This window comes from Melospiza melodia, chromosome 14, assembly GCF_035770615.1.
Source record: "Melospiza melodia melodia isolate bMelMel2 chromosome 14, bMelMel2.pri, whole genome shotgun sequence".
Lineage (NCBI taxonomy): Eukaryota > Metazoa > Chordata > Aves > Passeriformes > Passerellidae > Melospiza > Melospiza melodia.
In genome coordinates, this window is record NC_086207.1 from 9,866,446 (window position 1) to 10,004,753 (window position 138,308).

General features: G+C 46.6%; 8 protein-coding genes and 1 long non-coding RNA gene across 16 annotated transcripts; 6 read left to right on the forward strand and 3 right to left on the reverse strand.

Moving 5' to 3' along the window:
• Nucleotides 1-1,012: 1,012 nt before the first annotated feature.
• PTTG1 (PTTG1 regulator of sister chromatid separation, securin) lies at nucleotides 1,013-5,307 on the reverse strand. Its single transcript, XM_063168358.1, has 6 exons — nucleotides 5,192-5,307; nucleotides 4,339-4,441; nucleotides 3,861-4,036; nucleotides 2,972-3,050; nucleotides 2,083-2,232; nucleotides 1,013-1,165 (listed from the first exon to the last, which is right to left on the reverse strand). The coding sequence occupies exons 2-6, from the start codon at nucleotides 4,418-4,420 to the stop codon at nucleotides 1,086-1,088; spliced, it is 567 nt and encodes a 188-aa protein (XP_063024428.1). The 5' UTR covers nucleotides 4,421-4,441; nucleotides 5,192-5,307; the 3' UTR covers nucleotides 1,013-1,085.
• Nucleotides 5,308-5,385: 78 nt separating this feature from the next.
• Nucleotides 5,386-16,685, forward strand: SLU7 (SLU7 homolog, splicing factor). Of its 3 annotated transcripts, none has more exons than XM_063168625.1 (16): nucleotides 5,386-5,450; nucleotides 5,862-6,038; nucleotides 6,640-6,793; nucleotides 6,982-7,062; nucleotides 7,997-8,161; nucleotides 8,307-8,372; nucleotides 9,707-9,754; nucleotides 10,243-10,374; nucleotides 10,655-10,752; nucleotides 12,154-12,221; nucleotides 12,414-12,553; nucleotides 13,318-13,479; nucleotides 13,910-14,014; nucleotides 14,195-14,269; nucleotides 14,501-14,605; nucleotides 15,514-16,685. In XM_063168625.1, exons 2-16 carry the CDS (start codon nucleotides 5,875-5,877, stop codon nucleotides 15,691-15,693), a joined length of 1,743 nt encoding a protein of 580 aa, XP_063024695.1. In that variant the 5' UTR covers nucleotides 5,386-5,450; nucleotides 5,862-5,874; the 3' UTR covers nucleotides 15,694-16,685. The 3 variants fall into 3 exon arrangements, with proteins under 3 accessions (XP_063024695.1, XP_063024694.1, XP_063024696.1); XM_063168624.1 differs by lacking the exon at nucleotides 5,386-5,450 and adding an exon at nucleotides 5,623-5,643; XM_063168626.1 differs by lacking the exons at nucleotides 5,386-5,450; nucleotides 9,707-9,754 and adding an exon at nucleotides 5,623-5,643.
• A 19,014-nt stretch (nucleotides 16,686-35,699) lies between these two features.
• Nucleotides 35,700-38,983, forward strand: LOC134424994 (uncharacterized). Its single transcript, XM_063169204.1, has one exon. The coding sequence runs from the start codon at nucleotides 36,287-36,289 to the stop codon at nucleotides 38,981-38,983; it is 2,697 nt and encodes an 898-aa protein (XP_063025274.1). The 5' UTR covers nucleotides 35,700-36,286.
• Nucleotides 38,984-39,620: 637 nt separating this feature from the next.
• On the forward strand, nucleotides 39,621-45,514 carry LOC134424678 (protein Shroom1-like). Its single transcript, XM_063168628.1, has 5 exons — nucleotides 39,621-39,773; nucleotides 40,413-40,982; nucleotides 41,373-41,523; nucleotides 42,648-42,920; nucleotides 44,950-45,514. Exons 2-5 carry the CDS (start codon nucleotides 40,648-40,650, stop codon nucleotides 45,202-45,204), a joined length of 1,014 nt encoding a protein of 337 aa, XP_063024698.1. The 5' UTR covers nucleotides 39,621-39,773; nucleotides 40,413-40,647; the 3' UTR covers nucleotides 45,205-45,514.
• A 7,138-nt stretch (nucleotides 45,515-52,652) lies between these two features.
• Nucleotides 52,653-55,869, reverse strand: SOWAHA (sosondowah ankyrin repeat domain family member A). Its single transcript, XM_063168629.1, has one exon. It carries the CDS (start codon nucleotides 55,788-55,790, stop codon nucleotides 54,435-54,437), a length of 1,356 nt encoding a protein of 451 aa, XP_063024699.1. The 5' UTR covers nucleotides 55,791-55,869; the 3' UTR covers nucleotides 52,653-54,434.
• Nucleotides 55,870-56,129: 260 nt separating this feature from the next.
• LOC134424680 (uncharacterized) lies at nucleotides 56,130-63,809 on the forward strand. 3 transcript variants are annotated; one of them, XR_010029472.1, is made up of 4 exons: nucleotides 56,130-56,952; nucleotides 57,105-57,197; nucleotides 58,835-58,979; nucleotides 62,236-63,809. It is a non-coding gene; the product is annotated as an uncharacterized LOC134424680 (long non-coding RNA). The 3 variants fall into 3 exon arrangements; XR_010029471.1 differs by lacking the exon at nucleotides 62,236-63,809 and adding an exon at nucleotides 60,002-60,554; XR_010029470.1 differs by lacking the exon at nucleotides 62,236-63,809 and having other exon boundaries at nucleotides 58,835-59,782.
• Nucleotides 63,810-66,049: 2,240 nt separating this feature from the next.
• Nucleotides 66,050-100,937, forward strand: SEPTIN8 (septin 8). 2 transcript variants are annotated; one of them, XM_063168630.1, is made up of 10 exons: nucleotides 66,050-66,130; nucleotides 82,413-82,527; nucleotides 83,814-84,009; nucleotides 84,657-84,843; nucleotides 90,271-90,432; nucleotides 91,806-91,902; nucleotides 92,166-92,334; nucleotides 92,585-92,717; nucleotides 93,375-93,565; nucleotides 99,897-100,937. In XM_063168630.1, exons 1-10 carry the CDS (start codon nucleotides 66,101-66,103, stop codon nucleotides 99,949-99,951), a joined length of 1,335 nt encoding a protein of 444 aa, XP_063024700.1. In that variant the 5' UTR covers nucleotides 66,050-66,100; the 3' UTR covers nucleotides 99,952-100,937. The 2 variants fall into 2 exon arrangements, with proteins under 2 accessions (XP_063024700.1, XP_063024701.1); XM_063168631.1 differs by lacking the exon at nucleotides 99,897-100,937 and adding an exon at nucleotides 95,432-98,281.
• A 3,685-nt stretch (nucleotides 100,938-104,622) lies between these two features.
• On the reverse strand, nucleotides 104,623-110,873 carry CCNI2 (cyclin I family member 2). Its single transcript, XM_063169205.1, is given in 9 exon segments — nucleotides 104,623-105,672; nucleotides 105,674-105,809; nucleotides 105,812-105,950; nucleotides 106,789-107,019; nucleotides 108,044-108,184; nucleotides 109,278-109,349; nucleotides 110,289-110,332; nucleotides 110,335-110,414; nucleotides 110,866-110,873. Coding segments are annotated over 9 exon segments (1,260 nt in total). The 3' UTR covers nucleotides 104,623-105,263.
• A 4,757-nt stretch (nucleotides 110,874-115,630) lies between these two features.
• Nucleotides 115,631-134,592, forward strand: KIF3A (kinesin family member 3A). Of its 3 annotated transcripts, XM_063168635.1 has the most exons (19): nucleotides 115,631-115,714; nucleotides 116,939-117,221; nucleotides 117,866-118,010; nucleotides 118,249-118,333; nucleotides 118,800-118,905; nucleotides 119,660-119,799; nucleotides 120,466-120,663; nucleotides 121,030-121,204; nucleotides 122,190-122,279; nucleotides 123,864-123,935; nucleotides 125,778-125,786; nucleotides 127,365-127,521; nucleotides 128,340-128,520; nucleotides 128,802-128,912; nucleotides 129,668-129,793; nucleotides 130,434-130,487; nucleotides 130,637-130,705; nucleotides 130,910-131,034; nucleotides 131,561-134,592. In XM_063168635.1, the coding sequence occupies exons 1-19, from the start codon at nucleotides 115,709-115,711 to the stop codon at nucleotides 131,607-131,609; spliced, it is 2,181 nt and encodes a 726-aa protein (XP_063024705.1). In that variant the 5' UTR covers nucleotides 115,631-115,708; the 3' UTR covers nucleotides 131,610-134,592. The 3 variants fall into 3 exon arrangements, with proteins under 3 accessions (XP_063024705.1, XP_063024702.1, XP_063024703.1); XM_063168632.1 differs by lacking the exon at nucleotides 123,864-123,935; XM_063168633.1 differs by lacking the exons at nucleotides 123,864-123,935; nucleotides 125,778-125,786.
• The last annotated feature ends 3,716 nt before the right edge of the window (nucleotides 134,593-138,308 follow it).

The following is a 138,308-nucleotide window of genomic DNA, read 5'->3' on the forward strand; positions in this document are numbered from 1 at the left end:
AAAGTTTCGCCCTGCATTAGCCAGAAATCCTAATGAGAGCAAAAAGCCTGAGTTGTGGTCCACTGTAGCAAACAATTTACTTAATCCTACCACTACCATCTTATTTTCTACACCACAGCAGCACTTATCCCTATGCAGACAGATCACCAATATTGCCAAGCCTGACTCACCCCATCTTTCTGCACACCCATCCCACCAGCCCCACAAATAATAAGTATTTAAGCTCCAACATTAAAGTCTATCAGTACCAAGAGGCCTGTGAATCTGAAATGGTTTAATTATCACCTTCATAAACATTATGCAAATAGTTGTCCAGTTTGAAATTCTACAAGCATGTTTTAAAAATTATGTGCATGTATACACACATGTGGACATGGCCCAAAAAGCTTATTTGACTGTACAAAGAGATCTAGGTTTTTGATCAGTGAGTATTTCAAAGGAACAAAAAAACCAGATCTCATTTGACCCTGATAAACTTCCATAACAGATGAAGTACTAGTGTTTCTCCCCCAGGGAGGTGTCTATACATACAAAGAGTTACTACCTAAATTCACATTCATGTCATTTCCACACTGTCTCATACCACTGCTCCCTGGGGCCTCACACACCAAGAGGCCATGTGGTGACACTTGTGACCACATTCAGTGCCTCACTGCAGGCACTCTTCTGCAATAAGCATTTACAGGTGTGTAAGAACCCAACACACACCACCTCAGCCACTGTGAAGAGCAAACAGGTTCAAAGGGCAAATACCAAAATACCAGTTCTATCTACTTTACACCAGATACACAAATTGGTCAAACCCCTGCATGTTTGGTAGATCAAATTAGGTGGAAATCCTTCTGACCTCACTGCCTGTCACACACACTCCAACCAGCTCCTAGATGAGGTGACAGCAGTGCATCATAGCCTTGCTTAGGAGCTTACCCAGGTTCTGCTGGTCAGAACCTCCTCCTCAAAGCTCTACTTTGCTACCTACAGCTTGGGCTCACTGAAAAAGTATAACAGTATATAGGTTAAACTAGCCTTTATTAAAATACAGAATTATATTAAATTTGACCTCAAAAGAAACTTCAGAGCACACATTAATCATCATATATTGGAGGTGGCATGTCAATGATCTCATCCAGGGTAGCAAGGAAGTCAGCAGTTGATTGTAGCAAGTCTGAAAGTTAGAAACAAATCAAATCAGTTCCTCAAACTCAGAATGCACACAAGCATAAGCTAGCTCCCAGCAGCTCAGAATAAACCTGTTGAATAAGCAAGGGCAATATTGCTTCATTGTATAAGCCAATGCCACCTAACTGATCAGTTTGCAATGCACCACAAAAGGTTGCTCAGTGCTTCTCACTGGGTAGAGTTTATTTTCTTCACAGCCACTGGTATGGGCTGTGTTCTGCATTTGTGCTGGAAGCAGTGTTGCTAACCCAGGGATGGTTCAGTTGTGTGAGCACTACTCAGCAACAGAGTCAAGGCCTTTTCTGCTCCCCACCCCACCAGTGAGGAGGAGGCTGGGAGTGCTCAAGCATCTGGAAGGGAGCACAGCCAGAACAGCTGATCCCAAGGGGCCCAGGGATATCCCAGACCATATGGTGCCATGCTCAGCAGACAAAGCTGGGGGAGAAGAGAGACATTTGGAGTTAGGGCACTTGTCTTCCCAAGCCACCACTGCATGTGATGAAGGCATGATGTTGTGAGGATTTTGAAGGGGAACTGAATGAACTCCTTGTCTTGCTTTTCTTAAGTGCATGGCCTTTGCTTTAGTTATCAAAACTGCTTTTATCTCAAAGCATGAGTTTTTTCACATTTTCTCTTCTGATTTCTTCCCCATCCCAGAGCAGGGGAGCAAGTTGTGGTGCTTGGTTGCAGCTGGGTTCAGCCACAAGTCAGTGACACCACTGGAGATGATGGCAGTGCTGGCCAGGTACACTGAGCCTGGCTACACACCAGAAGCTGTGTGACATTGGTGCACTGCTCTGGTGGCTCACACAGCAGCAATTCACTGCTGCAGCCAGCTGGCTTTTTGCCCTGAGCACTGATGAGCATTGTGTGCACTGAAAGCCTTGCAAAGTTTCCACTTACTGGATTCCCATGAAATCTCTTCCATCTTCACTGGTGAAGAAGCCATGTTCACACATCTGTCATATGTCCTCTCAAATACCATGAGGGGAACACCACACAGGTCGATATTGCTTAGTTTGTATTCTTCAGGAAGATCAAAACTCTCAAAATCTGTTGAAGAAAGACTGTTAAGTGTGCAGTAGTCTGGGAAGCTGCAAAATTTTCTAAATTAAATAGGAGCCAACCTAAAACACCACAACAGTCTCCTCTTATGGGGTATTTACTTGCAATTACACCTTTCAGCTGTCCATGAAACCCCATACACCAACCCTGATGGAAACACAAGGCTGCAAATGGAACTGCTAATGTACAGCAGTTGGTAACTCAGCAAGCAAAGCATGCACATTTCATCAACACAGCAGTCTTGGGGACTGTAGTCTGCACACATGAAGAGGAAAGTTGAAGGACTGAGAATGAAATGGGCTGGCCTAAGAATAACTTTAGAAGTTTCATCTTCAAATATTATATCCTAGAGCAGTAGGAATCTCTTCAGTTACAAATCTTGGCACACTTTCCTGTATTCCTTTGGATAGTCTATCTATTAGTTATTATCTACCAGTCACTATTTAATGAACTAAGATAATACCTGGTTATTTGGAATGTGTTTCCTGTCACCACAACAAGAGACTCAGAATGACCCATTTGAGGCACAGCCATAAGTGTTAGAAATGCCACCTCATTCCTGGCAAAGTACTTCAGAAGCAGCAAGCACCTTTGTGTTTCAGAAAGGGCTCAGGAGAAATGCAATGCTGGCTTGTGTGCCACAGCAGCTTGGACAAATTCTCACAACAATGCCACCACTCATTAAAGCCTTATTGCTAATTTTAATAATTACATCAATAGTTCTTACCTTGAGGATCCAAAGGAAACATATTTTCTATTTCTGGCCAATCTTCTTCAGGCACTGTATGGCAGCTTTCCAATCCAATCTTTGTTTGGCATAAAAAGAGGAAGTAACATTATTTGAGCTGCTGTAGAATATTTGTAGTGGCTTTCTTGTGCTGTTCAGGTCTACAGACAAGCACACCTGTCATACTTTTCTCAGGCCTAAATTCCAATGCCCTCAATACAAATAAGATGAAGATGGGCAAATGTTTCAGCTGAGCTTATATAGTGCAGTACTCTATGTGGTAGTCAGAGGTGACTGCACTAGAACAGGGAACTCCTAAGGTGTGGATAAGACAAACTCAGACTATTTTCTCTAGAACCATCTACACAGGTGCCCTGCTTTTAGGCAGGATAGAGTAATTTTTCTTCCTAGCAACTCCTATGAGCCCCTGTTTTGGATTCATGATGAAAGCAGCTCTTTCAGCTATTGCCAAGCAGTGTTTGCCCAGCCCAGGCCTTCTCTGCTCCTCACAAGCCCAGCAGTGAGGAGGCTGGGGAGGCACAGCCAGGACAGCTGACCCAGCTGCCCAGAGGGACCTCATACTGAGCATCCATGGCATCTCAGCAAGGAAAATTGGTGGGAAAGCAGGGCTACCACTGCTCTGGGACTGGCAAGGCATTAGTCAACTGGTGACAAGGAATTGGTTTTGGTATTCTTTGAGATTTTTTATTATTAAATTGCCTTAATCTCAGCCCATTACTTTTCTCACATTCCCCCTTCCAATTCTCACCCCCTATCCCATCAAAGGGGGACTAAGGGAGCACCTGTGTGGTGCTTAATTATATCACAGTTAAATCATAGCAGGTAAATTACAGATTTCCCCTCCTCCCCATAAGTGTGTTGTACTCACTTTGTTCACAGTGCAAGGCTGACTTTTCTGTTTTAGCTTATCCATCTTGCTTGTGACTCCTTCAGTTTTATTCACATTTCCAAGAGCCTTTCTGACAGAGCAAGATGTGACTGGAGAAGCACTGATTGCTTTTTTAGGAAGTGGAGTGTTAACTTTTCTTTCAGCTAAGACTTTTGCTGGAATGCGGGGGGGGAAGAAAAAAAGCAAACATCAGCAACCCTAAAGTTTGCCTAAGTAAGTGCACATGCTGGAAAACTAAGTGTCATGGAAATCATTGTTCACTATCTATAACTCATAAGCCACAATTATGACAAAAGCACAGAGTTATCTTCAATTTTATACCAACTGAGCTTGGAAGAATTGATTGGGTGAGTGGATTTATAAATGGGAAAGTGTTACCATTAAAAGCAGTGACTAACAAAATGTGATTTATGCCTTTCCCTTGATCCCTTACTGGCTCAGGGCAGCAAATACGCACAAGATCCTGAAGGGAGCTTCAGCTGACTCTTGGGAGCAGGATGGTCACTGTTCTCCTGATCAACAAAGATCAGAGTTGCCATCTTCAGAGTGATGAGGCTACCCTGTAGAGTCCAGAGGAAAAAGGGAAAGCGCTTCTTTTGTCGTTTGTCTCATCACAACACACTTTCTAAGCAAGCCCCATTAAAAATAGCAGAGCTGTCACATACTGGTCTCTAGACAAGGGAACAAACCCCTACTTCCCACCATTAGAGCAGGTCAGCTAAAGCCCCTCAGGTGTGAAGGCACTATTAGTGCTCATCGCTGCTATCACACTGGTGAACATGCAATTCCTCATTACAGAGGAATGCAGGAAAACTCAGGACCACAGTTAATCAGGCTGGAAAAGTTCTCTAAATAATCGAGTCCAACCTAAACACCACCATAGCACCGAGTGCCGCATCCAACCTTTCCTTAAACTCCTCCAGGGACAGTGACTCCACCACCCCCCAGGCAGCCCGTTCTAATGTGTAACCACCCTTTCTATCAGGAATTCTTCCTAATGGCCAACTCAAATTCCCTCCAGCACAGCTTGATACCATTTATTTTTGTCCTGCTGCCAGTTGTCTGAGAGAAAACAGCGATCTCCACCTGGCTGAATGCGCTTTCAGGTGATTATAGGCAGCGATAAGGCCCCCTGAGCCTCCTCTTCTCCAGGCTGAGCACGACCCGCCCCTCCTCCTCACAGCTGTGCCCCAAACCCTTCCCCAGCTTTACTGCCTTTCTCTGGCCGAAACGCCTTTTCTCCGTACAGCCTGAAGCACAAAGCCATATACAAAGCCCCAGTCCGGCCCTACCCCGAACCCTCAACTCACCCTAGAAAGCGACAGCACAGGGAAAAGCAGAGCCACAGAATCCGCACCGCTCTCAAACACCTCACAGCACCCTGAGGGCCAACGGCGCCGTGTTTTAAACCGGCCCCGAGCCGCCCATTGGCCGCTTCGACCCACGCGCGGCAGCCGATTGGCTGAGCGCGCAGCCGCACGCGGGGCGGGGCGGACACGGCACGGGGAGGCGGCTCCGCCCCGGAAGTGCGCGCGGCCGCGGTGCATTGTGGGACAGAGCTGCGGCCTGGTAGGTAAACTGGGCTGGGGAGCGGCCCGGGACCGGGACCGGGACCGGGACAGGGACAGGGACAGGGACAGGGACAGGGACAGGGACAGGGTGCTTTCTGTAGGCTCCGAGCAAGTGCTGCCCTCCCCCGCCCGGCCCTGCGCCCGGGCCTGGCGCTGCTTCCCCGCGGCCGTTCTGTCGCGTCCCTTCCGGGGTAGGCGCAGCCCGGGGTCCTGGGTTGGCGCTGGGGGAATTGTGTGCGTTTGGCACCGGGGCTGTTTGTCAGGACAGCGGTATGTCGGGAATGCGTGATCCGGAGTTAGCTCGTTTCACTGGGTGACGCACAGTCACGTTGAAGAGCTGTGATGTCAGAGGGCATGGATCTGTAAGGCTTTTTTTGTTTTCTAATTTTATTCTCTTTTTTATGCTAAGGATAAAAGCCAAAATGGCCTCAGGTGCGGTAGCGAACGCCCCTCCTGCAGGAGGAGCAAATGATGTGAGCCTGGAGGAACCAAAGAAGATGACGAGGGAAGATTGGAGGAAAAAGAAAGAATTAGAAGAACAGAGAAAACTGGGGAATGCACCTGCTGAAGTGGATGAAGAGGGAAAGTAAGTTTTACTAAAGCTGTGCATGTTCTAAAGCTGCTGAGGAAAAATGCTTTGGTAGCAGAGCAACTGTGAGGGTAACTCATGATTCCAGTATGAGTTACTGTAGAAGTAAATAGTTGAAGTTTGTGTTTTAATATTCCAGCCATGAGGTACTTTCTAGAAGAATGTAGGTTCAGTGTTTATTTTTTGTGAGCTACTGACAGATCTGCTAAAAAAGTCCCATCCATGAAGCTAATAACATGTGGTATTTTAAAAGTGAGCAAAGCACAGCACAGGGGTGTTTTACAGGGTACCTCATCTGTTGCCTATCCCTTGCTTTCACAGGGCTTGTTGTTTCTGAGAAATGTTGCTGGTTTTTTTGCTCAGTAACATTACACAAAATAAGCATTTGATTTGGAGTCAGTTTAGGTAAATTAGGTGGCAACAGAATTTCACAGTCTGTGTTTATCAAAATGAGAATTTATTTTGTAGTGTGTTGTACCAAGTTCATTATTTAATATCACTCCTAAAGCACTTGAGCTTTAATGTGAGGGTTGTTTGTTAGACTGAGCTGTTTTGGGTTTTTCCCTGCCATGTTTTCATTGCACAACATCTCTTACAGAGACATCAACCCTCATATTCCTCAGTACATCTCCTCAGTGCCATGGTACATAGATCCTTCCAAGAGACCCACACTAAAGCATCAGAGACCTCAGCCAGAGAAGCAGAAGCAGTACAACTCCTCTGGGGATTGGTACAAACGAGGGGTTCAGGAGGTATGCAGGGTGCTTTTCCCAGGAAATAAAGGGGAGATGTCTGGCTGTGTGCTTTTGAAGGGGGCAGGAATTTTTTATCCAGCAGGTTTGGGCTTTGGGGGAGGCTCCCACTCCTGAGGGGTGTTGCAGACGTGGAGTTGTTGTGGGAGCTGTCCCAGGGCTGACCCTGCTGCTGTGTTTGCCCCCAGCACGCCGTGGCCACGCGGTACCGCAAGGGAGCCTGCGAGAACTGCGGGGCCCTGACTCACAAGAAGAAGGATTGCATGGAGGTAAGGGCTGCAGGGAGGTGAGGGCAGGGCTGCAGGGAGGTGTGAGGGCTGCAGGGAGGTGTGAGGGCTGCAGGGAGGTGTGAGGGCTGCAGGGAGGTGTGAGGGCTGCAGGGAGGTGTGAGGGCTGCAGGGAGGTGAGGGCAGGGCTGCAGGGAGGTGAGGGCAGGGCTGCAGGGAGGTGAGGGCTGCAGGGAGGTGTGAGGGCTGCAGGGAGGTGTGAGGGCTGCAGGGAGGTGAGGGCAGGGCTGCAGGGAGGTGTGAGGACTGCACAGCAGTGGAAGGGACTGCATGGAGGTGTAAGGGCTGCATGGAGGTAAGGACAGAGCAGTATGGAGGTGTAACGGCTGCAGGGAGGTGAGGGACTGCATGGAGGTGATCCCCCTTCTGGCCCTGCCTTAGTGGCTTTGAATCCCACAGGAGTTTAATCTTTGTGAAAAACAGCTGGCTGTAAATGAAACACTGGGCTTGGAAAAGCTGTTTTGGGAAATGTTACAGCTAGTGAGAGATGGCCTAGAAATTTCTAAAGAAATTATTGATGAAGGGGGAAAGTGATACAGTTCAGTGTGTCATCTATCAGTTCTGCTTGTCATAAGATCTATGGTCTAAAAATAGGTGAAAATGTTCTTTTCTTATTAATTGCATTAACTCAAGTGCTGCTGTGTCTGTCTTCCTGCTTCATCTCAAGTAGAAACCACCCCTAGAAACTGTTTTAATTGCTTCCTTAGTTGTAGAAAATATAAACAAGAATTTATGGAGTTTGAAGTCAGTTGTGCTGCATAAAAGTGCAGAACTACTTACATTTATTTACAATCCACAGCCTTACAGTGCTGAGTTTAACTTGCTTTACAGGAGCTTGATTGATAGTGTTTTTTAAAGGATATGTGAGTGAGTAACCTGAAGGACTGATCTAACCATCCTTTTTTTTTTCTTTCAGAGACCCAGGAAAGTTGGAGCAAAATACACAGGCATGAACATTGCGCCAGATGAGCACGTGCAGCCCCAGCTGATGTTTGACTACGATGGGAAGCGAGACAGGTGGAATGGGTACAACCCAGAGGAGCACATGAAAATTGTGGAGGAGTACTCCAAGGTTGATTTGGTACGTGGGGGCTGTGGTTTATTGGGGACAGAGTTAGTGTTTGGTGTGGCTGGGCTGGAGGAGGGACACTTATAATGTGCTTTGTTGATATTAGAGCTGGTACTGAGGAGAAATCTTTAAACAAATGCATTTTTGTGCTGCACAGGCCAAACGTACCCTGAAAGCCCAGAAGCTTCAGGAGGAGTTGGCATCAGGGAAGCTGGAGCAAGTGGTAAGTAAACTTAGCTAATCTATTTTTGCTTAGGCTGAATCAATTCAAAACAGATTATTTCTGCTTTCTGACTCTTTTACTCTCTATACAGGGTCTGCTATTGGGTTTTATGCCCTTCAGTAATTTAAAGGTTTTCCTAGCACCAGCATGTTCTGTGTCACACTCAAGAACTTGAAGCATCTTCTTTGAAATGAAAATTCCTTTATGTTCCCCTTGCAGGCAGAAATTCTGTGTGACTATTATTGTTGCTGAAATTATTAACATGGAATTTTGGGGTAGAAAAGCTTGTTTTCCATGCAGTATTTTTTTTTCCTATACCAAAATGCTTTTCTCCTATTAAAAGATTGGTGTGGTCAGCCTAGTGATGAGGTGATGACTCTGCACTGATTTAGTAATGTTTAATGTAAATTGGGAAGAAGAAGCAAATTGGTTTAAGGTAAAATCACTGCACAGTGACTTATAAAATGGGGGAAAAAACAGAGGCTGTTAGTGGTCAGAAGTGCTGAGCTAAAGCCTCCTTGCAGAGGCTGTGCTGTCCCCCGTGGGCTGTCACTAGATGGCAGAGTGAGCTCCAGCTGCCACCCAGCCCGGACTACAGTGCTTCTTACAGACCTCCCCAAAAGAAGAGATTCCTCCTCTTTTCCTGCCCATTCTATGAAGCAAACACTGTTGGCTTCTGTATATTTACTGCTTATAAGTGGCACTGTAAGAAGCAAAGTGTGTTTAAATTTAAGAAGTGTCTCTGAGGGAGAGGACTGAGACTGGTTTGCATAGTCAGTGCTGGTACATGTTCCATGGCTCCCAGCTGTTCCCACCTTCACTGCTGCAAGTATTCTTCAGTTAATTCTAAGCAGGTTAAAAAAATTAAACCTGGCTGTGTTTGTTGAACTTAAATTCTGCCTAAGTGCTTGGTATTCCTGTAAATCCTGACTAAATTCTTGAATACATATCTCTTGAATTCTTTTTTTAAGCTTTCAGAGTTGCAGCTTGGTTATATTTACGTGCTATGAAATGTTACAGTCTAAACCCTCAGTGTTCAAAGGTGTAACAAGCTCTAAATAACAGCAACAGTTTTAGAATTTGCTGCTCTTGCAAAGAATTGGAAGTTTTGTTGAGGATACTGTTAAAAATTCTCCAACATGTGTCTGTCACAGAGACAGCTGAGAGCATTCTGCTAGAATGTTATGTAGCAGTGTTTCTGCATTTGAGGCCAGTGGTAAATTGTGTTTTGTATCCAGCATGAAGCTCTGCTTTGATTGCCCTTTGTAGCCCTGCTGCCTTGCTTTTTCCCCCTATCTTGTCTTCTCTGCTGATGTGCTCTTTGTTTGCTGCAGAACTCCCCAAGACACCAGTGGGGAGAAGAGGAATCAAATTCACAGACAGTAAGATGATTACCCACTGCATCACACCATGGGCAAAGGAAGAGCCTGTAGTTAGTGGAGCAGTAAAACAAGGGTGGCACAAGGGTTTGAATGTTGTGTCCCTGCCACTGCCTACCTCTTGCTTTGGGCAGAGGTTGCTGGATTTCATAAAGAGGCTTTTTGTTTTAATTCCTATGTGTTGTCAAACCTTAGAGATGTAAGCACATAACTAGATTTTACCATGTGGTATATTTTGACTAAAATAACTGTTTTCTTAATATCATAATTATGTTTTGATAATTATTTCCATAGAAGGAAGTGAAAATTCTTTAACAAGAGTGCTTCTGAAATGTTGAATGCTAGATTATCCTGAGAGCATGCTTAAGCCCAGGAAAACTGTGCCACCTTGTAACTACAGGGATTAAGAATTTTAAGGAAACCACTAAAATGAGATCCTTGTACATGTCTCCAGGAACTCTTCTAATTAGAAATTGTCCATTTCTCCTCAGGAAAGAGATCATAACAGTGAAGATGAAGATGAAGACAAGTATGCAGATGACATTGACATGCCTGGGCAGAACTTTGACTCGAAGAGACGCATCACAGTCCGAAATCTGCGCATTCGGGAGGACATTGCCAAGGTGAGTAAAGAGCTCTGGGCAGATCTTCCTCTGTGTTCCTGGCAGTTAATTTCAACAAATTACACATTCAGTTATTAATGACTTTGTTTATGGGTCTAGGGGTTTGGAAGTTAAGGTCTGTTCTCAGTTCTGTTCCTGCCCATGTTATGACTTCATCAAGGTGATCCTTTTGCACAGATAGAACTTCTTAAAACATCTAAACTGGAGGATGCAAGTGTAACCTCAGTTCTTTCAAAATCATTAACATTAAGTATCTTTTCTGTTGTTTTTTTTTCTCTAGTACTTGAGGAATCTAGATCCAAACTCTGCTTATTATGATCCCAAAACAAGAGCAATGAGGGAGAACCCTTATGCCAACACGGGCAAGAATCCAGATGAGTAAGTTCAAATGAGGTCATGTTTGTATATCCAAGAAAACTCTTAAAAATTATATTAATTGTTTTATATTTCTTTTACCTGTATGTCCTTTAGCTAATGAATCTCTAGTCAGTTACATGTACACATATCAGTAAACCTAGAAAAAATCTGTTTTATTTAAAAACACATTTTGGTTTAGTATATATAAGTGGTATTTTTGTAATACTGACTGTTCCTTAATCTTCAGTCACATGTGGACCATGGTTTAGTGTAATTATCTGTACAAGGGCTAGGACACTGCTGCATCTAGAGGTGATGCCTGTAAACAATAATTATATTTATGTAAAATATTTCAGTAGCCAAATCTTAAACTTTATCCCTTGTTTCTTGGTTTTGGAGACTAGCATGGTGTTTGTGGTAGCTAACAAAATATTTCAATTAGGAATAAGATCTCCTTCTATATTAATGGATTCTGCATAGAAAATGCAGCTTTGGCATTGTCTAGATACTTAATGAAAGCTGCCATAGGCTTTTGGCAGCACACTTGGCTGTCTCCCTTAACCCCCAATTCAGACACTTGACCTGTGTTGTGCTGGGAATGTACAGAGCAAACAGGCTGTGAGTAAAACTTGTTCAGAGAGCAGTAATTGGGTTAGCTCACTGCCTAAAATAGAATGGCAGTACCTAAATGATAGCAAATATTGCTCTTTCCACCTCTCCTTGCCCCCAGCTAGAGTCATGCCAGTCAATTGGCTTTTTTAGATGCAGATGCTTTTGCTTCTCTATCAAGTCATAATTTGACCTATATTGAATCTAAATTTCTGCCACGGCTTTTCAGACTGTACATTTTTCAGAGTGGCTTTAGGAAGATGAAAGAGTGGGGAATTGGATTGCTAGCATTCTTTGATCCTCGGTGTGTGTTTCATGTGCTGACTGTGCATCTCTTCAAGAGCTGTGCACCAGTGTCTCACTTTACTGAGAGCAGTAAAAGTATCCCAGGCTTTCTTAAACTCAGCCAAATATGCTGGGTCTGGACTGAAGAGTCAGGAATCCAGAAGTGAGAATCACTGTGCTGGAATATCACAGACTGTTTATGGACATTTATTGTGTTACTAGGTCCAAGTTTAACTTTTAGTGCTTGGCATCTCAGACAGAACTCCAGGGCTGTGTCATGTGTCCCTTGAAAACAGAAATCAGAGTTTTTGAGTGGCTGGCTGATGCTTTCATGGCTTTGCAGGGAGCATTTTTGCTTCGTGTTTGTTCCAGGTTTTTGTTCCATATATCAAGTGGAATGCACCTTCTTCTCCTTCTGTTCTTAACTCTTAGTGCACAAGAGAATTTTTACTTACCTGTTGCACTTCTGTGTTTGTATTTGAGAGGAAATCATGTTACAAATGCTGAGCATTGTGTTCTTTTCTGCAGAGTTGGGTATGCAGGTGACAACTTCGTTCGCTACACAGGCGACACCATTTCCATGGCACAGACCCAGCGTAAGTGGGCTTTGGCCTTGGGGTTCTTGAAGGAAAGTCACTTAAAATCCTTAACAATGCTGCTTTCTTGCAAAAGAGAAATAAATAAATCTTTATAAATTGAGCCTTATTTGAAATTGCTTCAGAATTAAAGGATGTAATTTGAATGTGTGTCATTTTTAAAGTATTGAATGGAACCTTTTGTGTACACAGTGTTTGCCTGGGAGGCTTATGACAAAGGCTCTGAAGTTCATCTTCAAGCAGACCCTACAAAATTAGAACTCCTCTATAAATCTTTCAAAGTGAAAAAAGAAGATTTCAAGGCACAGCAGAAAGAAAGCATCCTAGAGAAGGTAACAGGCATTTTGGTTTATTTAATAGGAATTCTGTTTGAAGTCTGGGTCTTGGGTAACAAGTAAGATTACTAATCCTATGTGAGAGGGCATCAGCAGCTTAGACTTAAAATATTTTTATATTTATACAGACTATCTCATCAAGTGATTAATTTTATTTAGTATTGGGACCTTTGAAGGTCTGCTGGTATTTACATTATTGGGAGCTCTTCCCTAAACTGTCAGAATTTCTCCACTGAAGAAATCTGAGTTTCTTTCTGACTCAAATTTTAGGTACAGTGTTTTAGATAAATACTTATTTTGTATATTGCAACTTGTGTCTTGGACAGCTGGAAAAGAACTAAATAATCCATTTGGATTCTAACTATGTCAACATTCAAATTTGGAGGGGGCAGGAAGTATTGCTCTGGTTCTACCCAAGCTGGTCTTTGGCTTGGTCTCTAAAGATTTTCTGCTTTGAGTGAGGAATATCACTGTTGTCATTCTACAAGCATAAGCAAAACAAAACCAACCAAACAACACAACACAACAAAAAAACACATGCACAAAGAACCCCACAAAACTAAACACCAAAAGACACCACAGTGGCCATAGGAGATGATGTATTTCTGTCTTAACTCTTCACTAAAGATTAAACTATCTTTGTCACTTTTGTGCCTTCTTGACAAGGTACCAAAGGTCATGTTTTTGAAGTGTTTGTTTAACTATATAAGAAGTGGGTTTTTTTCCAAAACTATTATATGCCATTTCTGTTTGCATTTTAGTATGGAGGCCAAGAACATTTAGATGCCCCCCCAGCTGAACTTCTGTTGGCTCAAACAGAAGATTATGTGGAGTACTCTAGGCATGGAACAGTCATCAAAGGACAGGAGAAAGCTATTGCTTGTTCTAAGTATGAAGAGGATGTGAAGATCAACAACCATACAGTAAGTCCTAGGTTGTGTTTAAAATTTTTTAAAATTAAATGCCATCCCATTGGAGGTATATTAGGATGCAGTATAATCTAAGTAATACATGAAATACATTTCTCCTGTCTCAATGTGGCACTCTCCCTTTTCTGTTAAGGAGAAACTTCAGATTGTCATAGTTGTGATGTGAATTTGAGGAGTTGCCATGGCAATCTTAAACTAAAGGAGAAGTTACTCTATTCACCTTTCACTTTGAATATAAGTTGACCACATCCTGTTGTGATTCACTTTTTTGATAGTGTACCTGTAAGGTTCATGTAAAATAGCATAAATATTTCTCTTAGTTTCCTTTTGGATGTCTGAGTAATTTGCTTACCTGGGCATCAGCTCAGGAGGAGATTTCAGCCTGCCTCTTTCAGGAGTAACTGTGTGCTGTGTTCTCCTGCAGTGCATTTGGGGTTCATACTGGAAGGAAGGCAAGTGGGGTTACAAGTGCTGCCACTCCTTTGTCAAGTACTCCTACTGTACAGGAGAAGCTGGGAAGGAAATTGCTGTAAGTATTCTCTTGTTTATTATGTGGAAAAGCTAAAAGCATTCATATTCTTACTTTAGGTTTAGACTGTTTTGCTTTGTGAGGGAGGTTGGTTTTTTAGGGATTTCTGGGATTTTTTTTGTCCTTCCCCTTTCAGATGTGGTCAGTAACAGGGTATCCTTGTTCTTGTCTGTTGTACAGAATACAGAGGCAAGTTTAATGGAGGAGCAGCCTGAGGAGGCAGAGCACATGACAAAACCCAAAACACTGATGGAGGTAGGAATTATCCCTTTCTCAGGAAGACAGATACTTCTCCTCAACATTTTATCTACAAAATTTTGTAGAGTAATAAGCCTGAAAATTACTAGACTGCATTACTAGAGCATTAACGTCCCCATTGAAAACCAGGCTCTCAAATAGCATTAATAGAAGGTTGGGTTTAATGGTTTGGGCATTATTAATGTTGGCAAGTTGAATCTTAACAGTGACTTGTTTCCCACCTTACAGATCCACCAAGAGAAACAGAAAGAGAAGAAAAAGAAGAAGCACAAGAAGAGCTCAAATTCTGACAGTGAGGGTGAAGAGAAAAAGAAGCAAGAAAAACTAAAAAAGGTGCACTATAATCTTCAGTGGCTTTGTGGCAAAAGGAACATGACATATTTTACAGTATCAGTTTTATGAAGCCTGTAATGTTGCTCTGGTGATATACCATGGGGCAGTTTGATGCTAATTTTGAGCTAAATTAAATTTAAAATGCTGTTAGGTGTTCTAAAGTCCATCCCCTATTCCTCAGGCAAAGCTTCAATAAATATTTAGTTTTGAAGATTTAATTTAGATGACAGAACATTTCATGTCTAGGCACCTATTACACCTGTAGATCTATAAAAGACATGGCAGAACACAATGATTTGTGTATTGAAGAAAGATGGAGAGATCAAAGCAGTGTTAAATCTGGACTTTGCACTTTGTATCCCAGGCTTGGCCCAGTCTCACAGCTGGTGTAACAAATCCATGCCCCATCCACTGGGCAGCAGTGTGCTCCTGTGGCCACACAGCCTGCTCTGGGCTGCTCTCAGAGGAAATATGTTAAACTGTGCTTAATTAAAGCTGGGTACAAATGCAACTTCTTTTCCAGTAGCAGCAGTAGTAGTTTGAGGAATGAGATAGCACATAGCACTTGAAAATTAAAACCCCAAACATATAACAATTCATTTGTACTTGCTAGATCACGATAATATTTTAGGTAAATCCTGGGAGTTTGTTACTTGATTTTGACATTTGGAAAGAGATTATAGTGTCTTGCTTACTAAATAGCATTTTACCATCATTTTATGTTAAACATTAAAAAATAAGCATTAAGTGAAATGTGCTGTGGGTGAGCCAGACAGATGCGGATTGCTTATCCCACCTTTGTGCTTGCCCCTTGTCCATCATACAGGAACCTAAGACAAACCTTCATTGTTGGGTTTTTAATCTAAGTTTCACTGTGCAATTTTTGGTTCCCTTTGCTCTCATTTCAGGCTCTAAATGCTGAAGAGGCTCGACTTCTCCACATCAAAGAAATCATGCAGTTAGATGAGAGGAAGAGGCCATACAACAGCCAGTATGAAACCAGGGAGCCCACAGAAGAGGAGATGGAGGCTTACAGAATGAAAAGGCAGAGGCCTGATGACCCCATGGCCTCTTTCCTTGGGCAGTAGTCACAGGAGGCACCATTCCAGTACAGGAGACTTTTTCCAGTTGTTTACAGCTCTCTATAGACACTTGCACTGTCTAAAATGGCAGAAACCTTTCTGTGCTCTGAAGAAATTTGTGAAAGCTTCTTTCAGCAGACATGAGCAGTCTAGGTCTTACTGGAGTTCTGTAAATGTGTGTGTATGTATACAAATACAGGCACATATACACACATATGTATACACATATATGTATAGATTAAATAAATGTATATGTATAGATTAAATAAATTCACCCACTCTGTAAGATCTTGAAGGAGATTTGACTGAAATCCTAGATTTATTTGGCCAACTAGTATGTATATATTTATATATTTGGCTAACTAATGCATAAAGTTGTGATACAGTAAAACTGACTAGTCAGAAGAAATGGTCAGCAGGTGTCAATATAGAACAAAAACTGTTGACAAAATTTGGCACAACTACTGCTAGAGGTTCTTACTTGTAAATCCTGTATCATGACTAAAAAATACATAGTTTCTTGATCACTTTGCAGTAAGTACCTAGGAAATGTAAAAGTTAATTGCTTTGTTCTGGTTAAATCAGATAAAGATCTTAAGTGTGTCTAGCCTTTTAAAAGAAAGGGTTGAGAGAAACTGACTGTAGAGCTTTTAAATTCCAATTGTTTCTTCAGATGTATTTTCACAGAAATTACAGTTGTAAAGATCTGTGTTCTTGGGTTTCCTTTTGATAACAGTGTGCTATTCCATGGTGTGACACCAAGAGTCAGGCTCTAATCCCCTGTGAAAACCTGAAGCAGCATCTGCTTTGGTTTGGCAATGTTAGTCCTTAAACTGGGAATTTTCCCCTTTTAACTGATTAAAAGTTGAAGAACTGGGTGCAAAACTGCACAGCATGACTTCAGAGTTGGAAGGCTTGGGAATTACTTCTGTTGAGGCTTAAACTGTTTCCAATGAAAAACTGCTCTTTTCCACAAATAATTATATACAAAAAACATACCTGTGAGTGTCCTGTGTGTGATTTCACAAACACTTTGGGGACTGAATGTTTTGATTTGACACACAGCTAATGATGGCAATTCTGCAGTGGTCTGCAGTTAGTTCTGTATTAATATGATATGTGATATTGAGTATTTACTCAACATTTTGATCACCAATGATCCTCTGTGATCCTCTGCCACACAGAAAAAGCAAACAGTCTGAATTAGCTGGTTTGCCTGAGGTGTTCTCAGGGCTGTAGCACCTGAGGTTGTGGCAGCATGCCCTGCAAAGGGCTTGCTCAGTGCCAAGTTCAGATTGAGGGAGGAGGAGCTGTCAGAAGGGTTCCTTGAGCTGTTTTCATACCTTTCTCAAAGCTGCAGTTACATTTTTTTTTTTTAGATTAAAGTCTGAAAGACTTGATAAAGGAGGTAATTCAGAAATAACACAAAGGAAATTTCAAGACTCACTTTGTGGATGTACTGCATGGAAACTTTAATACATTGAGTCTCTTCTGAATTTATGTGAAGTGATTGGTCAGGGAATAAAATTCAGTCCTAAATTTAGGATACTTAGGTTTCACCAATGAGTCAATCCCAAGCACTTGGGGCAGTAGTGGATCCTTGCCACATTTTTAGTCTGGACTGTAAAGAAAAAGAGCTCCATTAAAGGGTTGGCAGGTTATTTATTTTAACCTTGAGAGGACAGTGTTATCCTGAGACTTGTTCTTAAACAGCTGCAACACTTTTTTAAAAACTTATTATTTAAAAAAAACTCATGCATGCATTTCCAGCTGGAATCCTCCAGTCAGATGGATAAACATTTGTCAGAATAAATGGCAGGAAATGTGAAACAATGCTGATACACTCAGAACCTTCCAGGAATAAACAGACCTGTCTGGTTTTCATCAGGAATATGAAATGGCCTTTCTCCTCTTTGGGAGTTTTTTCTGGGTGCAGCGTTTCATGCACAGAACTATGGAAGATTATTTCTTGGATCATGAGCTTTTTTGCACTTGCCCCAGTAACTATACAGGCTTCTCCAAGAGCAGGAAATGAGTATGGTCAGAAATTAAAAATACCATTTTGCTCTTCACCTGCCCAGAAGTAATTATGCATTGGGATACTAAAATACCAGTCCTGCTTGGAAGCAAACGTTTCATGCTAATAATTTTTTATGATAATCAATATAAATTAGCAAGGAGTTTTTATATGGAAAAAAAGTTACTAACATAAAATGATAAATACTAACTTTTAGATTGTCAACAACCTTTCCATGGGTTGAGAAACAAATTGTTTAGGTAATAAAATACTTTTTTGAGGTGAGTTTTGTGACAATCTGAGAGCCTGTAGAACGTAAAGGTTTGACCCAAGTTCTAGCCCAGGCCTGGTGTGGTTGTTCTTGTGGCAGGTGTGAAGTTTGCTCTTCTCTCTGCCTCCCTGTTCTTTCAACTCTCCCTGCTCCAGGAGAGCATTTGTAGATGCTCCAAGATGATTTAATGGTAAGATCAGAGGGGTAGGAGTTGTGTGCTCGTGGTGTTTGCTGCTTTAGCTGCCTCCAGTGCTGCTGGGAGGCCTCAGCAGGAGTTAAGCCCCTAAAAAAGTGTCCCCCTTTCAGGAGTGTGGGCAGCCCTTGCCAAGTTACTGGCTGCTGGTTACCCTGCCTCCCATGCACACTTTGGTCATTCTTTGATGGTTTTGAATAACTTGGGAGGGGGAAGGGGTTAATTTGGGGGGGGGATTGGCACAAAAACAAAATCCTGTACTTTCAAGGGATTTTTGTAGATAAGCTGAAAAAGGGATTTCTGATATGATTTGAAGCAATTCTTGCTTAACTGATTCATTTGTCAAACTGAAGATGGGACAATGCCAAAAAGCAGTTCCAGGCAGATCTTGGCTGACAAGGTTCATGTCTCTCATGCTTCTACTTGTGCAAAATTTTGAGCTTCCAGTTCCAATCTTATGAGAATTCCCTACAAACCCTTGACTGTAATAAGTTGATTTACTGGAGACTCTGACTCTGTAAGCAGCATCTGTTCCTTGGGAAGCTCAGTTAATATTTCTGCCACGTGGCATTTCCCAGCAAGGGCTGAACAGCTCCAGAGATCCAAGAGAGGCAGAAACAGAGTGAAGCTCAGGAGTGCATGGATGTGAGTGACTCTGGGATGTCCCAGAGCCTCCCTGCCCTTCCTGGGGCACCAGCTGCTCTCCTTTCCCCAGCACAGAGGAGACACCGCCATCCCTGGTAAGCACCATGGGCTGTGGGATTGCTTTGGAATTGCCTCAGGGGGCTTGGGGGGGCTCAGGAGGATCTCTTCCACCACAGCAATGGAATTTGAGCTTTTTCCTGCTCTGCTCAGGTCTCTTGGGATTAATCTGTGACCATAACCCAAAGTGACCCTGGCAGTGCCCACAAAGCTGCCTGGGGCACACACAGTTATCTAACATGGGAAATCTGCTCTGGTCAGTGAGCAGGGAACTGGAAATAAACAACTTGCTCCCTTTGCCCTTAACTTACTGCATGAAAATGGGTAAACAGCAGTGGAGCCCCAGATATGTCCATTGAGGAGCTTTCCTCAGCTCTGGGTCTGAGAGGCATTGAGGTCAAAGCACCTTTATATATATCAATATATATATATTGCAAGTAATTTTGCCTAAACTACATACAACAGAATGGGAAAATGAATTTTCACATATTAAATACAAAGGAAACCTCTTCCAGGTTTGTAAGTCAATTGTCACCATTAGATTAAACTAATAGAATTTCACATGGTGTATCTAGGAAAATTGCTTCTTCTAATGTGTATAAAATCAAATTTGAAAAGCAGAGATCAGTTGTAGCATCTTGTATATGCCCTCATAGGACTTTCAGAACTGACACCTTATGTGCTTCCTGTTTTCTGTTAATAGCTTGTTGCAACTTTACCACATGAAAAGCATCTTGAAATTTGTTCCTGAGTTTTTTCCTATATGAAAACTTTTGCAAAAGTTGTTTGGAAATTTCCATTGTGCATGGCTTGCAAGATAAGATTCTTATTAGTGGGAATGTTTCATAGAAAAGAAACTATGTGCTTCCTAAAAATATTAAGTGTAAAATGACTTTGATATCATTCTGTCATCCCAATGCCTTCTGAAGTTCAGGGAAACTCCAGAATTTAAATGATTAACTGGCATTTCCAGACTGCTGGCCAAACTAACTCTTATCACATCTGAATGTTCTGTTATTAATGAGCCAGGTTTGCTTGGAGCCCTCTGAGACCTTTTTTACTGTTTGATTACTAGAATAATATTGCTTTTACTTGTGAAAATATGTGCTCAAGTTGCACTGGGAGACAGCCTGATTTATTTTTTGAAAAGCTGCGTTGGTAGAATCCCAGGATGGTTTGTGTTGGAAGGACCTTAAAGATGCCCAGCTTCAGCCGGCCTGCCCTGAGCAGGGACACCTCCCACTGGACCAGGCTGCTCCAAGCTTTGTCCATCCTTGGCCTTGAGCACCTCCAGGAAGGAGGAGTCCATCCCCAGAGTCCTCATTGCAGAGACACCGATCAGATCCTGCTGGCTCTGACATTTAAAAGCTCCACTGCAGAAAACAAAAGCACATGAGAAAGCAATACCTGTCGTCAGTCATTATTCTAAATTAGTCCGTTGTCAAAAGCCAGACCTTCATGTTCTGTATCTCTGTTGTCCCTGGTAATTTTTGCTCCAATCCCTCCCCAGTGCTGTGCTGTGGTTTCACTGCTGCACCTTGGTTTGTCTGGGGCCATGGCAGAGCTGCCCTGCTCTGCATCTGGAACTGCATCGTGCAATGCTCCTTTTTCTTTGGCATCCAATGCCCACAGGATCTATTCAGCCTCCTGTAACAAAGCCCCCTTGTGCTGGAGTGCTGTGAGGGACAGCAAAGACCCAGCTGCTGCCTTGCTGTGTGACTGCAGCGCCAGCCTGCCAGCAGCCCTGGGAACTTATTGCAGGGGAGAGCAGCAAGTGCATGAGGACAAAAGCGGGCACAGCTGGCACTGCTGCTCTTCAGCTGCACCCCTGCCCCAGGGGAGCCATCACCTCCCTCTCTTCTTGCTTCTCTGGCATTTTATAGGGTATAAGGAAACAAACAGATCCCCCTTCCTGTGGGAGCTGTTTATTTGCACATTGTGCTGCTCTTTTAATACCTGTCTGCAAGCAAAATTCCTGAACACATTCTTTTTAATGTACTGACAAGTGGTGTTTAAATTCTGATTTTATAAATTCCTTAAAAAATGAGAGCATCCAGCTTCTGACGAATGACACATTCCCTGAGCAAAATGCCCTGATTCTTTTTTGAAGGCTCTCTCTTTTAAAGAAAAGAGTTTGGGAATCTCTTCTGTGTGGAATCATTATCAGACTGAGCGCAGATTTCTGGTGAATCTCTGTTTGATGGTGGAGTTCTGTACACACATCTGGGTTCCAGGTACATTCCTCTGCAATGAGCTCAGGGGTCCCAGGCTGGAGGGACAGGCACTGATGCTTTTCATGTTTCATGCCCACACTCCTTTTCACACTGAAGGAAGCTCAGCAGCATTCTCCTCTCTCTTCTCTCCTTTCTCCTGACTTTGACTCAGAATTCACCCAATTCCTCTGACAATTCTTTCAGCTCAATAAACCACCAGGAAACGAAATAAAAGCCCTGATCAGCTTCTGCCAGGTCAGCAAACTGAACCAGCTCAGCAGAGTCCAGGTTCTGGAGCTGCAGCAGGGCTGCTGTGGAGGAAGGGGAGAGAAGGGGTCAGGGCAGTCTCCCTCCTTCCAAGCAGCAGCTTGGGCTCATTTCCATTGAAATCGCTTGAGCAGAATCTCCTCTGAGGCCCAGGGATCAATGGTGATCTGTAAACCATACAAAATGAAGTTCAGCTGCCTTGAGGAAAAAATGTAAAACTGTGAAATTAATTAAAACCACTTATCCAGGCTGGCACAGCCCCTTGAATCAAAAAGGGAAATGTCCCATGCTGTGTGATAGGATATTCTCTGAAGGTTTTCCTATGGGTTCAAAGAGCCCAGACACTGCTGGCGCAGTACTTAAATGTGCTCACAACATGGTTTCACATGGAAAAACAAAATTGGGTTGGCTAAATATTTGTTTACTTTTCTAATGAGGCTTCCAGACATGATTTGATTGTTCCCACCTAAAAATCTACCCTTACATATTTCACCAGGGACAAATCCTGTAACCTTGCTCAGTCGAAACTTCTAGTGAAGATTTGCATGACTAAAAGAAGCCATGTCAATTTAAGGCAGTTTTTGCAAGTGTGCTTTCCCCAGCACACAACTGCTTCCTCCTGCTCCATGCTGCAGCCAAAATCCTGTTCCTTGCAACTGCATGTAGTGCTGAGAATTGGGAAACCAGCCTTGGAAGAAGCGTGAGGAGAGGAAACTCCCCTAAACTGCTTTGGCTGCAGAACATTCTGTATTAAACCAGGGACTGCAGGAACACAGGGACCTGTCTTTGACCCATGGAACATCAGGATGACTTAGAACAATGGTTGTGACTTTGTCAAGTTTATAGAAGAAATAAACTATTACAAATTAACTAGATAATAGGCAGTGTAAAAAAAAAGTTGGTTATGTACTGTTATAAGGTCATGCAAAAGGATTAAATCCTGTAGGAATCATTGGATTCCAGTGAAAAAATAATGAATTTGTGCTGGTAATGACACTGCCTTAGTCCTCTGTCCTGGTGCAGTCACTAGGCAGGGCAGCCCCATCTGTGAAGAGTGGAGTTGATGAGATCTCTCAGGGATATTATTTTGTCCATTAGGCTGCTGTTACTTGGATGGTTTTGGTGGCTAAACCCCAGGATTTTTATTTTTCCTTGATATCAGTGCTGACCTAGTTCTGCAGTGAGTAACTGCACGGCCATCTGCATCCCAGCTGATGCCAAGGAATGAAAATATCCCTGAAAGGCAGAGGGAGCTTTAGGGGCAGCATTTGCTGTTTGTGTTGCTTCCCCTTTGGCCTGCACTTTCCAGCACCTGGGGAAAAAGGCTGGGGAGGCAGAAAGAAGGGCTGGGAGCAGCCCCAGGGCTCAGGGGGTTTGGCCAGCCCTGCCCACAGCTCCTCACTGGGGTTTCCTTCATCCTGCCCCGTGGGGTTCAACCACTCTGGTTTGGGAGCCTTTGAGAGAAGAGTCAGTCACAGCCATGAGGAATTGTTTGGGTGTTGAGTTTCTCTGCTGTCCCTGCTGCCTGAACACATTTCTGGCAGTAAAGGGGCAGTGGCAGAGTGTGGGGTGCCAGTGAAGGGGAAGCATCAGCCCTGCTCATGCTGAGCATTGATGGCTGCAGGTTTTATCCAGAATTGTAAATTCCTGCTTTCAGGAGCTGCACATGAGTGCAGGACACACCCCAGCACAGGGCAGATTAGGCAGCAAACATGCAAAGTAGCATTAAGATGCAAACTTTGGCCTATAATCCTAATTACTGCTTTTCTACTCTCAAGCACTTTTGTACAGTGCTCAGAAATGAAAGTTGTGCCAAAGGCAAACCCTGACATGGTTATCAGGGGTGTCATGAGATTTTATGCCTCTCTGAAAGCACCAGCTGTAAAAATTCAAGGCTTTCCTGAAATTCTTAGCTTTCAGTTATGAAATATACCATGTATATCAATATTTTGGGGGGTGAAGAAAAATTTGAAAACATGTCAATGTACTTGAAAAGTTTAGATACTAAAGGAAAAGGAAAATTAACGTCAGCTCTGTTGCTTTTATAAAATCCCTTGTTTATTTTAACTCTTGGCCCTGTTTATTATGGTTACTGTAAGTTTGTCAATTGCAAACCTCAGCAAGCTTTGTTATTTGTAAATATCCTGAGAATACTTTGGTTATTTCCCAGTGGTGATGAATGGAAGGTGCCTGGTGCAGGGGTGAGGTTTCTGCCTTGCTTCTGTCAAATTCTCTGACATTAATGTGTTCCAGTGTTTTTAACTGCCAGGAGCAGCTGTAAAATCTCTCTGTGGGGATGTTCCCATCACATCTCATTCAGTCATTATTGGTCATTAAACACCTTACTCTGTGACTGAATCCAAGGATAGAGCAAAGGGCAATTATTCAGCCCAGATACAGGACTTGATGTGAAGGCAGTGGGAAGGTTTAATTGCTATACTTGTGACAAATGGATTTACTGTGACACTTGGGGCCCTAAAGGAGCTCCCTGTTAGCTCTGCTCAGTGTTTCACATGTGAGTGGGACTGCAGAGCCCTCCTGGAACCCAGCCTGGGAACAATTTTCCTCTGTGAGATGCACACCACTAGAGCTGCAGACCAGATGAAACATTCAATAACTTCTTTACAAGGCAACTGGTTTGTAAGTGAGGAGGAGCATTTGGAACATGTAATTTATAGTTGGGAATATTTTATAATTGGTGAAGGCTACTGTCACACTCACAGTGCTGTGAATTAGTGAGAGTTTCTGGTGACATTTCCACTGGTTTAGAGCTCAGGTTGGGTGGCACTGTGGTGACAGGGCTGTTTTCCCAAGGCTGTGCAGTTCTGCAGAGTTTCAGGTGATCTGCTGACACTCTGCACCTTGCAGAGGCTTTCAGCACGCTCAAGTTATGCAGGGATTGTGTTTGTTTTCAAGATTCCCACAGTTTTTCATGGATTTATCCTGACAAGAGTGTGGTGAGAAGAGTGTTGTTCATCCCCCATTAACGTGCAAGAGACACTTCATTGAAGCACCCTTGAACTGGGATGCCTGCACAGCTGTGTCACAGAGACAGAAGTTGGGCACTGTGCTGTGGCTGGAAAAGTCTGGACAGTCCTGATGTGTTGAAATGTCTTTAAAAACCTCCTTATACAAGAGGGCCAAACCTTACAAAGATGTGTGAGGAATCCCAGGAACAAACCGAACTGCCCAGAGTGAATTCCTGCTGCAGGGCTCAGCTGTTGGAGCCCTGGGAGGGGCAGGAGCTGCTGAATTAACTCTCTGGGCTGCAGGGTGAATGATGGCTTTGACTTCCTCCACTTTCTCGTGTGGTAGGCTGGAACCTGGGTTATTCCTGTAGGACTGAGGCCAGACTGTCTGCAGCACTGTCCCACACCAGGTATTCTGTGAAAGTCCTGCACAAAGGTTTCACTGGCTTTAAAAGGAATGTACAAACAAGGAATGTACCACTGGAGCTGCCAGCTCTGCCCCCAGACCAGAGCCCAGCTCATCGCTGGCAGCAGAATTGCTCAGCTTTGCTTTTTTCCCCAGTGCAGGATTTTCTTCCTTCTCATTTCTCAGACTGCTGGAAATGTCCCCTCTCCTCCTACACTTGATCAGATACCAACTCACTGCTGTGTGAAAATGCCATTAAATGCAATGACTAAACACTGAGTTAGTTACTGAGTAACTTCTCAGGAGCCCTTCTCCATACCTGGAGACTTACTGAACACATGTGGTGGGGAAAAAAATTGATCTGTGGGATGGTTTGTTTGTATACAGGACTTTGAAGGGGAGCCTGGGTGGCTGCTCACAGAAAAATATTAATTAAATGAATAATCAGTGAATAATACCAGAGGCTCTTCCTGCTCAGGAGAAGTGGATTGAGAGAACCCACAACAGGATCCCTGTCCTGCCCAGGAAAGGCAGCTCCAGGCTCTCTGGGATGGTTTTGGCCCAGCCTTTGGCATAGCTTGGACAGCAGCGTGAGGCCAGGCACAGCCCAAGGGCTCAGCCTGGTCCCACTTCTGTCCCTCCCCACGTGTGAAACCAGCACAGCCACAGGTCAGCAGATTGTTTTTGTGGGAAATGTGGAAGGAATGCCCAGTGCTCCCTGGAGAGACAGTACATAACAAATCACAGAGCTCTGGCCTGCATGGCATTATCCAGCTTAGTTTGAGGGAAAAAATAGTGGCACAAAATCAGCTTATTTTTTAAGCCCATCTGGAAACTAGTGGGAATTCATCTCGCTGAATAAGGCCATTATAAATTATATCAGGCTTCATCACATATATTTGGAGGCAGAAAGAACTTATTGCAGAGGCTTGAGCTGATTCAGAGTCACACAACACAGATGAAAGCCTTTGTGCTTTCTGTGCACTTTTATGAACAAAATGTTTGAAATCATTTAAAAGTCCCACAAAGCAAAAGTGTGGCATAGAAAACACAGCTTCAGAGTTGCCTTGAGCTGCATTAACTTTTACTGTACAGCCCTTTTTCTCTCCCCCTAAGAAAACAGCACATAATCTTTTAAGAAAACCAGCTCTAACTCCTTTGTTGGATTATATCTAACTCCTTTCAGTTGCATTTAATTCATTTTTGTCCAGCAGTGCTTCTCGACTGCTCAGAGCAAGGGCTCTTGGCAGTGACCTCAGGCCGGGGACAGCATGGGATGCTCCTGGAGTGGGGACACCCAGTGGGATGTCACACAGCACAGCAGTGTTTTGGGTTGCAGAGGCCTCACCTGGTCCCTCCCCTGTGGCCTTGGCAGCGTTTTCATGGAATTTTTCAGCGGTGCCCACGTGGGAGCGGTGGCAGCCAGCCAGGAGCTCCAGCCCTGTGGTTAATGATTGACTGGTGAGATAATGCACAACCCAGCCCTCCGTGCGCTGCCTTTGCTCCTGCCCCGCTCTGCTCCCTCTGTGCCCCAGAGCACAGCGAGCAGGGCACTGCCAGCCTGGCACTGCCACCCTGCAGGATGGCCAGGACGGGAGCCACGGCACAGCCCAGGGGACAGGTGAGACAGGGAAGGGCCCTGACACAGGAGAGCATGGAGAGCTGTGACAGGGGACAGGTGAGAGAGGGAATGGCTCTGACACCTGGAGAGCATGGAGAGCTGTGACAGGGGACAGGTGAGACAGGGAATGGCTCTGACACCTGGGAATGCATGGAGAGCTGTGACAGGGGACAGGTGAGACAGGGAATGGCCCTGACACCTGGGAATGCATGGAGAGCTGTGACAGGGGACAGGTGAGACAGAGAATGGCCCTGACACCTGGAGAGCATGGAGAGCTGTGACAGGGGACAGGTGAGACAGGGAATGGCCCTGACACCTGGAGAGCATGGAGAGAAAGGGAATGGCCCTGACACCTGGAGAGCATGGAGAGCTGTGACAGGGGACAAATGAGACAGGGAATGGCCCTGACACCTGGGAATGCATGGAGAGCTGTGAGAGGGGACAGGTGAGACAGGAGAGCATGGAGAGCTGTCACACTGTGACCTGCACAGGCTCTGCTTCATTGACTGTCAGATCTTCTCAGCTGGGATGTGGGACCAGTGCATTGGCTTCTGTTTTATAGAGAGAATTTTGGAGGTAGAAATGGGCACTGTGTACTCACTGGGAACATGCCTGCAGAGTCTGGAGCTGACAGGTAACCTGACCTGCTGTGTGCAAGGTGTCCCTGCCCGTGGCAGCAAGGGGGGAGCTGGAGGAGCTTTCAGGTACCTTCTAACCCAAAGCATTTTGTAGTTCTGTGATTCTAACAAAACCAAGCAACATCTCTGTGTGTGTTTATGTACTGTGTGTGTGTATTTTAGATGCCTGTACATGGTACATGTTGCCTTCAGCAGTTGCTGTGCTGTTTGTGTATTTGCTTTCTGCAAGAAAAGAATGGAAAGAACATTCTGGCTGCTCTGGTGTTTATATTGTGTTTGCTGCAAGTCTGGAGAAGATGATTCTGCTGATCCACGGTCTGAGGAGCTGCTCCTTAGCCTGTGGATCAGTGCCTGTGTTTGGGGAGGGATTCAGGGATTTCCCAGCTGCAGACCTTGAGGGCCACAGTGCGTGCTGTCTCTGGTCTCTCCTGACAAGCAGATTTTGCTTTAGCTCAGCAGGGTCCCTTGGGCAGCTGGGGGACACCACAGAGGGTTGGTGCAGTTTGTGTGACCCCTGGCTTGGTGTTCGGGACACCCCAGCCGTGCCAGCTGCTGGTGGCCTTGTGGCACAGGTGCCAGGCTGGTGCCAGGCTGGGGGCTCCTGAGGGGTTTGGGGGGCTCAGCAAGAGGAGGTGCAGGCTGTGCCATCCCAGCCAAAGCTCCCACTGGGGAGGAACAACCTAAACCTGGTGCATCAGCCCAGCCAGGGCCAGGCAGGAGCCGGTGGATGTGCTGAGAGCAGAAATGTGTGACAAACGGGCGCTGTGCTTCCTGCCAGTCCCTTCTCCCCAGCAGGGCTGCCTCAGCTCTCACCTGCATCTGCTGCTCCCACCTGGAACAGCAGCCTGGAGACAGAGGAAGGGGCAGGATGTGTGTTGGAAAATGTTAAAACCACATTTTGAAATGTTTAACTTGAGGCTGGAAGCTGTCTTAGGCACACTTGGTTGCACCAGGCCACCTGAGCTTCAGCACTTGTCCTCAGGACCTCCGCCTGGATAAAGTGGAATTTTCATAGGGAAATGTGTCAACATAACCAAACAATAGAGGACAGAATTGAATTTGTAACAGAAAAATTATCTTTAAAATGCTAAAATTATCAGTGCTGTAATGTGTGAGGGACCAGTTGCACTCCTGCTGTGGGCAGTCTGGAGAGTCACCTGAGTCTGATACAGTCACAGGAGCTCTGCTCTAACCTTGAGTGTACAGATTGTGTGGGTTTTTTTTTTTTTTTTTTAATAAATAAAATCTAGGTCTGTGTTAACTGGGTCAGGTAAAGGGTCTGGCAGATAGACATTTTCACACAGAAATGAGCTACCTTGGTACAAAATGTACTGAATGGTTCTCCAGCGCAGGCAATGTTTGAGGCTAATGGTGAAATGCAGATTATAGAGGATTTATTTGGGAGCTCAGAGGGGAATTTCTGTAGAATGGATTAAATACAGAAAGGTGGATCTGCAAAACCTCACACCTTTCTGTTTGGATGGGCACTAGCTGGCATGAAGTGCTCCTGACAGGGAATCCCTTGGTCCCTTGCTTGTGTGTCCCCAGCAGACCCTGGCACTGAAACTCCACTGCTCTGAGTTACTCACTTGATTTCAGAGGTGAGCACTGTCCTGCCATCACCTGTTGGGGAAAGTCTCACAAAAGCTCTGAGTGCTGCCTTTTCCCAGAATTGAATTCATTTATGGGAATTGTTTATTTTTTCCCCCAGCATTTTTCCTCTGCCATCCCCTGCCAGTCTTGCAGCATGTCTGGAGGAGGCTGAAGGAGGGTGGGATCAGTTTGGATGCTGAGAAGGAATTCCTCCCTGTGAGGGTGGGCAGGCCCTGGCACAGGGAGCCCAGAGCAGCTGTGGCTGCCCCTGCACCCCTGGCAGTGCCCAGGACCAGGATGGATGGGCTGGGAGCACCCTGGGACAGTGGGAGCTGTCCCTGCCCATGGCAGGGGTGGAACGGGGTGATCCTTAAGGACCCTTCCAACCCAAACCATTCTGTGATTCTGTGATGCTCTTGGCAGACCAAGGCTTTGATTTCTGCCCCCAATCCCACCTCACCACTAAACCTGCTCTCATGTAACTATTGGATATTTCCAGATTATTTTTAACTACTAATCCAGGTTTTCATTTTTTGTTGTGGAGACCAGAGATATGTTTAGTGAGATTAAGCATAAACACTGATGAATTCTGCCCAAACAAAAGCTATGGGAAAATACTCGAATGCAGTATTTGCCAAAGGAACAGAGCAGGCTAATATATTATTTCTTGTGTATATTTGGTGGTTTCCTCTTTTTCCAGTGGAATGTTCTGTAGTAACTGGATACTGCATTACTGTCTGCTCCAGCCCAAAGGCAGGCTTAATTACATTTAACATCTGGATGAATTAGACTGAAAACAGACATTCTCTGGAAAGGAATAGTTTCTGTCTCCTATGTCAAAATAAGAAAGAGCTAATGACTTTTTTTAAATACCACATTAATTGGTATGACTTCATAATCCTTTATCTATATACACGAAAATGGAAGTGCTAATATTGTTTGCCAGTTATATTTTAGACTGCTGCTATGAAAGACTGGAAAAGTTATGTGATTTCCTGAGGGTGGTAAGGTATTAAAAAATTAATTTGTAGTGAGAAGGAGTGCTGAGAAGGTTCTGCTCCTGCTTGGGGACTCAAGTGATTTCATGGTAAGGCAGAGTCCTACTGGTGTGGCAGAATAGAATTGAAGTTTGTGAGATGCTCTCCGAGGTTCAGGGAGATTGTTTTGTTGGATGAAGCTCCACTTCCACCCCTGTGCTCACTCTCTCTCTGATTCCCTCCTGGCTCCAGGCTCCCCCTCACTTGTGGTCAGTGCTGGGAAGTTTTCCAGGTGCCCCCAGCTGGTTCTTGTGCTCCCCTGTTCTCAGGGGTAATCTGGGTGAGCCAGCCTGACCATGTCACCCTCTGCTCTGGGAAGGTCTGGTGGGATTCTCTGTCACACATTTTACCTGGGATTCCCTAGATGGAAATTACTCAGGGAATGTAGTGAAGAGAGTGCATTTCTGCATCTTCATGAAGTTCATTGCACACGGTCTAGAGCTTGCAAAATTCAGCAAAAAGCTTCTTTGTACATTAGGAGAGCAGAGAATGAACTTTTTGATCCATCTGAAGCCATAATTTAAATTATATACACACATATATTTATAAACATAAATTATAGATTAGATATAGATGATATAGATATAGATATATAGATATGTAGATATGTAGATATATAGATATATAGATATATAGATATATAGATATATAGATATATAGATATATAGATATATAGATATATAGATATACAGATATATAGATATAATCCCACTTTATTAAGGTGGACTGGACACTGCTCCTTCCCCAGTCAGCACCTCTGGATCCATCTGGATCCATCCTTGCCTGAAACTGGAGCTGCAGCAGGAATGTTTGTTCTCACTGCAGCTTTGCCTGTGGAAAACATAACTACAGCACGTAGAAATTGGAATCTGCAGTGTTGTTCTGGCAAGGGCTCTTGGATTGCATTTACAGAGCCATCCATAAAGCTTCTGAGAATAGTTTTATATTAGAATAAAGCATAGGTAGGTGCCAGAAAACCACAATTCTTCAAAGATAAGATGACTTCATGACATTTCCCAGCCAGCCAACCCTCACTGAGTGTCAGCTGTCCCAGAGCTCTGATAAAGCTGGAAAAGCCAAATTCTGATCCAGGCAGTGCTGAGATAGTCTGGGTTTGGGATGTGTGGCACCTGGTGAAGCTGCCTGTAATAAGCACTTGGTTTTTCTAATTATAGGCAATTAATAATGAATATGTTTTTAAAACTGTGCTTGCACAGATTGCTAACCAACTACCAAGTCATGGGATTCTGGACTAAAACCATGTCAGTGGAAGCAGATGTTGAATGGATTACCCCTATTTAAAGGCCAGTTTCTTCTCTTGTGAGCTTGACTTGCTGCCTGAGCTGTGGGAAGCTCAGTGCAGCCAGGGACAGGTCAGAGGGACTATGAGAATTTTATTTTTCCCTGATGTTTCTTGGACAGCCTTGCTGGGAAGCAGTCAGCATGGTAGAAATGAGAAAACATCTTTATTATAGATATTAATTCTATTCTATTAATTAGTTAATTTAATAATATATATAGTAATTCTAAAGACTGATGTTTAAAAATCAACAGTGTCATTAGATTTTTTTCCTTTTTGATTTTTAGTACTTTGGAGTCTCTAATTTTTAATTCTCTTGGTGGTGTTTCTGTAGCCTGTAAAAACAGTATGGGGCTAAGTTCATGGCATCAGATGAACTTGATTAGATTTTAAAAAGAAATAAGGAAAATATGATGACATTAACAGGGATGAAATGGAAGTGGTTAGGAAGAAATGCATACATTTGGGATGAAACTCTGATTTCTGGCAAAATCATTTTCTGAGAAGCACTTACAGAGTTAGAAGAAACAGTGTTTGGTGTTTAATAGAACAGAGACTAATGGTGATGGCAACCAAGAGAAATTTTTGAGGCTGAAGAAGGAAAGTCGGGGAATTCAGGGACAATGGAGAGGTATGTAGTGGGTGACTGCTCTAATTAAGAGGTCAGACTCTGTTGGGGGCTCAGAAAAGGTCTCCACAGGGCTGTGAAGCATTGCCAAACCTGATCTTCCCCATTAATGCCTTGCCCAGAGACTGGGCCACAGCTCTCACCTCCACAAGCAGTTTATTTGGGCCACAGCTTTCATCAGCCCATAGGCACGTTGGGCAAATGCCAAATGTTGCTGTGCACCAGTGGGATGTCCTCCCTCTGGGAGTGACACCAGGAAGGTGCAGGATGGACCCATTCTGGTACTGTGGCTCCAGCAAAGCTCCCTTGCTGCTCACCAGGGATCTCCTCCTCCTTAGGGAGCCTGGCCTAGCAGGGTGAGGGGGTTTAGGAAGGTTTGTCTGTGCCCCTACACAAAAAAGGGGATACTCAGATGCATTTTGTTATTATTACTTTCATCCTTCTCTAAATTTCTCATGACGCTTAGATAGCTCCAGAAAGCCTCAAGTGTGTGTCCGTGGGTCTTACTGGAAATGTTTACATTCCTCAAACTATGGTGAAATTTATTTCTGTGTACACAAGGCACAGACCTCCTCTAAATCCCACTCAGGCTCTGTTTTGGGACTGTGTGACACTTTGACTTCCCTGGCTCCCAGTAGCAGGGTGAGCTTTCCACAGGTCCTGGAAGCCAAATGTGAGGTTTGTCCCTGGGTGTTGATGTGCAATATCCCTGGTGACCATTACCACCTGCACAACAGCTCTGGAAATTGCACTTAATGAGAAAAACAGGGATTAGAGTCTTCAGAAATCTTAGCAAAATAATGCAGATTAGCAGAAAGTGTGGGTTTTCAGTCGACCAAAGGCAATATCATCTGCTATGTTTGCCTTCCTGTTAGAAACCTAAGGTTGAAACCCAAGGGGATAAAATCGTTGATTATAAGCTAGAATCAAATAAAAACAAAGAGAAAGTATCTACTAAAAAGAAAAGGCAGAGAAAGAGAGAAGTAGTGACTTTCAGAGATGCTGGGCACACAGGCAATGCCAGCCACACTTTTCTGAATGGAGTGTCCTTCCATTTCTCTCACCCTTTCAACAGTCAGGCCAAAGGGATGGAATCTGAAGACTTCAGACATTTGTCTGAAATTTCTGGATATTCCAGAGTCTGGTCAAAGAAGCAGCTCTTATTTCCAGACACCTCATATCTCAGAGAATACACCCATGTCGTGCAAGGGCATGGGTTTCTCTGGATGGAGACCTGGGAACCTGTGCTAGATCACCCACTGGTGACCTGCTGAAGGTTTCTGGGATGCCAGAGACTGCACCTGACTTCCCCAGGATCCTGCACCTGCCTTTCCCAGGATTTCTGCCCTGGGAAAGCCAGGAGGATCACCTGCTAAAGCAAGAGTCCCTCAGGTGATCTCTTGGTAGCAATGAAACCTCAGGGTCTGGGGAGCAGATGGGTCGGGTGCTGCAGCCTGTGCAACAGGCTGGAATCTGAAGAATTTCAGTTAATGTTTACATCCAGTGTTTACCCTTTGATAAGGAACAGGTCATTCACTAATGTGGACATGACATATTATTGGGAGGTTGTCAAGGTGTTTGCTTTGTGTTTTGCACACTTGTTCTCCTCTGGAGAACACTTGTGTAATGTAGTTTGATCCAGATCAACAGCTGTGGGTTTCCCCTTTACTTCATGGAGCCATTTGTATAAAAAGGGCAATTACACAACAAGAGAGCTAAGAAGGTTTGAATTCTGCTTGTGTTTGTGAGAAGGAAAATTCTCATTCTTGCTTCTGTAATACAAAGATTGTGTTGGTCATTTCAAGGGAGCTCCACAAGTACACAAATTATTGCAAACTGTGTTATATGCCAGGGACATTTTTCCTGGGTTGTTGAGGGCAAATCAGAGATAGAGAGAATACCTGTGTTTCTGGTGGGTGACGATTTGTTTGTGCAAGCATTGTATATCAGTGCAGGTGAGTTACAGATCAATTATGGCACCTGGCAAACTCTAAATGAGGTCAAACAAGACCAAACTGCAATTATAATAAATCTTGCCCTTATAAGACAGGTGAGTTGTGCACTGGCTGTGGTCTGGAGTCACTGGGTTTTCTCTGTACAGAGTTTATTTGCTAGACAGGAGGCTTTGGCATACTGAGTTGATTGCAAAGAATTCAAGATTGTGCAATGCAAATCACCTTTCCCTAGAACAGAACAGGTTGATGTGGATGGAAGTTAAATTAGCCTGTTTTTAACAACAAAAAACAATAAGAAAACCACTTTGGAATGTAATAGATTCATAGTGGCTTTATTTCTTCCTTGGGCATGGAGTGGATATACTTCCCTGCATTCTTACTCTGTTAATACACTTCCCTTCATCTTTCAGTGGTTTTGGTTCTGATATATTTTAATTTAACATTTTTCTTCTTGCTTCCAGTGGTTTACAAAGCAAGCAAGTGGGTCTGGAGTGGCACATTGCATTCCAGCCTTGCCAGAGGAGCACAGTCCCTGAGGGAGCTCTGCTTCTCCCCTCTGAGAGCAATAATTTCATTGTTCATGTCAGCTGAGTTTTAAGGACATTTGTGGTTTTCTCTTACATGGGAAAGAGAGGGCAGCTTCCACACAGTTCTTTGAACACACTGAAATAAACAATTCTGCTGCCAGGGTTTAGGAAATATCCTCTGCAAAAGAAACAAAAGTATTCCCTAAGGTGTGTTTCAGTATCAGGCAGAGCTTCTTACCTCAGTCTTCTAAGATATTGAAATGATATTTCCTATTACTTCTGGTGTTATAAAATCCTGAGTCAAAAATTCTTCTCTGTATCGCCAGCTTCACTGAAAATCCAATGAGGAGCTTGAAACAATGGGGGGAAAGAGATTTTGGGAATGACTGGTATAGGAAACCAGGAGAGCACTTCCATGGATAGACATGAACTGAATCACAGCAGTTACTTGGGTTCTAGACATTGCTGTGAAAAGTTGGAGCCAAATTCTCCCTGTAGATCAGGGTGGCTCCATGAGCTTCCATGGAACTGTGCCAGCACATCCCGGACCAGGACTTGGCTCTGTCTGTTTACAGCACCAACAGCAAGAGCTGCTTGGAGAGGTTCCTCTGGGAGAAAAATTTAATTAGAACAAGGGAGATAAGAGTGACAGAGCAATCTGTCTTCTGGACCTCCTGTGGAATGTGTGGCTCCTGTGGGGTTTGGTCCTGTGCACCCACAGCACCCCCCGGTCCTGCTGAGCTCTCCCAGGGGTCACAGCCATGGGCCAGAGCTCCAGGGCACTCCTGGGAAATGTGACTGCACTGGGACACACCATGGTCCCCTCCCATCTGCACTGGGTCTCACTCCAGTCATTCAATGCTTTTTTCCCTCAGCAGCTCCAAAAAATCCAATGCTTTTCTTTCACCAAGTAGCTCAGGTTTTTATTTCTTTAAATTCCTGAACCCACCATGGTGAAAAGGATGGGGAATAGCATCATCAGCCACTGATGTTTCCTATTTCCTTTGTGACCCTGTTATTCACAGAATTAGATTTCACAGCTTTGTTTTAAATGATCTAAAGACAGAGAGAACTCCAGACATCCTTGAGTTGGTTTCTTACTAAAATGTTAAAAAACAAGGCAAGCGCCCAGGAAAAAAACCCCAAAAAAACAGCAGGCAAATTACCACTTTGTGGTGTTAGGCTGCTTTCATTTCCCAGAAACTAGTTAATTTATTTAGTGTGCCCCACCAGTCCAAGTTTCATTTATAGATTAACTTGTGTATTTTGGCTCCTATCCATCTCTTCCTTTGGCTCAAAATGAATGATACCAGGACTGTCTTTGAAACAAGGCAGGAATGTGATTTTTTTTTTTTTTTTGAGAGAAACATCACTCTGAAACCTCTCTTTCTGCCAGCTTTTTGAGGTCCCACCACAGAAATATGATATTGGGAATGGCAGATTAGTGTCTGGTGAGTCCCACCTTTATGAATAAATCAGACATGTAATATTCTGGAGGGATCTGGACACAATTTGTGTCTCCTCAGAAGGCCTTTTACTGGAGCACTTGTTGATGAAGCTTTTCATGATTGTTTGTTTGCTTTCTTTTAATAACTAATCAGTTTCTAGAGCTGGTTTAAATGAGAAATACTAAACGAGGTTGCTGGTTAGCAGCACTCTGGTGCCAGCTCAGTCTTGTATTTGGGTTCCTCCTGCCTGGGAGCAGTCAGGGGGTCTGAAGCTGGCAGAGGGGCTGAGAGGGTCAGGCTGTTGGTGTGAGAATCTCCTGCTTGTCCTCTCTTGGCCCATTGGGTTGCTGCTTGAGGATCCATTTGTTAAACTAAACCTGTGGGCATCATGCACAGCAATCAGAGAGGAACTGTCAAGTGCTGCTGATAAACACAGGCTGTTTTCCAGACTGCAAAAACTGTTGTTGTACATGAACTCTATGCTGGTGCTTTTTCCTAGTCCATTTGGGGGTTTGCAGGGGAGTTCTGAGCTGCAGCCATAAATATCTGGCCATCTTTTAAAATCTGTGACTTGGGACTGGCAGCAGAATGTCTCACCAAGATGCTCTGTCGGTCTCAAGCACCTTTTTCTAGGATTCTGGGAAAGGTTTGCCAAGATGTGCCAGGAGAATCCTCCCACTGAGTCTTTTCACACATTTCTCTTTCTTTTTAGGTTCTTCTAGATATTACTGGAATGTAACTGTAGAGGAAAATGTTCATTTCTAACTCGGTTGTGGGCTTTTAATCAGACTCGGATTTCTGGAAATGCTGCAACATGACTTCAGCTGGGAATGAGATAGAAAGATGGGCTCAGAGGCAAGGTGGCAGAGCTGGGAAGCTGGTGGAGCCTGTGGCCTCTCCTGAAAATGATCATCTTTTGTCAGTGAAGTCAGTCAGCAGCATGGAGCATCTCCTGCACCTCCCTGGAAGGGCAGACTCTGCTTACAGCTCTTTCTCAGGAGGATCAAACATCCCAGAGAACCCCACACCATCAGGCCAAGGTGATTATTTCTGTGTGCCTCCAGAGCAGGCCCCGTACATGGACTCAGAATACGTGACAGGAATTTATAACCTCAGTGCTGCCCACCCTGCCCTCAGATCCCCCCAGGCATCCAAGGCACCAGAGCCGAGCATCCCCAACAGCTCCCACAGCTGTGGAGTTACTCCTGCCCAAAGGACTTCAAATCAGGGCCCTGCAGCCCTGGCAGCTCCTCTGCTGTCCCCTCCCAGGTGTCCCAAGAGCTGTAACATCACTACCAGGCCCTTGGACACGCCAAGAGAGAGAAGAGGCTCTGCAGGGCACACTGAGGGCAGCGGGCAGCCAGCCCCTGGAGCGCAGCACATGGAGGGACCATGGGGCCAGCACTGGGATGCACTCACAGAGCAGCATGCAGGGCCTCCTAGGGAAAAGCCTCTGGAAAACAAGGGCCTTTCTTCTGATTTCACAAAGGTATCAAAAGTTCAGCCATTAAAGACAGAGGAAAATGGAGAGTGGAGACCATCGCAACAACCTACAAAGAGAAGCAAACACATTTTCAGGAGACCTTCTTCGTTCATTTTTCAAGAATATTTAAAGACAGACTCTGTGGTGAATGTCCCCAAAATACTTTCTGCATATAATTCAGGTCATGGTAACAAAATTCCCAAAGAGATGAACTCCAAATCCTATCACCAAGCACATTCCAAGCCCAGTGCTGTTAATGATACACAGGAAGTCAAACAGTGTCCCAGGGGTGTGTGTAGGGCAGGTGCCAGAGAAGCAGCTCTGCCAAGCACTGTGCCAGGTTCCAGCCAGAGGAAAGAGTCCCTGCCCTGTGCTCAGGGCCCGCTCCATGCTGAGTGGAGTTCAGACATGGATCAGGATGTGTTTGAGGACAGCTCAGAATTAAAATACATGGAGAATGCTCTTCTAAATAAAAATGCTCCCAGGAAGCTGAACAGTTATGCAGACAAAAATCAGTGCTGTGATTCTGAAGGAAAAATTATGAGCAATATTAGGGAATCAGTCCCAAACCAGCAAAACAAAGTGCAGAGATCACCACTGTCCTGCAGCTGCAGTGCTGTGGAAGTGGAGCACCCTCAGTGTGAGGAGCTGGACCAGGGAAGGAAGCAGAGCTGTGATGATGGCACAAGCCAAAAGGCTTCTTTCAGACCAAAGGAAGAGTCCACATCTCAGTCATTAAAAGAAGTGCAGAAAGGAAAGCAGGGTAACAACAGCAGTCCTGACCTCAGTATGTGTCTGGAGCAAGAGGAACCTCCTGCTCAGAAACTGCAGCCTGTATTTCAAACACAGCTCTCAAGACAGCTCTGGTTGGACCATGCTGGGGAACAAATAACCAGGCAGGCAACTCCCATGCTTTACTATCTGTCTGCAGGGAGAACCACCAGTGTCCTGCACCCCAGCAAGGACTCAAGGAGCTCACCAAAGGAAATTCCATCAGCACAGTGTCTGGAGATACAAAGAGAAGGCCATCAGCCCCAGAGGAGCAGCCACCACCACCAGCACAGTGCTGATGATCTCCAGCTTCAGAACAAAGATCTCATTTTCAGGAGTCCTGCCTCATTCACAGAGGAGAGTTTACAGAATGACTACATAGAGAAACTTAAAATGGCTCAGAAAAAGGTTCTCAAAGAAACCTCCTTTAAAAGAAAAGACTTACAGATGAGTTTGCCTGTCAGACTGAGACAGAAATCCTCTAAAAGGCCATCCATTGAACACCTTCGGTCTTTCTCATTATCCAGTGCAAGTGAGGATGCCAAATCTGTTCCTTGCTCCCCTTCCCATCTAGAATCCTTGGAAAGTTTCAATAGAAATGAAGAAATAAGGAGGCCACAAAAAGGTCAAGCAGGGGGAAGGAAAAGGGTAACCCAAGAGCAAAAGAAACTGTGCTACTCTGAGCCTGAGAAGCTCAATCACCTAATGGATAAGGAAATATCATGGAGTCAAGTTAGGGATGAAACCACTGACCAAGGCACAGTGGCATCCAGGAGAAGGGATCTGGAGAACAGAGGAAAGGCATTCTCCAGCTCAAGTGTCTCCAGGACAGAGCTGAAACAAATCCAGCACAGTGCACTGATCAAATACATGGAACGAAAGATCAGTCAAAGGCCAGGGGGGTCACAACACCTCCCACTGCATAAACCACCCCTGCAGGAGAGGCTGTCAAATCCCAAAGGCCCTCCTGGCCAGATTTCCAACCCAAATGGAAGCAGGAAGATGCAAAATGATGAGGTTTTCTGCCAACCTCTCTCTGAACAGAAATCACCAGATGTTTTTCCTCCTTTGCCTTCTGCTCCCCCACGGAACGGGAGCAGCAGGTGTGATCCCAACCAAGGGGACAGGAGCTGTACCAGCAAGTGTCCATCTGCTGAAAGCCTCCCACAGGCAGGGGGCTCTGCATCTGGGAGAGCTCCTGAGAGACCAAAATCCACTCCTTCTTCCATGCAGGTAAGACACCAAACCAGTACCTGAAAGAAACTCAAGAGGGGCATAAAGAAACTCAAGAGGGACTCTGGCACTTGAAGATGCATTTGCAGAGAACATGTGCTGTATGCTGGATGAGGCTGTTTGTGCTCCAGTAGTCTATATTGTTAATGACAGCAACTTCATTAGAGCCCTATCCCAAAAAAGGTCATTATAGAGAAAATTTTATAAATTACCAAGATTTTTCTTTAAAAAGACAGTAGCTGTCAATATTGTTGAGGAGAATAAAGAAAATAAAGGGCCAAAAAATAAATTATTAAACGTACCACTAAAATTGCCCTACTGAAGAGACAAACTTCTACCAATGCTGAATTTCTGAACTGCTATGACAGTAGAGGTGTCTTTTGTTGACAGCTGGTTTTTGGTTTTCTTGGGGGAAAAAAATATTATTATGCTACCTAGGAAGAGCATAATAGCAATTTAATTAATAAAAAAGAGGTAGACAAAAATAACCCCAAAGATTTAAAAAAAAAAAAAAAGGAACAAAAAACAAACTTTTTGCCCTAGCAAAAACAACAACAAAACAAAAAAACACAAAAAAAGAAAGAAAAAAAAAAGGAAAAAGCACAAACCTCAGTGAACCTACTTGGAGCTCTACCATCATCTTCCCTTTGTGGGAATAACAAAAATGGGAGCAAAATTCAGCAGCTGCCTCGCCTGCAGTGCTGGCTGCCCCAGTGTGCTGTTTTCCCTTCCAGGAGCCGTGCAGATGCGCCAGATGTGCCAGATGTGCAGCAGCTCCGCGCCGGCGCCCTGGGAGCTGCCCCGGCCCCTCCAGGTGAGGCTGCGCTGGGCACAGCCCGTGAGCCACGGGTGGGACCCCGCGCTGCTCCCTTCGCTGTCCGTGCGGGAATATTCCCCGCTGCTCTCTGGGTGTTTCAAATCGTTTCCACCTGAGCGGCTGTCCCTGCTCCTTCCGATCTCTGGGACCACAGCTCCCTCCTCCGAGCCTGGAGAAAACGGCATTTCCATCGGAGATACCCGGTCCTGGACAATCTTTGTGATCAGGACTGCTGCAATAGGGGATTTTGGTGTGTTTTTCCACAGGGGAAAAAAAACTGTGCCATTTACACATCACTAGTTAGGAAGTTTGTGGTTTAACTCTCTATATTTGTTTGCTAGTTTGAGGAGCATCAAGGGAGATAAACATCTGAATTCTGTCTCAGCAAGGCAATGATGCTGACTCTTTTGTAGTAAAAAAATTTCCACTCTTTCAAAAATATTCCAGTGGTTTCTGGACATTTGAATGGCTTATGTAAAATTAATTTTTTTCTTAAATTTCCTAGTTTAGCAGGTTAGCATAAAAGTAGCTGTAAGTTCCAGACAGAACCATAACATCACAAACATCTGATCGTAGCTCTTAAACAGTCTGCAAAAAGTCTGTTCCAAATAAAAGGAACTGTCTCCTTCCTTACAGTTTCTGCGATCCTGAGACAGATGAACCCAAGAATGATGAACATAATGACATAACTGGACGTGGGTGTGGTCAGGATAAAAAGGAGCAGACTCCTGAAACGCCCATTCCTGTCCCAAGAGGTGGAAGCAAGGAGAGTGCTGGAGTGGAGGAGGAATGCAGAACTCAGTCTCTGGGTGGGAATGCTGCACTCAAGCATGCAGAGCAGCAGCAGCCTGCAGCTTCTCCAGAGCAGGGGATGCATCTGCACACGGCACCAGCTGGGTCTCACCAAGGACACAGACATCCAGGCAAAGGTCTCCTTGCCCAGGAAACATCCCTGCACAGCAGCCCTGACGATGTTCCCCTGGAGGGAGGCACCCAGAGGAGGCTGCAGCCTTCTGAGGAGCAGCGGTACCAGGAGCTTGCTCTGGAGATCATTGCCAAAGACAGATCTCTGGAGGACATTCTCATGCCTCATCCCCTTAGAAAAACTGCCTTGAACCTGATGGAGAGTTTGTTTCCTGTCAACATTTCCATGCTGGATAAATCACGCAGGAAAAGGGGAAAGGCACAGCGTGTGCAGGAGAATGAGTAAGTAGACAAAGCAAATTTTCCAGCACTTTGGTCTATTTTAATGTACAGATACTATCCATACTAGTATGAGTAGTAAGATGAACTTAAGCACATGGTTTTATTTGTGTTTCATTAGAAAAACATATTGCTTTCTGATTTACAACCAAGAAATGTCTGAGGCTAAGGGTATATAATGGAAGAAAAGTGGTTCAGTGGTTCCTTATTAAAGGGACTCCAACAGACATAGGCTGCAAATCTTTTGCTCCATATCTTCTAAAAAATTAGAAGCTCTCCTGTGGTGAGAAGAGAGGAGAGTGATCCTGAAGTCAAGATGGATAAAACCATTAATTCAGTGTTAGGGAAGAAATGTAAATGTTTGCTTTGGGTATTTATTTTCTGTTCCAATAGCAGGAAAAGTCATGGAGATGGACCAGAAGAATGTCCAAAATCTGAGCATGAAACCAAGCAAAGGAGCAAATATCCTGCCTCTATAAGAAACCAAGTCCTGAAGAGGAACAGGGACAGCACAAATGAGCTAGATGACCTCACATCTAAGAAAGTATGTAAATATCCATCACAGGAACCACTGGTTTTCCATCATGACAAAGAAAATCTTATTAATGTCATTATTGCTATGGATATTTTTATCCCAATAACATTTCAGAGGTAACTTTGAATCAATTTTTGGTAGAAGGTGAAGTCCTGGCACATTGGCATATATTGATCATAGTTGGTGGTATTTAAATCCTGCCTGATTTGACTCAGATCTCTCATCTATCACCATTAAAGGTTTCCTTGCACAACCAGCTCCTGTGCAGCAGCAGCAAACTCCCAATTTAACACTCAATTCTAATCTCAAAATCTGTAAAATAAATTAGAACTGGCAGCCTAAATAAGAAATATTCTTTACTCTGGGAGCTGGTAGCAGTTTCTGCACATTCCAGTGTCCAATTAATTCCATACATGCAGAGAAGGAGAGCACAGCTGGACAGTGACAGAAGTATGGAGCTTGCAGGGGTGATTATGTAGCTTTTCATAGTTAGGTGAGCTTTTCCCCTGGCCATGCTCCATCTCAGGTATGACAATCTGCCTTCCTGAGGCTCCTCCTGCTGTCTTACTGCTGCTCCTGTTCACGCTGGCACTGTCCAACTTCCAAAGAACCGATGGTGTGCTCCCACTCAAGTCTTGAGGCCTTTTTCCATACAATTTCCCTTTGAAACAGCCTCCTCTGATTACTTTGCTACCCAGGCACCATAGCCTGCTTGGATTGCCCGTGGAACTGACTTTTTCTGTGCATATGATAATGAAATTCCAATCAATTCTTCTAAAGCTTGGTGCAGAGCTGGGACTTCATGCTCATGTCTTAGAACAACAGTTCTGTGTAATCATGGTGTAATCTTTATTGCAGTTCCCTTCTGACTGATTGGAAGCTCTCTGAGCCAGAGAATATATCAGCAGCTAGGGTGATTACCAGTAATTTGCTTTTCAGAGTTTGAGAATTAAGTACAGCTTAGAAAATACTGCTGCTTTTTTTTCCCCCTTTTTTCTTTCCTGTAGCTTAAAATGATTTTAAAAGTCAAAAATTTGGCCAAGACAATGTGAAGAAAATCCATTCTCTAGAACTGATATGGATTCTCTTTGGCAGTAACAGCTCCTGTGATTTTTTATTTTTTCTCTTCGCAGCTGGAGCTCATGGCCAGTGTCCAATCCAGGCTGCAGGCGTTGTGGGAGGAGCAGGAGCTGGTTCTCCTGGAAGTCAGGGAATGTGCCAGGTGGGGCGAGGAGCTGGAGGTGCTGCTGAGGGAGCTGTGCAAGCCGCAGGAGTTTGAGCGCTACCTGATGTTCATCGGGGACCTGGAGAAGGTGCTGAGCCTCCTGCTCTGCCTGTCCAGCCGCCTGGCCCGCGTGCAGAACGCCCTCAGCAGGACGGATGGCAACACAGAGCCCGAGGAGAAGGTGAGATGGCTGAGCCAGGACATTCCTCTGGCTGCCCTGGAGGACACAGAGACCTTGGCATGGAGTCAAAGACACCTGTGCCTTCGATTTTAACCCATGCAAACAATTACCAACTTTGTGTGAGGAATTACAAGCCACAAGGGTTTGAATGGAATGACAGTGAGTTTACCACAGGGTGGAAAAGTAGATTTTTGGGGCTTTTAGAATGGGGGTTCAACAGGCAAGATGGAGGGATCTGGGTGTGTCCTGTCTTTCTTCTTCTTCTTGTCCTCCAACTTCTGCTGTGATGGTGGCACTTGTGGATTGGTTTAGGGTACAGACTGTCTAACAGATTGTCTAACGTAGCTGATAGGTATTGGAAATTCACTGTAAATAAAGTACACATAGTTTTTAGTATAAAAAGATAACACTGCCCTGAGGGCAGTCAGTGTGCCTCAACCAGACCTGCTGGACAGATCTAAGTAGGTCTGAAAAAGAATGTATCAGATAAGAGAAAATAAACAACCTTGACAACCAGACCTGAGGAATCTCAACTTCTTCCTCAAGCACAGGGCTGGGAAAAAAGACTTTTTAATACCTCAGGAGCTTCCAACAACTCAGAACCCAAGAGTGAGAGACAGCAGAGCTGCTGGATTGGTTTGGTTCACACACAGATTAGCACTAAAAAGGTTCTCTCATGCATAGAGAGCCAGGATTCACCTCTTCCAAAATGTCAGTTGTGTTAATGTGAATAATTTTAAATAGTATTTCATGCTTACTTTCACTTTATGGTAGGCAGGAAGGGTGTTGTTTCTCTGGTATTACATTTATAGTCTTCATAGGAAGTTTAAATAATTTAAATAATTTATTCAAACATTTGAATAAAATGCCTAATGAAGACTTGGTTAAGTGCCAACATTTTTAACAACCATCTCCCACTGACTGCATTTGCCCTCGTGTCAGCAAAAACAGCAGTCTCAATCTTTTACTCAATTTTTAGGGTGTCAGTACTCTGTCTGGAAAGAGAATATTTTCCAGCATTGTAATCCCCATGAAAATTATTACAGCTGAATGAGAATTAGCTAAAGGTGAAAGGTACAAAAATCCTGTAGAACAAGCAAGGCCCAACTCTTTAACAGAAACCTTTGATGAACAGATCACAGTTATTTTATCACACTGGTGCCTTTCCGTGGTCTTAAAAATTTGAGAGCCATGCATGGTTAAGGGATAAAGCGTTTTTACCTGGGTATTTAATAAGGATCTGTGTGGTGCCCCACTCTGCTAAGGTGGAATGCACTGCAATGCACACACATGATAGAAGGCATATACCATTTATAGACCTTACAAATTAGCATATCTAACAAAGATACCCCAGTGAGAGGCTTGGATGAATGGCATGATGTCCCCCCATCCTGAGGAATTCCCCCCTGGATGGGCTAAATCTCAGTTATAGGATATTTTCTAGAGAGCACCTTGGCTTCCCAAGACAGTGCAGGGTTTTCCCACCTCCAGGGTGTTTGGTCTCCTGGCCTAACAGAATACCAGGACTATGCTAAGTTATCAGACTTAAGCAATTACAAATATGCATGCTAAGAGTACTGAGGATATATAAAAGGTATATAAAAGAAAAAAAGCAAAAAATCATCTTGGCATCAACCCAGACCTTTTAATAGAAGCCACTCTATCTTTTTAATATGATAGCAGCACTCTGGCCACATGCAACACACAAAACACAAAGATACATACCTTGAAGAGCTTCTAATTGACTGAAGATTGTTACAGGATACTTCAAAAGGACCAGAATGTTAAGTTTATTGATTTTGTTTCATGAGAGCAGCATAAGAGAAGTAAGCCTTGATGGCATTTACCGTGTCTTTACCTTACAAGCCACAAGAATGAGTAATTCAATTGAGAAAAAGCTCAAGTGGAACACAAAGCCCACAAGAGGAAGTAATTAAATTAAATCGACTGTGGCTTCCAAATGAAGAAGCAGAGCCTGCCAGGAATGATGGGTTCTCATGGTGTGCTGCTTTGTGTTTTATTCCATTAGCAATCGCTGAATGAACGGCACCAGCTCTTGTCTCGGCAGCGGGAGGATGCAAAGGACCTGAAGGAGAATCTGGACAGGAGAGAACGTGTGGTCTCTGGAATCCTTGCCAAATACCTGACAGAGCAGCAGCTCCAGGACTATCAGCACTTTGTTCAAGTCAAGACCTCCTTGCTGATTGAACAGAAGGACCTCGAAGAGCAGATTAAATTTTTTGAAGAACAATTAGAAAATCTCGAGCAAAGCATCCCCATCTAACACCCACCATCAGGCCAGACATTTTTATATGTGATGTTACCCTGGGAATCCACAGGTACTCTCATCACGGGGCTCAGTTTGGTGGATTCTTCCAATCCTGTTTGTGCCACTGACAAGTGTTCAGATGCCCTGGGATGCTCCAGGCACACTCTGGGCATGCCCTCCACTTGGACAGTGTGTAAGAAACTGCCTTGTGGACATGACTGATAGGACTCATTGCTCCTATCAACTGAATGTGTATTTCCCCTTCCTCTTGTCTGTCCATCTGTTTCCACATTGACATCATCTCAATAAAAGAACCGTACAAATATTTGCCTCTTGTGGGTGGGTTGAGTGTTTGAAATGAAAAATTATGTGGGTGTTCAGATTTGAATTGGTGATTGCACAAAGCCATAGGAAATGTTATGGACCATTTCAGTGAAACTCCTGCACTCATTTCTACTGTTTATATGTGTGACACAGTAAAAATACACTGTAATGAAAGAAAATAATTACTTCCTTTCTTGGCAGTTGTCAGCCATGAGTCTTTCCCGGCTCTGTGTAATCCTGGTAGACTGCTCAGAAGAGGTCAGGAAAAGGGTGATCTTCACTGACATCAAAGAGCCAATCAGTGATGTATGCAGTTTAAATGAACAGTTTTGTGAATCACAAACTCTGAGCTTATTCCTGCACAGTCATTTGCAAAGTCCTTGCTGTGCTTTTGAAGAATTTATTTTTCAAGCAGCACCTTCAGGGCATTGTTTTTAGGTAGTTTTCAATTGTCAGCATGCCCAAAAAGCCTGAACATGTGGGGAAAAGCTCTGCTGCAGACTGGGCCAGGAGGAATCACCAGAAGAGATTATTCAGTTTCAGTGAGACTTTATATAAATCCCTTGGCAAAACTCTTTTAAGCCAGTGTTTGCTTTGAGTCAAACCAGTGATGTTGCTGTATTTAAAATCTCACTGTGTTTTGTTTGCAAGAATTCAGTGAGAACAATATTCAGCCTAAACCAAATACCTAGACCATGAATAAGGCAGCCACTAATTAAACTCAGGTTTCTTCCATAGCCGAAACAGATGTTCATTGTGCCATGATGCTGGGCTTTACCAGGTATTTTAGTAGTGCTGTGTGTCCTGGCTACAGAAGTAGCCCTGAGAGAAGCTGTCCTGCTCCTGAGGAACCTTCTCTGGAATTGCATGTCACTGGGCACAAGAACTCTGGGAGCACGGTGACCAAGCTGCCAAGTGTGTTTGTCTGAATACCTGAGGGAAAATGGCCAGGCACTGTAGAGCCTGTGAGTAATCTGCACAGTGGTTCTCAGAAGGCCATAAATACAGGTTTTTAATCCATAAATCAGAAAGCTGCCTTTTGAAAATGGTCTTTAAAATAACAGAAGCAATGTTAATGGAGTCAGTGGAGAATTTAGAAAATACAAGCAATGTTAAATGAGCTGTTTACATGATTTGAGAAGCCTGACTTGAAGGTGCATTTTATTCTTATTATTCCTAGTTGAGGGAAAAACAGCTGATTGGAAATAGTTGTTCTGTAATTGAAACTAATGCTTGCTTTTAAGGGGAAAAATAGGTCTGCCCTGTTTAGCTTATCTTTTTAGGGCATTGTGCCATGGGGAGGGCAATTGCTACCCCTTCCACACCTGGCACTCACATGTATGCTTCAAAGAGCAATAATTAAAAATAACTTTGTTTAAAAAAAAAACCCAAAACAATTGGCTTCTTGGTACAGTGTTCCAGGCAAAGTGAAAAATTGACACAGTGGCAGCATCAGAACCTCTCTGCAGGCAAGCAGAGAATCCCTTTCAAAGCACCACCAGGTCTGGATTGTCAAGTGGGTCTCAGTTTTGTTATTGATTATTTGTTAAAAATTTATTAGGAGGGTAATGGTGAAAGCTCACCTGGACCTCAGCCATGTGCAGCATTCCTGGCACACCAGCACACTCAGTCATGGTAAGTGGCCCTTTCTGCTCCAGTCAGCTGTGGCCTCTGAAAGTACAGACTGAAGCCAAGAGCACATGCTCTTGAATCCTATTGCCTTTTGGTGAAAGTTTGGTATTCAGAGCACTGGTTACATCCCCATACCAACACATGGCAGCTTTTTCCCAACTTCAGCTCATGCAGTGTAGAAGGCAAGATGGCCAGAAACACAGAGCATCTCCATTTTACAGCACTGTGACCCCACACTGCTCCACAGAGTTTTTTCTGACCCTTTACCATCAAAAGACAAAATCAAGATTTGAACTCTCAATAGCAGTAACTGGAGCTCTTTTGGGGAAGGAGATCCACGGAGATTATGGAAATCTGTGCAGTGCTTGTATATAATTGCTGCTCATACCATTACTCAGCAGCCCTCCACCCGTGACCTCTGCAGCAAGAACACTGAGTTACCTCTGCCCGGAGCCCTGGAAAGCCTCAGCTGCAAAGAGAGTTCTGCACCTTGGCAACGCCCCCGTGCCGGGAGACTCCTTGTGTAAACCAAGTCAGGTTGTGTGAGTGGGGGGAATGCAAGGAATGAAGAAGTTCCCCGGTGCCTGACCCTCCAGGAGAGCGGGCAGGGAATCCCCGCCACCGCCCAGCCCTGGCTGCTGCCTGCCACCTGATCCTCTCCCAGGTAAGGCACAATGTGAGCCCCGCTCCGTGGAGAATTGTAACCGGAGCCCTCGGGGAGCTGTCTCCGTGAATTGATGGCAGCGGCAGCCAGGAGAGCGCAGCACAGCGGGGCTGAGGAGCAGGGAGAGCGAGAGGCAGAACGCAAGCGCCGGCTCTGCCCGCGCTGTGCCGGCGTGGGAGCTGCGGGATGCCAGGAGCCATCTCGGCATCTCGCTTGGCCACCCACACACCAGTGCCGAGGGGGACACTCTGCAATAGCTCTGAGAACAGCTCCCGTCGTGCTGGGCGAAGCAGGTGGGCCGGATTGTTGGCTGAGAAGATGGCTGGTACTGCCCGAGGCAGATCATGAGCCTGCGGGAGCGGTAGTGCATGCTGCAGCTGTGCATCCTGCCTGGGAGACAGCAGCAGTGCATCCTGCCCGGCTGGGAGCGGCGGCAGTGCATCCTGCCCAAGTGACAGCAGCAGTGCATCCTGCCTGGGAGACAGCAGCAGTGCATCCTGCCCGGCTGGGAGCAGCAGTGCATCCTGCCCGGGTGTACAGCAGCAGTGCATCCTGCCCAAGTGACAGCAGCAGTGCATCCTGCCCGACTGGGAGCAGCAGCAGTGCATCCTGCCTGGCTGAGAGCAGCAGCAGTGCATCCTGCCCGGCTGGGAACAGCAGCAGTGCATCCTGCCCAAGTGACAGCAGCAGTGCATCCTGCCCGGCTGGGCGACAGCAGCAGTGCATCCTGCCCAAGTGACAGCAGCAGTGCATCCTGGCCGGGTGTACAGCAGCAGTGCATCCTGCCCGGCTGGGAGACAGCAGCAGTGCATCCTGCCCGGCTGGGAGCAGTTCTGGCAGTGACTGACATGTTAAACACAGTCACTGCTTTAGAACTGCATTTAACATCCACTGCAATGTGTGGGAGTCACTGCTGGACCAGGAGCTGCTGTTTCAGCCTTTTGGGCACTAAATGGAAGGATTTTCATTATTTTGTTCTAAACCCCAGCCTCATTTTCTTCACTGGGGCGTTTTGCATACGGAGCTAATTAAAGAACAGAGAACTGCAGGAGTTCTCTGTTAGATAGATGGATGTACTCTGCAAAAAGATCTGTTTTGTGCTTGTGAGAGCTGTATTTAATAAGTAGAAGGATGTTCTCTCTGCTTTGAGAATTCATGGCAACCATCTGAATAAATTTTTTAAAATAAACTCAGAGCAGCATTGCAAAGCTAATGTTCTGTGCCTGGAGGGAGCCCACATAGACATTAAAGAATAATCAGCCTGTAGGAATCGTGCAACCTCTGGGGTTCACAAAAGGCTCTCAAGAAGCAGCACTTGAATTTCACTGCTAAATGAGAGAGGCATTAAAGGTTATCAGAGACTCTAAAATACCACATGAGCCTTGAAGCTGAGTCATCTCATAGATAAATCCACAGAGAGACAATGTGGGCTGCACTGATAGTCTTTATTTAGAGAATAAGAGACATTTCTAAAAATGTGAATAAAGACCCAGAGGTCTTTGTAATGGGCTCAGCCCATGGTGGAAGAGTAAGAACATCCCAAACTACCTCAAAAGGGAACCACTTGTGAAACAATCTCTCCAGAGACCCCTGCCCTGTGACAGCTCCTGATGGCATGGCTGGTGCCTGCAGGACCCCCTCTGGGTCTCAGCCCAGGGTCAGTGTCACCAATGTCACAGTGGCTGCTTGGAGAGGTCTGGTCTGCAGCTGATCCCAGCCTGGAGTGAAGCCGCAGCTCTTTGTTGCAAAGGGGAAAGCTACCATGGGAGAGTGGTGGAAGAAAATACAACACAAAAATCATGGTGAGAAAGCCTGTCTGTATCACTGCAGCTTGTTATTGTCACCATACTGGTGAATCTTAGTGGTGGGACCATCTGCCTCATGCAAGAACCTGTGGGTGAGGACACCAGGGAAGGCCTGGCACCCCAATAGCTCCCATCAAGGGCTTGTGTGTTTGGGTGTCAGGTTCTATTCAGTGGAAATTAACATTATTTGGTTTGTGTCAGCTGTGACTCCATGGTGCTTGCTGTGCTTCTCAGCTGGAGTCTCTCTTCTTGTCTGGAGGGTCTCAAGGGATGGGGATGGATGATTTTCCTCTTGGGAAACGGTGGTTTGGGTTTGGCTAAGAACTCATGCTTTCAGGTGAACAAAAGTAATGCCCTACCTGGGACAAGCATAGAGCAGAAGTTCTACCAATAAAATGAAAGCTGAACAGTGCCAGATAATTCTTATTGCGCACATCTCTATTTTCTCTTCACAGAAAGGGAAGATGTACTAAAGCTGTGCTAATTTTAACAGTATGGATCTATTTTGCATGGTTCCAGGTTACACACACAGTATAAAGGCTCAATGTGCTTAATGACTTGCTTTGTCTTATAAATTACTGAAATAAACCTTGAAGCTGGAATAGAAATATTCTTCATTAGGACACAGAGTTTTTGATCTGTGCTGTCCTGCTCTGCCCCTGCTCTCCCCCTTCAGCAAACAAACACCACACTGTTTGTGCCCGTGCTACAGGCTGGCCAAGTCCTGTTAACAACCTCTTAATTTGGGGAGTCCCACAATAGTACAAACAACTGGACAGGGCAAAAACTGCCAAGCTGCTATTTTATTCAGATTAATATGCAAATCAGGAGGCAAGTACATCCAGGGAATGTAGGTCATGGTGGAAACATGAAGAAAGGGAGCAAGAGACGAGCAATGGGCAATCAGGGGACTGTCCAGAAATGCTTCCTCTACCTCCAGCTGGTGGCTGCAGCTCCCATTGGTCTTTTGGAGTTACTGTGACTCTTCCACTGGACTGTGGGTTTGTGATGAAGCTGAAATCTCATTAAAACTCCTCTGCAGTGCAGGAATGGGGTTTCCTGGGTTTTCATAATCCATGTTTCTGTGCAGCACTCACAAGAGAATGGTGACAGCCAAAACTCTCTGTGAGCCTGACCACAACCACACTGTCTCACACTGCTCAAACAGCCACAGCCAAGAGGACAAAGTCTGTCCCTTTGTGCAGAATTGTGGTTTGGAGTTTGTTTGCAGAGCTCTTCAGAGCAGGTTTTCGAGCTGATATTCCTCAGAACAAAATGTGCCAAGGAACAGACAAACCAAGTTATCCTTAGCAGGCAGACTGAACCAGGGTCAGCAAACAGTGGCTTTCCTGATCCCTAGTGCTGCTGAACTAAAATCAGAGCTAGTTTTCATTTGTGTAGGCGCTCCACTGAATGCGCATTCACAGGGTGGGGGAACGGCACTGCTCATGCTGCCCACAGGCCTAAAAACATTATCTTTATTTCAATTTGCATATCAGTACTGACTGTGTACTTCAAAGAAGTGACCAAGGTGATTATCTACATTTTATAGCAGGAAAACTGAGACATGTTGAGAGGGCAGGCTAAAAAGCAAGGCAAAATACCACCAAGCTGCTGAGTCCTGCCCCTGTGCCTGATCTGTGCCTTCCATCTCCAGCTTTCCCCACCACTCAGCCCTCTCCAGGGGGCAGGAGCAGAGCCAGGGAGGCCTCAGGTTTTTTGGTTTTTACCTTTCCTGCTCTTAGCTTTGATGGTGCCTTGGACAGCTCCCAGCTCTGGGCTGGACCGGGGATTCAAAGGCTGCATGCCCAGCCTGTGGCACAGCCCCTGTCCCAGTGTGCTGAGAGAACCCAGTTCTCCTCTCAGCAGTTCGTGTGAAAATATCCTGGATAAAGCTGTCATTCATTCAGGTGAAAATCCTGCTGCCTTCAGCCAGACAGATTTGGGCTTGAAAATGAGAATTAAGGAGAACCAGTCAAGCTGAGGGATTCATAGAACAGTCCTACTTTAGCCTTTTGCAGGAAAACACTCTCGTGATCACTCATCACCCTGCAGTGTCCCTTCCCATGGTTTAAAGGGTGACATTGGAACCCAAAACACAGCCAGGCTGATGGACTGGTTTTACTCCAAACTGAAGGCACTACACATAGCTGTGAGATGACAGCAGTGTGTTCTCATTACCTCTCAGTACTCATCTGCACCTGAAGTTATACTGCACTTCGTGTACTCATCCCAGCCTCCCTAAATACCATCTTTGCTTTCATCAGCTCAATCAGGAGGAGGAATGAGCTGAGTCACTGCACAAACTTGCTGGCAGAGCCTGGCCCAGCCTACCCCACCCACAGCACCTGGCCTTGTGAGCAGCTCTGTGACACCAGCCTCCTGCCAAGCCTGCAGCACTCCCTGGGGAACGCTGTGAGAGGGCTCTTGCTGCTGGCCATGTTCTACCACACCAGCTCATCGCTTCCGTGCCTCTGAGGAAGGACTCATGCAGAATTTTCTTGGTGATACATGTTGTGTTGCAATGAAGTCTTATCTCAGGTGTGACTTTGATAAAACAATAGAGAAGCAATGAAACCTTCTCCCTACTTCCCCAGGGGTGAAATCACAGCCATGCTCTCCAGATTAGTCAGGTGGGGTTTTTAAACACAAAACACTCCATCCTTGAACCCTGACTCTGGCTCATGCAGGCTTGACTCTGAATGAGCACTAAAGTTCAGCAATGTTGTCTGAACAGGTATCAAGCCTATACTCATAATTATTGAACAAACTTCTCATAAGGCCAAGCCAAACTGGAGTGTTTGCAATTCCCACAGAAATAGAACGCTTTCACCAGGCAGTGTCAGTGCCTCAGAGGTAACCTGAATGTACACACACACTTCCGTGGTTTCAGGGGAGAAAAAAACATGTTCTATGTCTATACACTTGGAAAGACTCTTTAGAACAGAGCCCTGTTTTTCCCAGAACTCTGCAAGCTGGCAGAGTGCAGCACAAATCACAGCTTCAAAGGACCACGCTGGTCAATGGTTACCAACAGCTAGAGAGCAAATTGGATTTTATTTTTTTAAACCCTACTCCAGATATAGAAGTCATGAGGTGCTTGATCATTAACCTCTGCTTAACAACTTAATTAGTTCAATCCAGAAGCAGACCGGTGCAGAATAATCCAGCCTCCTCCCAGAACAGGTGCATCAGAGCTGGCTGCAACCTCTGACCACACCCCCAGCGAAGGTCACCAACTCCAGGAACTTCAGGAAGAGTGTTCTGAAGGGAAGAGGGCAGTGCCTTCATCTTCAGTCCTGCAGCATTCCTTGTGGGTGTTTAGCACAAGCCAATTAGAACCAATTACAAGTACTGGGTTTAATGCAAGGCAGAAAAAAACAAACATTCCTCAAGTCACTGACCTGGAAGGAAAGGCAAAGCATGCAAACTGGTGTTTCAGTGCAGAAACCCAAAGAGAGCCAGTGCAGCATTGCTCTCACCTTCAGCACCTCTCAATGATACAGGTTTTTTATCACAGTTTTAGAGAAAACATGCTGGTTTTGCAGATTTGCTCCAGAAGTCAGACATTCTGTTCACAGTTCTGCCTCTTGGCATTAATTTTAACCAAGCAGTAATTAAAACAATAATAATCTCACTGCAAACCTAACATGCAGTTAGCATGCTTTTTGAGCTATGTGTAGTTCTATATATAGAACAATTATGTTTATCATTTAAAAGAAGAAGAGTTCATTTTAGGTCAATGATTCTGTTGAGATAAACACTGCTTCAAGAGGTCATGCAGAGGTTCTATCATGAAACACCTAACATTACATACAGCCCCATGTTTATAAATATTTATTGTAAATAGGTCAAAATGGGCCAAGTTTTAAACAATCAGACATACAAGCCTAACTTTGTTTCCAGTTGGCTACTCAGAAACTCTGACAGATCCAATTTCCAGGTTTTCAGTTCAATTTTTCACTATCAATAAGGTTCTTTATTCAGCTAAAGTTGATTGAACAACAGTGAAGTTTAAATGTTCACAGTATCATCCAGACATGTGGTAAGTACCACCTGGTAAAAAAGTCCTTCAGGAAGAGAGAAAATCTTCAACCACTAGCCAAGCTTTCAAACTGAGGTAGACAAGTCATGGTGACGTGAGTGATGAAGGTCAGGGTCTATCTTTTTAAGTAGTTTATCTAATAAAATGCATCAGGCAACAATTGAGATTGTTATGTTAGTATTTCTGATGTGAAATACTGAGTGAGAAGCACTCAAAGTGAGAAACTTTGTTTTGAAAAAGTATACCATTTTTGTAAATAGAAATATCCTTCTTCTACTACCAAAATAATCAGAAACATCATAGAAAACTATGCATCTTTCCTCTGATAATTTAATCCCATTAGATAACAAGCCTTGTTAAAGTAGCCAGCTACCAGCTTGCTGTTCACAGTGTGAAATATGCAATCCTTCATCTCGCTTCTGCTCTCCAGCTGAAGAACACAGATCAAGAAGGCTGTACCTCAGGCATTTTGACCTGTCCACACACACATATACCGTTTCAGTTTTTCAACCATTAAGTATAAAGTTTGCGGTCTCCAGCAAGAGATCGGCATGATGGTACACACAGCATGGATAGCACCTTCTGGCAGCTCCCTTTCCACAGGCACCTGGGGCTGAGTTTCATGCTGTGGCCTTTGGATGTGGACCCTATCACTGATTCAGCTAAAAATCCAAAAAGACAGACACAGAGACAAAAATATCCAAACTGCTTCTGCAAGAGAAAGCTGAGACAGCAGCCGTGCTGTTAAACCATTTTGATCACAGTAAGGCAGAGGCTAGTGGCCAAAGAACAGCTCAGAAACGGGTCTGCGTTTCACGACAACCTCTTCCTCCTCCTCTGCTACCTCAGAGAGTGAGGAATATGAAGGGAAGCCCCCTCTGATCTTTGGCTTCCTCCTCGGGCCCGTAGTGGCAGTCAGAAGCTTGTTTAAAGTTGAGGGCCTCCTCAAACCTTTGGTGAGATCATAGAAAGCCATGTCATCGGATATGACTCCCAGGAAAGTGCTCGTGGAGCTCAAGATTGAAGCCGCAAGCTTTGTAGATTTCTTGATGGGCACGGAGTGTTCCGTGTTTTGGGAAAGGCTGGGGTCCCCCAGCAAACGTCTAATTGTAAGGGATGTCCCTTCCTTTAGGTACTGGTGCGGCTTCTTCCCACTGTAGTCCCTCAGGTCAATCTTGGCATGGTAGCTGTAGACGAGCATGTTGATGATCTTCTCCTGGCCGTGAATGGCAGCCAGGTGCAGCGCCGTGTAGCCACCGTGCGACCTGGCATCCACATTGACACGGGCGCCGCCCTTCTCGGCCGCTCGGATGATGTTGGTCACCATGTCGCAGTTGCCGTTCTTGGCGGCCCAGTGCAGGGCGGTGAAGCCGGAGATGAAGTCCCTGCGAGCCGCCAGGCTGGCGTCGCCCAGCAGCAGCCCGTGGAGCTGCTGCGTCCACTGCCCGTCGGCCGCCAGCACCAGCCACTGGTGCTCCGCCTGCTCCAGGGGCACCACGGTCTCCTCGCTGGCCCGGTGGTTCTTGGGCCCCCTCCGCAGCCCCGGCGAGCGGGACCCGGCCTCCTCGTCCAGCGGCGGCGGGGACAGCGGGCTGGCGGCCGGCTCGGGCGGCCCCGGGGCGGCGGGGGTCGGCACGCAGCGCACGGGCAGCATGCAGGGCTTGGGCGGCGGCTCCCGCCGGGCCCCCGCCGCGCCCCCGGGCAGGGGCACCCCGCCGCCGCCGCCCTGGAACAGGCCCCGCAGCTCGGCCACGGCCCGCGGCCCCGGCGGCTCCTCGGGGGGCGTCCCGGCGGGGTCCGGCTCGGGGACGGGAACGGGCTCGGGGACGGGAACCGGCTCGGGGATGGCAACGGGAACAGGGGCGCCGGCATCGCCCCCCGCCGGCGGGGCAGCGCGGAACTGCCGCTTCAGCACCACGAACTTGACGCCGTCGGTCTCCTTCACGGTGGCCACGGCGTTCACCGCCGCCTTGAACCGCTCCCGCCGCGCCGCCCGCCCCTCCGCCTCCCCGGCCCCGGCGGCCTCCAGCAGCGGCCGGAAGGCGCTCACCAGCTCGGTGTTGCGCACCCGCCCGCCGCGCTCCCTCAGGAAGCCCATCACTGCCTCCTCGCTGATGTCGAGCTCCGCCATCCCGCCGCCACAGGTGGTGGTGGCGGAGCCGCCTCCGCTCCCGCCGCCTCCGCGCGGTTCGGATGCCGGGAGCCCGCGGGGGTGGCCGGACTGGCGGGCCGGCGGCACCTGCTGCGGGCAGCGCGTCCCGCGGCCGCTCCCACGGAGGTGCTCCGGCTCCCGCCCCGCCCCGCACACCGAGCGCAGCGCCCCGGGCCCGGCCCGCCCCGCCCGCGGGGCGGCGCTGCCGGGAGAGCCCGGCCCGGCCCGGCCCGGCGGTGGGAGCGGCAGCGCTGCCGGGAGAGCCCGGCCCGGGCGGGCGGTGGGAGCGGCGGCGCCGCGCGGGGGAACGGGCGGGCGGCGGCGGATGCGGTCCGAGAGTCGGTGCGGGCACGAGGGCATCGAAGGCTCCTTGGGCAGGACCGAACGCTTCATCCATTTGCTCGTCTTCCAAGCTTCCTAAAACGATTTTTTGTTGTTGTTTGGGGGTTTTTGTTTGGTTGCTTTTGGGGTTTTTTTCAGTAGCAAATAGGTGGAGCAGCATTGGGTAGAAATCACTCTGCAGAGTTTGGTCTCCATCCCTAGAATAGCCTCAGGTGTTCTGTTGGGACATTGAGGACATTGAGCTCCTGCTGGGCAGGAGGCTGATGCCTCAAAATTAGCCAGAAGATGGGTGGATGGCTCAGTCTTTTGAAATATACTCACCTCTATGTGATACTATATGTTATCATATATACATACATAATCATATATTATTACCTGTGTCTTTTACCTATATTGCATCTAAAATGTAGATCTATGTGTCTTTTTAAGCAATTAAATATTTACAGCATGGCTGCATCTGTTCATGTCCACCAGGAGAAAGAGAGAGCTTCTCTTTTTATGGAGAAGCTGCCTCTGCCTCTTATCAATTACTTGTGCCTAAGCATTTAACATTACTGTTCTCTGTTCTACAGGAGAAAAGAAATCCCAGAAAAATGCTTTTCTCCAGGCAAAGTAGGAGGACTGAGGACCTCTTGGAGGGATGTTCAGCCTGCAAAATTGTTTCTCCTCTGAATGCTGCAGTTAAGATCACTAAATCGGTGCCTGAACAGTTTGTCTAGGAGAAGAGCAGGAGCAACTGAGAACAGAATGAACAGTCAGCGTGGTTTGAAGACAAATAAAAGTAACTGTATGAGGATGGGTAAGAAAATGCAAATAGATCTGGAGTTGTTTTCAGTCTGAGAACTTAATAAAATGGAATATCCTTTTATGACCAAGTGACTGCCTAGTAGGGAAGTCTGTGCATGTAGTCTGCCTGGACTTCAGCAAAGCCTTCAATACTGTCTCCCACAGCGTTCTCCTGGAGATGCTGGCAGCCCATGGCTTGGAGCCCACTCTTGTCTAAAGGGTTAAAACTGCCAGGATGGCTGAGCCCAGAGAGTGGTGGTGAGTGGTGCCACATTCAGCTGATGATTGGTCGCTAGTGGGGCTCCCCAGGGCTCAGCATTGGGCCCAGTCCTGTTTAAGATCTTTATTAATTATCTGGACGAGGGGCTGGAGAGCACCCTCAGTAAGGTCACAGGTGACACCAAACTGGGTGGGAGTGTTCATCTGATGGAGGGTTAGAATGCTCTGCAGAGGGATCTGGACAGGCTGGATCAATGGGCTGAGGCAGGTGCCCAGCACTGGTGAGGCCACACCTCGAGTGCTGTGTTCAGTTCTGGGCCCTTCAATTCAGGAAATACTTTGAGCTGCTGGAGATTTTTAGCCTGGGGAGACCTTATCACTCTACAGCTACCTGAAAATTGGCTGTACAAAGGTGGGGTTTGGCCTTTTCCCCGAGGTAACCATGACAGGACAAAAGGAAATGGGTCAAGCTGCACCAGGGGAGGTTGAGATTGTGCATCAGAAGGAATTCCTTTACAGTAAAATTTCAAACTCTGGAATGGTCTGCCCAGGGAGGTGGTGGGTGGCCATCCCTGAAGTGTTCAAGGAATGACTGGACACAGCACTTAGTGCTATGGTTTAGTAGACAAGGTGGTGTTTAGTCAAAGACTGGACTTGATGATCTTGGAGGTCTTTTCCAACTTTAATGATTCTCTGATCAGTCTGTGTCAAAGTCTCTATTTTGAAGGCAATGTGAGGTGTGCCGTCCTTCTGATGCTGATTTCCCTTCTGCCTCTTTCTTACCTTTACTGAGGATAGAAGGGCCTTTTCCCACAGATGGCATTTGGCATTCTTTCCCCTTCTCTCTCCATCTTTGTGCAAATGTCTGTAAAACTATTTCATGTTTTGCTAACGAGCTGGCACTGAACCAGCTCCTCAAAATAATTTTGCTGCTCTAATGCTCTTTCACATAATAATAGTGTGCAATCTTGTATTAGTTCTGTGTTTCTATGAGAATTGCACACCTCCCATTACTCCATTTTCACATGGCCTGAACAGCAGCCTTGCCCTTGCTGAGGCAGCCACTTGAGCAGTGCTCTGCAATGCTCTATAGCTCATGGCATTGCCTGCCCTATGTAGAGAGCTAAAAATGACCCTGCATCCAAATACTAATTGCTGTGCCTTGTTTTCACTGTTTAGATCCTTACCAGAATCCCTTGCAGGCATAAGAAAATCTCAGCAGTCTGTGATTTTTGCATTGCAAACTTTCAGCTGTACCCTGGGATTATAGTTCATATCTGCAAATGAGAGCGAGGAGGAGGGAAAATGATTCAGAAGAACAGGCACTTATAAAAAACATTTTATGTTACAAATGTTAAAGGGAGAAGTTGCTCCAGTTGCTGAATTGGCTCAAGCACGGGGGTGGGGGAGAGAGGAGAATCTCAGGCTCACTGCACTCTGTCCCTGTGTGCACAGCATCACACCCCTGTCTCCCTGTGTCCTTTGAGACCCACAAGGCTGCTGTCACATCCCACCTGTGTTATCCCCAGCCAGAACCATTCCTGCAGAGGGGTCTCCCTGCACCAGCCTCCCAGGACACCTCACTGCTCCACAGCCGCACAGCCAAGCCTCTCTGAGCACTTGCAATGGGTCAAGGTCCAAAAAAAGGGGAGTTACTGAGGCTGTTCCCTCTGCAGATCCTGGCAATCCCCGTTGCTGCAAAGCAGAAGAACACATAGCCAGGAGGTCTCAGAGGAGGAGACAGGATGTTTACACATGCACCTGGTGCCAAGCAAGTCTGAACTGGCTGCTCTGGTTTAACACAATGACCTCTTTGCCCAGGTAATGCCTCCAGCCACCTCTTCCACATACAGTCTCTTCATGGGCAACCCATGGAATGTGGTTGTGCTCCTTTTCACAATCTCAGTGGGTTTTAGTAACCTAGCACATTAACACATTTTTAGTAACCTAACACATTAACGTGGTTGTCCTCCTATTCACAATTTGTCAGTGGGTTTTAGTAACACATTAACCTCCTATATTATTTGTAATAAAGAAGAAAATAACACTTCTGGCTAATCACCCATACCAGTTCTGACCACAAACATCCTGTTTGCCAGTCTTTCCCTTTATCTGTTGATGCCTTTTGGTTGCCCACCATTAAGGATGGTGGTTCCAGAGCACCAGCTCCCAGTGAGCTCCTTTTAGTCTGCTGAGTGCTGGTCACACTGATCACATTGTGGAGCAGAAATTAAACCCTTTGAATGAATTTTATTAATATAGATAATAAAATCCTGGAACATTATGGGTGTTATATTGATCAGTCATCCAAAATTTCCAGCCTTAAAAAAACATGAGAAGTTTTGCCTCTTTCTGTGTCACCAAAAACCTACAAAGCAAGTATTTCTTGTTGGGCTATTTACAGAACACTGTGGGCTGCTTCGTAGGAGATCTCAAGCCAACTGTCTTGATATTTTTCATTATTGCCTGAGACAAAAACAATATACATGAGCCCATGATTAGATTAATTTACTACTACTTTTTTAAACACAAATATTGCAGTATGTTATTCCTGCATCATAGGCTGTAGGGAGCTGGCCTCTATAACCATGTGACTGATGAGAGTTAGTTACCTTTCCTGGAAGAAGTATCCTCAAATAATAATAATAATAATAATAATAATAATAATAATAATAATAATAATAATAATAATAATAATAATAATAATAATAATAATAATAATAATAATAATAATAATAATGTTATTGTTATTGTTAATGTTAATGTTAATGTTATTGTTATTGTTATTGTTGTTGTTATTGTTATTGTTATTGTTATTGTTATTGTTATTGTTATTGTTACAGTGAAGTAAACTGCACAGTGAGCCTGGGAGCTTTTCCCACCCCATGAGAGGGGGAAGGTGAAGGTTTTATCACTGCAATTATCCACACCACACAAAACCAGGAAATAAAGTGGGAGATCAAGCACAGTATCTAGTCAAAGCAAAGAAGTTTCTACTGCCCAAAACCAAAGCAAATGGTCCCCTAGGTCTCACTCTTTCCCACATGATATTCTCAGAGCCACAGGGAAGGTGAGATGCCAGGCTGGAAGCAAAAGGGGAAGAAAAGGGAATGTGAAGGATAGTCCCAGTTGGGATGCTGCTGCTTTGTAGAAAGGCAAAGCTTAGCTGCTAATGACTACAGATGGGACTTTTACCTCAAGGAAGACTTATTTTCCTCCAAAATGAAATCAGGATTCCCAGAATAAATAGGATGACAAAGCCAATGATTTCCTACTTTTCTTGTTAATATATTCATGTGAAACAAAGAGAGCACATTGTGAGGGAAAATAGCTGTTTCTTTGTTCCATGGAGAAATGCAGTAACCTTCCACAGATAAACAATTGAGCGAAAGTCTGTGAAGGGGGAGGGGGGAAGGAAGGGGTGGGGGGAAGGGGAGTGGAGATTATTTACAAATAAAAGGCATTTTCTTATAAATGAGAAGGATTCAGCTCTAACTCAAGGACCTCAGTAACCAGTTCAGAAGATGTTTCTTAACAGCAGCCATTGAAACACAGTTTTCTGTGTATCTCAGACTCTGTATTTATTAAATACTACTTGTTCTCACAGATGAGGCAAGAATTCATCCCAAGCATCCTCTGGTTTTCAGATGATGCCTGTGAACTTGATGGGATTTTAGCAGGATAATGCAAACCTGTGTGAGGTTCAGTGTGGTAAAAGAATCATCAGCTCACAGAATTATTTGGGTTGGAAGGGACCTTAAGGCTCCAGCCATGGGCAGGGACACCTTCCACTATCCCAGGTTGTTCCAAGGCCCATCCAGCCTGGCCTTGAGCACTTCCAGGGATGGGGCAGCCACAGCTTCTCTGAGCAACCTGTGCCAGGGCCTCATACCCTAATGGGGAGGAGTTTTCTTCTAACAGTTAATCTAAATCTGCCCTCTGCTGCACTTTAGCATTAGGTGGCAGGGAAATTTTGGGTCTCTTTCTGTAAAGAAATGAATTTACAGCTCCTATTGATGTCCAGCTTAGAAAGATAGCACTTCTGTAGAAATACCTTATAAGCTCCATATATTGTCAATATAACCAATGAAAGTTTACAAAGTGCTTGGTGGTGTTGATGCTAAAAGAATAGCTATAAACCATTTGATTTCTAGTAATCCTTAGGACACATAGTGAAAAATGTACAGTCATCCAAAAGCTGCATTGTCTGGCCTGTGTTGAAAACCCTGAAGGAGATCTGTTTATCTGCACCACCTGGATTTAAAAATCAAGGATTTTATTTAGCCCTCAAAAGGCCTTGGTCTTGTTTCTGTACTCATGTGGCAGGTGGGATGATCTCTTGCTCTCTGTGTCTGCCTAGGAAGCCAAAGGGGCTGTGTGATAGCATTTATTTCCACTTTCGTTGCCTATAGCTGTGCTCACAATGTGAAGAAGTAAAGCACCTCCTGCTGATGTCCCCAGCCATCAGAACTGTGCTGCTGCAATGCCACCATCCATGCAGACAGGGGCATTTCCCCTGCTCTCCCCAGGACAAAGAGGTTCCAGGGACACATCTGTGCCTCTCCAGCCCTTTGTGCTCTTTGGCCCTTTTTCACCTGTAAAAAGCCCATAGCTCATCTTAAATTCACTGGGGTTTTAGCAGGTACAAATATTCCATGAAATTTAAAGTCCTTGCAGGAGCATCCAGCACTATAATATAAATTTAATTAGGGAGCCATTAAGAATAATTTGCATAACAATTAGCAATTAAAGGAGTCACCAAATCCAAGTCACTTCTCTTGAAGCAGTTTTTGTGCAACTGAACCTTTTGAAAACGGCAGGGTTTCTCTTGATTTGCCATTAGAAACAGTGTGCTTTTTGAAATAACAAGGTGACTAAAAATAACTGTGAGCTTTTGTACAGTGCTCTGTTGTCACAGAGACCTGCCCCATGCTGGTGGCAGCGCTGCTGGACAGAGGGACAGAGGACTCCAGCTCCAGGAGGTGTGAGCAGCACAGCTCAGAGCCAGGAGGCAGCAGTGCTGCTCTTGATCTGTTCCAATGTCTCACAATTTCCTTTGTGTTGTGAATCTTTGCAGCTGACCTGCAGCTCACAGAAACCAGCAACTGTTTGGGAATGAAAGGAACAAGAAGGAGGTGTCTTAACAAACAAACTGTGGGCATGATGGGACATAAGGCCAGATACAGAGAGGTGAAATAAGCGATGGGGGAACCATAAATTCCATAGGAATTCCACTAATTGACACAGACTGTTATTCACTCGAAACTGTGCAAAATCTCTGGATTTAGAGAAAAAGAACAGAGATATGAGGAAAAAGAAAAATGGGGGATGTACATTAGAAGGGGTCTCAGGCATTTCGGGAAGTTTGTACCTCTCAAGTACTTCAGCCAATGGGGAAAGAGAGAGGGAAATGTGGCTGGGAAATTAGGATAAAAAGGAGACTGTGTCCTCTAAAAATTTTGAGAGATCTCAGCGGAAATGCCCCATGGCCTCTCCTTTTTTTCAAATAAAGTTACAGGACTCCTCTGTCTCCTTTTTGGACATAAACTTCTGGTAGATTAATTTTCCTGACAGGAATCAGCTTTTGTAACCATTGTCTTGTTACACTGTGCACTTTATTGTAACAGAATAGAGCTCTTAATGAATCAAAACCAATTGCTTCTCCAGAAGTACCTGGCATTACGGCATTCAGGTGTGTGTTAAGCAAGAATTTTACGTTGTCTTAAATAAGGACTCACAAAGCTGATTGTAAAGTAAAACAAACAAACAAACAAACAAAGTTTGTGCCTTCAAGACTGGCTCTGAAGAGTGTAAAGTAAAACAAACAAACAAACAAAGTTTGTGCCTTCAAGACTGGCTCTGAAGAGTGTAAAGTAAAACAAAAAAACAAACAAACAAAGTTTGTGCCTTCAAGACTGGCTCTGAAGAGTGAAAGTTTTGTTTTGGTTTTGCTATCAGCCGCTCTCCCACAGCTGGTGGGACACAGAAACAGGGCAGTACATGATGCTGCTTTTGCTTTTTGCTTGGCTTTTCACTTTGCTCTTGCTCTTGCTTCTGCTTGCTCTTGTTTTTTTGCTTCTGCTCATTAGGTAGTTGCTCTAAGCAGTCCAAATTTTTCCTCGACTGTTTCTCCTTTCCCTTTTTTGGACCTACTCGAGCCTGCTCTGGACTGGGACCTGGGAACACCGAGATTTTGCACCTTGTGGCTGCAGCAGCTGCCCCGGCGGCGGAGGGACTGATTACAGAGTCGTCACCCCCAAGAGAGACTTTCTGAATTTGTCATCTTGTTCAGAGCAGTGACAGAGTGCTGTCATCCTGTACTGTTCATTTTGTGTGCTGGGGGGTGCTGTGCCTGTTAAATAAACAGGTTCTTTCCGCTTCTCTCCGAGGAATCCTTCCCAAACCGGTGGGGTGGAGAGGCTGTGTGGGTTCGCTTTCTGGAGGGGTCCCTTTTGGAGGTTTTCTCCCAGATTTGCCCTAAACAAGAACAACTGTTTGATTTGCATCTGTACACCAGAAATACCAGATTTTAGCTTCCACTTTTTTGCTGAGGGAGCCAGGGAGCTGCCCGGGCACAGCCGTACCTAACTGCGACCCCACCGGCCTCTGCCGTAGCACCAGCCCGAAGGGACCGACCTGTCACCGCCGCAGCCGCGCCCCTGCCCCGCGAACCTGCAGCTGCTCGGGAGTGTGCCCGTGGCCCCGGCAGCCCGTTCCCCGCTGATGGAGGCACACGCAACCTGCAGCTGCTCGGGAGTGTGCCCGTGGCCCCGGCAGCCCGTTCCCCGCCGATGGAGGCACACGCAGCCTGCAGATGTTCGGGAGTGTGCCCGTGGCCCCGGCAGCCCGTTCCCCGCTGATGGAGGCACACGCAACCTGCAGCTGCTCGGGAGTGTGCCCGTGGCCAGGGCAGCCCGTTCCCCGCCGATGGAGGCACACGCAACCTGCAGATGTTCGGGAGTGTGCCCGTGGCCCCGGCAGCCCGTTCCCCGCCGATGGAGGCACACGCAGCCTGCAGATGTTCGGGAGTGTGCCCGTGGCCAGGGCAGCCCGTTCCCCGCCGATGGAGGCACACGGAACCTGCAGCTGTTCGGGAGTGTGCCCGTGGCCCCGGCAGCCCGTTCCCCGCCGATGGAGGCACACGCAGCCTGCAGCTGCTCGGGAGTGTGCCCGTGGCCCCGGCAGCCCGTTCCCCGCTGATGGAGGCACACGCAGCCTGCAGATGTTCGGGAGTGTGCCCGTGGCCCCGGCAGCCCGTTCCCCGCCGATGGAGGCACACGCAGCCTGCAGATGTTCGGGAGTGTGCCCGTGGCCCCGGCAGCCCGTTCCCCGCCGATGGAGGCACACGCAGCCTGCTGCTGCTCGGGAATCGCGCCCAGCCCGCCGCGGGAGCCACGCACACACCCCGCGGCTGCAGCACGCACCTTCCACCTGCCGGGCTGATGCTGACAGACGACCGGGGTTTTTATGGTAACGATGTCCCTGTCTTCTGTTTCCTTCTCTCTTTTTCCCTCTCTGCTCCTTTTCCTATCCCCCCTTAGTTTACCCTTTTTTACCAATAAACGATTCTCAGATATAATATTGCTGGGTTTGCGCTTTATTTTCATCAGAGAAATCTATCAAAAGAATCCTCCCCGAGTCCCCCTCTTTTATAGTGGAACGGGACAAGTGGTAGAAGGAATTATTTTCTTGAGGGGTTAAAAATGATCCTCGTGACTCCATTCGTCTCAAAAAGCATTGTAGGCAGAAGTATTTGGTCTCTTTGACCAAATTCAGCTCTCCAAATGTACGGAGTGGATTGCTCCAAGAGAGAGGGTGAGGAGGAAAGGTGAGGACATAGCAGGGACAAAGGGGAAAGCTTCAGACGAAACCAGGGCAACAGAGAAGATGAGCGGTGCAGGTCTGGTCTAGTGGCCCAGCAGCGCCGGGAGCGCACACGGCTCTGGTGAGCTGCTCCTGGGAAGCTGCACTGCAGCAGAGGGCACCAGAAAGCAACAGAACCGCTCTGTGCTAGCAGCTCCTGAAATACCAATGTCTGCCTTACAGAGACTGGCGGTGGCCTTGGCTCTGTGCCCTTAGGTGGGAAGGAGCGACGAAGAAAGACTCCACAGCCCTCTGGTGCATACTTTAAATCAGCATAAACGCGGGCAGCGTTAATGGCCGTGCGCGCTGCGTGTCGCGGCTCAAACCCACGCTGTGGCCGCCACTTTGGTGTGGCTGCCGCGTGTTACAGAGGCACCGCTGCCCTGCGGGATGCCATGTCCTGGGTGTGTGACACGGAATGCCATGTCCCGGGTCTGTGAGACCCCTGCGGGATGCCATGTCCCGGGTCTGTGATACGGAATGCCATGTCCCGGGTCTGCGATACGGAATGCCATGTCCCGGGTCTGTGAGACCCCTGCGGGATGCCATGTCCCGGGTCTGTGCGACTCCTGCGGAATGCCATGTCCTGGGTCTGTGAGACCCCTGCGGAATGCCATGTCCTGAATCTGTGAGACCCCTGCGGAATGCCATGTCCTGGGTCTGTGAGACCCCTGCGGAATGCCATGTCTGTGTCACCCCTGCGGAGGATGCTCCCGGCCCTTCCGCAGTCCTTTCCCCTCTCCTCCCAGGGCCACCCGTGCCATGTGCTCGCCCCCAGACCGGCACCTGACCCCCGGGAGGGAACCCTCCGGGGCAGCCCGACCGCTCCTCCCCGGTTCCACTCCCCTCCGCGCTGGGAGCGCCGGGCCCGCCCCGCCGGCCGAGGGGAGGCTGTCCCGGCGCTGCCCCGGCCCGGCGGGGCCCGTCCCCTCGGCTCCCCGGTCCGGCGGGCGGGCGGCGCCTGCGGCGGGCGGAGGGCGGTTCCAGGAAGTGGCCATATTGGATCCATTCAGCCGCAGCCACTCGCGGCGGGCAGCGGCAGCAGCGCTCCCGCCGCCGGAGCCGCGCCAGCCCCGGCCATGGCCGCCACCGACCTGGAGCGCTTCTCGGTGAGCACCGCCCCGCTCTCGGCCGCGCCGCTTGCGGTCTCTTTGTCGCTCGGGTGCGGGGGAATAGCCTCAGCGGGTGGCGGGTCCCGGGCACGGCGGGGGATGCGCGGCCGCTGCCCCGCCGGCGGCGCGGGGGAGCCGGGGCGGGAGCGGGCGATGCCGGTGCCGGCGCTCAGCCGCGGCGGGCGCGGGGAAAATCCTTGCGGGAAGGTCCTGCCCGTGCCCTGGGCGGAGGGAGCAGCCGGGGAAGGGTTCCGGGGCCTCGCAGCCGCCTCTGCTGCTGGCACGGCCCCGGCACGCTGGGGAGTCCTGCCGGGATGCTCCTGCAGGGTACCGGACCGTGTGTGTGCAGGCACGCATCGCCCCGCAAAGACAGGCGGCAGGAAATGGGGTCAAACAGCGATTGTTTACATACCGCTGGTATCCAAACACTCCGCAGTAGTAACTTAGCGGTGTGTATATAACACAGGGAGAGGCAGGCTGGTTGAAACACGGGTAAAGCAAACCCTTGAGGCTGGCTGCTCTCTGAGCCAATGTATGAGGAATGCTGTACAGCAAATATGGAGCGTGACCCGTGCACTGCCGCCTCTCTGCAGCTCACATGTTGTATAACTGCTATCGGAAGTCAATCTGGCTAAAATCTGTCGACCCAAAACTATTCTTTGTCTACAGCTTGAATTTTTTGTTGTTGTTGGAAGGGCTGCTCTCGTTAAATAGCTCGGTGTTGTGTCTTGTACTGTCTCAGAGCTAAAAAACATTTTTACCGCATTAAATAGTATAGCTCTCCAAAGTCAAAATAGTCTGGTGTGATATTACTAAATAAATGGGAACAGCAGTGGTGGCTGCCTGAATTATAGGCATGCCCTTTGAGCACAAACAAGTCCCTGCTACTGTTTTCTCTGTAAGCTACTTTTTGCCAAGGAGCTCAATCCCTGCTTCATTTCCTTGAATCCTGGCCCAAAAGTTTCCAGCTCAGGAATGACTTTTCAAGACTGTAACTTACTTGAAACTTGCATAAAGGAAAATTGAACTGGGGCTCTCATTTAAGAAAGCTAATGTTTCTAGGCTCTGGGAGGAGTAGATTAAGGTAATGACAGTGACAGAATGAAAACACCAAGACTCTCTCACTGCAATTATTTCCGCATTTGTATCATATAAAAATACTTTTAATGTTAATTTGCTGTGCCTGCTGTTGCTTGTGCAGGCTTTCATAGGCATTAGAGGAATCTAAAATATTGCCTAGTTCTGGAGAAAAAATAATTAATTTGCTTTTTTGTGTACTTACATCAATACTCTGTCACTTTGATTTTAAAAGAGGAAAGACGAAAAAATCCTTCTGATGGTGTCTGGCTCTCATTTGGGCACCAAAGGGAAATGGCTGGGCTCCAGCATGGCTTGAGTGCCCAACTCCATTAGGAAAAAAACTGCTTGCTTTGTGCAATGGGTAGGGATGGGTTTATAGGGATTTTGAGGGTGGGAGAGCACCCTCTCATTTCCATTTGATGTGGGGCACACATCTGTCCCAGCTGCTGTTTCCTTTACCCCTAGCTTCCATCTCAGCTGTTGTTCCTCCAGCATCATGGAAACCTCATGATTCAGGTGTTCTGAGTTGTTCTTTCTGCAGGGCTTACAGGTTTCTTGTTGCCATTTTATATTGCCATACCTCAGCTCCCTGAGCATGAAGTCCATGTGGGAGTAGCTTGTCACTGCCAAGCAAAGGTGCTGATAAATTCACTTATTTTTACCGGCTGTTTGTATTTGCAGTAGGAAGTAATGCTGAAAAAGCCTCTGAAGTGGGGTTTTGATACACAATGGGTCATGATTGGTGAAGCTATTTATAGGTGTCCAGCTGACAATGATATCCTGAAATGTAATGACCCTTAGGTTTGGATAATGTGTTTTGAAAACTCCCCAGATGCACACTTCCCTTGTGCAGTCCTCCAGATTGCCTCTCTCTCCAGCACAATAAAGTTCCCTTCAAGTGCTGCTGTTGGAAATGACCAACAAAAACAAATAAAAGGAAGCTCACCCATGGAAAACTGCCTCTGAGGCAGCAGGATCAGATCAGTGGTGCTCAACACCACCTTTGTTTTTGTGGCTGCATTGTTGTGAGAGAGATTTGCTTCAACCCCTGGAGACTGAAATTTTCTGCTCATCTGCTCTGGTAGCCACAGCTGTGTTCAGGACTTGGGCTGCAGGCATCACTTCTGGGGCTGCTCACCACCAGGGTGGAAGGAGGACTGATAAAGTTTGGTTCATTTATGAAATACATTTATTTTGTCATTAAAGCTCACAGCTTCTCCATTGCCTGGGCTGGCCAGTGCTGAGTTAGCACATGTGGTGACTGCACTGGAGCAGACACAAGCAGTATTAGCAAGGATGTTGGGATGCTGAGTGGGAAACAACCCAACCACCTCGTGCAAGTGGAAGCCAGAAGGTGCTTGAAATGCAGGAGCTCTGAAGGAGCTTGGAAAAGCTGGAAGGAGAAGAGTGACTGGAGATGCATTGGAGAATAAATGAGATGAGATGTGAGACTGAGACTGTAAGACTTCTGCTTTACCAAATCTGTTGCTTTCTCTCTTTTTAAATAAAGCACATTGAGCTCACAAAACTGTCTGCACTAACTCACAGCCTGACATGGTGGTGCAAAGGCAGTGAGCTCCAAACTGAGCAGTTCTGGGAGAAGAAGCAGGTGTCCTCAGTCTCAGAGTTGGGCTCAGATAAGAGTTCAACATGGAAAGCTAACTTTGGCTGATTGCTGTGTGTGGACACCATGACTGCCTGCACAGACAGGGGTGTGTGAGCATTGCTGCCCAGGGCAGAGAGCAATGGACACTTCACCTGTACCTGGCAGTGTGTGAGCTGTGGCTGGGGACAGCTGTCCATTAGCAATCCTGAGATTTCCCTTCATGTAAGTGATTGACAGCTGGGCTGGTACTGGCAGCTTTTTGATAAATTAATGTCCCTTGGAAGATCTTGGAGACAAAACACCACTTTATACAGAGGAAAGCTGAAGAGCAATTTCTTTGTTGGAAGTAGATGATGGGATTTGCTTTGTCTCAGAGTTGCTGAGTTTGGGGAGGATCTGACAAGTTTGTCAGCTGTGTGTGAGTGTTACCTGTTTACACACCACTGCCTTCTTGTCACCTGCTCCCAGCTCTGTGGAGGAGAGGAACCTTTGGATGGTGCCTGTTCGTGCCACAACTGCCATTGTGATAAACTTCATGTGTTGCTGCTGCTGCTTTCTGTAAGCTCAGGTTCAAACCCACAGCCTAAACCTGCCCTTCCTGTAAGGGGCCAGTGTGATGCCTTAGTCTATGAAAGTTGGGCTTGAGGAGAGAACAGCTCTGTGTTTCATGACCAGAAGTCTTATCACTGCAGGTCCTAAGCACAGGGTTACATTTTCTTCTGAATGAACTCTCAAGGAAACCTTTCCATGGCTCAACTCCAGTGGAAAACGGGGTTGATTTGAATTCAGACATTCCCTCTGCTCTCTTTTTCACCCAGGCAGTTGGCACTGTTTGGGAGTTCCAGTATTAAATCTCTTTGTCTGTTTCTGCTATTCAGTTATTTTACCTTTTGCCTGGAAAAACTCAAGTGGTCCCCCATGCAGCGTGGAGCACAAGTGACAGATTTTTCTCCAAGCTGGTAGCAGGCACCAGAAAGCCAACCCAGCAGGAGCAGCCCTTCTCCTCCTGTGCTGGCCGGCTCTCCTGCTTGTAGTGTATGCTTTTTGGGGAGGGAACTATGCAGAAAATGGCTTTCCACTGGAGGGGACAAATTGCTGATTGCGTCTCCAAGCCTGAGATCCCTGCCCTGGAATTTCGCCTGTCCTCACAGAGGAAGCCAGCTCTGCCTCAACCACAGAATCAATTACCTCAACCACAGCCCATGGCAGTTCAACACTTACTTTCAATGTATGCGCTGGGTACAAACATTGCCCAGAATAAGATGGTTTTTAGTTCTTTTTCCCCTTCCCCGCTGTGGTGCTGTCAGTGCTGGTGAATCCAGGGTGTCTCCTTCCTGCAGCATGTTGTTGTGCGTGGGAGCTGCCGAGCTCTCCGGAGCTCTCCTGCCTGCAGTGGGTGCAGGCCGTGGGTGGAGGGACGTGAGCTGGCGGAGCCCGAGGCCGCGTGTGCCCTCAGCACCGGCAAAACAAATGCGGGCCTGAAGAATGGCTCCCTTTCAGGAGCCGGCACGGTGTCAGGCCTTGTCAAGAATGGCTCCCTTTCAGGAGCCGGCACGGTGTCAGGCCTTGTCGTCTGTGCTGGGGTGGCAGCTGTCAGGCAGTCCCCAGCGTTGCTGGAAGGCCAGAAGCTCCCTAAATATTATCTTGTGTGGCAGAACAGCAGGGCTGTCTCCAGCTGCGGGGAGAGGCACAGCCCTGGCTCTGAGTGCCCCGCTGTGCCCAGTCCTGTCGTCTCAAGGCACCACTGTGCAAAGCAGGGCCCATCACTGGGCTGTTTTTCTGTCTGCAGGAGCAGCAGTCACGCTCATCTCCTTCCCTTCCCTCTGGCTCCGAGCTTGGGAGGGGGAGAAGCTGGCATGATGCTGAATTGGCTTTTCCTGGGTTGTGCAATGAAGAGGAGGAATTTGGGAGGTGATGGGACTGAGGGAGACGTGCAGGGTGTGGGCAGGCTGCGCGCTTCACCCCACCTGTGTAGGGTAAGGCACGTTTGTGGGATTAGCTTTGATTATTCAGAATGTTTTGAACACACTTCAGGCTGTGGATGGGAGAAGCTGCTCTGTTTGTTTCAGATCCCCTGTTTGTGCAGCCTTTGGAAGTAACATTGTCCTGTCCCATACTTGTTTTGTTGAGATGGGCCTTGTGTTTATGCAGAATCTGCTTGTTTCTCTTCTTCCCCACATCTACATGACTGCAGCAAGCTCTGGGTTGGTTTATACCTGAAGCTTTGCATTTGTATTCACTTATCATAAAAGTGTCAGCTAAGAGAGCCCAAGTGAGGAAAAAAAAATCCTGAAAGTGCTCTTTGTCCTCAGTCCCAGTCACGTGCTTTCCTTCCAGAGCCTCTTCTCTGGCATAAGTACCCGTGCTCCTCCAGTTTGTGACATTGGCATAAGTGTCCATGCTCATCCAGTTTGTGACATTGGGATGCATAAGGTAAACCCAGACAGGGAATCAGCATCCTCCAAATGGGGTGATGGGAGACTTTGAGAGAGGAGTGGGGTCCGTGAGAACCACAGGATTCTTGGACACAGCCCTAATCACCGCTCTCGGCTTGTGGCTGACCAGGTCAGCGCTGTGAAGGCACCACTTTTAGATGTTAAGATTCCTTTGTGAAACCAAAAAGTGTCTGTCTCCCACAGGCATGAAATTCCAGGGATGTCAGACAGCTGGAGCAAGGTTCCCATCGAGCTCTGTCTCGGGGCTCTTGCCCTCTCTGGCTGCACGGCCACAGCCCCAGACTGTCACAGGAGCCAGAGAGGCTGGGCTGGGTTTCCATCCAAGGCTTGGGGTTCTCCCATCCTCATCACCATTGCATGAGATGCTGTGATGAGTCTGCATTTTGTGTGCAAGGAAACATGTGGGGAATGCATCGAGTCCCCCACAGGCAGCCCTCAGCTGGCTCTGGCTGTGGCAGAGGCAGGGCTCAGCCCTCAGCTTTGCTGAGTTCATGTCTGCCTGCGCAGGGCTGTCTGTACAGGCATGCCTTCAGCTGTGGCTGTGTGCAGCATGTTCCCTGAGCTTGTGGTGATGCTGGAAAATGGAACCTTGCTGTGTCTGCCAGGACCTCCCTGCAGCCCTCAGCTCTGCTGCTGGGAGAGGAGACCATCCCTGCTGGGTGCCTGGGCTCTGGGGGCAGCTGGGGGCACAAGGGCATTGCCAGGTCTCTGCTCCACACCCTGCTCACAGCAGCCTTCCCTCCTGAGCCACGCTGATCCTGCTTTCAGCTCTGCCACAGGGGAAATGCTGCCTGGGGAAGGTGGCAGCTGGCCTCCCAGCAACATTCCCCTTCCCTTTTTCTGCAGCAAGGTGCTTCCAGCTCACATTCCTAAATATAGATTTATTCTGTATTTTCATACAGAACAAATAGTGCTTTCAGCTTATTTTTTTTGCTGTGAGGGTTTTTAAAATAGAGGTTTTCTTTTCCTTTTTTCTGTTGCCTTGATTCTTCAGATTAAAGGCGTTCTGTGCTAATACACTTGGAGGCTTTCTGGAGGCATGTGTTAATAGGATATATAGCAGTCAGCTTATTAGTATGGTGACTCTGGTGTAGCCCTCAGAGGAGCTGAGTTGCTGTGGTATATTCTGGGATATTCTCTTTCTAATGTCTTCCAGTTATTATTACAAGAAGATGTGGTCAATAGCTGGAAGATCTGTTGGAGGAGATGCTGTGGGATGGTTGCATAAGCCAAACTGGGAAAAAGCATACAGTGGTGACCAAAAGTTCTTGGGTTCCCATTATATCTCTGTTCCCTTCTCTAAAAATATACTGGATAATAGTATTTATTGTAATTGGGCAATAAATTCTGGAAACGTATGTGGGAATTAGTCATGTTTATTTTAAGTGGTAACTAAAGCAAATAAGCTTGGTGACTGCTATCCAGCATGGCTTGTTTGAGTGATGGGGATCCAGATCTTTTTTCCCCTCTTCCACACTTCTTTTAAACTGCTCCAAACCTTTCTCATGCCAGTCCTTAAGGGTAGGCACTCAGTTTATCTCCTGGCTTTGTCCCACAGCCACTTGTGTTTGCCAAGTGTCTCCTCTTCCTCATGGAAGGATGCTGGGAAACCAAAAAGATTCCTCAGCTTAGAGCAGCTGAGTAAACTGGGAATGCATCACTGCCTTGGGTGAACTTGGAGAAAGTCTGCACTAGATAAGGTGCTAAGATTAGGCCCTTGACAGGGTTAATTGGGAAGTCCATTAACTGAAAAGCCTCAGCAGCTTCTGAATAAATAATTTTTAAAAGAAACTAACTAGGGCAGTGTTGGGTGGCTTTGTATTTCAGGATCTTTTTTTTCGGTCTGTTTAGAAAGTTTCATTTGTGTTTTGGACTTTGCTTGGTTTTGAATAGCTTATGGGGGATGGAATTCTCAGGCTACAGAGAAGCTGAACTTTCTCATCCTTTAAGGTCATTTTGGAGGAAATGTCTTTCATTTTTGGTTCCATAGCTTTCTTTATTTTTAACCAACTTTCCTTATTCTCAAAGGCAGCCTTCATGTTTGCAAAACACTGTATGCATAATGCCTGGTAAATCCTGCTTTGCTTCATTGTAAACTCCCGTCCAGGACTTGTGATAGAGGCAAAATGCCCATTTAATCCTCTCTTGATTAAGAAAAACCTCACAATTAATTAATTAGGCTTTATAAATGTTATGGGGAAATCACTAAATAACAGCTTAAGAAAAGAAGCATGTGGGAATTTTGCTTGTGGTGAAAAAAAGAGAGGAATTTAAGCCAGAAACAGTCAGTTTGTTTGCAGAAAATTAAAACTGATGTTGCATTCACAGGTTGTGAATGGATCAACTTGGATGTGTGTGGTATAAGAAGATGAGGAGCTTTACTCTCCCTTGAGACTTGGCTTTGAGCATCAGCAAAAACTGTTGTTTTAAGCCTGTGCCATTTGATGCTGCAGATGCGTGTAGGATTTTTATTTTGTTTTCTGTGGTTTGTGGTGTTTCTCTGAAGGAGGAAAGGCTGCTGGGGCTGAAGTGATGCTGAAGGCAGTGCCCTCAGCTCAGCTGTGTGCTCACAAGTGCTGAAGGAACAGAAGGGGAGCAGTGAAGGTGCAGGTCCCTGCTGGGAGTGCCCAGCATCCGGCTGGTGCTGGGACACAGCCCAAGGTGTGCCCAGCAATGGATACAGCCCAAGGTGTGCCCAGCAATCCTGAGTGCTTTGGCACCAGCCTTGGACACAGGAAAGCAATTAAGGAGTTTGCCTAAGGAGTTCCTCCCTTAAAGGAGCTTGGCTTCTCGCTGAAATCCTTGTCCACCTCCTTAGGGAGGAGGCTGCAGTGTGTGCTCAGCACTGGGTTTTGCTGCTGTGCAGCTGAGCCTTTGCTTCCCGAGACTGCCCTGGGGTACGTGGGGCATTGTGAAACCTTGGCACTGGCCCAGGGATATTTTGAAATATTTGTTTTCCATAGGTGCTGAGCATTGCACTTCACAATGCACTCGCTGGTCACTTGCTGGTTTGTGAATAGCTCTCAAAAATGGGTGCAAAAGTTAAAGGCAAGAACCTGAGCTCTTGACTCTTCTTGCTTCTGTAAAATAAAGTGGCTCTGATTTTTACTTGGCATGTCTTGGTGGTGACTCCATATGTGGTTTCTTCAGTGATGTTTTTGCCTGCCTGCAGTGCAGCTGGGAGCCAGGAGGGATATGAATAAAGGCTTGAGTGTCTGGGAAAATTCTTGGCATTCTTAGAGGAGCGGTTTAACGGGGAGGGGGGCTGGGAATTGTGTTGGTTTAGTGGGAGGTTTTTTGGGGGGGACTCCAGTGTGGGCTGGGAGCTTTATTGTGAGCATGCAGCAACTGGAGATGGCTGGCTGGCACAGCGGCCCACGCACCGAGAGCTGGCTTGGATGTGGCTGTGCTGCCTGTTGGAAAACAGAAGGAAGGAAAGGCACTTGGCATTGCTGTAGGGAAGAGCAATGCTAGGCGTCACCATGTTACCTTTTACAGCTCTTTAGGGTTGCTACAGCAGGGAAAATGACAGTTGCCCTCCCTGCACAAGCGTGGAAGGCTCGTGGTCTCAGGTGCATCCTGGCTGACTGACCATGTCCCACCACCAGAGTGGGCAGGAGCAGGAGGCGGCAGAGATGAAGCTCTTCATCTTCTATTGTTGGTGTCGTGGTAAACCAGCAGAAACCCCACATCTGTGGGCTTGCTTTTTCTTCCTTTCTTCTTTCCCCAGCCTATTATTAAGTGCTTCATGATGGGGATCTGAAGTTTTAAGCCCATGCTTAAGATTAATTGAAAGCCTTCAGAACTGGCTGTGTGCTTGCATTGTGCTTGCATTTTGCAAATCTCCTTGAGATTAGGTGCCCTTTAGATGTGACAATCCACTGGCCAGCCCTAGCTGAGTGCGCTTGTTTTGTCTCCAGTGCCAAAGGCACCCACAAGGTCACGCCTACTCCACCTCTGCTGAGCCCTCTGCTAAGACTGACTATGCTCAGAATCCTCTCAGTCAAATCTGTCTCATTACCTCTCTTGGACCATCTCCTTCTGCTTAACAGGCTGCAAAGTGCAATCTCATTCACTGGTGCTGTTATACATCTATCTAATAGTCATTAGCCTGTGAGGACAAGACAGGTGATGTTTTCATGTGTGCTAGTGAGTGTTTTGAATGTTGCTCACACCACAGAGGTGTTTTCCTTACATGGGGTGTGGTGTTGCTGTTAAGTGCCCCTCAGCTCTGAGCTAGGCAAGAGGTATTTTCTTCATGGAAACACGAGTCCTGCTCACTGCTGTCGCTTTGCAAATGTCAAGTGGCATTTATTGAGCCAGCATTCAGAGATGGAGAGATTCTCCAGAGAGAGGTAATTTGTCAAATTTCTCTGCATTGATCCAGAAGCTGGGCCAAGCCCAGGGAGTGCCTGCTTGGACAAAGAAGCTGAATTTGGCATCTGACACTGTTTGCCCAAAGGTCTCCAGGCAAGTACTCAACTGCTCCATGACTCAGTGCACTTGTGAAACGATGATAACTGCAAGTGCCCTTGTAAGGGATCTTGCAGCAGGGGGCATTTGGGGGAGGTTGTGGGGCTGGGCTGGGGACCTGCCTGTGCTGGAGCCTGAAGCTGCCCCTCTGTGTTTCGTGGTTTGTGGAGCTGCTGCCCCAGGTGCCCAGGCTGAGAGGGGCCAGGCAGTGCCTGTGGCTGGCACTCATGAGCCTGTACCTGGGACTGGATAAACAGCCCCATACCACTCAGTCCTTGCTCTGCTCAGTTGCAAAATGAGCCTCCCTGCACCAGGATGGAATGGTTTCCTGATTCCATGTCTTTCCATGCAGGAGACAAGGGAATAGCATCCTACAAACACCACTGGTGCATGTATTAATCTTTGTATTGCACACACTGCTGTGGATTGTGGATGGGGCATCAAGAGGGTGAAGTCATTGTTTTGTGCCCAGCTGTGCCAGGCCAGCCCCTGAGCTCTGCAGCATGGCCATGCAGGGTTTGGGGAGCCTCCCTGCTCTTCCTCCTGCTGCTCTCTGAGTCACTCTGCTCAGGAACCTGCAATCTGCTAGCTCTGGATTTTCCTTCTGCTTTGATATGACTGTAAATCAGAAGGGAGAGGATCTGTGTGTGCCTGGCACTCCATGTCCACACGTTCCCTGCAGGACAAAGCAGTGCTCCCCTGGGAACAGCCGGTGCCACAGACCTGCTGCAGGGCATCCGTGTGACACAGATGATGCCTGGACCCAGCAAAGCACTGGAGGATTTGTCATGGTGTAAGGTCAGGGTGACATCCTGGATTGAGGAATGTAGAAACAAAAGTCTGCCTCAGCAGTGGGAATTGAAGTGCTGTGGAAAAGCACCATGCTGTGGAAAAGCACCATGCAGATGTTGTGTTGTTGCCTCTTTGTGTTTTCTAAGTGTGTGTGTAAAATGTAAGTGGGAAGACTCTGGGAAGAGAAGGATCTGAAATACAGCTTCCTGGTGAGCTCCTGGAAGACACAAGCTTCTTCTCCCTGTGTGGGGCTGGCATGTGGAGAGCTGCAGCCTGGCCACAGATCCTAGGCTGGTGGTGCAGAGGTGCTGGAGGCAGCGTTTGGGAGCGGCAGAAACCTTTGGGTTGAAGGTCACTGCTCCAGTGTAAGCCCTATTCATGTAGCAGAAAGGAGAGAAAACTCAATTTCCTCCCTTCTTGCCCTGTAGATCTTTGCTGTTTGGCCTTGGAAAATGTTCATCTTTTTCACTTATGTTCTGTTGAGCTGTAGAAATGGGAAAGGGCAGCTCAGATACAGAAAAGTTCTGTGCTGTCCCTCAGGGTATATGTCCAGAAATCATCACTGTTTATCAGCTAAACCATGTGATGTTTTGTTTTCCCTCTTAATTCTATTCACCAGTTGCTTGCACGCTGATGAAGCAGGGCCCAGAGTTTACATTACAAGTCCTATCATGCCAGCTTCACCATTTAACAAAAATAAGCATCACCATTTATGATTGTGGCATTCAATTACACTTCTGTTTACCCATATGCTTTCACCTGCATCATTCAGGGAAAAAAGCCCCAGGGTTGTCTCAAGCAGGAAACACAAGCATATGTCACTAAGGAGAATTTTGTGGTGGGATTATTGAAAGATGAGACTTCTAGAGATATTTTTTTTTAACCAACTGATATCAGAAGGATCTTCTCTATAAAAGGCCCACTCTGTTTATAGTGCTCCTGGTGAAAGCAAAGGAAGCAGGGCAGCACATCCTGAAACAGTCTCAGAGCTGCTCTGCTCTGCACCAGGAGCCCCAGCCAGGAGCACTGCAGCTGAGGGGCGGCTGGGCATGGGGCTGGTCTCACTGCTGACATTCCCTGCGTTGTGCAGGCAGTGGTAAAACCACTTTTCCTGGAACAAGCTGCTGAAAAATGTAATGACGCAGAGTGAAACTGATGCTAATTTGGAGGTGAAGCATGAAGAGAAACTGTGATCGGGTTTTTATTTTTTGAAGAATCAAAGGCACACAGTTTGAAGCTGTAGCCTGTGCACTTCTCACAGGTTTCTTTTATCACTGTCTATGAAGAAGAGCTAAATTAGTATGTGGTGCTGTGTTGACTCTCTTATGGGGATCTGGATTTGGTCTTTCTGATTGTGTTTCTCTGCTGCTTTTTGTTGTTTGACTTGCAGTAAAGGGCCAAATAACTTATCATCTGCAGTGGATGTAGTACTTGCAGTAAGGGCCACGTAACATACCATCTGCAGTGGATGTAGTACTTGCACTAAGGGCCAAGTAACATACCATCTGCAGTGGATGTAGTAGTTGCAGCAAGGGCCAAATGCCACATGCTCTGCAGGGGCTGTGGTCTGTGGCCAGCTGCCCACAGCTGCCTGCTCCAACTGCATGCCAGCCCTGCTGCAGGGCACAGCCGTGGTGACCCTGCTGGGCATGGGCTCGGCAGCTGATGTGGGTTTGAAGGGCAGATTTTGGTTCCCTGGGCAGCTCTGAGCTGGTGTGGCCACAGGAATGGGCTGGTGTGCCATTGTGCATCCCAGATGCACCCTCAGCCTCCAGCAGGGTGTGTCCAGGAACTGGCATGTCTGGTAATTACAGCCCATTTCAAGCACTGTGGTTGGAGGTTTCATTTGAGTTCTTGTGGTGCTCAGCTCTTGTGTCATCCATCTATGCTACCAAGGACATGTCTGTCTTTCTGCTGCTAAGAAAAGGGTTCTGTGATGTTGCTGTCAAATCAGAGCTAAAGATACATAAGATATCTGATCTATCCCTCTGGGATGGCTGCTGTTCCTGTGGCCATGCCGCAGATGCCATTTCTGTGCCTGTTGACTGGACAGAACATTTGTGAAAACTTAAGGACTTAGGATTTGAAAATATTTAAGTTCTGCTCTAACCTTACGACGAATCTTTCATTTCCTACAAAATTCCAGATTCAAAATATGATTTATCCCCTTGGCTCTCTGCTTCAAGCCTGAAGATCAGCTCAAGGCACAGAAATCTTTGGAGAGCATGTTCAAAGACTGCAAGTAAAACCCTGGCAACTGCCTCATCATAAGATGTTGTTAATGACCCAAGAAGGGATGTTCAGGGCTGCAGTTGCTATTTGAGGTTAGAGTTCCCACCTGGAGCCATTGCAGTGTCTCAATTATCATGTTGTGCAATGGTGAAATGGGCTTCAAGAAAGGTTGGCTGCCTCGTGGTTGTTTGCAGCCCCGGGATGGGGTCCTGCCTGGTAAGAAGCAGCAGAGTTGTCTCTGCAGGCTGTGAGGTGGAAGGACCTGGCTCACGCTGAGTGCTGAGGAGGGTAGGAATGTGCAGGGAGCGGTGCAGCTGGAAAGGGCAGGGCTGTGATCCTGCCTGGCTCTGCCCTGGCTGATCCCAGCTGGCTCTGCCATATGCCCTGCCCAGCTCCTGTCCTGCAAGGCGCCCTCATTGCTGTCAAAAGTATGGAGAAAGCTCTGCTGAAATCCTTAGCTTTTGTTTAAAGCAAACAAAAACACAAACAACCCCCCTACACTGCTGCCTTAGTGCTGCCCTCATTTACTGCAGCATTTGTGTTCTGGATTGATTATTTATGCTGAGTGTGGCAGGCTGGCTCCTGCTGGAAGGGGTTCTATTTGGAGTGTGACCTTGTCTTCACTGGCAGGTGAACTTTCAGGCTGTCCTTGGGCCACCCTGGCACGTGGGAGCTGGCCGCAAGGGCAGGTCATTTGGGCGCTGATTCAGGGTGTGGGCAGGCTCCTCTCCATCACAGCTCCTCACACCAAACTCCACAAGTGAGCAGTGGTTCTATTCACAAGGCTGTCAGGTTTCCAGGCTCAATGGATTGGAGAGAAAGAAATAAAACAGAGAAAACTTTTCTCCCTCTTTCTTTATTTTCCTAGTCTTCCTACTTCCCAGCAGCTGTTGCCATTGTTTATCCTAACACAGCAAAATCCCTTTGGAGCTGAATGACAGCTGAACACACTGCAAGCACAGCAAATGGTTTTTCTGCTTTGGTATCAGCACTGCCTTGAACTTGAACCAGGTTATTTCTGCTGCTTACAGAAATAAAGGAAACTGCATTTCAAGGTCACTGGCAAAAATTATTCCACTGAAGTCTGGCTCATTGATTTAACAGCTTTGAGAGATGGCGAGCAGCTCTGAGTAGGTGTATTCCTGTCCTGTAGTGAACAGCTACTGAGTGCCAAAAAAAGAAGAGAAAAAGCCCTGTGTGGATGCATTTGGGTTTCCTGCAGCCAAGGCATGACTGAGTTCTCAATGCAGCCTTGCCTGGCTGGAGCCTATTTAAATGCAGCCTTGCTGAGCTGGAGCCTATTTTAAAATCTCGAGCAGTGGTGCTGCCTGTTGCCTGGAAACCTCCTCCCAGCCTCAGGCACTTTCAGCCCAATCATAGCCATCGGCAGCCTTTATTTATTTCCCATCCAAAATGTCATTCCAGGCTTCTGGTTTGTGTTTTTGTTTGCTTGTTTTTGTTTATGACTTAAAATGAAAAGACACAAAGTGTAACCATCAAAACCCGGTTCCTTTCTGTGGGAACAGCCTGCCCAGCTGTCACTGCATTGCAGAGCTGGGAGCTGGAGCTCTGGGAGGTGCTGGGGAGGATGAGGAGTGGGGGCTGAGAGCCTGAGGAAGCCCCCCGAGCTCAGCTGGTGCCTGCAGTGGGTTCCTGTGCCTTGTGCCAGCCTCTTCCTCCAGGGCAAAGCCAGAGCTCATCAGCTCTGGGTCTCTGCCCAGCTCACACGTGTCCCGGGTTCCCCTTTCCAGTTGAGGTTGTGCCATCCCATGTGAGATCCACAGCTCAGCATTTGGCTGACTGGAGCAGCACAGATTCACCTTTAAAACACCCTGTGTATCCTGGGGTCTGAGTTGTAGCACCTTTAATACACCCTGTGTATCCTGGGGTCTGAATTGTAGCACCTTTAATACACCCTGTGTATCCTGGGGTCTGAGTTGTAGCACCTTTAATACACCCTGTGTATCCTGGGGTCTGAGTTGCAGCATCTCCCTGTGCTGACAGCTGGATGGAAGAGAGTTAAACTTGGAGATCTCCCTGTCTTAGGGGCTGGTTTTATTTTTAATTCACCTAAACTTTGGTCATCTCAAAACCTTAATTGCTGACATCAGTTACACATGGAAACTTTAAATGATTGCTCTTTCTGCTAAGTTAGTGAGTGTGATTGATCCTGAATGGACAGAATAGGATGGTGGATCACAGGAGCCCAGCTATGATTCAATTTATGTTTTTTGGGAGAGCACTGGGCTAAAATAATCTGAAAATGGGTAAAAAATACTAAATGAAACAGCTAGAAGGTTTGTGTGTGAGGCATGGAAGTTGTTTCAGCTGTTCACAGGTTGTTCTTGTGATTTAAATGGTTTATTTTACAAGACTGAGAATATTTGTTTTACCAAAGGCAGAGCTAAAGGGGGCTTTGACTCAAGATGCAGTTGAACAAAGGTTTGTGTTTTGTTTAGCAACCTTACTGCAGGCACAGAGGCAAGGCTTATCACATCAATTATTTTCCTCTTGACTTCGTTTAAGTTTGACAGGCAGCTCTTCTCAGGGATGCTCTTGTCTCTCAGTCTTAGTGCTGGGACATTAAATTCCAATTGTCAGGAACAGACAGAAGAACCAGTGCCAAACCAAGGGCAGACATTTTTCCATTCCCATTTTCTGTGTGCTGGTGGTTAAGAAAAAAGCAATCAATTGCCAAAGAAATTGTGAGTGTGAATTAATCACAGTTCATTCTCTGAAGTCCTGTCTCCTTGCTTTTCCTTGGGTGGGTAAGAGCCTGAGGGGCTCCAGGGAGGGTGGTCTGGTCGCTGGGTTCAGACACCATTTCTTAGTTGTGCAGAGAGGTGTGCATCTGTTAAAATTGCAAACTTTCCTGGTTTAGCCACTAGAAAGAGAAATTATCTTTCTGTCAGCTCCTCTTTGCTGGACTTTATGTCTGCTCTGCTCTGCCTTTCTGTCTAGCACAGGTCACAGAGCTGCTGTCTCCTCGGATTTTGTTTTCTTAGTTCCTAAGCAAAGCCTCTACAGGTGATCAGCTTCTGTGGGGGAGGGAAGGAACAGAAGGGAGAGCAAAGTGCACACGGGGGAGGCAGGAACAGGAACAGCAGAGGAACAGAGGGAAGCTGTGTGCTCACAGATGGCAAAGCAAGAGGGTTCCTTGCCCTGCCTGTGCCAGCGGCACCCCCAGCGCCGAGCGAGCAAACCTCGCTGCGTGTGGCCGTGGCAAGGGGCAGGGACAAGTACTCGGGGAAAATGCACAGTCTGTCAAGCTGAATTCTCTGCTGGAGGGTTTGAGAAAATGAAATACAAAACAAAGTCCAAGAGAAATGAGTGCTAAAACACACCGTGGTAGGTGTTCCTTTGCTAATCTCTCCCAGCTGCATGCAGTTGAAGCTCACACTGGTGTTTTCTTTACTTTGGAGCCTGGTAGCTTGGTTCCCCCAGCCCCCATGAAGATCAGTATTTCATACCCTCTCCTGTTGTTAGTGGCTGTTGGGGGGTTGTGCTGGGGTGTGCCAAACACAGGCCCTTAGGGGCACTACTGGGCTTTGCAGTGCCCAGGAGGGTGGTGATCTTGGTCTCATCAGCCTGATCTGCCATCTCAGTGCAGTTTGCTAATATGGCTTCTTCTCCCTGGCAGAATGAAGAGAAGAGGAACCTGTCCCTGGGGGGCCATGTGGGCTTCGACAGCCTCCCGGATCAGCTGGTCAGCAAGTCTGTCACACAAGGCTTCAGCTTCAACATCCTCTGTGTGGGTGAGCACTGTCCTTGCAAGCAGCCATGGGGGGAGCCTGGGACCAGCATTTATTGAGTGTCCTGCTATGCCACCAGCCTTGGCAGTGACTTCAGCAAGTCAGAAATGCCAAACTCTTATAAAACACACTGAGTCAAGGCAGGAGGATTTCTGTAATCAGTGGGTTATTGCTCATCATCTCTGCTGCAATAGCTCTGCAATAGGAAGGATCAAAGGAAGGCTGTATATAGCAAGTTAAGTGTTTCCATATGCTGACTGGGGTGGCTGCATGAGCAGCTTTTGCTGGGTATGCTGTCTAGGTAGATACAGTCAGATGCACCATGGGTAATGTGGGAGCTGCTCTTGGTAACTTGGTTATTTCTGAGTGTGAGCCTGCACCCCAAATCTGGGCACAAGAGGTTTGTGTCTGAGCTGTGCCTAGTCCGTGCTTTTCCAGGTGTCAGCATGGGCATCTCTGTCCTTAGAAAGGGAGGGGGACTGTTCCTTACTGACTTTAAAATAACCTTATTATATTCTTGGCTTTTAATTTTGATATTGATGTGATCTAGCAGGCAATGCTGGCTGGAGTACTAGAGACCAATTCCTTTCAGTGATGAGATGAGCATCATTTCTTTTTTGGCTGGTTCTTGTATGATGTATGAGGTCTGAAGTATTGTAACCTGCTAGACCAGCAGAAATACAGCAGCTCCCACAGCTTTCTATAGACTGTGCAGGGAAGGTTATTTCCTCAGATTTTGCCTCTCTTCAGCCCTATGACCAGTAGGGCTGTGTGTAGTGAATAAGGAGTTTAAATGAGGAGTGAATAAGGAGTGTAAATGAGCCTCCTTCTAGGCCAAACTGGAAAATATCACTCTTGTTTCATTACCAGGAACAGCATTTCAAAGCCTTTCTGCTCACAAACAGCTTGTCAGCCAAATATTCTGGGACAGAGGTTTTTGTGATGCATCCCAGGTGTCCTTCAATGGCTGCTAAAATTGTCCTCTGCACAGCTTCTCTAGTGCAGAATCCCAGGCAAAGTCAGAGGTCATGGAAAGGAAGATAGTGTGCTTTGCTGTGCTGCTGTGTTTTGTGTGATACTGGGAAGATCCAAGTGCTCTGTTCTGTTTGCATGAAACATGGGAGCCCTTCAGGAAGGCAGACACTGTCTGTGTGACACCCGTGTGACAATTACACGTCTGTGCACAAGCCACTCGCGGTGACCTCCCACAGTGTCATTCAGTTCTCTAATCAACGTGCTTTGAAGTGGCAAATTCCCAGTGCAGTGAGCTGCTGGTTTGTGCTCCCCAGGTGAGACTGGCATTGGGAAGTCCACGCTGATGAACACCCTGTTCAACACCACCTTTGAGACGGAGGAAGCCAGCCACTACGAGAGCGCCGTGCGCCTGCGCCCGCGCACCTACGACCTGCAGGAGAGCAACGTGCACCTGAAGCTCACCATCGTGGATGCAGTTGGATTTGGGGATCAGATCAATAAGGACGAAAGGCAGGTCTTGTGCCATCTGCTCGGTGTTTCTGCCTCGTGCTTAGACATCAGCTGCCTGCAGTTCCCCTCGCAGCGCTGCAGGAGTGTCTGTGTCTCCGGTAAAGGAGTCGCTGCCTGTAGGGGTTCTGGGGACAAAGGGTAGAGGGTGAACAGCCAGAAAGAGAGGTCACAGGAGGTCTTTGCAGCAGAGATTGCTGTCCTCCAGGAGTGTGAGCTGTTAACCAGCTGTCCTCAGAGCAGGGTCAGGAATTATCTGTTCTGAACTGGTCTCATTTAACTACACAGACATCTTGTTCAAGCCCCAGATAAAGGCTTTCTGGGATCCCAAGGTGTCTCCTTGGTCATGTTACATTGCTGCACACAGATGGCTGAGCCCTGAAATGTGGGCAAAGTTTGATATGGGGAAGTAGTCATCTTTCTGTGCTCCACTGTCCTTAGACCTTGCAGTGCAGCCTCAAGAATCTCCAGCAAACTTTGGATTATAAGGTCTGTGTGCAAACCCCAAACTTTCCCATTGCAAAGCTGAATTGTTTGAGTCTTATAACTTGTTTTTAGAGATACCATGGAACATCTAAGAGAATTCCTTCAGCCTTTAGGCAGTTTAGATTTGTGCTGCAGTGGCTGGTTTGCTAATGGGCTGGTTTTAGTTACAGGCCAATCGTTGAGTACATTGATACGCAGTTTGAAAACTATTTGCAAGAGGAGCTGAAAATCCGCCGGTCTCTGTTCGACTACCACGACACGAGGATCCACGTCTGCCTCTACTTCATCACCCCCACCGGGCACTCGCTCAAGTCCTTGGACCTGGTGACAATGAAGAAGCTGGATAGCAAGGTAGGGCCTTGGAGACTGCAGTCCCTCTTGCTGGAATGCTTCTGTTGGTGCTGATTGTCCCGTGGAAGGTTTTGTCCCTTCTGTGCAGTGCTGGACTCCTTCCTGCGTGGCAGCTGAGCTATTCTTAGGACTCTGGTTGTGATCTGTCTGGCCTGGGGGTTGCTGAGGTCCTGTGCTTGTTTTCTCACTGACTTTCCTGAAGAATGTCAGGGAAAGCCTGTTTTCCTGTTGGTTGTGTAAATTCCAGTGTCCCTCTACTGTAAGAATCTCACCCAGATGAGCTGATATTTATCAGAGCCATCAGCTGCAGCTCCATTGGGTGTGCAGGTGAGAATGCTTTCCAGCTCCAGCAGCTAGATTGTGGAGTCCCCTTTGCTGTCCTGACCTGTCAGCAGGGACAGAGGGGTTGAGATCCCCCAAAACTGCAGTTGTTCTAAGGTGGTGCTGAAGAGACAAGGGCTGAGAGAAGTGTTGGCTGTGTGTGCTGGTGCACAGGGAGTGTGTGAGCTGTCACTGCTGGCAGTGCCACGTGATCTGGCTAGGAGATCACAGTATCTTCTATGGTGAGGAATTCCCAATGTCATAGGAATCCTAAAAATGGATGATGAGAGGGTCTGCTGGGGTTCTTTCTTTGTGCATAAGCTGTTCTGCCTTAGGGGGCAGGGTGTTACCTAACCAACAGCTTGCTTATGTTCCTGCAGCTGGGAACAAGTTTCTGACATGGTTTTGGGTGTTCCAGCTGGCTTGCAGGGAGCTGCAGGAGGCTTCAAAGGTCACTAGTGGCAGCAGAATCTCTTCTTTTCTTCTCAATGGTTTCCTGTCTCTCAGAGTATTGTTTTAGCAGCAGGGTGGTTCCTTTGAGGTGGCAGGTGCTGTTCAGCCTGCAGAGGGACAGGCATGGGACCCTGCAGGACCTGGGGATCCCCTGGATTACTGAGGGAGCATTCTCTGGCTGTTGTTCACGTGCAGCTCTGTTAGACTTTGCTGCTGGGTTGAGTTCCCCTGTGCAGTCCCTGCTGCTTGCCCTTGCCACCCTGGGCTCAGGGCCTGCTTTTCCTTGGCCCCAGCCCAGAGCAGGCACTGGCTTCCTGTTGCAGTGGGCTGTTTGTGGCTTTGGCTGTTACACTGATTTCATCAGGAATCTGAAAACTTTCCCTTAATAAACTTTTGTCTCTTGGTACAGTGCCAGCATTACATATTCCCAGAAATATTTTTGGAGGAAAGCTTTTGCGCTGTTCCCCTTGGTGCTGGTAGTCCCACAAAGCCTTTCTCCCTTTTCCTTCTCATTCCCTACTTTTCACATGTCCCTCTGGTTTCCTTTAATGTGGTCCTTTGGTAGTACCAAAATAAATCCTTTGTGCTTGTGCACAGATGAAAACTTTGTGCGCAGGCAAACTTTTTATATTTCCGAACTTCCACTTTAATAGCCCTCTCTGGAGTCATTTTACGCCTTTGTTCTCATCTCCCTTCTTGCCACAGCATGAGAACATCCTGGATTTCATGCTGTGGTGGCCTCACACAAGTGGGCACATGGAAATGAATAAGCAAGTGGAGCCCATTGATATTTTCTGGGCATCAGGGATTTATGTTGCATTTCTGCAGTGGTGTCATCCCAGGACATGGGAGCGCTTCCCAGGCACTCCCTGAGGGGTTGTGCAGTGCTGTGCCCCTTTCCCACTGTAGATGAACCATTTGTGCTGGGTGAAGGGGGTGTCAGCAGAGCCCAGGCAGTTCTGCCCTCTCAGTGGGAGCAGAGGTGATGTGCACTGGCTCCTGTCTGCTGCTGTGTGAGCACACTGGTGTGGTTATTAATTGTTGTGGTGTTGTGGGTCCCAGGAAGAGGTGAGAGATGAGAATTTGACTCCCAAGTTCTCAGAAGGCTGATTTATTATTTTATGATATTATATTAAAAGAAAATTATATACTAAAACTATACTAAGGAAAAGGAAAGGAGACATCAGAAGGCTCGACAGGAATGAATAATAAAAACTTATGACAGAGAGTCCAACACCTCTGGCTGTGATTGGTCATTAAGTTAAAACAATTCACATAGAACCAATCAAAGATGCACCTATTGGTAAGCAACCAACCACATTCCAAGCAATCAGGTAATTGTTGTTTATATTTCTTTTCTGAGGCTTCTCAGCTTCTCAGGAGAAAAATCCTGACAAAGGGATTTTTCATAAAATATCACAGTGACACACCTGAACCTGCTGTTCCTGAGAGCTTTGTGTGGCCCTTGTTTTACAGTTCAAGAATGGAGCTGTGGAGATGGAAGGTACATCAGAGGCAGTGCTGTGCTCTGCTGCTCAGCCTCTGGACTGGTTTAACAGGGAGTTTGTAGGACTGTGGCTCAGTTCCACCTTTGCTTTAGCCCACAAGTGACATGATGTGTGGATGTGTGGTCCTGGGCAGGCTTTTGGCTCTGTGACAATTTCAATAACCAATCTTGCTTTTAGTGTAAAGTCTACAAAATCCCTTCTGGGTAAAGCTTTGTAAACAAAATCTTCCATTGTGCTGTAAGACAATATCTGTTTGGCTGAGCTCATGGCCAGCTGTTATCTGGGGTATTTAGTTACAGCCAGGGAGCAGAAGCATCTTCACAAGTGGTTGTAGATAGGTGGAATTGGCTGGCTGGCTGCTCGTGGGAAGCACATAGGGCCTGACAGGTGTACACTTTCCACTGGGTTTAACCTGGGAAAAGGAGATAAATCATGGTGCATTTGTATCGGATGAGAATGTGATTTATTGATTTAAAACCCAGCCCTGTCAGGGGAAATGTGCTGCAGTGTGTGCAGCCATAAGGGTCCTGGAGCTCACTGCTTATCCTGGATGGTTTTCAGTCACCATGTGCTGCTTGAGCTGTGGCTGAGTGCCTGCCCTGCGAGAGATGAGACATCCTGGGCAGGTGGGGATGCTTCAGGCAGCCTGTGCCTCAGCTCCTTGGCTTCCAAAGTAGGATTTGCCTCTTGGCTTCACTGCAGCTTCCATTCAGGAACAGTTTGGAGATGAGGAAAAATTCAGCTGTGTTTCACAGGGCAGAAGTGCCTACAGTCCTATTGCATCAGCAAAATTATTTTCTACCAAATGACAAGTTCCTGTAAGTTTTATTTTTGGAGGTGAGAAGCAGCTCTGGTCAGAAAGACTTGAGAAGGAGGTGCATTTTTGTGTGTGCATGGGAGCTCCCTGTCCTGTCTGAAGCACAGACTTCCTCTGGTTATAATTCCAGCTCCAGCAAAGCCCTCCAGGACATGGCCTGACAGACAAGGGCACACTCCACCCCCGTCACACTCAGTGGGGTCACATGCCAGTAGTCAACTGTATGATTTGATTACTAGATCTTCAAATAGAGAATATTACTCTTCCACCATAGATAGAAGAATGTTGTTCTAGGATTTTGCCTTCTACCCAAGATCAACATTATTTGTGTAAAAAGACTGGACAGAGAACCGTCTTGTAGTTCTGGCATTCCTTCTTTCTATTTGGGTTTTAAAACCTGTCCAGGAGAAGAGGTGGCTTTTTTTCTCTAGCTGGATATCTATCAGTTTGTCACCAATCTCTGTGCCACAGGCTTGGCCTGGGCATGGAGGTCAGTGTGTGGAAGGGTCAGACATGCAGTTCAGTAACATCTCATGTCTCACTGGTTTCTTGTTTCCAAACTCTTCCATCCTTTCCCTAAGTTGTGAAGGAATGAACCCATTCTGTACTTAGGACACACTCAAATGCCACATCCATGCCTCCCCAGTATGGATGTGGCTGTTGATTATTGGAAACACAACTTGTAAAACCCCTTTGTGTTGTGAGCTCCGTGTCAGCAGGCGTTCACTGAGTTGCCTTTTTAAAATACAAGAAATCTGGTTGAGGGCACTCCAGCCAGCCTGGTTTGTGATTTGAGTGGTGCTGAGACCACAGTGGTGACCACAGAGCAGAGCATGACTCCTCTGCTGCTAGAAAGCTGCTCCAGGCTCTGCACCCCTGTGTTGCTGTGAGCGGGGCTGAGCTGGAGTCCCTTGGAAAGAGAAGGGGAGGTTGCTTGGGCTGACTGAAAAGGGATGTGAGCCCTGAGCTGACCCTTTTCCTGTGGGAGATGGTGAATCCAAGCCTCCTCAGCTCTTAGCAGGTCAGGGATTCACCCAGCTGTGGTCATGGCCCTTTTACCTTTGCAGTGAGGACATGGACCTGCTGAGCAGGGGAGGGAGCAGCAGGCAGCCTTTTCTGTGTGGGCTCTGCTCCTTGGTGAAAGAGTCCCGGTCAGTGCCTGAGAAAAAGAGGAATTTATTCTCTCAGATATGTTTGCAATGAGTAAATTTAGACTATTTTTATTCAAAGTAAATGCTTTTGTGTTTAGTGAGTGCTAAACCACTAAACAGAGACAGGGAGGGGGAGCAGGGATAACCCAAGAAATGTGGAAAAAACACTGACTTACAAAGAACTTGTGCTGGGAAAGCAAAGCCTTTTATTTTAATGGGCACCCACTGGAGACCAACTGGTTGCTGTGAATTTCAGCTCTGTAGGACAAAAAGCATTGACTGTAGGGAAATGTTAGATGGCAGATCAGACTTTCCCCTTATTTGTCTAAATTCTTGTGTTTCACTGCTGTGAATTTGGCTGCTGTTCAGACAGATGAGTTCTGCTGTTTGTTTAAGCAGTGGTTTCAGTATCACACATGGCTTTTCTGGGCACAGCAGCATTGTCTAGCACAGGTTCCTGTGATAGATCCAGCCTCACTGTACCTCTCTTAAGCATGAGGCCATAATGAATCCCATCACTCCTGATGGATATGGAATGTGGATCTCATTTATTTTTGATCTTGAGCACAGGGAGACCTCCCCACTGTGCAGCTGGTGGGTGGCTTTGAAGCCCAGGTGGATGAAATTGTGTGAGGTATAGTGCTGCTGGCTGATGTGAAACCAAAGCTGAGCAAGAGCAGCATGAAAATAAATAAATCTGCTGTGTGGCACCCTGCCCCTTTCTCCATATAACCCACACAGCACAGCCAGGCTCGTGGAGTCCTTGGGGAGGGTCATCAGCTGCTGTCAGAGCATCTGAGGAGTGCCTGCTCTTTCCACTTGAGCACAAGAAGGCTTCACATCAGCTCAGTGTGTGTTTCACCCTCGTGCTTGTCTTGTAAAACATCCTGTCAGCACAGCCAGGCGGAGGGGTGACAGCTCGGGTGTGACAGCTACACTGTGTACAAAACACAGCCAGAGCAGGGCTTTGATTTGCTCCTTGTGTGGTTTATCTGAAGCTGTGTAGCCAAGTGAGTCCTGGAGAACTCTTCCCTCTAGTGTTGAGCCGAGCTCCTGTGCAAGCAGAGCTCCAGGGTGATTTTGGGAGCTGTAGAACCCCAGTGGGGCAGGATCTGGGTCACCCCTGTGCTCAGCTGCTCACTGGGTGTTGGTCCTTCCTTGCTGCCCTGTGCTCCAGGTGAACATCATCCCCATCATTGCCAAAGCAGACACCATCTCCAAGAGCGAGCTGCACAAATTCAAGATCAAGATCATGAGCGAGCTGGTCAGCAATGGGGTGCAGATCTACCAGTTCCCCACGGACGACGAGGCCGTGGCCGAGATCAACTCTGTGATGAATGTGGGTAACGCTGCCTCTCCCATCCCTGCCCAGATCCTGACCCCTTAAACTGCTGCCCAAAAACACACCTGAAGGGCAATTTCATTGGGAATGTCCAGACACTGAATCTGTTGGAAAGCCCAGTTGTGGGTCTCACAGCTGTTGCATACAGAGTTAATTAAAATGTGGCTTGTGTTTAATCTGGGGGCGCTCTGGAGAAACTTAGCTCTAGAATTTATTTTATTGAATTTTTGAAAAATGCTTTCCTCAAAATTAATTCTGTCTGTCCTTAGGCTGCTTTGCATTTGAGGAAGAAGGAGCTTTGAATAAAATGTGACAGTTAAGATTTACATTAGTCTTTTGACTTGAGGAAGCTGAAAAGAGAAAACCCAATTTAAAGTAAAGAAGAAAAATCTTTAATCTCTATTTTGTCTTTTTTGAAATTCAGAGATCAAATTCAGACCTGACTGAAGCACATGCAAAAACACTTTTAAGCTTCTTGTCTCCCAAATCAGAGTGCAGCTATGGCAGTAGAAACAACTGAAATGTTTCCATGATAATTTTATAAATCTAAAGTAGCTTTTTCATCAAAATAGCCATTTTCCTGCATAGCTGTTTCTGATTAAATGCTTTGTCTTTTCTTTCACCTTTCGCCCATCTTTTTTTTTTTTTTAATTCAATCACCAGTTTATTTCTGGGTGGACTAGGTACATGTTTTCACTCTAATAATACTTTTTTTTGCTGAAATCATGAGAACTTTGGAGGATTCACTTTTGCTTAAATTTTGTGTATTGGGGAGAAAACAGGAGTCATGCTTGTTTGGCTTTTTTTTCCCCCCTTCCTTCCTCCAATGAAAATATTTTTGGCCACTTCCTTATGAGTTCCACACTTCTGGCTCCATTTCTTTTTAAAAAGTGAAGGATTTTGTCAGCCTCACCATGCTGAAGCCCCCAGTCCTGGTTCCTCCCTGTGCCTGCTGCCATGCAGGCTTGGCGAGCAGTGGGGCCATGCTGTATCCTGCACACGTCCCTGCAGTGCCCACACACTCTGTGCTGTGCCAGGGCTCTGTGGGGATGTCCCTGCTTTCAGCAGGGCAGGGAGTGCCCCATTCCTGCTGTGTACAGCCTGGCAGAGGATCACCATGCTGTTCCTACAGTATTCCCCAGCTGGTGCAGCCCAGGCAGCACTGCTGGTAAGCTCTGCTCTGCCCCTCGCCACTCTCTGCAGAGCATCCCAGTTTGTTGTAGACATTGCTCTGAGTGTCAGAAATTGGCAGGTTCACAGAAGGGACTCAGGGAAGCAGCTGCTGTGCCTGGGTGAGGGGGAGCTGAGGGTCAGGCTGATCTCTGGGGGTTACCCCAGGCACTGAGTCCCTGCCCCTGGCTCTGTTTCAGGCTCATCTGCCCTTTGCTGTTGTCGGCAGCACGGAGGAGGTGAAGGTTGGGAACAAGCTGGTGCGAGCTCGGCAGTACCCCTGGGGAGTGGTGCAAGGTGAGGGGCCAAGCCCACCCCAAACCCTCCCAGCCCTGTGACAAGCAGCAGGCATGTCCCCTGCAGCCCTTGTGGGCTGGGCAGTCTTTCCTTTGGGTTGCCATTCCTAGGAATGTCAGCAGGAATCCCTGCATGCAGGGTTGTGCTGTGCCCTGAGCAGGACAGCAGGCTCCTCAGGATGGGAGTATCTGCAGCCAGTCATGAGTGCCTTGTGTTCCCCCACCACACCTGCAGTTTGCTGACCTGTCCCTTCCCTCTGCCAGTGGAGAATGAGAGTCACTGTGACTTTGTGAAGCTGAGGGAGATGCTGATCCGGGTGAACATGGAGGACCTGCGGGAGCAGACCCACACGCGCCACTACGAGCTCTACCGCAGGTGCAAGCTGGAGGAGATGGGCTTCAAGGACACAGATCCAGACAGCCAGCCCTTCAGGTGAGTGGCCTTCACATCTAGCAGCAGTTTAGAGTGAGGGTTTGGTACTGATAGCCCCAAAAAATGGGAGGTTTGTAGGTAGATCTACTGTGCCAGGCTGGGAAATGCCAGCGCTGGGTTGGAGCTTTGCAGCTGATTTGGATGTTCCCTTCCCTGCCTGTTTTTCCAATAGCACAGACAGACATGCATTTCCCCATCACTAACTCATCAGCATCCAGAGAGTCTGGATTTCATTTGCTTTCTTCCCCAGCCTCCAAGAAACATACGAGACCAAAAGGAAAGAGTTCTTGGGTGAGCTCCAGAGGAAAGAGGAAGAAATGAGACAAATGTTTGTTAACAAAGTCAAGGAGACAGAGGCAGAGCTGAAGGAGAAGGAGAGAGAGGTGGGTGTGCCAGAAATTTGCAAGGAACCCAAACTGCAGCCAGCAGGGAATGTGGGTCTGGGCAATGCATGAATCCTGGAAAGCACATTCCAGCAAAGCTCACCAGCCAAAGCACAAACACATCACTGGTGTAGGTGTCTCAGAAACTTGTCCTGTGCCACGTGGAAATGCAGCTCTGCCTGGGGAGTGACAGCCAGTGGCAGGACGTTTAGGTGAGCATCCCTGTCACAGAGATTTCCCTTTTGTGGCTCACTGCACAGCAGAGTAGAGGGGGCAGCTGGGCTGGGGTCTCCAGTCGGAGTGAGTCCAGTGGAGTCCCCAGTGAGGCCTCAGTAAGCAGCTGTGACTGGAATTTAATGGGCCATCCTCAGAAAGAGTGAGGAACAAAAGATCCTGCAATGTCCCCCGCCCCTGTGCAGAGCCAAAATCCCCTGTGCTCATCTCCAGGGCCCATGCTGCCTCTGGCTTGCTGTGTGGTGTCAGGCAGAGCTGAATTTATTGTATCTTCCCTGCTTCTGGTGGCCCTGGGTGCTGCGTTCTGCCAGCAGGTTGGTGCCTGTGGTGGGATTGGTGTGGGAGGTGCGGCAGGGCCCCTGGGGCAGGGAACACAGCCAAAACCAGCTGAATGCCATGCTCAGAGGGTCTGTCTCCTGCCAGCTGCATGAGAAGTTTGAGCACTTAAAAAGGATACACCAGGAAGAGAAGAGGAAGGTGGAGGAGAAGAGGAAGGAGCTGGAGGAGGAGATGAACGCCTTCAACAGGCGGAAAGTGGCAGTGGAAACCTTGCAGTCCCAATCCTTGCAGGCTACCTCACAGCAGCCACTCAAGAAGGACAAAGACAAGAAAAAGTAAGTGTCTGAGCTGGAGTCTTGCTCCTCTGCCACTGGAAAGCTGGGAGTCTGCTCGCATGCTTTAATGTTTGGTCAGTTGTTTAAACATCATACAGAGAAAAGGGGACTTTGGAATCCTAACTCCCATCCTTCTGATTCTTTGCTTAAAGCAGAGGAGAGATGAGCCCCTCCTGTGCCCAAGCACTGCCCAGAGAAGCCTGGGCAGCTGGGGGTGGGAGGGATTTGCAATTTGGGGCCATTCTCTAAAGGCTGATGGGCCCGTGGGTTCACTCTTGCTTCTGTGAGAGCCAACTCAGATTGTGGAATGGGGCTCCAGGGCACAGTTCTGATTACAAGAAAATTCTTTTCCCCTAAAGGCAGAGTTCTTATCTTAGCTTGCTGCACTTTAATTGACATTGCTGAAGCCAGCAGGAACAGGGGTATGTAAATATTGTTGTTCCAGCCACCTGATTGTGTAGTGATAGGCCAGTAATGGGACAAACAGGTTTAAAAAGAATAGAGTTGGGGAGGTTATCCTGCTTCCAATTGAAGCCAGTCTCTAAGGAACCCTGGCTAGGGACCAAAATGGAGCACTGTCATGCAAACTGGTAATTCTGCTACTGCAGCATTTTGTGGTACTTTCCCTTGCATGAAGGAGCTCAAGAGTCAGAACTGCATTCTGTCAAACCCAGAGCAAGCTGGTGGCAAAGGCTCTCTGAGCCTGTTAATGATGGCAAGGAAACAAGACCATGAAGAGCAGCAATACCCAAGGTTGTGCTTGACAGCACAGCATTCAGCTCCTCACTGCTGATGAGATCTTGTGGTCTGTCATTCCCCTGCTGGGAGCTGCAGCACCAGAGGAGCTCATTCTGTGTACTGACATCCCAGCAATTTGTTTCTTCCTGTGGAAGATAACGGGGTAGATTACTTGAGTGTTTGCTTGGAATGTAAATGTGAAAAGTGCTCTCTTCTGCAGGCTGCTCAACATGCTCTGGGTGTGGCCCACCTCACACACAGTGAGTTTTACAAACTCTAAATGGTTTGTAAAATGCTTTGCTGAAAGTAGGGTTTAATCTGAATTAGGAGCTGAATCCTAGGGCTTTCCTGGACCCAGGACTGCCTGGGGAAGGCGAGCACAGTGGTAACTTGTGCAGGTGATGCCAGGGGCAGGCAAGGACTGTGAACATGGGCCAAGAAATGCTGCAGCCTCCCCTCTGCTCCTTCTGGCTGCAGCAGAAAAGGTTTTCCTGCACTTTGCTGGGTGTAGCCCACCTCCAGCTGTTAGTCTGGACTGTTCCTCCTCGGGATAGCAATAGGAACAAGCTGTGGTCAGGAGCAGGGCTGAGAGGCAGCTCAGTGCCATGCAGAGCTCCCAGGGGCACCCACAGCCTGGACTGTGCACTGGGGGACCCCACATGGAGCTGGGGCAGGGGGCTCCTGCTCTGGAGCACAGCTCCACCATCACCAGGATGCTTTTGGATTGGGTTTTTTTTTTTGTTTGTTTGTTTTTGTTTTTGTTTTTGTTTCTGTTCAAATCTGTGAGATAGCTCAAAATGTGGGGTTTTGGGATTTCTGCTCAAGTGAAATACTGAGGAGAGCTTGTTGAGCTCTTGATCATCTCCTGGTTCAAGGCAGCGTCCTTAGTAGCATTAATAAGTAAAAAATTGTGATGGAAAAATTGCAGAAGCTAGGGAAAAGAGAAGTGTTTGTGGTGCTGGGCAGGTTGTGCCAGGCTGCTCTCACCTGAAGCCTTCAGCTGCCCAGCAGTGTTTGTCCTCCTCCTCCTTTTTTTTTGTTTTAACATACTTGGCTACACCTCACTTTTGTTTGATTTTCATAACTTTAATTCATGCTTTTTTTTTTTTTATGTTTTGTTTCTTTCAGTTAATCACACACAGACTTTCAGGCCAAGAGTGGACTTGGTGCTTTCATGTGTTAAGTTGCTTGAGTTTCCCACCCTGAGTGACCCTTCTCATAACATTGTGTGAGTGGACCAAAGTGACAATGAGCATCTCCGGTGGTTGCAGTGTTCCAGCCTGCTGTTTTCTTTTCAGAATTATCAGGAGGTTTGCAGGAAGTAACCTTACATGTACATTTTGTTAAACAAAGCCAACTAATCCCTCAAGTAAGATGTTTTGTTCTAAACCCAGTGATGGAGCAGCTGTGTATGAAGTGACCATGACTGAACTCGTCTTCCCACCAGCTAAATAATTCAATAATTACTTTCTGCATTTTTTTTTTAATTGGCCAAGGGGACTGCTGGAGGCTCATTGACCTCCCCTGTAGGTGCACAGTGAGAGGAGTGGTCTGAAGAATGCTGAAATGTTTGTTTTTCTAACAAAATTCTCAAGTATTTTTTAGAATGGGGGTAAAAACACAACATTTAGGCTTTCTGCAGGAATCTTAGAGTAACCCCTCATTCCAGTAATTCTGTATTAATTCCTGAATTACTCTAAACACTATCTACATCATTTATAATAATATATATATATATATATATATATAAGGAGAGAGAGAGAGAGGTTAATAAAATTAATGGGACAATGTTTTGAATTTTCTTTACTGCTAAAGTAGAACATTTATAGAGAGGTCTTTCATAAGAGTTTGTTGTACAAAGTGGAACTACAGGATTTGTGTAACATTTCAGTTGTCACTTACCAATGTATTTACTGTTGTGGGGGAACTATTTAAGCCAACATCTTTTTACTCTTTAACCTTAAACCTAATATGTGCCTAATAAGGAGAATCCCCTGCTCTTGAGCTGTGCCCTGTGTTTATGCTGACAGGCTCTGTCCCTCTTAGAAGGTGCTTTTGTGACAACTCCTCATGCCTAGAAATCACAGCCTTGTTTTCCTGGGCAGCTGAGCTTAAAAGAATAGTTAGGATCAATATTAATTTTTTCCACTCAAACCATTTTGTGAATAGGCAGGGCAGTAACTGAACAGAGAGTTCCTAGCTGTGTTGTCATGGAAAAATAGTTGGATCCAATTCCATCCACCCATCCATCCATCAAAACCTAGGCTAGATGAAAGGAAATATATTAACCCTCACATAGTGTCTTTATAGTTTATAAAAACACTGGCTGGCTAAGTGTTAGTTGTGAGTGTGTGTGTTTTTATTTAGTTATTAATGTTACAGGATTTTTCTGATATGTTTTTTGTTAAAGACTTGTCTTTAAGCTGGCAGCAAATTCCTGATGTGCTGTGCAGAAGGAGATGCAGGGCCTGGTTCTGAGCTGTCACAGGGCAGCATTCTGCTGGATTCTGAGGTTCTTTAGCAGTCATATTCCATTAAAGCAGCTTTTTTTCACCCCCCCCTTTCCAAATACATGCTCAGGTATTAAACTGTTTTCCAATGGACATTGGCCTTTTCTGTGGATATACTGACAGTGCTGCTTCATGCTTGTGGAAAAGAACCTCACAAAGATCTCACTGGTACCTTTTAGAGCAGGCTTTTGTTGAAAGAATAAAAATTCTGCACTTGTTGGGAGTCTGCTGAAAGCTGGACATTTCATTTTTAAGGCTGTGCCTCCAGGTTAGATGTATTTTAAAGAGTAACTATCAAATGTTAGGAAGGTTAGTGTGCTTTTCTCAAACACAAGGAACCCAACCTTCTGTTATATGCAAGAAGACAATTCCACCTCACCTCTGACTACAGACCAATCATGGAGCAAATTATTTTTTTATCGATCTTTTGCTAATGGGAGAAACTGTGGTGCACTAGTTGCCTGAGCAGGCCATGATTTTGGTTCATTGTTTGCCTCCCAAGGCCAGTGCTGGGATGCAGCAGTAACTGGTGGTGCTGGTGTGCACCCAGCTGCCTCACCAGTGTTCCCAGTTCTCTCCTGATCTCGTGCTGCAGCCAGCAACATCTATGCAAACGATTTCTCTCTGCCCTGGCTCGTCAGAGATCAATTATTTTTTCCTAGAACAACAGATAGTTAAAAAATATTATTATAACAAAGAATAAAAATCTTCAAATCCATGGGCATTGTGGAGAAATTTACAAAATTTTCTGAAGAAGACATTCAGAATGTATGTAACAATATTTTCATGATTATTATTATTATTATATTACTTTGATTTTATGTTGTGACAGATATCCCTTGTCCTAGTAGTTCAACATCATAACCTCCCCAGGGAGACTCAGTCATATTTTTTTCCCTTGAGTATTTGTTATTTTCTTTTGACTGAGACAAGATTTAAGTATTGTGGTAGGGTAGTTTTGTGTCTTGTTTTTATTTAACAAATTACAAATATGTTGTGATGCTGATCTCACCCAGTCTGAAGACTTAAAATCTTGTAGGTTAGAAAAAGTGAAAGAAATACCCCTCAGAAGTCATTGAAACCATCCAGCTACATGTCTTTCAGCTGTTTAATATATTTATCTGTAAAAGATTGGTATTAATGGGAAAAGTTATCAATTTTTTTTAATCATTTAAATGTTTATCGTCCTGTATGTTGTCTGCTTTCTAAATTAAACTGTGTTTGGTGGGTCTCTGGGGGGTCATGCCTGGCTCAGGTGTTTGCCCAGGGGTGTGGAGGGGATGTTTGGAGCCATGGAGGCACCTTGGGGACCTGCAGGGGGACAGAGCCCTCTGGGACCTGCTGCATCCCTTTGCTTTGGCATTCCCAGCGTGTTGGGGTTCGTGGTTTGGTTTGGTTTTTTTTCTTTCTTTTCTTTCCACTCACTTTGTACTTTTTTTTCTTTTATTAAATCTCACACGTATTTTGAGTTTTTGTGGTGTCATTTATTTAGTGGTGCATTTTCTGTGCAATCTAGTTATTTTCTGTATTATCTGTCACAACAATAATGTGTCATGATTGCAAGCTCACCAGTCACAGGCTGTCTTTATGACTATTTGGGACATTCAGGAATATAATTAGCTAATTAATTAACAACTAGCTAATCATAGAGTATGTGGAAATGTACTTCCTATGTAATCTGGGGAGAAATTCTTAGACATTAATCCAAAAGCTATCAGTGTTTGGGCAGAAGGAGCTCTGAGGATTGTTGGTACATCTCCTTTGTGAGATCTGGTGGCTGAGCAGGGATGTACCAGCAGCTTTGCTGATTTCATGGTGCCCAAAGGTGATTTAAAGGTAGGGTGAGAAGGGAGCAGAGGTGGAGATGTTTCCTGGGGTGCATCCAAAGCTGTGTTCCTTGTCTGGAGAGGGTCATTATACACTTAGGTCAAGGCCAGAAAACGAGCACAGCTTCAGTTTGGTGCTCTGCTTTCAGAAAGATGTTCAAGCTTTTCCCAAAGGTTTGTTCTCAGTGTCTGGTCTGGGCCATTGCTACATACCAGGTTATATTCACTCAACTTTGGGCCCTTCTGGGGTTTATTTGGTATTGTGCTGAGATCAGTGCTGCACTGCAGGCACTGCCAGTGTGGGGTTTGGCTGGTGCACAGTGTTTGCTGTAGCAGTGCTGCTGGTGGGAGGTTTCTCTGCAGCCCCAGCTTGAGGAACAAAACCAGGCTGATGATCCTGGCTGCCTCTCCAAGCTTTTTAGGAATATGTATCTGGAAACCTTTTAAGCAAAAACTTTAGTAAGGAATTACCAATTGATATCAAGTGGTTTGTATGAAATGCTTACATCCTTCTCCATCCCAATACATTTTAAAGACAGATCTGGGAGACCAGAGAGGAGCACTTGCATTCAGAATTCAGGGAACCAAAGGTGGTGGAACAGCTGGTGCTTTTAAAGGTGGGCCACCTGGTGATTCAGATGATGTGCATTGGCAAGTCTCTTTCCAGAGGAGCAGTGTTAAGAGCATTCATTAATACTTGTGCAAAGCTCCTAGAGATGCTTTGAGGAGGAGGAGAAATGCATAGGTTTGTTAGAGAAGCAGCTCAGCAGAGAGGTAGGTGCTGCCCATGCTTTGCAGTTCCCAAGCCTGGTGGCCAAGGCCCTGAGACATGCTGGCACTTTCCTTCAGGAGACAGCCCCACAAACCCAGCCTTGTCCTTGGCTGTTCCCTCTGGAGAACTCTGCAGCTGTGAGGGATGGAATGGGGCAAGGACCCTGCAAAGCCACTGCTCCATCTGTGTGGGTGGTGGGGGTCTCCATCACCTGGGATTTCTCCTGTTCCACCAGCAGTCCTTTCTCCTGTTCCACCAGCAGTCCTTTCTCCTGTTCCATCACCAGTCTTCTCATTAAAATTTTAAATCAATCCTTTTATTACCAGTTCCAAACAGACGTTGGCAGCTGTGAGAGCTTTTCCAAGTTGCAATGGGTTAAACTCAAATGTCTGTACAATAGATTGGTGCTTTGACCTTTCATGCTGTCTTTACTTAATGTAAATAACTGAAACTTAAACACTGATTTTCTTTTGTTCTTTCTATAGCTTCTTTAGTCTTCCCAGTGCGTACTCCATAACAACAGGAAGATATGTTAATTAGAAGATTTATTAAGGCCAAAACATCTCATGCAGAAGAAATTAATTGGTGCTTACACCTTTAAGCTTTCAATATGTTGCACAGAAGAGAATATGTAGCAAGGACTAAAATTCACCGTGTCTTTTGATGGGGAGAAGTTTGCTTAATCAGGTTTCTTGGTAAAGTTGAAATCCAAGATACTTGCAAAAGGTAAACTGCTAATTACACTGCTGCACGGCTGGCACTAAACCCAGAATGGTTTTGGGGCTCAGCCCAAGGGAGTTAACACTGACTGACTCCAGAGAGGTGAGGGACAAAGCTGGGGTAGTGTGAGGAGCTTCCAGCTTTGCTGCTCGAGCTGCTGCAGTAACAGGGTCCTGCAGGTCCTCTCCTCACTCTGGTTCTGGGGTGTAACTGGGGAACCCGATGTCCCTAACCTGACATCCCTAATCTTTCAGCTGGATTCTCACCTTTCATAACAATAACTCTTCTGTGCAGCTTGCTTCTGTATACTTACAGGTTTTATAACCAAAATGCCCCAACCTTCATCTCTTTGGTTTTCTGAGGGCTGCACTTGGTGCCTCACACCATAACCCTTTCCCCAGAGCTCCCTGCCCACCTCCCCTCTGCTGCTTTGGGCCAGGTGACCCTGCCTGGCCAGTCTGGGCTGTGCTCATCCTGCTGGGATGTGATGGGTGCTAAGGGAGCCATGTTAAAGCACAACTAAATGTTATTTATTAATGGAGGAGAAATGGTTTAAAGCTGGAGACTCAGTGTTCCTGGTGTAAGTTCTGTGTTTGTAACAGACTGACTTCCCCTTACACAAACACTTTTCTTTAAGAAAAGGAAAGGGGAAAAACAAAGTGTGATGTCTGTGCCCCAGTAACTTCACACAGGAACAGGGAGAGGCCCCAGTTTATCTTTGTTTTAAACAACCTTGTAAATGAATCTCAGGAATGACCTGTACCAAAGCTGGGCTTAATAAAAACAAAACTGACTTGTTTAACAAACATCTGTTAAAACCATGGTTTGTGCACCAAGTATAACCAGAACAATGTCCTGTGTCCCTCTGTGATCCCAGTTTCCCCTCATTAACCCCGTTGCCCTCTGATTAAAGTGTGATGTCCCCTGTGCACCCCTGTGTCTTGGCAGCTGCTGTCCCCAGTCTCCCTCCCTTTTCCCCACTGCCCCAGGCTGGCAGGGAGGAGTGGCCCAAAGCCAGTCTTTGGCAGGAGCTTTGAAGAAATCTCACCCTCACCCTGTGCCCCTGCCTGATGCTGGTGGTGTGACCACAGTGGGACAAAGGCTGAGAATCAGTGTGGTTGTGTGTGACAGGAGCCCCGAGGCTCCCATGGAGGACTTTGTGTCCCTGTAACCCCCCGAGAGACAGAGAGGCTGCTGTAGAGGCTCTGAGGGTGTGGGACAAGTGACAGTCTCTAAACCCTCTGGATGCCCTTAGCCTGACTCAGAGCTGGGAAATTGCAGCTGTACCAGGTATGTGGCCTGAACAGGACTGAACTGGACACGAGGAGAAGCTGTGGAGGATGCTGCCACTTGCAGGCAGTAGGAATGAAACCCATGACAAACATTTTCACCCCATGCTCGTCACTCCTGCTGTCCCTGCTGCCACAGTGGGCAGGGATGAGGCCCCACTGGTGCCAGGGGAAGTGGGACCAGATGGGCAGCGCCAGTGTGACACAGCTGGGTCCTGGGCCATGAATTCAGAGCTGGAAGGCTGCTTAGGAGGGCTCTGTCTGTCTTCCCTGCATGGACTGGGACAGCTGATGCTGTGTGTGACCATCAGCTGAGCCATTGTACAGCTTTTCTGTTGCTTTGAGGACTCTCTAAACTTGCTTGTGTTCTCTTTTGAGGCAGCCACTCTAATTCCTTTGGCAAAGCTTTCATCCAGCTTGGAGCTTTTGTCAGGTTAGATTCCCAGCAGGATAAGTGAATTGGAAATAGAAGCTTTTTGTTCTTTTTCCAAATTGCTCAGATTTGATTAAGTTCTGTTTGTCATGACCATAGTTAGGTCACCAGGGGGATTCCAGTTGCATGTCTTGCTGAGGAGGAATGGGAGGGGGCTCTGAGACCTGCCAGAAGTTAATGCATCTCTCCATCTCTGCACTTTTCTGCCTTCCTAAAGAATTGAACTGTAAGTACTGCTCAAATTCAATTTAACACAGCAAAGTCAATTAGCAGGAGAAAAAAAAAACAATAACTGTATTGCTGCAATGCCACAAATGAGGTATAACTATTGCATTACTCTTCCCTTTGCAGTTTTCTTGTCTCTTGGTCAGTTCTCTGACCGCAGGAGTTTATTTATTTGTGCAGCATTTCTCCTAGGTCATCACACACCCTCCACAATTAGTGCCCCTGAGTCAGGTTTCTTGTCAGAAACCCCCAGTGAGTGCTGTCTTGAAATGGGGCAGCTCCCTCCTCACCTGCAGTGGCTCCTGGGTGACTCCATGAGCTGTGACATGGTTCCTTTAGCTGGGGTTATGAATGCGGGCATTTTGGTGGGTGGGAGGATCTGAAATGCTTTGCTGTTTCTGTAGGTGGTTTAAAACAGCCACAGAAAACAGTTCTGTGGATGTTTACCATAGGGGATTTCAGGTGTAATTGCAGCTTTGTTTACAAGGTGGTGGTAGCTTCAGGCATCTGGAAATCTGGTCTGAATTGAGGCAACAACAAGAGGAGTCTGGGTTTGAGAAATATGCCTCACCTGGGCTGAGATCCCCCAAGGGAAGGGACCTTACCAGGTCAGAGCTCTTTGAAAATACTTTATAAGCATTCTCTTTAGTTCTTCTGGGAGTGAATATTGCCCAAAACAACAATCCTCACAGAGCTGGCCATAACCACATCAGAGCTGTGCCAGCACTCACTGAATCTGGCACATTCTCACCAGTTACTGATGTGGAGCAAATGGGATCTGCAGTGGTGAGTTGAGCTGCAGTTGGAATAAACTCATGTTGTACACACAGTCCAAACAGGTAGGCACAGGGGTGAGATGTCATCCTCTCTGAAACTCACTGGGCAAAACAATTGTTCCTGGCACTGCTGTGTGTGGGGAGTGTTCATCTTGTCACTCATTACTTGTCCAGGCGGGGAGGGAAAAGGTGTTGAAGCTTCTGACCCCGTACTGCTAGAAAAAGAAAGAGGATTGGTGCTATTCTCACTATCCAAAAATCTCCCTGTGTAACAAGAATGGTCCTGTGCAAGAGCAGCTCCTTCCTGTGCCTGGCAGCTCATCCTTTGGGGTAGGAAGCTCCACTCTGAGCAATGGCAGAATGAAGAGGTAAGTGACATTTTTAGCCTGTGGAAGCCAAGACAGAAGTGTTTGTTCCCTCATGGTAACTGCAGTGCTGGAGTAGGTGTGTGGAGGGAGCTGTGCTGCTAGAGAAGCAGCAGTGTGTCCTGGGAGCACAGGCAGCCTCCAGGTGAGCTGTTCCCATCCCAGTGTGGCATCTTGCACCCTGATTGGGAACATGGAGCCCTGAGGGGCCTTCCAGCACTGCCTTTATCTTTTGGGATTAACCCCTGTTAATGTGTACTTTTGCATGTTGATCACAGAGATGTGCAGAGACTTTGAAAAGCAAGTTTGTTCATGGGCTTTAACACCTCATCCAGCTGCAGGCAAGAGCGGTGTCCATAGGCTCACAGCTGTGAGGAGAAACAGGAGGTTGGGATTGTTGTGGTTTGGAGTTACAGCATGTTAATCACCGTGTGTAGAGCTCTGCTGCTGGTATTTCCATGGGTACACAGCTGGGGACAATGCTTGAGACAGGGCAAAGGGATGGGAGGGAAGCAGAGCCCATCACACAGCCACAATCTCAGTTTCCTGCAGGGATTGGTGTGGGCATCACCTTTCAGCTGGGCTGTTCCAGGGCCACAGAGAACAGGCAGACCAAGCTGATGTTTTATTTAGTGGAAACTATAAAAGACAACTCCCCTCCTCCCAAAGGCCAGGCAGTCAACTCACAGCTTATGAGAGAAAAGGAAGGCAATGCTCAGGGGGAGGGAAGAGCCCTAGCATTTAATGAGAACCTTTCCTGTGGTAGCATGAGTAAATACCATGTTCCAAACATGCTGCTGCCTGACCCCTGAGTATGTGGGGGCCTCACAAACATCATGTGGCCTAAACCAGCCCCAAGTCCTGCTCCTGCAGCATCCCAGGCCTGGGCAGGGCCCTCCCTCACCACAACATCCACAGCCTGAGGTAGCTTTGACCTGGCTCAAGGGAATTCTGTGGCTTTCACTGCTGGTTCAACTCATGTCTGTTCACACAGGTTATTTGCACTAAGTCTCCATTACTGGATGTTACTGGAACACTTGAGGGCCTCCTTTGTGGTTTCAAGAGCTGCATGGCTTTCTCCCTGCACACACAGAGCTCACTCTGGCAAATTTAACATTTGAGAAAGCATGAACAGCTGCTCAGCACATCAGTCCTGCATGGTTAGTGCAGGAATTCCTCTCCTACAAGATCAGACAATGAAGAAGGGGGGAAGGCCAGCAATGTTCTTCTTGCACTGACGAGTTCTGCAGTTGCACAGCTTTGTCTCCTTGCTCCTGTCCCATCTCTGTCTCACAGTTATTTATCCTGTCATTACATGAGGCACCTGCTCAGTATTTAGCCTGTGCCAGTCCATATGAACCCCCTCCTGTTCTGTGACAGGATGGCAGGTGTGGTGCTGTTACCCATCCCATACTGGCTGGAATATACCCTCAAACCAGGCTAACAATCACCTAAAAATGCCTATTGGTTAAAACAAAACCTCCACTAATTTAAAAGGATTTGTGAAGCTGGTTTTTAAAAGTGCAAGAGTGGTTTATTCTGACCTTTGTGAAACTAGTTTGCTATGAAGATGAAGCAATTTGTAAGAAATAATGTGGTTGTAGTGGTGAGGGGAATTATTAAAGGCATTTTATTTTGTCTAGGCTGGTAAGACAGAATAAATTTTAAAAACCCCAACCAGCATGTGCTGGTTGGTGAGAGCTCAAGGCAATGGTGATTGTAGACAAGAAGTGATTTCCCACATTTCATAGGAACTGTGACAGAGTCTGTAATGGCCTAACCAGGAAAAAGCACAGATCCCAGCCCTGAACTGCAAGGTAAGGCCTTAAGGAAAACTGGAGGTTTCATTCAAGCTTCTCAGTGCTGAATGAAAGCCTTGGTTCCATCTGGGATCTCTTGCAGAGGCAGCAGTGGGGGCTGCCCATTCCTCGACAGCAGCAGCTCCTGTTCAGCTCCCATGGGCAGAGCCAGATCAGCTCTAATGAGAGAACAAGGGCATGAGCTGGATGAAAGGCTCAATCTGTCAAACTTCATCATGGCTATTTTAAAAATAAACTCTGAGGCATTTGGTTCTCCATGAAGTTTGTAGCTGCCTGCCAGCTGGAACCCTGGGCTGCAGGACTGTGACCAAGTCCCTTCTCTCCCCAGCTTTCTGTCTACACAATCTTAAAAGTGAGGGGTAGCACATACTGCTTAGGGAGGACATAAAAATAGACTGATAATACCAAGTGTCTTTGTCCTCTGAGAAGCACAGTGATACTTTTGCCTTGTTGTTCTGGCTGTTCTGTTTGTTGGGACCTGCTGGCTCTGCAGGTGCTGCTTCCAAGGCAGTAATTCTCCATAAATCCTTTCTGGGTGGCTGTAAGGGAGGACAGGAGCAGCTCAGTTGAGGGCAGGATCCTCCTGTGTTCATCCTCCCAGCACTCACATCCCCACCCTCACTGTGCAGGAGTGAATCCATCTCAGCATTCTTCAGTCTCAGGGGTTTGATCAGGAGTTTGGGCTGTAGTAGGTGTGAGAGGGGCTGAAACAGGCTGGGCTATAGCAGCCCTCAGCCTCCCTTGTTGGGAACTCTGCCATTCAGAAGGGGCTGGCAGGGTAGCCTTGCCTTGGGATGGCCCTGCACAGCTTGGCTGATGGGATAGGAAATATTAACAGAATTGGGTGCCTGCAAGCACATTAACTCCAGATCCACAAGCTCTTTGCAGTGCATGAATTCAGTGCTGTTCACCTGTAAAGAAAGATGCAGATTTATTATAAGTTCTGGATATGTGACTCTCTTGTCTGGCCACTGCTCCTGTCACTTTGTAATCGGGGGAGGGTAGGGACAGGCTGCATGCCTCAGCAATATGCTGCTGATCCTGATGGAAAACACTTATCCAGGAGCTCCTGATAACTACTCCTATAACTATGACTATCCCTTCTACTACACAGAACGTGGGCAATTGCTTCCTCTTTGCAGGAAACAGCAGGCAGGAGGGACAGCAGGAGGCCAGGTTATTTCAGACAAATTCAAGACCTCAAAATGGCTGGATGACAAGCTGACAGCCTGGGTCTTTACCCTTCTAAGTGTGCTTTCTTAAAAGGCATGTGTTCTATGAAACCGGGGGAAAGCTTTAAAAAAAAAAAAAGAAAGAAAAATAAATACAGCTTGTCTTGAATCATTAGAAGTCAAACTGGTTATATTTTTAGAGCTATGTGACTATACTAAAAAGTTTTCTCAGTGTTCAGAGGGAGGCTGAGGAAACTGGGCAGATTTCTAGGTGCTCTCAGACTCTCCCATCATGAGAGAATTTCTCCTGGCTCAGGATGCAGGCAGCTATCTGTGGCCAAGAATTTGGAACCCTCCCTACCCTGCCAAAGGGATGTCCCGCTCCTCAGTCCCACCCCTGAACTGCACTTTTGTTCCCTTTTGTTAGCACCAGCAAGGTCTGCAGCAAAGGCAGGACAAGAACACAAGTCTCAGGAGCTGCTGAAGTGCAATACTGGCTGTAAATACACGTGCCTTTATTCTTTATCATGTCCTGCCTTCAGGATTTGTGATGACCAAAGGCCATTTTGCTTCCTACCTGTGCTTTTTTTAGCAGATCAGTAGTAACAACAAACCAACCAGGAGTCTGCCTCTCCAGCTCCAAGGTGATGATCACCAAAACCAACGTGGAGCCCTTAAACTGCACAAGTTGGTGGCAGGCCATACAGTGCTGCAGCTGCTTGGTCAAGAGTGCAACGTGGAGGGAAGGATTCCTCTGAGGCAGTCTGGGTGGGAGATGGGGCCAGCTGGACATCACCATGGCATGGAACTGCAGAGAAGACCAAGTGTACATATATATATACACACATATATATATATATGAAAAGAAAGCTGAGGTTAGTGAAGTTTATATGTTTTCATGTCATCACCCTGAAGTACAGATGAATTTCATCTCATATCAGGAAACCTGAAGGCTTCCCCCACCTTTTTTTTGTGTTTTGTGTTCGTACTTGCCAACCATTGAACTGTTTTTCTGAGGTGATAATGAATGTACAAGGTCTATGTTTCCTAACAATTTCTGAGATTTCTACATTATTCAGATTGCTGTCCAGGAGATTGAGTTCAGGACAGCAGCTCCAAATCCAGTAAAACCAGTAACACTGAACTCTGAATTCACCAAGGAAACAAGCACCTACGAAAGGCAGTTTTCACAATCAGCAGCCTAAAATGGCTTAATATTTGCACATAATTTTAAAATAGGGATCCAGGATATGTTCATATCACATGAATTTTGCCTTACTAGTACATGATCGTTTCTTGAAGACAATTCATTGTTTCTATTAAATGTTTAGTAACTGCAATGTGAACTAAGTGCCAGACCAGGGTAGTCTCATTGCATAAATGAATAATTAGTGGGATGAAAAGGAAAATGGTTAAAGAAAAAAACTATGTGGGAAATGTAGCAAAACTCTGACAGCTTTGTATGTACAGTATTAAGAGAAGGGAAATAGTTAGAAATATTTTTGCAGCTTGTATTTAAAAAAAAATAAAGAAGGCATATAGTGCATTATGAGAATCTTTTTAATGTCCTTTCAGTTCTCCTATAAAGACAAGAGTAAATTTTTTTGAGCAAAATAGAAGGTTTTAAATAGTAGAAAATTTTAAAAAATTTTAAAAATATTATTACTGTAATATTCTTTAAATGGCTTGAAGATAGGTAGGAATAGGTAGTTTGCCAAGAATCTTGGGAAGGATGTGTGGGTGGGTGTGTGTGTGTGCATCTGTGTTTTTTAGTCTTATTTGATAAGGAGTTGTTTCTTTAAAGAAAAAACATTGCAAAACATAGTGCTTACAATGTTTAAGAGATCCATTGGTGTTTCTGTGTAAAGATCCCACTGAAGCTTATCCAGTATAATTCTTTCCATTCTCAAGATCTCGGCTGGAGAGTGTTTACATCTGCTCTGCACTGCTAGCGTCTGCACTGATGGTATTACCTGTAAAAAATTTTTAAAAATTAAAAAAAAAAATAAAGAAACCAACGTCCTATACAGTGCTGTGTGTGTTTCTCTGTGTTGTGAAGGGATCTGACAAGTTTACACAAGTTTATGTTAAGCAGAATGCTCATTCAGAAGATCCCATCCTAGGTACCTCCCATCCTAAATGAAGGGTGGTCCCTGCTCAGCCCAGGGCAGCTGCTGCAGATCCAGCCCACAGCAAGGATGATGCCAGGGGCCTCCCCAGTGTGGCATCAGTGATGCTCCTTCCCTGCTACCACTGGTTTTGCTCTGAGGAGGCTTCTGTCAGACTGTTTTACAAGGCCTGCTGTGGATGTCTTGTTTCCTGTGGTCATTGACACAGCTTATTCTATGTAGCTGAGAGGAAAAGAACAATAACCTCAGTGTAACACCACCTAAGAAAGGCTGTGAAGAACATTTCACTACCACAGTGGCTGTTTGAAGAGATGTGTATGTCTGACTCCAGCTCCTGCCTTTCCTCTTCTTTTGCAAAGCAGAAGGAAGAAAGGAGCAGGACTGCAATCTGAAATGCTTTTAGCTAATGCTTGTAAATGCCTGCAGAAGTGTATTTGCCATGAGAGCTATCCTGTGTAATTTCTCACTGGCTGCTGACTTTATTTTCTAATCTTGAGGTGCAGACATGAGTCAGTTCCTCACTGGGTTCAGAAACCAGTTTTGGCTCCAAGCAAACTCATCTATTGAAAGCTTCCTCTGAAGAGCCTCTGCTCTGTCACACCTGCTGTGCCCTCCCAGGAGGAATGGGAATTACATTCTGATGGGCATCTTGACTGTCCCCTCAGACTAAGCTCTACTGTGAGCCAAGGATTCTGAAAAGAGGAGAGGGGTTTGGGGACAGGACAGAAACACATCCATGACATAAACAAAAACAAGTCATCCAAAAAGGTCACAATTCTTTGGAGCAACAATGAAACAGGACTGAAAATCCTACTCTCACCTCTTTAGGACTATTTAGGGTAAACAAATTAGCACTCCTTCATTCATTGTGTTCAAGTTGATGAAAGATTTGGAAACATGAACAACTTTTAGTGTGTTTAAAATGAAACACATAGACCTCATATTTATTGGTTTCTGCTGCAAGGACAAGGCAGGAAATTGCCATGCACTGCAGATATTTTAATTGGGCCTGAAGGGAGAAGAAGAAAACACTGAGTAAAGAAGATAAGAGTCTTGGGGGAAATAATTGTCAATCTATGATACATACACAAGTTTCAGACTTTCATTTAAGTTACAGTTGCTTCTGAATTAATTTAGCTACAGAAGCTGGAAATAGAAGAAGGAAATTCAAAATGAAGCAGAATAAATCCTCTTATAGGTGCCATTTTTATTCATGTCTCTCACAACTTTTAGACTCTGCAAATGTCACAATATTTACACTGCAATGTTGCTCCTCACTTTCAGATATAGGTTCAGATTGTACTTCTTCAGGAAATGTTTCTTCATGGAAAGGGTTATTAAATATTGGAACAGGCTGTTCAGGGAGGTGGGAGAGTCAGCATCCCTGGGGGTGTTCAAGAAACTAGATGTGGCACTAAGTACTATGGTTTAGTTGATAGAGTGGTGATCACTCAAATTTTGGACTTGATGTTGGAGGCCTTTTCCAACCTAAATGATTCTGTGATTTTATATGCCAGTATCAACCTAAATAGAATGGGGAGCTGCAAGGCTCAGCTCAATTCCTACCTTTGCTGTAGCTTCAGTGGCAGAAAAGCTCAGCCCCACAGTTTAATTAAAAATAGTAGTCTAAAAACCAGAACATTAAAAATGATAATGCGAATAATTTCTGTTTAGCAGAGAAAACCAGAAGAGTTCTTTGCACTTACCACAGCAGTTGGACTGAGTTCACACAAACAATTCTAATGAGGTCAGTGGAACCTCATCAAACACTCAAGTTCATACATGTGTGTATATATATATTTGCTTAATGGCCTTCCCCAGCAACGACCCTGACTGCTCCCTAAATCTGCTGCTGAACATCATCCCTGCTTTGTGTATAAACTGATTACATGCTCCTTACATTCCCAGTCAGTAATCTAGCCAGGGAAAAGCTGACAGAGATCTTTACCTTTACTGATGCCAACAGCCTGTTGAAGATGCTGGTGGCTAAGGAAACGTTTATGGGTAAAACTGGAACTGGGAGCTGATTTCTGGAATCCAGAGAACTGCTTTTTGTAACCTGGCAGAGAGAGATCTGTGCCCCGAGGGGACGGAAAAGTTAGAAGAAAAATACAGTTAGTGCTTTGATGATTTTGTTAACATATCTGCAAAGGAAGACTCAAATCCTTTTAAGTGCTCTAATTAGCATTTTAGATGGCTGGAGGCTTGAAATTAAGGAAGTTGTCAGCTGTGTCCACAGAGGGAGGGCAAGGGTACGTTTTGGAGCAGTTTAAAGCACATGTTCCACTCATCAGCCTCAACAGAGAAACTGGAGTCAGGAGTAGGTTTTGATTTACTCTGCAAGAGTTTTAACAGCCCTTGGATTTGCTGAGTGTTGGGACCAGAGCCAGGTTTGTGACTCCCCAAAGGTACATGGCAAAATGTACTGAGATTTTTCTTTTTTATATCTTATTTGAAGCTGCATTGAGGTGAAAGGGAGGACCACGGCTGCTGTGAGAACAGCACCCAGGAGCCATGGAACACACCTGAGCATTGTTGTAGGAGAAATAAAAAGGCCAAGCAGCTACACAGAACAGACAAAATTAAACATCAACTTGTTTAATATTACTCATCCCATTATCTGTTCCACTATTTTGCTTAATTTGGTAGTAAAGGTACTAGGTAAAAAGTAGCATTTCTAGACTATTGCAAAGAAGAGACAAAGCTGTTAAGGCACTTCTGTGCATTCTTCCATGGTTCTGCTGCGCTTACAGAAGCAGCCAAGCAAAACTGTTTTGCATTGTACACAGAGGTGTCCTGTAGCTTCCTGAGGCAGCTTGGAATGGGGCTGGGTTTCTGTTAGGCCTCAGTGAATTCCATCTTCTCCCACCTTAACAGATGGAATTCACAGACAGTGCTGAACACAATTAATATGTCAAATTTATGGTTTTACCATCAATTGGCTGCTCTTACCTGCTCTACCACATTATCCCAAACTATTTCACATTTCCCAAAACTACTTTTCTGACTGAGCTAGAGCAAAATGCAAAGCCCCTGCTTTATATAAGGCATCAATAAAATATAAAATGGGATAAATACAGACCCTCCTGCTCCTCCATTCCTTAAGCCTAGCCCATGAGGGATGACTTTTGCATTCAGGTGAATCAGATGGCATGATCAGCACTGCATCTTTGCAGGGTCCTTTAGGGAATTCCAAAGAGGATGGGGAGGATACCTTCACAGTGGGATTCTGGAAAACTGGCACTTTCCAAATGCTGGCCTCTCTGGCTAAGGCATTTTCCAAAAAAAAAGAGGCAAGTTGTGACCTCTCTATATGTCCAGGATACTTCATGGCAGCTGTTTGAACCAGTTTCCTGATGGGAGCCACCGACAAAACCAAACAAAATTGTGAAACAACATCCCAGCTCCTTATGCTAAGGATGATTTCCTCTTTTGATGCCTTTCCAGTGCTGAGAACTGAGAAGCAGCCACAGGACTTGTTTGTTTGCAATCCTGATATTCATATTTCCCCTGGAAGTTTCTGATGAAAGAAAACATGTCAGATGGCTGAAAACAACACAGCCCAGCTTCCTCACTGCTGAGCTGTGCAATGGCTACAGAAACCTTGGGTCAAGCAGTCCAGGCTACTCCATTTGTCCTGTTTCACACATTTGGCTCTCCATTTGCTGAGCTATTACTCTGCAACCTGTTAACACCTGATTTCAAGTTTCTGGTAAAATAGAGGCTTACGGTTTCCATACAAAGGGTCAAAGATGACTGTTCTTAGGAAGTTTATGAATTCCCTATTAAGTTTCCCTCAGAGCAGTTTAATATTTGGAGATACCACTTTGGAAATTCCCCTTTCCAGACTAAGGGGAATATTTACAGGAAATAAACATCTCTGAATCATATCAGTACCAAGTGAATGAGAACATCCAGCCTGAAACTATTTCAAGGCTTACATTTTGGTGTCTCTTTAACAACAGAAATGAGATGTTACTAGATATAAAATTCTTGCTTTTCTTTCCAAGGAGTGGTGAACGTGGGCTTCCTCACAGTTTTTTTTCTGGAAGCTCACACCATTATCTCTGCAGTTCCATTAAAAAACCCCAAAGTGACATGAATCCTCTGGAAACTGCTCTACATTTCTAAAACTGGAGCTCTGTGAGGTTTCCCTGAAAGCAGGAACCACCTATGACTAACTTCAGCTGCCACTGGATGTCAGTCAGAGCATCCAAAGCCGGACCACTTCACAGAGGGAGAGCTGGCAATGATTTATCTGACGGCTTTGATTCACGGAGAAGTTTACTCTTGTGTAGCTGGGGGGAAATAATAATAATTACAATCTCGCCCTCTGGCTAGTTTCGACTGTCCTTGAGAACGGCACCGAGCAGCTCCCGCACCACCAGCGCTCAGAGAACCCCTGCAGCCCTGCAGAGCGCCCGGGGGCGATGGGGACCCGTCCCTGGCCGGGGAACCGGGTACCGGGCACGGGGCACCGGCGGCGCTCAGAGAACCCCTGCAGCCCTGCAGAGCGCCCGGGGGGCGATGGGGACTCGTCCCTGGCCGGGGAACCGGGTACCGGGCACGGGAGCTCGGCGCGGCTCCGCGGCGGGACCGGCCCGGGAAGGAGGAGAGCGGGGCGATCCCTGGCGGAGAGCGGCCCCGGGCTGCTGGGGGCCTCCCCCGGCGCTTCGGAGGCCGATCCCCGGGGCACGGCCCGGTTGGAACACCCAGGGTCCCTCGGGGGCCGTGTGGCACAGCCCAGGTGAGCGCTGTCTCAGCCCTGTGGGTCTGTCCTACCTGTACAGAGATCATGGTGCCAGGCAAAGCGCTCCCGGGATCCCGGTGAAATTCTGCCTCGGTGATAAACACTGTAACCTTCAGCACAGCCCCCAAATCCGCTTGTCCCCTTCTCTGGCACCGATTATTGCCTTGACAGATGCGCTGTCTCTTGTCTTCGATTTGCCCTGCTCCAAAACACACATTTGCTGGATCCACGCAATCCCAGCACGTGCCAGGACCTATTTTCCTTCCAGTCACAGGAAGTATCTTTTCTCTGAGTTTTTGTATGCACTCTTGTCCCCTCCCAGGGCCGGACCGCTCTGCCAGCATCCGTGTTTCACCCCACGTTTTCTTCCACCCAGGATCTCTCCGTGTCTCAAAGCCACTCTCAGCTTTCCCCTCAGATCCTGGACCCCTTTGTTTTCCTCCTGCAGCATTTTCTGCAGAAAGCTGGTTGGAACATTTCATGCTAAACCTTTTCTCGTTCCGCAGCTTTGCCTGCCTACACATGACTCTGCTCTCTCACCAGCCCCTTGGGCTATACATTTTCTGGTGCTAAATTATAGTCCACGAATTATAGTCCAGCTGGTCTTCAATTTCCTGACTCAGCTGATTGCACACACCTGGGGCTGAGGGAATGGCCCTGTGCTGTCATTACCGATGTGTGCCCGCCCTGTGACACACCGGTCAGTTTGGTGGGGGACGTACAGACCAGCTCTGTCCACATTCCTGCTCCTGCAGGAATGCAGAAATGCAGAATGATCCTCCCTCTGGCAAAAATACAGCACAGCCCAGGTACAGCCCTTGGTTTGTGTCTGTGCCTGGTGCTGGGGATTCCTGGCCTTGCCCAGGGTCCTGGTGGTCCACAGCAAAGGCAATGAGGGGAAGAGCGGGGCTGGAGCAATGCTCTGTGACCTGCCAACGGGATATGGGTGTGCAGGAACACCTGGGGGGAATGAGACAAGTGTAATTCAGGGCATCAGGTACTGGGGAAACTATTCCTGGACGTCTCATGTTGAGTAAAATTGTCTTTGACTCTTAAGGACATAGATTATGAAAGGACAAAGTCAGATTGTTGGAATAATTTAATTTAATTCCTTTAAGTAACTGACACATGGACAGTGTGATGTTGGGAGTAGAAGAGAAGCAGGTGAGGCTGTGGAGGATCCCAGCAGTACACTGTGAAACTTTACACTAAATTACAAATAACTTGGGAATGTGCTTCATTAGTGCGGGACTAACTGATTTATGTGCCACTTGGACTGTATTGCTTGTTTATATTTAAGTTATTCTGCAGTCCCTCTATTTCATCAGCAAGGAAAAGGAGATGGATTTTCTTCCTTGTGTGGAGAACAGGCTGGGGCTTGCAGCCCGGTCAGAAATCCAGAGCCTCCTGAGACCCCCTGGAGCCCTTCCAGAGCTGCCAGAGCCTTGTCAGAGCCTGTGGAGCCCTGTCAAACCCGCTGGAGATCCCTCAGAGCCCCGTCAGCCCCTCAGAGCCCGTCGGGCCCCGCTGTGAGCCTTGACTCCCCTCACAGCCCCGCGCTGTCCCCGCTGTCAGCCCGGTCACCCCTCACAGCCCCCGCTGTCCCAGCTATGAGCCCTGTCACCCCTCACAGCCCTGCGCTGTCCCCGCTGTCAGCCCTGTCACCCCTCACAGCCCCCGCTGTCCCAGCTATGAGCCCTGTCACCCCTCACAGCCCCCGCTGTCCCAGCTATGAGCCCTGTCACCCCTCACAGCCCCGCGCTGTCCCCGCTGTGAGCCCTGTCACCCCTCACAGCCCCCGCTGTCCCCGCTGTGAGCCCTGTCACCCCTCACAGCCCCCGCTGTCCCCGCTGTGAGCCCTGTCACCCCTCACAGCCCCGCTGCCCCCCCTGTGAGCCCTGTCACCCCTCACAGCCCCGCGCTGTCCCCGCTGTGAGCCCGGTCACCCCTCACGGCCCCCGCTGTCCCCGCTGTGAGCCCTGTCACCCCTCACAGCCCCGCGCTGTCCCAGCTATGAGCCCTGTCACGCCTCACAGCCCCCGCTGTCCCCGCTGTGAGCCCTGTCACCCCTCACAGCCCCCGCTGTCCCCGCTGTGAGCCCTGTCACCCCTCACAGCCCCCGCTGTCCCCGCTGTGAGCCCTGTCACCCCTCACAGCCCCCGCTGTCCCCGCTGTGAGCCCTGTCACCCCTCACAGCCCCGCGCTGTCCCAGCTATGAGCCCTGTCACGCCTCACAGCCCCCGCTGTCCCCGCTGTGAGCCCGGTCACCCCTCACAGCCCCCGCTGTCCCCGCTGTGAGCCCTGTCACCCCTCACAGCCCCCGCTGTCCCCGCTGTGAGCCCTGTCACCCCTCACAGCCCCGCTGCCCCGGCCCGTGCCCAGCTCGCCCCGCCCGCCCGCCGTTCCCATGCCGACGGGACGCTCCGCCCCCCGCCGGGGCTCGGCCGCTGCCATTGGTTGCGCTACCCTCGGCCCCGCCTCTCCCCGCCCGCTGTTGGCCGCGCGGCCGCTGCAGCGCGCGGGGGCCGGCAGCGGGGCGGGGCGCGCAGGCGCGGTGCTGTTATTGTTCCGCGGTGCCGCCGCCTGGCCCGGCTGCCGCGGCCGCCATCGCCATCGCCATGCCGGTGAGATGCGGGGGGGACGCGGGGTGCGGGCCCCGGGGCCGTCCGGGCACTGCGCACCGCTGCCCGCCGCGCCCGGGGTTCGCAGAGCCCGTCGGCTCCGTGCCCATGTGCGCGCGGGAGGCGCAGGGCGGGCGGTGCCTGTCAGGCCGAGCGGGCCGGGGGTGATGAGGGGCGGCGGCGGCACCTTGGCAGCGGGGAGCGGCGGTCCGGCCGCCCCGGAGGGTCCCGTCCCGTATCCCGGGGGCTCGTGGGGACACCTGCATCCCCCTCCCGGTTTTGGCTGGCGCCTCGTGTGCCGTCCCTCCCCCGCCCAAGCGGGGCTGAGCCGCTCTCTGCGTTCAGCAGGACGCACAAGCCGCTGCTGAGGCCTGAGAGGAATGGGGGCAGGTGGCAGCTGCAGGGAGAGGCGCTTGGAAAGGGTTTGTTTCGGCTTGACAGCCAGCGTAGCTGCTCTAGGAGCGGTTAAACGCTCAGCTGCAGCACCTCTAGCCCACGGGAGTGTCTCTTAACTACATTCATCATCCGTGCTTCGAAATTTGTTTTGGTAACTACATGAAAGAAAATGAATGTGAGGCTTTATAATACAACATTCAGGTATTCTAAAGGATTAAACTTAAGCATGTATACTGAGGGTTGTAATTAGAATGAATTCCCTTCAGCCAGCACTCCCTGGTATCTGGTTCTGTGCTCTGTGGGGTTTGAGAGTGTATAGTCAGTGTTACTGAAAAAGAATGTCGTGGATGCACTGAATTCCAGCAAACTTCTTGCAGATTGCAAGGTGAAATTGATTCTTGAAAAAAATTCTTAGATGATGTTGAATGTGAAATGCGCAAGGTTTACTCATTCAGCTTCCTTGTTGGCCAACCAAAGAAGATCCCATTGCCTGAATAAATGTGTTATTCTCTCAGCTTTAATTATAAACTGGTCCTGGTTTTAAGTTCCCAAGTTCATGATCCTCTGGAGATGTAGTTGCCCAAGCTGATTCAAGACTATTTGTGCTTAAACACACAGTAGTTATGAGGCTGTGGCATAGGTTGTCCAGAGCAGCTATGCTTGTCTAATCCCTGGAAGTGTTCAAGGCCAGGCTGGAGCAGCCTGCTCCAGTGGAACGTGTTTCTGCCCATGGCAGGGGGTGAAACTGGATTTCTTGCACCCCAGATCTTTCTGTGATTCTATGTTCACACTGGTGTTACAGGCTGTGTATTTTTGTTTGAATGATTACAGATTAACAAGGCTGAGAGGCCGGACAGGCCGGAGAGCTGTGACAATGTCAAGGTGGTTGTGCGCTGCCGGCCTCTCAATGACCGGGAGAAGACCACAGGCTACAAAATGGCAGTGAACGTGGATGAGATGAGGGGAACCATCACTGTCCACAAAACTGACTCATCCAATGAGCCTCCCAAGACATTCACATTTGACACAGTGTTTGGACCAGACAGTAAACAGCTGGATGTCTATAATTTAACAGCGAGACCAATTATTGATTCTGTCCTAGAGGGATACAATGGTAAGTCCCTTGTTGTAAGGGAAGGATCCCATCCTGTCTCCTGTCCTTTGCCTTGTTAACATTTCTGCTGATCTTGTGTAAGGGAGTTTCACCTTCTGAGGCCTGTAGCCTGAGATCATTTCTGTTGTGGCCTCTAACTTAAAATAGCCTGAAGGCACTGGCTGTTCTGAGTGCTCCGTGGTTGTTCCCACTGCTGTCATTAAGAGTGGTAGATGGGTGATGAAGGAGACTCCTCTGAGGTCATTTAGCTGCATGTTGTTATCCTTTATCCTCTCTTTGCAAAAGATATGTACTTATGTCATTATCAGGATTCTCAGCAGCTCCTCACTGTACAATTTCAGTACCCAGTGGAACTGAAGTGTACTAGCATTCCATGCTTTAGTCACTCTGCACTTTTAAAACAAGCTGACTTTTTATTAGACATCTTGCAGGCTGGATTAAGCAGCAGATAGGTGCTGTTTGCCCAGCATTTCTGTTACTCCAGCCTTGTATTTCAGTACCTACTGGAGTGGGTGGAAAGTTTTAACTCCATGAAAATAGAGGTGTTTGGTGCTATCATACTAAGAAGGGATGAAGTAAAACTGCAGTTAGAGTTTAGAGAAGACTGAACTTCTTAAAGTTTGTTCTTTTATCTTATCCTTCAGGTACTATTTTTGCATATGGGCAGACTGGAACAGGCAAAACCTTCACCATGGAAGGGGTCCGAGCAGTTCCTGAGCTCAGAGGCATCATTCCCAATTCCTTTGCCCATATATTTGGTCACATTGCCAAGGCAGAGGGGGACACAAGGTAAATGCCTTCCCTTGACTGCTTCTGGTTTTGTTTTTGGTTTTTAACGTGAGTCCTGACCTTGACAATGACAACAGAAATGGTCCTTCTCCCAAGATGAAAGGCTGCTACTTAGGCAGTTCTTGAGGGACAGCAGGACTGTGTTGGTATTTCAGTGTTTTCTCTGCATTCTGTGACTGTGTTTGTGGGACTTCAGCAAGTGTTTTGCTAAGTGAACTACCCAGCTGTTCATCTGCAGGTTTTTAGTTCGTGTTTCTTACCTGGAAATTTACAATGAGGAAGTGCGGGACCTGCTGGGAAAGGACCAGACCCAGAGGTTAGAGGTGAGCCTCCTCTTCTGAATGTGCTGTTTGTTTTGAATCAGAGCAATATTCTGTTTTCAAATTCAGAGAAGCACTTGCTGGGAAGTGGGAGGTTGGGCTCCTCAGCAGTTCTCTTTCCTTTGCAGTGCAATAGCTGGGTGTCGCTGCTGGCTTCCTTAAATCTCTTCCACTTGGTCAGTTGCACAGATTGGCTGTTCCACCTGAGGCAGTTTCATACTTGCAGTTCTACCCTGAATGCCCCTCAGCAGTCCTGAGAATTGGAGACTGGGATTTAAAATCCTGTCTTTACAGAGGAAAACTGTAGCATATTGTCATGCATGAGTCTTTATTCCTTGTCTGCTCTAAGCGGAGTGTTCTATGTGCAAGCCAGAAAATGGAGGAATAAACCATTATATTGTTACAGTATCTTTAGAATTGCTTTGGGGGATCTCCTAGGGATGCTCAGTCTGAACTGTTTCTCCCTTAGGTGAAAGAGAGACCTGATGTGGGAGTTTATATCAAAGACCTTTCAGCTTATGTTGTAAACAATGCAGATGATATGGACAGAATCATGACTCTGGGCCACAAGAACCGTACGTAGCCTTGCTGTGGGCAGGTTTATAGCTCAGACAGAGTAAAGGTCTGGTTGCCAGACCACAGTAGGAGGTCCTAGTTCTGTTTCTGGGAATAGTGTTTGGCTGAACAGAACAAAAAGGGGATCTCCTCCCAAGCCCCTTTAGTGCAGGGCCAGGAAAAGAAGGCTGTGCTTCCCACATTGGCCAGTGCCAGTGGGGATCAGCCAAGGGAGGATGAAATGAGGGCAGTCAGTGTTGTCAGAACTGCTTGTGTATCTCTTGGTCCTTTTTCCACTTCAGTTCTGATCAGGATGAACATCAGCCCTGTGCTGCAAGTGGGAGGTAATTTATGTGCTGAAAGACTTCTTAGTTAAGCTCAGATTATTTAATGACTTAAAGTTCTGATTCCTGTTCCCCTTGGCATGGATTGCTGTGTTCTTATTTCCCAAAATACAACTGTTTTCAGGGATCTGCTATGAACCCCTTAAGCTATTGGTCTGTAAACAGATGAGGACATTGGCTGGTCTTGGGAGTCTGTGGTTGTCTTAGAGCTGTAGCAGGCTGCAGGATCTTCTAGTCCAGGCTGGAAGTGTACTGCAACTTCAGTGCCCAAGAACAGACTTTGCTGCTGAGTCTGAGCATCCCTCTGCCATCTTCTGAAATACAGGGTTGGGTAAAGAGGTGGGATTGAGTCTCCTCAGAGAGCAGGAAGAGTTAGAGGAAGATGTGATTAACTCTGAAGACATCACTGTTTTTTTTCCTCTGTTGAAAGGTTCTGTTGGTGCCACCAACATGAACGAGCACAGCTCTCGCTCGCACGCCATCTTCACCATCACCATCGAGTGCAGCGAGAAGGGCGTGGATGGCAACATGCACGTGCGCATGGGCAAGCTGCACCTCGTTGACCTTGCTGTGAGTAGGACCAGCCAGCTCTTTGGCAAGACACTTGCTTTGGGTTGTGGAGGTTTTTCCAGAGGGTTGTGACCACGTTGTTCATCACTTGCAGGTTCCTTCCCTCAGTGTCACACTTTGAACCCTGTAATTGTGCTGGTAAAACATGGCTTTAGCCCAAGATTTACACTGAGGTACCTTTCCTTGGGGAGGATGCAAAAAAAGTGAGACTAAAGGCATTCAACTTACTTAAATGCATTTTAACTTATTTACATGATGTGTATATAGGATGCTCTAGGAAACTCTTTAAAATAATTGCAGTGTTGCTGTTTGCTCTTTCTCTGCTGATAGGAAGGGCTGTAGATGGCAGTTGGCAGCTCCAGCTGGGGTGCCTTTTAACTGCTGACTGACTTCTCATAACATTTTTGTTCATGGGGAGGAGAATCTCCATTTTCCCAGCTGCATTGCTTTAAGCAATCCAGAATTTCCTGGCACTGAAGGCTTCTATTAAAGACTTGTTTGCCTTGTCTCTTTAACAATGTCTATGATACTTAGCCGGGTTCTCTAATAATGGATGAAGTGGTTAGTGACATGACTGTGAGCAAGGTTTCACATGTAGCTGATCCTGTTTGTAGGGAGATGTATTTGGGGATCTGTTTTAACTCCTGCTTCATGTTCCCTTTGCAGGGTTCTGAAAGACAGACAAAAACTGGAGCCACAGGGCAGAGACTGAAGGAAGCCACTAAGATCAACCTCTCCCTCTCCACGCTGGGCAATGTTATCTCTGCCCTGGTGGATGGCAAGAGCACCCACGTGCCCTACCGTAACTCCAAACTCACCCGGCTGCTGCAGGACTCCCTGGGGGGCAACTCCAAAACCATGATGGTGAGCCAAGAGATGCCCTTTCCACTTCCAGCTATTGGGCTGCATTTTTGCAGGGATAGCATAGTGACTTGAACAGCCTGACATTTACCTCACTAATCCTAAGCTGTTTGCAGCTTAGAGAACCTTCTGTGTGCATCTCTTTCTATCTTTTCTCTTTGCCTCTGTATGGTGAGGTTCTAAACACAGCACATGGGTACATACATGCATGAGATCAAACAGAGCCTGTGCTTGGGTAGTCAAAAGTGGCTTCAGTGTAGGAGCAGCAGGAAAGCTTGGGTGATAGTAGCAGTGTGATACTGTCAGAGCTGAGGCTGGGTTCCTGCAGTGCCTTGTGCTGGGTCTGACACTGTCATCCACGTGTTGCAGTGTGCAAACATTGGACCAGCAGACTACAACTACGATGAGACCATCAGCACTCTCAGGTATGCAAACAGAGCCAAGAACATAAAGAACAAGGCCAGGATTAACGAGGATCCCAAGGATGCTATGCTCCGCCAGTTCCAGAAGGAAATTGAAGAGCTTAAGAAAAAACTGGAAGAAGGTGAGACTGTCCTTCCCCCTTGTGTTCCTCTCTGCACTATGCTTGTTCTGTTTGAATGGGAACATTCTTTGCTACTTGAATATGTATCAGATGAGGTTGGCTGCTGGTGCAGGTCGCTGTTCTGGTTTTGTTTGCCCTGCTGGATGCCAGGGGAGGTGTCTAAGGCTGCTCGTGGGGGTCCAGCTTTCCCACTAGGTGGCACTTGGCACTAGGGTGAGTGGTGGCCTCCAGGCTGGGATCAGTGTGCCCAGCTTTTCCTGGGTTTCCCTAGCAAGCACAACTGACATGGTATAGGGAATTAAACTGAACTGTAACAACAGATCACACTTCTTCTCTGACTGGGGAGGAGGGATGCATTTATCAAAGGAAAATTGAACAAAATTTGTGGAGGTGGATTTCTAAGCACTGTAGAGCAACAAGAAGCCTCTTTAAGACATGTAACTTACAGCCTCATGTCTCTTATTAGTCCATCAATATGGAGTGACCCTGCTAGAGGGATGCTGCTAAACAGTGACCAGATGTCACAACATCTCTCTCCAGAGGTACTCACAGAACAGCAGAAACTCCAATGTGATTTGCTGTTTGTGTCTGCCCCATTCAGGAGAAGCAGGAAGTGGTCTGTAATGCTTCTTTCTTTTTATTTCCTCTGAGATGGAAGTGTAAGGTGGAAGAGAAGGTATGGTAGAATCCTGCTAGGAAAACTTCATAGCTTCAGCTGTGCAAAGATGCTCTGTTTTCCATAAAAAGTGGTCTCTTGAACTTTATACATTCACACTGACATCACAGCATTCAGTTGCTTATCTTGATTTTCCCGAAGTTTCCTGAGCCATGGCAAGCTCTCTGCTTGTGCAACAGCTAAGGACTTCTGCAAGTATTTATAAGTTGATGTCAGGCAATACTGTGTTTGGATAAATGCTGCTGTCAGAATAACAAGCTGATATGAGGTGAAGGAGAGCTTTTGATAAAAACCACTCTTTTCTTCTAGGGGAAGAGATCTCTGGCTCTGAAACCAGCGATTCTGAGGAGGAGGATGACGATGGGGAGATTGGAGAGGAGAAGCGGAAGAAACGGCGGGGTAAGGCAGCAGAGATTCCTGTCAGTGCCACCAGTGTCCTCTTACCCACAGGCTGCTGTAGGAGGTGTAGCCAGAGCCAGGCAGGGACTAGAGCAGTTGTGAGATGCCCTATGCCGCTGCAATTATCATGCCTCTCCTAGAAACCAAGGCCTTTGGTGCCGTGTGTCAGAGGGACAGCTCCAGAGCTGTGTGGTTCCTGCTTCCACTCGGGTAGCTGTGCTTGTCCTGACATCATCTCTGTGGTGGCTCCCCGGGTGCCGCAAGGTGGCTGCGTATGGCTTGTGGTGGTGTGGAACTTCCCCTGCTTACAGAGGTGGGAGGAAGAAGACACCAAAGATCATTTGTAGGCAGGTGTGGTTTTTATAGCCATGGGTATGATTGGAGGGGAATTCTGGCTGTGGTTTAGGCAAAGGATTCATCTGTCTTGCAGATCTTCAGTAATTGACTCTACTGGTGTCCTATTTTATGTTGATAGAGGGAAAACTTGACCTTTGGGTGTCTTTGTGCTGACTGAAAAGCTTAATGGAGCTGCACATGCTTTTTTTGGGAGCAGTCTGAAAGTCCCATGGTGGAGTTTCCTTTGTCCCACATCAGTGTTAAACTGCTGTGTATAATCTAAACTCCAGGGAATGTTGCTGAACCTGGAGCTGCAGGTCACTGTACCATGGAATGCTGTGGCTTCTTGGGAGCTTGCTGTTCTCCTAGAACCCTGCTGGTAATTCCTCGTGGATAGTAGAGAAATCAAACCCATTGCTACATCCCACCTTCCAGCTTCTCTGCTAAACTTATTTTGACATTCAAACTGCCTTCCTGTCCTGAAGCACCCACATCTGTTGAAAAAAATTTCTATTAAAGCATTCCTGCTTTGAGGTGTGCTCTTCATTTTGGTGTCTGTCCAAGTAGGCATAAATTACTTTTGCCATGCCTTTGGTGATAGCTGTAACAAGTTCATTTTTCACCTTTTGGTTATTTCTAGAAGTGGAAAGCTTGACTACTGTCTCCAAATGTCCTGCCCAAATCTCCTCCCAAGAGGAGACCACCTTCACAGTGCTGCTTGGAAGGAGTAGAGGGTGAATAACTGACTTATTCAACTCCCAGACAAGTTACTCTAGTTAAGTTCCCTGAGGGAGCTGCTTCACAGGAGTACACACTGACTGTCCCTGTGTAAGCTGATTCTGCCTTCCAGAGTGAGAAGTGCACATTGCCATGTGTGTAAGACTGGAAGGGATTCATGGTCACTGAATCCTCTGCTATGGCAGATATCCACAGCCTTCTCCACTATGATCTGGTGTTCTCTGCTGTTGTTGCTTGAAAAGGAAGCTGCCTTGGCATGTTTTAAGCTGTAGTCTGATTAAGATGGGTTTTAACTGAAATGTCTTTCTGAGCATGCAGTTTTGTGCTGGGAAATGGTGGCTTTGCAAGCTGAGTCTGGGAGGGATCCTAGCAAGTGCTTCCTAATGGGAACCTCTGCTTTTTTGAACTAGGTTGCTGGCTCTTCTGGGTTTCTTTCCTTCAGAACTAACTTCCCATCTGCATGTTTCTTCCTCTCTGGGTTTTTCTGTGGGACGCGTTTCTGTTTTCCAGGCAGTAGCAGCAGCAGTAGTTCAGACTCCACATGCTCTGTCATAGAGAAACCTCTGGATAAGTCCTTCACTAGTGAGTGGGAGCTCTTAAGTCCTTTAAGCTTTGGCCTTTCCATAATCTGCACACTCCATTTTGCAATGTTGCACTCTTCCCTGCTTTGTCTGTTGGAAAGATAAACCTCAAGCTGTAACTCTGCTAAAGCATGCCTTTCCTTTGCTGCTTCCATGCTTGAAACAGTTACTCAGTGTGCACATTGTTAGCCAGATATGGGAGAGGACAGGAAACAATGTAGTAGGCTGCTTGAGCAAGATTTAAAGATAATTGAGAAATAACAGGTTAAAAAAATCCAGTTTGCAGCTTGTGTTAAATGCACCTTTTAAAATACAGGGGGGAAAAAATCTGAGCTAAATTTTTACAGGATTTGCTACAATATGAATTCATAAAAAGGACTGTTAGATATGTATTCTATATTATATTGGACTCTGCCTTCTCAAAATTAGTGTTGGAGAACAGTCAATCATGAGGCTTATACTGGCAGAGAAAATGTGGCAATGCTTGGTTGATTTGCTTTATTTTTGCAGATACTTTAACAAATATCCTTGGTGGTTGGGGTTTAAGTGCCCCATAATACTAAGCTCTTGATCTCTGTGGGACTTAGTTCAGAGGAACAGGAGATCCAGATTTTGATCTAGCAGTAAGGAAAGTCTGGGCTGCTCCTGGGCAGAGAGGTCACTGTGCCTGTGTCAGTGAGAACTGAGGAAACAAATCACATCTTGGGACTTCGCTTTTGGGGACTTCACCTGGTGTTTTTATCCTGGACAGAAGCACTCCACTCTCCTCCCTGTGTGGAGAGACCCTGGAAAGTATTGCTGTGTAGTTCACTCTCTTTTACTCTGTTAGTGGAGAGCCTCTGCTCAGAGAAGGGTGGTAGCAGGGTTAGAGGGAACTCAGCCCAGGGGAGACCCTTGGTGGATCCTATGACTGTAGCCTGGGAATTCCAATTGCTTCAATCCTGCTCCTTTAAAGCTTGCTTGGAACCTGTTTTATTTGGATGAGGACAGTTAATAGCAAACTGCTGATGTGTCAGCAGGTGCACGAGCCCATCTCCTGCAGCTTTGGAGACAGCTCTGCAGGGGAAGTTGTGCTGGGCTTTTGGCATTTGGGATAAGTGTAGCTTTTTGTGGTTTGGGATATTAACTGTCCTCTAGTGTGACCCTCCTGCATGTGGTGTCTTTCATTATCCCTTTCCTATCCTGCCTTTTTTGTTGCACTTGCTTGAATAACCAAAAGTGGCTCTATACCTCTATGGAAGCACCAGTTACTGCAAATTAACCTACTAATCCCCTGTGTAATTACATGGAGAAATCTTGTGTTGAGACTCCCTGTGTGCAACTGTCTTGTATCTTGCAAAGAATTGGCTTGGAAATCTTGGTTAAAACTTAGAACATGTATTCTGGATGCTAATATTTTACAGGTAATATAATAGAATTGGCTCTCTTGAGTGTGGGGAGCATTAAGTTAATTGAAGGAGAAATCCACCCCTTTTAACTGTTTCTTAGGTCATGATCCTTGCAGCTGGCTCCTAATGTTGTGTTTAGATCCAGCATTGCATTGAATGGGCAGAAGAATGCATGAGTGAGCTGAAGAATATCCTGGATTTGCAAAGCACTCTGAAGCACAGACACATTCTCTGCTTTAGCATAACATGATGCATTAGTGTTTGCTCTAATAGAGGAGTTTTTAGTTATGATTCTCATATTTTCTACCTTAGAAACGTGAATATGAAATTTGTTGTTTGTTCTGGTGCTGATGATCTTTGTCCAAAATGATCAAAGCAATAACATTTTCTCTCCTCCTCTTTTCATGTGTTTGCTGCCTCTCTGCGATTTGCTTTCTACTTCCTCTTAACGCAAGATCAAGCAGGTTGGTGTAATTGATTTTCACCTCCTTACATTTGCAAAGCTTGTAAAATGATCTTACAACTTGCTTCACTTCACCTTTTTCTCTTAAACTGAGAATATATAGGTCTGTGTCCTAGTAGTAAGAAGCCTTTATCTGGCTTATCTCATATGATGGGCTCTGTATAGCACTTCCAGAAAGCTTCTTACTTAAAGGCTAATTAGTGAGAGATTTTTTTGCACCACAAGCCCAGAAAGAAGTGCTGATTATCTGATTCTGAAGTGGAGCAGATGGCAATGAAGATGTTTGCTGTAGTGGTGAAGTCCTTGCCTTGCAATGAAATTAATTAAAGCTCTTGTGCACATGAAGAGCTGAATGTGCAGATGTGAAAATATGTTCATGCATGTTTACATATGCAGGACACTTTGCTGGAGTGTTTGTGTATAATGTGTATATGACTATAAAGAAAATACATGTATATAAATGAAGCTGACTATTTTGAAGACTGGAGAAGCCTTTTACTGAACAGCTTCCTTGACTGTGTTCTGACGGTGTGCATTGTGTCACCATGGAAAGCAGTCAGGTGGCAGTCAGTGCCTCCTGCTAGTTTCAAGTACAGCTGGATTCTACAGAGTAGGGTTTTTTTCATATCTAGAAAAGCAAGAAAATTGTGGATACACTTGTGAATAAATGGATATTTAGGTGTTGTGGATTTGAGGAAATGCAGTCTTATTCCACATAACCCCCCAGGATCTCTATGTTCACCTGCCTTAGGCACTCCTGGGATTGCAATGAAGGTTGGCTCAAGACTTGCAGAGTGGCTTTCTAGAGAAGCAGCCTCACACTTTGTTTCAAATTTGGGGTGTTTGGGACCAATTCTTGAGGTCAGTAGGTTCAGTGAGTTGCTCTGGCCACTCCCTTTGTAGCCCTACAAGATATGGACCTGGTGTGCTGCTGTGGCAGGTCTGTAGTAAAGACACAGCTGATTGAGCCAGAGCCAACCTTGGTACTTTCAAATCTGTGGGTAGTCACTGTTACATAGACCAGATATCATCAAGAAGTTTCTTTAGTTGCCTGATTTTCATAGGGTTGTTCTGAATTTCTCTATTTCCGTAATAGTGTTTTCTTAAAAATAGTTACATGCTCACTTTGGAATGGGTAAGCCTGTAAGGAGGGCAGTGAATGAGGGGAATGGTAGAGATGCTAATCTGAACTTTGAGTATGTAACTCTTGGTAGCTGAGCTCTTGTAGCTGTGGGTCCTCTGGCTTGATCTGCATTGTTAGAACATCTGGGTTTCCAGATTGGGCTTCTCTTCAGGCAGTGTTCCTTCTCCAGGTGTTCTTTGTATGTTTTATATTTTGGGGGCATTAGGTTCCAGTTCCAGTGATAGTTACACAGCATTGCTGCTCAGTAGGAGCTGGTGACAACTGGCCAATGCTAAAATGGGATTTGAAGGACTGAGCTTTGCCCATTTTGAAGCTGATACCTAATGAAATTTTTGTTAATTGCAAGTATTGAATCTGAACTTGGAAAAAATGCCGTGATACAGAGGTTGTTTTACTTTTCAGTGAACTAACTTGTTTTCCCCATATCTTTCAAAGGCAAAAAGAAAGTTTCCCCTGATAAGATGGTAGAGATGCAAGCAAAGATTGAGGAGGAGAGAAAAGCTCTTGAAACTAAGCTTGATATGGAAGAAGAAGAAAGAAATAAAGCCAGAGCTGAACTGGAGAAAAGAGAAAAAGACTTGCTCAAAGCTCAGTGAGTACCATGCTCTGAGCAGTTTGTGTGGTTGTGTGGGTTGTTCCTTCCTTAATCATACAAATATTTGGAGATGCATGTAGGATGCCTGTCAAACTTTGCAGAAAGTGAGCACCTTGCTATTGTCAAGGTGAAAGAGCTTATTCTGCTTTGAGAGCATAGAGTATATGGGAAAGACAAACTTTTATCCTTTTGCCACTACTTTTCTTAACTTTACTCAGTTGTGCAAGATAGCCTAGGAACATAAATTAATCTCCCAGGAGCTGTGGGGAGCAGCAGTACTGCTCTGTAACAGGCCAGGTTTCCTGCAGCACAGCCACAAGCATGGCATTTTGGGTTAGGGGTGCTCTGTTCTGAAGCCAGAAAGCTGCTAAGGTCACACTGCCCCATGCAAACAGACTGCTCCAGCAGCAGCCAGCATTCCTGCTTTGCACTTCAGCAGCTGCCTTGATCTCTGTTCACTCCCCTCTATTTCAGCTGCTGCCTCTGGGCACTGCTGTGCTGGCAGGGCCCTTTTGGGCAGAGGGTGCCTTGAGTATCCTGGGGATGTCACTGGGTGCTTGCAGCCCCTCACAGAGGTCACTTGCTGTGGGAGGCACTTCTCTGCTGACTTGGTTTTGCTTGAGAGAAAGTGGTGGGAGCTGGAGCTTGAGGAATTTGCTGCTTTCACTTGCACTGCCTCACCCCCAGTTAAACCCTCAGCAGCAGGACAAGTTTTTCCAGCCCTGTCAGTGCTGTCTGGGCTTTAAAACCAAGCTGGACCTGATGCCTGCTGAGCCTGGTAGGACAGGAAGTCTCACACCTACCTGTCTGTCTAGGCAGGAGCACCAGTCCCTGTTGGAGAAACTCTCTGCATTAGAGAAAAAGGTGATTGTGGGAGGAGTGGACTTGCTGGCAAAAGCAGAGGAGCAAGAGAAGCTTTTAGAAGAATCAAACATGGAGCTGGAGGAGCGAAGGAAGAGAGCGGAGCAGCTTCGCAAGGAGCTCGAGGAGAAGGAGGTGGGGCTGTCTGTGGCTGTCTGACAGCTGCAATGGCAGGGCACACCAGCATGTGTTACCCAGGTGGGCTCTGCTCTGGGAGCACTGCAGGAGCCACCCCTCCACAGGCCACTTACTGGCTGTGCAGCTCCTGCAGGTCTGAGCCAGCCTGCCTCAGCCAGGCCTCTGTGCTCTTGGCAAATGCTTTGTTTGTTCAAGTAGTTTTTCCTCTTGTTCTCACTGTTGCAGAGAGTTTCTGTCATTGTTAATATGTGTGTGTCTGTGCTAAATGTTGTCCACAGCAAGAACGTTTGGACATTGAGGAGAAGTACACCAACCTCCAGGAGGAAGCACAGGGGAAAACCAAAAAACTGAAGAAAGTTTGGACCATGCTTATGGCTGCAAAGTCAGAGGTTAGTATCTAAAGTCCTCAGCCAGTGATCCTGGGAGGCACTAGAGCTGAGAAGGGTAAGCCATCAGCTTTGTAATGCTGGAAAATGTGCTGTATGCTTAGAAATGTTTTTCTGTACTGTGCATTTCGCTCACATAATTCAAAAATACGAAGTCTGGAGTTGGAGCTTTAGAACAGCATGCTGTAGAGCTTTTCCCCAGGCCAGGCTGAGGAGGGTTATGTGTGACACCTTAAGATATCAAGAGCTTCAAGGAAAACCACTGATTATTTCTGAAACAAAATGCAAGCTGCTTTTTGGCAGCCCCATGTCCTGCTTTGCTGCAGCCCAGAGGTTTCTCTGCTCTGAGCTGCCTGTCCTTTAGGACTGATGCCCTGGTTACCTCATCCTCAGTCACTGGGGCAGTGTATCTTTGGCTGGTAGCTGGAGCTCCTGTTTCATAAAAAATGCATTTGGTTTTTGGGATCAGAGATTTTCCTTGAAACCTTGCCAGTGATGCAACTTGTCTCATGCTCTTCATCTAGTCTCAGCTGAATCAGCTTGGCAGAAGGCCAGTTCTGGGTTTATGAAACTGAGAACTTAATGTTGTTTTCAGCCATCTGAGCTGAAATCTTTCAGACGATTTATTGTTCAGAGATATTCTGGTACTAATAACCAGAATTTGCTTTTGTTTTCCAAAAACCTCATACAGACAAAAGATGCTGTTACCGTGTCTAAAGATAAATCTGATGCCTCTCAAATGCCTGATTTATTTTCAGATGGCAGATCTACAGCAAGAGCATCAGAGAGAGATTGAGGGGTTGCTGGAAAACATTCGGCAGCTGAGCAGGGAGCTGCGGCTTCAGATTCTCATCATAGACAACTTCATTCCTCAGGACTACCAGGTGAGGGAAAGCACCTGAGCCTGGGGCAGGAGTTGTGCTGTGCTAATTTCAGTTCTCTTGCAGCATGTTTTCCTAAAGGCTTATAAAAATAAGAAAACCACATTGACCGCATTGTTAACTGGTATATTCACTCTGTGCCCATGCAGTGGGTCTGTTCAAAGTCTTTTTTTTTCCCACTAGCTTGAAGTTGTGCTTCCTATTGTCTGATATTAATACAAAGACTGGATTTTTAAATCTTTGACATTCTTTGTGACTCCAGTATACAGAAAATTCACAATGAGCTTAAATATAATGCACACTATTTAATGGGAAAAGGGAAATTATTTTTATAGTTTTCATTTATTCTGTATTACAGTGTTTGCTTACTGCTGTCTTGATGGTGTTGGCATAATGGAAGCACTGCTTTAGGGGGCTCTCCAGTACATACCATTTGGGAGTGGTATTTTTCTCTTCTGTAGACTTTAGGGTATAAATGGGGGTGGTTTTTGCTCAGGATATAGCTATCCTGATAGGAACAACTTATAAGGAATCAAGACTGTTCTCAAGCAGCTTGCTCAGGCCTTAGGATGTCTGTTCTGGAAAGTGCACCTGGAGGGTAGATTGTGCAAGTCTAACACACACTGTCCTGACTCCTTTGTAGGAAATGATTGAGAACTACGTTCACTGGAATGAAGACATAGGAGAGTGGCAGCTGGTAAGAGTGGTTGCCTGGCTTGTGTACAATTTGATGTTGGTATGAGCTTCTGAGGGCTTTAACTGAGCCCAGGAAGAAGCTGCTGAAGCTGCAGTCAGTTTCACTGTGAACAGTGGACTTTGCTAACAAACCTTTATTTCTGCTTACAGAAATGTGTTGCATATACAGGAAACAACATGAGGAAACAGACACCTGTCCTGGATAAAAAAGAGAAAGATGTGAGTGACTGTTGAATTCATTGAACTGTACAGGCCCAAGTCCTGCCTGAGATTGCTGCTCTGTATTTAGAGCCAAACTGTCCAATCTCAATTTTCTTTTCTTTTGAAGATATGAGTCTTTGAGTATCATGAAAGCATCATTGATGAGTGCATAAAATTATTCTGATGACTTCATCTTATGAGATTTTTCTGGTGTTTTTCTAGCCCTTTGAAGTGGACCTTTCCCATGTTTACTTAGCCTACACTGAAGAAAGCTTGAGGCAATCTCTGATGAAGCTGGAGAGGCCAAGAACTTCAAAAGGAAAATCCAGGCCCAAGACAGGGAGAAGGTGAAGAACTCTGGGGTATTTATATGCAATGAGGGATTTACCCAAGGGAAGGCTGAAGTTTGTATATGCAAACTTACCACAAGTCTTCAAACATTTGCTTAATGAAAAGGCAAAGGACAAAATTTTTGCATGGTGTAGTTCAGTATTGCCAGGTGTGACAGAACCAAGTCTCTTTAGCACACTAAATCTTGTCCAGAAAGACTTGTCTAGGGATTTACTGGTGTTCTTTTGCTGCATTCTCCTCTTCCAGCTCCTTGCTTTATTTTGCTGCATTTGGTGGTCCAGTTTAACCCAATCTGGCACAGTGCAAGTGCAAACACTGGTACCAGTGGAGAGGAGAGGGCTGTTGGGGGAGAGTTCAGCATATGCTTTCTTGTGCTTTTTGTTTGGTTGGTTTTGCTTATGGAGAAGTCATGTCATGTCATGTAGTTTTGACTTTAAATGTGGCTGGTCCCTGTCTTTCCTAGACAGCATAATGATGTGTGTGTGGTGTTGTTTTTCCCTTTCCTTTCTGCTCTCCAAACAGAAAACGCTCGGCCAAGCCAGGAGCTGTCATTGACTCCCTGCTGCAGTAGTGTCACCTGGTCAGAATTCCTGTAAAAATCAGTGAGTGTATAAGGTTTGGCCAGAATATGGAATTCAAGAGATGGCACAGTTTGACATGGCTATCATTTTTTTTATTTAAAAAAATGTATTTTTCCTTAGTTGCCTGTATATTGTATGTTATATTAACATAATATTAAAATGGTATGTATGATTGATGGTTGTGAAATTCCATGTATTAAGTGTGTTGTGCAGGGAAACTTGTTGGTAATCCTTGTTGAAATGTATAGAAAATAGGGTTCTAGATGTGTGTTTAAGTGCTAGATGTGTTAGTTCAAAACAGTTAATGAAATCCTGAAATTAAGGCTGGTAAATCTGACTTATGCCCTGCTTTGCACATAACTGGCAGCTTTCACTGTTGTCCTCTGTTGCACTGATCTGTGTTTGAATGTAGTTGCTGCAAACCTTTAAGAGCATCAAATCTTTTTATTTAATATTCCTCACTGTGGCTGTTAACACACTGTGTTATGTGTTGGATACACAGTCCTTTTCCCTTTTTGCTGTACAGAGAAAGTAGCTGGGTAGGAAAAACCGTGAACACATGAGATTGCTGAAAAGGGACCATGGGTGTCTAATAGTTCTTTTATTTTTATCAGTTTGTTTGTGATCTGCTGGCACTGTGGAGAATGAGACCTTGGATATTAAGGCAGAAGAGAGCTTTTTTCCTTCTTTTAAGGTTGTGTTACTTTGGCAGCTTTCTATGCTTCAGGGTTGGTATTTTTGTGAGTAGTTTTGTAATCTGAACAGCTGAGATGCTTTAAGGAGGGTGCTGTAATAATGCTTGGTGTCAGCCATGGGGCTGTGGCTCTGTTTCCTCATCCCTGGCTGCAAGGCACTGCGCCACTGAGAATAAATTTGACTCTCCTTTAGTAAAACAGAAGGAATTGTCCAATTTTCCCAGAACAATATCCCCTGACCTAGCTGGTGCTGTGTTCCTGTGTATACTGTGTGCCTCTCTGGCTGTGCTCTGAGAGGAAAAAATTTTTGGTCTCTGATAATAACCATTTATTTGTGATGGCTGCTCTTTTTATTTGATATTTATGCTGCTAATAGACACATATCACTTTAATATGTTGCTTTTGTGTCACAGACAAAATGCCTCTCCTTCAGATTGTGTGTGTTTTATAACTCCTCTCATCAGCTGTGGGTGTCTCAGCAGCTCCTGTGCAGGGTGGAGGGATGAGCTGTGACCTCATCTGAGTTCCTGGAGGATTAAAAGCTGTGATTGCTCACAGGGGAAGTGGAGTCCTTCAGTGTGACAGAAAACAAGGCAGCTCCTCAGGTGTTTTGAGTCCTTGCTAGTAGCCACATCTGCTTTTACCAGAAAGTTCCTGTGAAGTACTTAAAGACATCAAATTCCCTTTCTTTCTGTCATGATGGTTATCTGGAGGTACCTTGGGGTCTGTGACAGGATCTGTAGTAGTTAAAACTGTTCTTGTAAGGACATCTTGCTCTGAAAGATATGTTCAGTGCCATTCTAAACAAGTTGTGAGCTTTTTCCTGGTGTTTTTAATGGTTTTTTTTCAGGATCATGACCTGGAAGAACATGCTGCCCTCTCTGTTGGGGGCAGTGCCACCTGAATTCATACAACATACAGATGCAAACACTAGCATTTGTTTTTTCTAGCCTGTCATTTAGGGGTAAATACTCAGAAACTTTCTTGATTGAAGCTGTAGTTGGTTTTGCTTGTGAAGAGCTGACCTTATCTTAAATGTGCTTGACCAGAGTTGGATTATCTCTTATTACATACATACATACTTCTCATCAAAATATCCAGACTGAAAATGGCTTAAATGCTGCTTAAAGTATTCCAGTTCTGAGTCCAAGCAGATAGATGCATAGCTGTGGCCTGTACTAGCTCTCAGAACCAGGGATAACTTCTGTTTCCTTTTTGTGTTCTATCTTGTGCTAACATTTCTTGAATGATGTGGTTTTGCAGGAGTTAACCAGAACTGTGCTTTCAGAAATACCATTAAAAATCCTTTTACCTGACAGGTATCAGTTCCTCCAAGATACTACTGTGAACCATGGCACTCCATTTAAAGTATTGAAATATTTAAAATGCTTCAGATGTAAAGGCATGTGATTTACAATTAACATAACAGTCCTGCTGCTGAAAACCTTGGTACTCTGCATGTTTAAGTGAGCCTTGGAGCAGGGGTAAACAATAAGTAATTTCTTGTGCACCTTTAATTGGCAGATTGGAGAAACTGGTTATCTCCTGTTGCAGAGGCTTGGAGGACAAATAATTACCTCTGTAAGATGATTTTAAATCAAGTGGAACACTCTCATGGTCATGTGCCCTGTCAGCTGGGCTCACCTGTTAAGTTCTGGGAAGTTTCTTGTAAAACCAGGAGTTTGGCTTGTGGATTTACCACATGGGGCCTCTCTATAGGCCTGCCCATCTGTGAATGTCTCATGGGCCCCTAATGTGTTTTAATAAGGCAAGGATTTGATTTATATGGACTTTAAAGAGCTTAATACAGCCTTTCTTATTGTGGGTCAGTATGTGCTCTGTGATATTTATCAAAATTCATCTTGCATAACATACACTGTGTGTGCTCATCTTTGCATTTGCTAACAGAAGAGTCTCCTCATTCCAAGAACATTGACCTTAACAATGAGATTTTTGCTTAATGTTGTGTAAATGAATTATTTAACTTGTTCCTAATCCTTTAAGAGGAGGGGAAATGGTCCTTAGTGCCTTTTACTGACTACACTGTCTGCACATGTCCAGCTTTCACCTTTCTCCACAGTTCTGCTTAGCCAGGCCTACATAGAGGGAAAAATTGCTACTCTGTATAATTTGTCCTTCTGTTTATTGTTTTTTTAACTCTGTTTATTTCTGACTATTTCTTGTTTTATTAATGCTAATTCATTATACTGTATATATCAATATTGTGTCCCTGGAGCATGTTCATACCATGAAATAAAATTCTTGATTCCTAATTCCACCCTGTGTGCATGTTTTCCAAATAACTTTATGCATAGCTTATCTTTTTAACTCAGTTGTGTGAGGAAGGGTGGGTGAGGTGCCTCTGGCTCTGAGCTGCCCAGCATCCTGGAGAAGTGTTTGGGGTGTGTTGGAGCCTTGTTGCCAAGCCTCAGTGAAGTGAGGAGGGAACCTCAGCCCTGGCTGCTCCCTTTGCAGCTCCAGCATGTCCTTTGGAGTTCCCAGCTTTCAGGAGCATGCCCCATTTGTGGCCTGGCTTCTTCCCTCTTGGGCTTTTCTTTCTGTTTAAATCTGTGTTCCTCATGTTAGCATGAGCTTAATGCCATAGCAGGACAAATTGTTTGGCAATTCTTAGTCACACTATGTCACAGACACATTTTATGAAAAATCCTTTCCTTAGGATTTTTTATTCCTGAGAAGCTAAGAGGCCTCAGGAACAAAATGTAAACAATGGTTATCTGCTGCTGTGGAATGCAACAGGTGCATCTGGGATTGGTCTCATGGGGTTGTTTCTAATTAATGCCCAATCACAGTCCAGCTGTCACAGACTGTGTGGTCAGGCACAAGATTTTATCATCATTCTGTTCTTCTCCTTTCCTTGCAAGCCTTCTGATGAAATCCTTTCTTCTATTCTTTTAGTATAGCTTTAATATAATATATATATCATAAAATAATAAATCAAGCCTTCTGAAACATGGAGTCAGATCCTCATCTCTTCCCTCTTGCTGGGAGCCCTGTGAACACCACCACAACACTACCCTTGCTCCATAAACTTGGAACTCTCTTAACTGTTGCCTTGTGTAATGTCCTATACAATGCCAGCACATTTAATCCAAAAATACATTTATTTAAAGAATTATTATACATAATCTTTGAAAAATAGGGTCATAGTTTAAAAGGGCAAAGTGTTTTTTCACTTCAGACTCTTAAATTCTTCTTGGAGGACGTAGTCTAATTCCTTGAGGAAATTCTTCAGTGAGGTGGTGCTGCCTGGTGCCACAGGACATGGCTTCTGGAAAGGGAAAAGGGCTGTTAGAAAGCTTGCTGGGGTGGGATTGGCTTCTGCAGCTTGGCTTGGGCTGCCAGGGGTGGTGGGAGAGTAAAACAAAAACAGTGACCAAGGGAGAAGCCTGAGGGCTTCTGTGGCACTGCTGAGGGCAGTGCAAGGGGAACTGTGCCTCACCTTGTGCCTTCCTCTGCCCAGGCTCAGCAAGTTGTGGTAAATGCCCCCGAGCTCCCTGTGGCAGCTCTTGGTCTCCCGAGCAATTGTGGCAGCTTTGCAGAAGATGTCTGTGTTGTTACCTCTCTGGGAAAAGACACATGGCTTTTTAAAAACGTTTGTATAGTCATTGCTCTTACTAGCAGCAGATTAAATCACTACAAATAATAAATTTCTATCCTAAAGGACAGGTGAAAATTGTGGTTTGAGGTGCCAAAGCCTCCCTGAAGGTTCCCAGCTCCACCTGTGCACAGCTGGCACTGGTGCCATCCCGTTCCTGGTGAGGAGTGGGGCCCTGGCAGAAGCTGTGGCAGAGTGGCACAGAGGGAGCCCCCTGTGCTGGAGCACCGTGCTGCTGCTGCAGTGTGCATGGGGACCCTGTGGAGCTGCTTTGGGCGGGCAGGGAGGCTGCAGGAATGACCTGAGAAGAGTTTGCCTTCACTGGGGGCTTTGAGAAGCCCTATGGCACAGACACCTGGGAGATGAGCAGTGCTGGTGGCAATAACAAACTGATTTGACTTTCTTCCGTGGGGGATGTTCCCAGTGCTGCCTGCTCTATCCCAGCTTTCACAGTGTCTTCAAACAAGTGACCAGCCTGTCCCTGTGAGTGTGGGGCTGTGCAGCATCTCAGGCATCTCCTCTCATGAGGTGAGGGCATGGGCTTTCTGTGAAAACAGGAACTCAGGGGCTGGCGAGTGTGGCTTAGGCAGCAGTTTTCGGAGCAGAAAGAGGCCTTATTATCTGCTATTAAATCTTGTGCTAACTGCAGAGGCTTCCCCAGATAAGGGGCTGAAGAGGGATACCCAGCTCTCAGGCTGCTGTGCAATAGGTGCGTGTGGTTGTCTGAGCTGGTGACAGCTCTCCAAGGCAAAGGGAGGTGTTCCTCTCTCTGAAAAGCTGAACCTCTGTCTGCTGCCCAAGCACAGGTGCCCATCCCTGCCCTTTCTCTGTCCCCAGGGTGGCCAGAAGGCACCAATGCTGCTTTGGCTGGAGGTGGAGATGGGTGTGGGAAGGTGAGGGCACCTGTGCAGGGCACTGGGAGTGCTGAGAACCAGCTGGGCAGCCCAGTGTTTGTGCTGGGGGCTCACAGAGGGCTCCTGCTCCTCCAGAGCACCACACCAGGACAGGCAGGATCCCAGGCTCCCCACCTGCCTCCCACCCCCCTGTGCTCTCCTCTGGCCCCCAGCACCCACCAGGGCTACATGGTTGGGGTTTTTTCTTACCTTATGATCTGCAAAAATGTTTATCACATTCACCTTGTCACAGGAAACCTTGATGAAGACACAAAGAAGAGGAGCAGTCAGGCTCCAGACAGCACAGATCCATCCTGATGTGCACACACTGACACAAATCCATCCCCCCCCAGGCCCCAGGAGCATTGTGACCCCATGCTCATCACCTTCCTCTGGCTCAGCATCGCTCCCTCCAAGCCCGGTGAAACAATCTGTTCCTCCCATCAGTGGGCAAAGCACCAACCAGCCCTACCTCCCGCTGGACCTTCTCCAGCAGCTTCATGGTCTCCTTCAGTGTCCTGCTCCGTAGTGTGTGTGGCTGTGGAGTCACCACGTCACCCAGGCAGGCTGACAGCAGCAGCAGGGTGAGCAGCACCTGCACCAGGACACTCATGGCCTGCTTGGGCTGCACCCCTTCAGCTCTTAGGCTCTGGATTCTTTGGTGACCTGTAACTGTGTGCGCTTTTCTGCAGGAAGCACCTCAATTTATTACCGTAAAATTGCTGAACCAGAAGGAAAAACTTATTTTTCCCTTATAGGCACTTTCCAAAGTTGCTCCCGATTAGGAGAGCAACAACTCTTTTTTGTGCAAGTCAAAATTTTCTTCTGATCTTGCATTGTGAAATTTCCACTGTAAGATGAGAGTGACAGGAGTCAGGTCACATATAAACCTGATTTGGGGATTCTCCATTTCTCCGTATCTCAAGGCTTCCTCTACACAGTGAATTGGAAGTGGTTAAACTGGGTAGCCCATAGCTCTGACACTCCCCAATAGCAACACTTTTCTTTTTATTTTCCTTTGACTATCCTGCAAGATCTTCTATGGTGTTTCATTTGAATATCTCCAGATCACGTAAAGCATCCTTCAGCTGCACTCTGATTTCCGTCCCTGGGTTTCTCAACCTGGGGAGGAGCAGAAAGAATGGCAGAGCTGTGTGGGGACAAACCTGGGCAGGGCAGGGCATCAGCTGGGGGGTTTGTGGAGAGCTGGGGACCCCCTGACCAAAGAGGGTCCCCAGAGCAGTGTGGCATCCTGCAGGGCTGTGTGCAGGGAGGGAATCAGAGTCCTGCTGGGAAACTGAGACTTTGTGGCCCTGTTCCAGAGTTTCAGGGAGCTGGAGGCTGCCCTGTCCATCCATCCTGCCCATCCGTCCTGCCCATCCATCCTGCCCTGCCTGGGGAGCAGCAGCCTGAGCTTTCAGACCATGGGCTCTGCCAGCCCCACCAGCCGCTGCTGCCACAGGAAATGGCACTGAGAAACGCTGA

Excerpts from the sequence above, each read along its gene's own strand:
- PTTG1 (XM_063168358.1), bottom strand. The coding sequence starts at position 4,420 with ATGGCAACTCTGATCTTTGTTGATCAGGAGAACAGTGACCATCCTGCT. Across the intron at positions 4,037-4,338 it reads GAAGCTCCCTTCAGGATCTT|CAAAAGTCTTAGCTGAAAGA; the intron begins GTGCGTATTTGC and ends CCCGCATTCCAG. Across the intron at positions 3,051-3,860 it reads AGCCTTGCACTGTGAACAAA|ATTGGATTGGAAAGCTGCCA; the intron begins GTGAGTACAACA and ends TGCCAAACAAAG.
- SLU7 (XM_063168625.1), top strand. The coding sequence starts at position 5,875 with ATGGCCTCAGGTGCGGTAGCGAACGCCCCTCCTGCAGGAGGAGCAAAT. Across the intron at positions 6,039-6,639 it reads GAAGTGGATGAAGAGGGAAA|AGACATCAACCCTCATATTC; the intron begins GTAAGTTTTACT and ends CATCTCTTACAG. Across the intron at positions 12,554-13,317 it reads AAGAAAGCATCCTAGAGAAG|TATGGAGGCCAAGAACATTT; the intron begins GTAACAGGCATT and ends TTTGCATTTTAG.
- LOC134424994 (XM_063169204.1), top strand. The coding sequence starts at position 36,287 with ATGACTTCAGCTGGGAATGAGATAGAAAGATGGGCTCAGAGGCAAGGT.
- LOC134424678 (XM_063168628.1), top strand. The coding sequence starts at position 40,648 with ATGCATCTGCACACGGCACCAGCTGGGTCTCACCAAGGACACAGACAT. Across the intron at positions 40,983-41,372 it reads CAGCGTGTGCAGGAGAATGA|CAGGAAAAGTCATGGAGATG; the intron begins GTAAGTAGACAA and ends CTGTTCCAATAG. Across the intron at positions 41,524-42,647 it reads ATGACCTCACATCTAAGAAA|CTGGAGCTCATGGCCAGTGT; the intron begins GTATGTAAATAT and ends TTCTCTTCGCAG.
- SOWAHA (XM_063168629.1), bottom strand. The coding sequence starts at position 55,790 with ATGGCGGAGCTCGACATCAGCGAGGAGGCAGTGATGGGCTTCCTGAGG.
- SEPTIN8 (XM_063168630.1), top strand. The coding sequence starts at position 66,101 with ATGGCCGCCACCGACCTGGAGCGCTTCTCG. Across the intron at positions 84,844-90,270 it reads TGAAGAAGCTGGATAGCAAG|GTGAACATCATCCCCATCAT; the intron begins GTAGGGCCTTGG and ends CCTGTGCTCCAG. Across the intron at positions 91,903-92,165 it reads CCCCTGGGGAGTGGTGCAAG|TGGAGAATGAGAGTCACTGT; the intron begins GTGAGGGGCCAA and ends TCCCTCTGCCAG.
- KIF3A (XM_063168635.1), top strand. Across the intron at positions 127,522-128,339 it reads AAAGACTTGCTCAAAGCTCA|GCAGGAGCACCAGTCCCTGT; the intron begins GTGAGTACCATG and ends CTGTCTGTCTAG. Across the intron at positions 130,488-130,636 it reads ACATAGGAGAGTGGCAGCTG|AAATGTGTTGCATATACAGG; the intron begins GTAAGAGTGGTT and ends TTCTGCTTACAG.